At 38.5% G+C, this 100,987-nt stretch overlaps 4 protein-coding genes across 5 annotated transcripts; 3 read left to right on the top strand and 1 right to left on the bottom strand.

Moving 5' to 3' along the window:
• Positions 1-4,639: 4,639 nt before the first annotated feature.
• Positions 4,640-22,720, bottom strand: LOC121726427 (hamartin). The gene is made up of 4 exons (XM_042113795.1): positions 22,497-22,720; positions 13,169-14,732; positions 4,949-5,859; positions 4,640-4,918 (listed from the first exon to the last, which is right to left on the bottom strand). The coding sequence occupies exons 2-4, from the start codon at positions 14,720-14,722 to the stop codon at positions 4,882-4,884; spliced, it is 2,502 nt and encodes an 833-aa protein (XP_041969729.1). The 5' UTR covers positions 14,723-14,732; positions 22,497-22,720; the 3' UTR covers positions 4,640-4,881.
• Positions 22,721-23,657: 937 nt separating this feature from the next.
• LOC121726290 (THAP domain-containing protein 2-like) lies at positions 23,658-25,361 on the top strand. The gene is made up of 4 exons (XM_042113580.1): positions 23,658-23,821; positions 24,073-24,259; positions 24,892-24,969; positions 25,050-25,361. Exons 1-4 carry the CDS (start codon positions 23,757-23,759, stop codon positions 25,182-25,184), a joined length of 465 nt encoding a protein of 154 aa, XP_041969514.1. The 5' UTR covers positions 23,658-23,756; the 3' UTR covers positions 25,185-25,361.
• A 13,399-nt stretch (positions 25,362-38,760) lies between these two features.
• Positions 38,761-87,448, top strand: LOC121725913 (apoptosis-inducing factor 1, mitochondrial). 2 transcript variants are annotated; one of them, XM_042113088.1, is made up of 9 exons: positions 38,761-38,998; positions 43,208-43,245; positions 45,767-45,796; positions 53,126-53,302; positions 53,384-53,447; positions 53,610-54,104; positions 59,020-59,708; positions 72,040-72,264; positions 87,301-87,448. In XM_042113088.1, exons 1-9 carry the CDS (start codon positions 38,923-38,925, stop codon positions 87,370-87,372), a joined length of 1,866 nt encoding a protein of 621 aa, XP_041969022.1. In that variant the 5' UTR covers positions 38,761-38,922; the 3' UTR covers positions 87,373-87,448. The 2 variants fall into 2 exon arrangements, with proteins under 2 accessions (XP_041969022.1, XP_041969023.1); XM_042113089.1 differs by lacking the exon at positions 45,767-45,796.
• On the top strand, positions 86,902-95,616 carry LOC121726028. Its single transcript, XM_042113242.1, has 2 exons — positions 86,902-86,905; positions 93,754-95,616. Exon 2 carries the CDS (start codon positions 93,781-93,783, stop codon positions 95,614-95,616), a length of 1,836 nt encoding a protein of 611 aa, XP_041969176.1. The 5' UTR covers positions 86,902-86,905; positions 93,754-93,780.
• The last annotated feature ends 5,371 nt before the right edge of the window (positions 95,617-100,987 follow it).

Below are 100,987 nucleotides of genomic sequence, written 5' to 3'. Positions count from 1 at the left end.
TGCAATGAAATTTTGTACACAGTTATTCTAGAGTCTGAGAAAGGACATAGGCTACATTTTGATGTGGGAAAATATCTTATTTCCATGAAAATATCGATGATTATTTTTCCGACCCAAATATCGACCAATAGAATTGCACCATTCGACGTCACGTGGTACAACCTACATGGTATTATACTGATAATTTTTTGAAAATTTTCTCTGGTAGTTGCTACATATAAAAGACAAACACGTCAAACTGACAGGTTGAATTCAATTGTGTCTCATGGTGCAATTATATTGGCCGACATTTGGGACGGAAAAATAATCCCCCGAATACCACACGAGCTTCAAAATTATCTGGCATTTCCCTCAAGGTTCCCTGCAAACAAATAAAGTCGAATCCTTCATTTGTTTGCAACGAACCTATCGGGAAATATCCGATAATTTTGAAGCTCTTGTGGTCACGGACGTAAAAAAAATACTTGTGGTATTATAAGTGAAAATGAATTCGCATTGCGCGTGGCCAGCGCTCATCCCGGGGGTCCTGGGATCGAGTCCCGCAGACGGAACAAAAAGTTTTCAATGTTCCTGGGTCTTGGATGTGTATTAAAATAAAATTTCAAAAATCTTAAATATATTTTATGTACTTATAATATTATAAAAAATCCAGAAATATACCTATCGATGCAATGAACATTTTAGTTCTAATACGATTCAACAGATTGCCCTTTTTATTTTTTACTTCATTGAAACATAGAACTAATCATACTTATTAGTTAGTTTTTGTTTATAGTTTTTAATACGTTAGAATATTATGTTTAATAATATTATCACTTGGTATAATAATAATCAATCTATCTTATCTTATAGAACTCCTACTGCATTTCTAATCCATACTAATATTATAAATGCGAAAGTATCTCTGTCTGTCGGTCTGTCTGCCTCGCTTTCACGCCAAAACTACTGAACCGATTGCAATGAAATTTTGTACACAATTATTCTAGAGTCTGAGAAAGGACATAGGCTACATTTTGATGTGGGAAAATATCGATGAAAATTAATTCGCATTGCGCGTGGCCAGCGCTCATCCCGGGGGTGCTGGGTTCGAGTCCCGCAGGCGGAACAAAAAGTTTTCAATGTTCCTTGGTCTTGGATGTGTATTAAAATAATATTTCAAAAATCTTAAATGTATTAATTTATGTATAATATTATAAAAAATTCAGAAATATATCGATGCAATGAACATTTTAGTTCTAATACGATTCAACAGATGGAGTTTTATTTTTTACTTTATTGTAACATAGAACTAATCATACTTATTAGTTAGTATGTTTTTGTTTGTAGTTTTTAATACGTTAGAATTTTATGTTTAATAATATAATCACTTGGTATAATAATAATCAATCTATCTTATCTCCTACTGCATTTCTAATATATGTGACAAGTTGACAACAGAAGGCGCTCTAAAATAAAGGAGTTCGAGTGTACCGTGTTGGCCTATATTCCATCCAGAAAATATATCAATGCAATCAACATTTTAATTCTAATATATGAAAACAGATGGCGTTTTATTTTTTACTTTATTATTGTAACATAACTAATCATACCTACTTTACTATATAATATTGTTTTTATTCATAACTAGCTGTTGCCCGCGACTTCGTCCGCGTGGACTTTAGTTTATAGCGCGCGGTGTCAACAAAATTTGTGTCAAATTTAAAAACTTTTTAAAACCCTGGTAAGTGGTACCCCTCTTAGGGCCGCGCTACACCGGAATGGCAGCGCTGAAAGTGCTCGCCTCGCTGCTGCCATTCCGGTGTAGCGCGGCCCTTAATTAATCAAAATACCCAAAAACAGCTGTGCAGTGTGCACATAATCTATACTAATATTATAAATGCGAAAGTATCTCTGTCTGTCTGTCAGTCTCGCTTTTACGCCAAACGCCAAAAATATCTCTGTCTGTCTGTCTGCTTGTCTGTCAGTCTCGCTTTTACGCCAAACGCCAAAACTACCGAACCGATTGTAATGAAATTTTGTATACAGATAGTCTAAAGCCTGAGAAAGTACATAGGCTACCTTTTTACTGGAAAAAAGGGTTATAAGGGGTTGAAAATGCGTAAAATTGTTCAAATTAAGTTAGTTCCAACAATTCATAATAGATGGCGCCGTGCGTCTTCTACATCGCGCTGACGCTTGCTCAAAAGTCTTCCTATAAGACGTGGTATCATCTTACATTTAAGTTTCGATTTTTTTCGATTGTTACATCTATTCTACGGTATTAAATAACTCAGTACTTTATCTGTGCAGTGACGTAACCTTAAATCTACCAATGTTAAATAGTTTATGGGTAAAGTTGTGTAATTGGAGGGCTAAATAAGCTTTAAAATTTGGCATACAATATAAAGTTTAATATAAAAAAATGAAATACTTATTGTGTGCACACTGCACAGCTGTATTGATTTAAGGGGTACCAGGGTTTTTTTTATAAAAGCTTTTGACACCAATTTTGTTGACGTCGCGCGCTATAAACTGAATTCCACGCGGACGAAGTCGCGGGCAACAGCTAGTCAATTATAAATTACTGAAACTGAAATTAATTATGTTTTACGGGTGGGAAATTATATCCCTTTGCCTGTTCATGACCAACTTAGGTGGAAAAGTATTTCCCTTTGCCCGATTACGAAAAAAATGTATAAATAAATAGGCTAGTTAGTTGCTCTGACTCTACTTTTGATTTATTTTCCTCAACAAATGTGCTCAAAATTGTTTAAATAAAAACGAGCTTCTGTATCAGTATGCGAATAAAGCATCCAATAAACAATAAAATACCAACCCCCTTACTAATAAACGTTGTATAAGCTTTGAATAGTTAAACAGTGTTTTGTTCCTGTCACATAAGTGACATTTTTTATTGGATTGAAGAAGACAAAACACTGTATAATTATTCAAAGCTTATACAGCGTTTATTAGTAAGGGGCTAATCTTTAAGAAGTATTTATTAAAAAAATCGTTAATCAGACAAATTAAACTGTTTAAAACACTCCTGCGGACACAATGCCACTTTGAATTTTTTTAAAGGCATTATCTAAAACAAATGAAAATAAAAATTTAAAGAAAACTAAAATAATTGACAAATCTTAAAAGTTGACAAAAATAAATCCCCATTTTTTATATATAGTGACCCAAAATGGAGTTGCTAATGGACAATGGGAGCTGTTTTACCAGTCCCACTTGCAAGTATTTATTTGAAATGAATCAAAACCACATAAACACTACGTTTTTGCAATGAAAATCATAACAAAGCTACACAAAATATAATAAATTAGTACATAACAAATCAAATATCTACTTAAGTACCTATAAGAATATTTTTTGAAGAAACTATGCAGATTTATGTCTCCACTATGTGGCATGTGACATTTATTTGATTCTAACATTGACACTTGACACTTGAAAGGGCTGGGTTGTGAGTAAGATAATGTTGTAATTATCTTAGATTCTATTTGTGTAAAGAAAAAAAAAACATAAAAGGTTGTCATTTCAAAAATATTCGGAGTTTTAGGTAGATTGAGAGGGTGGGAAAATAGTACCCGATTAAGGCAGGGATTAATCTCAATCAAAAACGATAACCTTGCACACAACCAAAGACCAAGCGTATACGCATCGCAATAAGATTCATTTTAGCTTAGCACAAAACTGTAACAACTCTGGCGGATCTTCTCTATTTTTCATGTTTTTTTTTTAATATCTTTGGAAATAAATATTAAGAAACATAATTGTTCGGTTAAAGAAGTTTTAATATAGATTTACTAACAATTTATTCAAATAAAATGTATAATTATCCTAGTTAATACTTATATTTCGATGAAATAGAGTTTTTTCGGAGGTGAGTTTGTAAATTAATTACAGCCAAAGTATTAAGTTTTATTAAAATGTTTATGGTTTAAGGTATTTTAAATATTGTGCTTTATATCTCATATTTTTAACACTTCGTTATTATATTGGAACTCGATAAACCGGAAGTCACGGAATAACAAATTGGGGTTTATCCTCGCCTTAAGGGTTATTATTGATTTTTAAATGTTACTGTCCCACAAAATGTAGACGACAGCCTAAAGTAACAAAAAATAAATGAAAAAAAAAAAAAACAAAACTAACAAGACAAAATGGCTAAACAATCAACCAATACGAATCTACGTAAAAATCTTACACTGAAGTAAGTATATCAATTTGGCCACCCATCGTATTTAAATATTAGCCATGACAAAATAAGTAAAGTAAGACTAATTTTTAGTCCACTTTGGTACCTGGTACCTGACCAGGTGTCACATGTAGAGCTACACAAATTCGCTGGTATTCTAATTACACAAGGCAGTACTAAGAACCTATGGTTTCATCCATCAGAAAGTAAGTTATGTCTTATCCTTCTGAGATCCAGGTCTATATGTAAAGGTACAAGTTGGAACCAAGCGACACGCGACAACTGTCGTCGCGACACCACCGGTTTCTATGTATTTCTATGAATAAGTGTCGCTAGCTGCGGAGGGTATTTTATAGAAATACATAGAAACCAGTAGTGTCGCGACGACAGTGTCTGCAGTTGTCGCGTGTCGCTAGGATCTAACTCGTACCTTAAATCAGAAACTGCCAAAATATAACACTTTTAAATATTTTAAAATTTTTATTTCACATCGATGACGCAGTCAAATTAATACGAATAGTAGATACATGATATTATAACACGTGTATTGACATTATGATAAAACGCTACAGCTGTGAGGACCGCAAATTATTTACAATATTTATACAATATAATAATATGTCATACTTAAATAAAGCACATCATCTGAACTCTCGGCGTTCTCGCGCGCGGTCTCGCCCGCTCCAACGCCCCCTCGCCTACCCGCGCTCCGGCTCCTGCGGCAGGCGCGCCCCGCCCGCCCCCGTGCCCGCCCCCGCGTCCGCGTCCGCCAGCCGCTCCAGCTTGTAGCTCTCCGCAGCGCGGACCACGCGCATCAGCGCCGAGTACTTGTCCTGCAACGCGCGCAGCTCCGCGGCGTGCTCGGCGGCCGCGTGCCGTGCCGCGCGCTTCAACTCCCCCACGGTGGCGTCGCGCGCCGCCAACTGCGTCTCCAGGTCGTGCGCGCGGGCCGTAGCCGCGTCGGCCCGCCCCGCCGCCGCCTCCGCCTCGCCCTCCGCCCGCGCCAGCGCCGCCCGCAGAGCGCGCTCCTCGCCAGCCGCGGCCGCGGCGGCGGCGGCCGGCGCGGCAGCGCACCGCGCGCGCACGCAATCCCGCAGCCGTGCCTCGCGCTCGGCGAGCAGGAGCAACTCGCGTCGGAGGCGGCGGACGTGCTCGGCGCGGCGCTCGGCGGCGAGGGCCGCCCGCGCCAGCGCCTCCACGTGTCGGGTCGCCTCGAATTGCTCGCCGCGAGTGCGCCGCAGTTCGGCGGCGTCGGCGGCTCGCTGGGCCTCCGCCTCGCGCAGCGCCGCCTCGGCTCGCAGTCGCGCGGCGCTCTCCGCTTCCAACGCAGCCTCGAGCGCGCGTTCGCGGTCGGCGGCGGCCGGCGGCGGCGGGGGAGGGGCGGGACGGGCGCGCGGCTCGGCGGCGGCGCACTCGGCGATGCGCAGACGGTCGCGTAGGGCGTCGTTCTGCAGCTTGAGAGCGCGCGCCTCGCGGCAGCGGCCCAGGAGGCGGCGATTGCGCTCGGCGTGCGCCTCGCGCCGCCACCGCTCGAACATGAGTTGCGCGTGCGTGAGCGCCAGCTGCTCGGCGAGCTCGGACGCGTCGGCGCGCGCGCGGCCTCCGTACAGGTCGGCGAGGTAGGCGTCGAGACGCTCGCACGGCCGCACGGCCTCCTCCTCTTTGTCGTCGGTGGTCTGGGGGCCGAAAGGTGTCTATTTATTATTCTACTAGGGCAGAATTCAGTAGTCGTCCTCTTTCTGAGTCGAGTTGCTCGCTTGCACGATACGTGTAGGAGTTTGAATGTTAAGATAAAGATATAACGGTAAAAAATAAGCATTCGTAAAATTTCAGCTTTATAACTTATGTATTTTTTGTTATGAGTGGAGATCGGAAATTCCGGCGCTTTTAGGACCACCGCACACCAGAGACACGACTGTTTTAAGACAGACTATCGCATAATAAAAAGTACTAGATCCGCACATTGGAAACAAAACGTCTTGTACGAGGTACACCTTGAGAATTGCTGCTAGATGATATAAAACCATAGACTTAATATATACTGTCGTAGGTTTATGTATAAAACTATAGATATATAATAAAAGTGATGTAAAATTGACAAATGGATGATTATGTGAATTGACAAAAATGGACTTTGTACGGTTGCACCGTATACGTCTCATAGACAAAGTTGTCTAACGCGTACGAGAACTGCCCGGCGACAAGTCTGACCAACGACTGTCGGCTTCCCTCCGAAGTGTATGCGAGCGCGCACATCAACGACAAAACGGTATTGTGGTAGAGTTTTATGTCTACTTTAGTTTTAGTAATTTTAGTAAGGTCTTTAATCCTTCGATCGTGAAAATCGATTGTTATTCTATTGTGTCTCACTCACCGGTGAGCTTATGGGGCTGGATGGGTTAAAACAGTAAAGGTATTTTTTGTTATAGTTTGTACCTTGTTTGTGTATATTACTAACATTTTTAACATAATTTTAAGCTTATTTTTTAACTAACAAACTAATTGAATATATTTACATGGATGTCATTAGTTTCTTAAAGTATAAAATGTTTACTCTTATTTAAGTATGTTTAGACAAAAAGATAATAAAAACACAATATTAGTATTTCAACTGAGTATTATTTTAGAAGTAAGTAAGATTCCTCTCACCCTCAGGTGGGACAACAATCCCTGTGAATACCAAGGTGTCAGTTGTAATAACAAACAAAATAGATTCGAATAGTTTCTTTCATAAAAAATAAATATATATTTATGTACTTACGTCTAAACGGGCAAGTATGGGTACAAGTGTTATAGCTTGTAGGAATTGTCTCAGGTAGTACAACAATCCTTGTGAATCTCAAGGTGTCAGATGTAATCAGTATTGAATAAAGTGAATTTGAATGATTTCGACCATAGAAAAATTCACATTTATGTAAATTTTGTCTAAACGGGCGAATACGGGCATAAGTGTTATAGCTTGTAAAAATCGTCTCAGGTAGGACAACAAACCCTGTGAATCCCAAGTTGTCAGTTGCTGTCAGTCCGGAATAAAATGGATTTGAATGATTTCGGCCATACGAGGGCTGCTATTTATGTATCCGGAATTAAAAAAAGAAACAAACATATATCATTTAATATGGTTTTATTGCTTTTCAAAATATTCGCCGCGATGATCGACACACTTTTGCATACGCTGGAACCAATTTTCATAGCACTTTTTCCATTCTGATTGAGGTATCTCCAAAACGTGCATTTTGAACGCATCAACAGCCTCTTCGCGGCTCGAAAAACGTTGACCACGTAATTTGTTCTTCGCGTATGGAAATAAAAAGAAATCGTTAGGTGCCAAATCAGGGCTGTACGGCGGATGACCAGTCAATTCGATCTTTTGACCCTCCAAAAACTGAGTTGTTTCAGCTGAGGTGTGACAGCTAGCATTGTCGTGATGTAATATTAGTCTGCGTTGTCGGTTGTCCTTTCTTATTTCTTCAAAGACTTCTGGTAAACAAATGGTCGTATACCATTCAGAATTAACCGTTTTACGATTCTCTAATGGCACTGTAGCCACATGTCCATTAATTCCAAAAAAACAGGCGACCATTTGCTTCAAAGTACTTTTTGCACGAGTAACTTTTGTTGGTTTCGGCTCATCTTGGAACACCCACACCGTTGACTGTTGTTTAGTTTCGGGATCATATGCATAGATCCAAGATTCATCACCTGTGTAGATATTATAAACGGCTTTTGACGTACCACGGTTGTATTTTTTTATCATTTTTTTGCACCAATCGACACGAGCCCGTTTTTGATCGATTGTCAAGTTGTGCGGAATCCAACGCGAACATATTTTTTTTACAGCCAAATGTTCGTGTTATATCTTATATACATAAGATATAACACGAACATTCGTCGTCGCTCGTCATACTTATGCCTAAGGACGCCTCTATCTCGCGATATGTAACATGATGATCACGCATTATTAGTTCCCGCACAGCATCTATATTTTGTGGGACAACAGCTGTTTTTGGGCGACCTTCTTTATTTTCATCCGTGAGCATAGACCGCCCACGATTAAACTCACTGTACCAGTGATAAACAGTGGTTTTTGATGGTGCTTCATCTCCAAAAGTTGCGGTGAGTTGAATAAAGCACTGTTGTTGATTTAGCCCACGCCGAAAATCGTAGTAAATCATTGCACGAAAATGTTCACGCGTTAAATCCATGGCAAATGAAGACACGCAATTTTCAAAATGACGCCACAATGGAAAAATAATTGACAGTCACATGAAACAAAATGTATTCTTCAACCAAAGAGTTCTATTTTCAAATGTTGTAATTACTTTTTAAATATTGTTCTTGTAAGTGGCCAGTTCCGGATACATAAATAGCAGCCCTCGTATATTTTTTTTAATTATTTCCAAACGGGCGAGAACGGGCAGAAGTGTTATTGCTTGTAGGATGCGTCTCATGTAGGACAACAGTTCTCCAGAAAATCTCCAGTTTACAGTTGTTGACAGTCCGAAAAAAAATTGATTTGAGTGTTTTCTCCCATACAAAAAAAATTAAATCGCTTATATTACGCAAACAAATTAACTAAGGAGTTTTATATTCTAATATATTTAATAGAACAATGCCCTACAATGTTCCTGGCCAAAAAAAAAAAAACAACGATTTTTAACAATCGAGTTCTATGAGTATGGAACGTCGAATTTGGGACCACAGTGGGGCGGGGCGTCCGAATTTTTCTGATCAGAAATTCGGATAATGTGCGGCCGGGCTAATAAAGTCAAATGATGACAGACTGGCCGTGTTATAATTATTGTCTGACGGTATTTAAGATTCAATAAAAAAACCAAATATATTTTTAATTTGACAAAAGACTTAAACCATAAATAAAAGAGTACAGTTCGTGTGTATAGGCTTGTCAGTCAAAACCATGTCAAAATCTCTTGTGTGTGTTGTAATGTGTGTAATGTTTTATTATTTTTTAAAATGTATGATAAAAGCATAATTTCAAAATAATATTAGCTCGATGCACTCCTTCACCATATAAACTATAACTGTGCAAAATTTCAATCACCTACGTTTCCAAATTTTTCGTCAAAAGGGATACAAAGTTTTTCGCTCGCGTATTAACATACAGGGTGTTTACAAAACTAAGTGATAATACTTAAGGGTTTGTACGTGTTCCTTGTAAAGAGTTCACTGTGAAAGTAGCAGCGCTGAAAGAACAATTTTTTTTCACTTTTGTATGGGCAAGCGCCCAAGCGTAACGAGTTTCCTCAAACAAAAGAGAATAAAAATTTTGGTCTTTCAGATCTGTTACTTTCACAATGAACTTTCTACAAGGAACATACACACCCTAAAGTATTATCACTTAGTTTTTTTACATCTCGTATGTAACATAGATTAAGTTAATCGATAAACGTTAGTAAAATATGTTTTTACTATTTTCATATTATTTTTTTGTAAAAAAATAAATAAATGTATGTACTTTTATTGTCAAAACGTTGCGTAAATGCTTATGATAAGGTAGTTAATTTATTGAAATGTGTGTAACTGAAATATTTTTAATGGGAATAAAAACTGTGATACCTTGTTGAGTTTCAACATGTGTTTTCATTCTTATATCACGGTCTACGTATTTTAAATGTTACTAAACTGAACAAAATTTAAAGATAATCCACAATAGTCCGTTCCGTCCGTTAATAGGTTCCCTAGAACAAATTTTTTTGATTACTATCAAGTTAATTTTTTGAGTAGCTTCATTTTGATAATAAGGAACAACAATTTTGTCTGCGAAAAATCTCAAAAGTAGGTAACAGAGATAGAAAGGATTTCATACTTTGATTTGATGGTCCTAAAATATGGATTGTTCTATTTATAGGACAATGTTACTCTTAAATTATATACCTAACTATTAACCTAGCAATATATAAAAAAATCTGCTGGTTAGGGTTCCTTAGTCCCAAAAAAGGTGATCGCTCAAATCCTTCCAACTACAGACCAATCGCAATAACCTCTCTCTTCTCGAAGATAATGGAATCCATTATCAATAGCCAGCTTCTTCGATACTATACGGCCAGGGAGGTGGCTAAGCGACAAACAGTAGAACTGTTGCGCAATTTTATAAATACTGTAACCATATAATCGATTGTTTGTCAATAATTTTGTCAATAATAAGTATTGCAAGCAATCAATCCGGTTCATATAAAATAAATAGCACAGGTTGTGTGGAAATAGACCAGTAAAGCTATTGAGCTAATATAAAGTTTTATTAGCTTTATAATAATTGTTACCAATAGCGTCTATAAATTGGTCCAGTTGTATTAAACAGATCGGACAGACAATACATACTAATATATTATGTAAGTCTGTAAAGACATTAATTCTGTATGTTACTTTCTTACGGTCAAACCATGGAACCGACTAAGATAAGAATTAAGAACTCAGATATAAGTATATTATGATAATTTTTGTAATCGCGTAAAAATACGGTTACCGCACGATTAATGAATTTGATCGCAACCAAGTAAGTACAGCATCATCTGTTAACATTACATCAGTAGGTATTATTACGCAAAGGTCAGAGCAGTGGGTGATACACACAGTTTATTATAATCCGACCATTTTTTACAAACTTTTTGTTTACTTTCTATGCTGGTGCTGCCTTAAATATATTAATTATTATAAAATATAAATATACTACAGCTGCCAGCAAAAAATTAACAATAATGATTATTAATTTTATAAATGGAACTGTCATTTTACCATTACCGAAAATAAAAGTTAATTTATCATAATTAGTAGAATGCTTCCAAATTACTGAAACCTTGAGGGGAGAAATCGTTCAGTGCATTTTGCAAGTTTTTTTTACTTCTACATTTCGCAAGTTTTTTTCGCAAGGTCGCTCGGCTGGTGATCTCTTGGCGTACCTAACTCATCGTTGGGCTCAGGCAATTGAGTCGAAGGGCTGTTACATTGGACTTTACCATTGATTGGGTTTGGCATAAAGCACTGCTATCAAAGCTTCCATCATGTGGGCTGCCCGAAAAAATATGCAAGTGAGTCTCAAGTTTCTTAGCATAAAGGTCAGAAGGACAGAAGCGTAAAGGTCGTAGTTGACGGTGAATGCTCGGAAACTTAGTCTGTTGATGCCGGTGTCCCTCAAGGCTGTGTGCTATCGCCTACCCTATTCATACTGCATATCAATGACATGTTACAGACTAACGGCATTTGTAAAGAATTGTAAAATATAGAAAAAAAAGTAAGGGATGTAGAAGAGCTAAGAACTAATGGCAATAGTTATTTAATATGAGCCAATATAATTCGCCAAACATCGGTGACTTTAACACGCTATAAAACAAATTCAAACGTAAGTACTGAATCAACCAAAAAACGTGACAAAAATTTAGATAAAGCAAGTCTAAACACATTAATACAAATTCATTCTCACAGATAGATAATAATGCTCGGGTTATTGCTGGAGTAAAATGCTGCTGTGTTTATAACCTGAGTGGCAAGTGAAAATATATTGAAATGAAATGAAATGAAATAGTTTATTAAATCAAGTTACATAGACTCATTTGTTAGTAAAGGCTTATAAATTATGTTAGTAAAATTATTTTTATAAGTTTAAATAAATAATAATACCTATTTTGAGTACATTGTGCATCACCTCTGCTCCATACCGTTAGATATGGCACAGCAGTGACGCACATATGGACAATCGAGTCGACTGGCTATCATAGCAAGATATTGCTGCTTTAATATTTAAATGTTTCATTAACAACAGTAACAAAACTACATGCAATACTTTTTACTTGAAAAAAAAAGGAACGTTTATCAAAATCTTGTTTTATTTATTTTTTACAACATTAATACTCTTGAAGAAGATTGGAGTCTATAAATTTAGTAAAACGCTGCAAATATTCTTCATCTGAGTTTTTGCATTAAATTTTCAATATGGATTCTTATTCCAGCAATATAATAAGTCCTTTCGGTATCTTCTTGAGAGTACCTACTCGTTTTGTTTTGATCAAAATGGGGGCATAATAATTTTAACATTTTTACCCCTTTCATCTAAAACTTGCTTAACCGATTCCGTGCGGTGCCATTTTTTGCAATATTTTGCGTCTGGCTGCTAACAAATATTTCGTGGATCCTCTGAGGCACCTAGCACCAGGAACTTTGATGACTCCTCTCGAGCCCCACCCGCCATGAATTGTAATTTATCGTTGTTTCGTCTGTTTCCAATCGTTTTTCTTTTAGTAGCCACCCAACAGCGAACGTAAACGGATTAATAGTTCATTTTACGTATTTAGAAGTGATTATTTACGTGTACAAACAGAAATGGAAGGTAAGTGACTTATTTTTATCAGGCCATTTAGCCGAAACGTTTTCGTTTTCGCTTCGTTATAGATTCGCCGATTAAAATATTAGACGAGTCGAACGTCAACGTCATATTAACGAACGCTTATGTCAATTCGATACATTTTCATCGGCGATTCTATAACGAAGCGAAAACGAAAAGATTTTGGCTCACCCCCCTGGTGTTGTGAACCTTTGGCTATATTGATCAATTTATTTTCGTTTTATTGTAGAAGGGGATATTACATGCTACTTGCTAGTCATACACGCATACACACGTTATACACGCCAAAAAATGTATAGCTACTTTTATAGCATTTTATAAACAAATAAACATTGTATAAGTTGTAGTTTTTGAATGAAATATGTTTCTTTCATACCGGTGTGAAGCAGGGGCGGGCTGATAGTTAATTATAAGAATAAATGTGAGATTTTGCTGGTGTTGGCGTTATATATTTATAAAATAATTCGTCGGCCATATTAATCACCAATTGAAAATGTTTAAGACTCCTGAAGTGTAAGTTTTTATGCAATATCCTAAAACTAACGCTGTACACGTAAAATACGTGACAAATAAAGCCACTTTATAACGGCTGCTAGCTCCAAAAATAAAGTAATACAAAATAGACGTACCCGTATCCGGTCCTCCTCCGGGAGCGCTCGGTAGAAATCGGCGATCAGAAACTCGTACGGCTCCGGCCACGCGTCCTCCGTCTGCACGGCCACACTGCTGCTGCCTCCCGCGCGGCCCGGACACGACGCCCCGCGCCGAGCCGGCGGCCCGCGCCTCGCCCGCCGCCGCCCCCCCTCCGCCGCTGGCGCCCCGCACGCCGCGCGGGGGTCGCGCACGTGCGGCTCCTCCGCGCTCCCCGCCCAGCGTAGATCGCGCGCGCGCTCCGTCAGCATCAGCACCTCGCGGTCCTCCACGTTCAGCGGCTCCGGCGCTCGCGGTTCCGGACGCCGCGCCCCCACCGGCGGCGCTCCGCCGAACGGCACCGGAGACTCCGCTGCGCGCCGCTCGGCCGCCACGCGCGCCACGCGCCCGGCCAGCGCGTCCGCCGGCGGAGACGTGTCCTTCCGCAGCGGGGACGGCGGCTGCGAGCGCCGGCCGATGGCGCGAACCGCGGCCGACTCGCCGGGGAAGCGAAAGTGCGCTCGCGCGTCCTTAGCGGGCGTGTTCTCCGGCGTCGCCTCCACCGCGGCTTCGGGCGGCTCGGCCGCGTCGCTCTCGGCCGGCAGCGGCGTGTGCGGGGCGGAGTCGGCGCCGCAGCGGTCCGCCAGCGCGAACCACGGCTCGGCGCCCGGCCGCAGCGCCGACGCCGCGCGGGTGGCGAGCGCCGCCGACCCGGCCGCGGGTTCCGGCGGCGCGGGCGGCTCCGGCGCGGGGGGCGTCGGCCCCAGGGACGCGGGGCCGGCGCGGTCGGAGCCGGTGGCGAAACGGCGCGTGTCGGCGAGCACGTCGAGCAGGTCGCGGCCGGCCCGGCGGGCGGCGTCGGCTTCGCGCTGCCGGGAGCCGGTCACCAGAGCCGGGTGCAGGCGCACTGAGCGCAGCAGCGGCGCGAGCGCCCGCTCCCAGGCGTCGCGGCCGGGCGGCGCGGCACACTCGGCGCGGAGGGTCTCGATCAGCGTGCACGGGTGCGTGGCGTATAGCGCGTGGAACAGGGCGAGCTGCGCCAGCAGGAGGTGGTCGCGGGCGGGCGGCGGCGGCTGCAGCGTCGCCGGCCGCAGCAGCGCGTCGGCCAGGTCCGGCCAGTTGGCGGCGGCGAGCGCGGGCTCGGCGGGCAGCAGCGCGGCGAGCGCCAGCAGCGCGTGGAGGAGCGGCACGGGGTCGCGCTCGGTGCGGGCAGCGCGCAGCAGGGCGGCCGCCAGCGGGTGGGCGGCCAGACGGCGCAGCCAGGCGGGGCGGCGCGCCACGAGCGCGGCGAGGGCGGCGAGCGCGTGGTGGCGCGCGGGCCGCTCGGCGCGCAGCTGGTCGTGGAGCGCGTCCAGCAGGAAGCGCGCGTGCGCGTCGGGGGCGCGCGCCAGCAGCTCGAGCGAGCGCGCGGAGCCGGTGCGCGCGTGGTACATCAGGAGCGCGCGCGTGAGCCACGGCTCCCGCACGGTGTTGTAGAGGGCGGCGAAGTTGTCGATGGCATCTCGCGCCTCCAGGAGAGCGAACACTTCCCCAGATTCGGCCGCCGCCAGCATCTCCGACCACCTGGGGGTACGAAAAGTGAAGTAGTCAGTGATGGGCTAATTACTGGCATTTGAAACTCTGGGTGCCATATGCGAGGCCTCGATATAGCCTAGACTCGACTCTAGAGTCTAGACTGTTAAGAGTTTTAGTTGCTTTTTGCTTGCGCGACTCGCAATCGTTCGGTACGATAACCATCAGGGCTAACATGGCCACAGTAGAAATACGAAAGTATAGATAGAGTCATGGGCGTACCGAGGATCCCCCCCTGGATCATGTTGACGTCCCTACTAAGTATATTATCTAGTACTTTTATCTAAGAACGAATTTTTGCCATTTGTTTGCAATACAATATTTTTACAACTAAAAATTATTATTATGATGCAGATGCTTATGAAAAATCTGATTTGCCCCCCCCCCCTGGCCCAGAACCTGGGTGATTTGCCTCCCCCCTGGCACCAGAACCTGGGTAATTTGCCCCCCCCCCTGGCCCAGAACCTGGGTACGCCCATGGATAGACTGTTGACGACCTCTGTGGCTCAGTTGGTGGGCTGTTGGTAGCTCAAGCCGTGGGTCTCGGGTTCGAATCCCGCAGACGGAAAAAAATAGTAGAGGAGGTGGTGCTCATTTTGAAAAGTCATTTCATGCCGAGCAAAAATCGTAACAATAATAGTATTCCACCCATACATAGGAGTTTTATCGTCAGCTACTCCAGTATGGGTGGAATAAAAATTGAGAGTATCTCAAAGTTGTTGTTGGGAATACATATTGTATTGACATAAAGATCCCAATTTGCACCCAATAAAGGTTCATACCTAGATTATAGACATTTGAGTTCGATAGACCTGTTATTTTATTTATTTATTTATTTATATAACATGGAAAACTTACAGCTAAGTAATGTCGGTGGCAATTTTATGTATGATTATCAGAAAGCCAATTACAAGTTTTCACCTCTAAGTAACAGATAAAATTATACATGATATTGTGAACGGTCTTAATTACATTATATAGAAATGTTTCTTAAATAGGATACATGCAAAACAAGTACTTATAGCAAAAGGTTTAAACGATAGTATGACCAAAAAACCAAAAAGAACAACAAGCTACTTACAATAAAATAAGTAATATGGTTTCAACTGATACAAATTTTAAGAAATGAAATTATCAAAAAATTTAAGGCTCAAACTGTTTCTAATTGACGTTGCATTTGTAGTGAATACGTCAAGATCATAATCCCGGCATAGCTTGTTGAAGTTGCGACTCACTCTCACAACACAACAAGTTTAGTTTTAGTATGTAACAACAGAGATTTTTTTTACTCACATATTGTATGTTCAGTGGATTATACACATACTTATTCCTTTTATATTATTATTATATATAGTATGTATTCGTTTATAATATTACAGTTATTATTTGTGTATTAGAATGTAAATGGTTGTGTAATTATTAGGTATATATTAGAATATATTATATAAAATAGGTATTAAATGTTGTACATAATTTAGTAGATAAGTTTCATTACTTCTAGTTTTTAGTGCACAGTATACCCTAAATGAATTGTTTATTGTACTCCTATACCAAAGGTTGCTTGGTAGAAATTGCTCAATAGCAATAAAGCCGCCTTTGTGTTCATGTGTCCTTGTTGAATGTATGTTTATGTTTGTACTACAACTTTTTGAACGCAATAAAGTATAATCTATCTGTCTAACAGATGGCGCTTTACAAGTAAAATCTATATAATTCTTCCTCACAAATATTGACTATCGAATTAATTACTTACCGAATAAAATTGCTATATGAGGCAATTTTGTAGTTAATTGAAACGAAAATCGTCGTCAGCTGATTTTTTGTAGGTGGAAATGGCATCTACACGACGCCCTCAGATACATTGAGCTCGAAGTATGGATAATGGTTATATCGCTGGCTGACGGTTTCTCCACCGTCATAATGACGACTGACGGTTTTCTTTATTATTTACAAAGTAGAAACATTCACCTGTATACATTTTGTATGATATGAAATGGCTTTATATTAAAAAAAAAATTACATAATATTCAGTAAGGCGCTCTGCAATACGGCTGACGGTAATGTTTTGGTTAAACATGACCTGAATATTCAATTAAAATGCCACTTTATGACATAGACTATATTCTATGTCATAAAGTAGACTACAGTCTATGTCATAAAGTAGTATTTTATTTGAATTTTTAGGACTATAGTCTATACTAAGTCATAAATTGGCATTATATTTGATTTTTTGTCGGTCGCGGAGCCGCCGTAAAGATTGGAACGGCACCTTCAGTTTATCGATACTTTCGTATTTCTACTGTGGCCATGCTAGCCCTGCATTATGCATATCGTAATCATAACCATTAGGGCTACCGAGGGTCGAGTCTGAAGGGCAATATATTATCATGTAGCTTGTCAATGGACAAGCTACATGATAATATATTTATTTATTTAAATCAGTATATTATGTTACTCACTATATATAATTTTAATAAGTGATTATTATATTTTAAATATTAGTAAGTAAGGTACTTGATTTTGACAATTAGTTAGTTATAAATGGGCGGGAGGATTATTTACTTCCGTTATAACTTCCTCTTCTCATATTATCTAAAATATGAGAAGTACATTAATTAATATTTAGAATTATGTACTTAACTTATTCTTAGCCATTCTTAATTTTAATGTATTTCTTTATGATTTTGCTATATTTGAATTGTCAACGAAAGTTCGTTTCTTTTGTGTAAAATGGTATAAAAGCCAGCCATATTGCATTGATTGATTCATTCTGTAATTAACTTTGAGACATGTAAGGTAAAAATCTGGTCGAATAAATATCGCTCAATGTATAATTCAAGACTTTTACTATTATCTAACATCTCAGAAGTGGGATTATTTCAAAAATGTCCGGTCCTCATGCTGCGGGACTTGGCAACCGGAGAAGAACGCCCAGACTTGCTCAGACTCTCTGCGATTGACAGCGAAGAAAGTGACTTTTTTTTCTTTTTTTGAACATAAACAACAGTGATTGTGATATGTGAACCAGTGATAAACGACGCAGAATTACTCAAGCTGATGCAGAAGTGATACCAAAGTTTGAACCAGAAGACGACGCTTGTAATGTAGCTACATGGCTGCATAAAATCGACCACTTAGGAGAGGTTTACGGAACAGTACCTACCGATCGACAGTTCATCGTGCAAATGCGTTTACGTGGGTCTGCTAGACAATGACTGCCTTGAAGCTATGATGATTCAAACGAAGACTGAAAGCGGGCTGCGGGACGATGACCAAATATTACCACGATAAAGTCTCTCTGCTTAAGAAATGCAACATCCAGGGCGAGCATACAATATCTTGCGTCATAAGAGGGTTACCGAATGAACTACAAGCCAATGCGAAAGTCTACTTGGAGGAAAGGTGCAAGTGATGGAAAATCGACAGCAGCTCTCCAGCCAAGAATAAACGCTGCTACAATTGTCGAACTTTTCAACGCCTCTGTCATGCGACGGCTAACTGCTGGTTCGCGAATACAGCAGGAACAATTCGGCAACCGCAGATTTCAACACAAGTAAGTAACACTTTTTATACTTCAAGTAATATCTTAGTAAATAATACTTAATATTTGCAAAAAAATGTGGGTAGGAGCCAATGAACAAGAATAATGAAAATGAAATCTAAAGTTAACTATAAAATAGATCAATAGTGTCTTAGTGACCATGTAGAGACTGTACAACAACTGCCAAGTGACATAGACTTAATTATTGGCCAATCAATGATCAACCAGCTTGGTATTAGTTACTACAGCAAATTCTGCCACTTTTACTGAGACTTATAATTTGTTTGACAGTTACAAACAGCTGACAAATATAAGTGATAGATTTTGGTGATAGATATAACTAAAATGTTTTGCTGAAACGTAATACAATTTTACCTAAAAATAGTTGCTGTAATATTGATGTAATTGTAGATATCGATCCAAATGAGAAACAATTCAATGGAACAAATCCAGTTTCCTTCCAATTCCTATATCTGTGTTATATAATTCCTGGAGGAGCTGTCATTTAAAGGTTATAAATATTGGTGTAATTGAAATAACTTGGCCTGCAATATACGTTAATTGCCCGGGCTGAAATTGTTAATATCATCGACTCGAATACCTCTACTGAAAATATGACTTTATCGATTGAATCACAAATACCATTGAATCGGGAATTAGAGGGTTTAGGTAAGGTAATTGGTGAAAGTTTAGACAAAAAAAGATGATGATATTAGATAGACAAAAACATTTATTACTAGGGATACAAAAGATTTAGGGTACACAGATTTATTACAAAAGAAAATAAAAACTGATAAAGTCGTACTTGGTAAGCTCTATAGGATATGTCTTAAAAAGAAAATGCAATAGTTGATGAAAATATTAACGATCTTTTGGAAGCTGGTATCATAGGTACATCATAGGTATCTATATCTGAATATGCTAGTCCAGTGATTCTAGTTAAAAAAAAGGTGAAGGTTACAGGCTGTGCATTGATTACCGAAATTTAAATTCAGACACTCAAAGATACTCATATTGAGGACCAAGTGACAAAATTGTGTGGCTGTGATCTCCAGGTTAACACGGATGCTAGAAAACTAGGTTTAGGGGGTATACTAATACAAATACAGCAGGCCGGCACATTTAAACCTACAGCCTATTTTGGTAGTCACATCTAAAAAACGGTTTTACTATAGTTCGAGTTAAAAACATTAGCTGTTGTTGAATCTTCGGAATTTGCAGCGTTATGCACATCCCTTAGCAAAAGATCTTGCTCCTTGTATTGCTCTATGGTGGCTTAGCATACAAGATTATGACCTGCAAATTGAGTATCATCCAGGGAATAGAATGAGACATGTAGACGCTCTTAGTAGGAATCCCGGTCACGAAACAGTATACCAACGTCATTAAGGAAACTGATTGGTTACTAACATTTAGATATTAATTTACAAAATGTTATTTCTCAGTTAAAGGGATACGAACAACCCTGATAATATAGTTAATAATTTTTATGTTAAAGAGGATATACTGTTCCGAAAAAACTCAAATGGAGAACATTTGTTGTTCCCAAATTGGCAAAATATGGCTTATTGCAGAAATATGACCCCCTGATATGAAAGACCATAGAATTAGAACGTATTTTGATATCGTTGTGAATGACACCCTGGGTTTGACGACAGTTTTGGTTTCCTAAAATGACCCGATATAACAAGGAAATTCATCAATTCCTGCATTCAATGTGCTTTCGGTAAGGGTAATTATGGAAAATCTGGAGGTGAAAATTTACATCCTATAGGAAAAGTACCTGTACCTATGCACACCGTTCATGCCGATCACTTAGGATCATTTGTAAGACTAGGACAGCTGTGTGATCAAATCCTTAAATCAACACAATAATGGCTGTGTGATCAAACCCATAGTAATATTATAGTCTATAAAGGATGGCTGTGTGATCAAATCCTAAAATCAACACAATAATAATATTATCTATAGGATGGCTGTGTGATCAAATCCATAGTAATATTATTATCTCTTTAGGAGGGCTGTGTGATCAAATCCTAAAATCAACACAATAATATTATTATCTATAGGATTGCTGTGTGATCAAATCCTAAAATCAACCCAATAATAATATTATCTATAGGATGGCTGTGTGATCAAATCCATAGTAATATTATTATCTATATAGGATGGCTGTGTGATGAAATCCTAAAATCAACACAATAATATTAGGCTTTAGAGAAACCCAGTCCGCATAATAACATAGAGGCAAAGCATCTCCTAACCGATACCTTAACCAATTTGCAGAAGACATGCAACTAAAACACTTTCTTAACGCTATACCTAGCCCCAGATCAAATGTCTAAATATGATACTGTTTCGGTTGACAAATTAAGGGATATAGTATGGGGTATGAATAATACACCTAATTCTACTACTTCCTTCCTTTCAGCTTTCGTTTAAACTTATCCAGTGGTCCTAGTGACCATACTTCGCAACGACAGACATTAACTGAATGAAGGACAACAGCAACACTCCGAATTGATAGAAATTATATGACTGTTACGAAAAATAGACAAAACTCACAAGAAATGTAGGAAATATTCAGTCGGTGATCTTGTATTGTGGAAAGGGGGAGCTACTAACAACCCCAATACCAAAGTGACCTAAAAATTGAAAAGTAAGAAGTTTTCAGCTGCAGTAAGGGGTGAGGTATTAAGGTCTTATAAATCAGTGACTTCTGATACTGCTCAACTAGCAATGCTGAAGTAGACACGGATGATCTAATTGATTGACTTATAATTTTTGTAATAAAACTAATACGATTAGAGATAATAATTTAATATGTATCATGTGTACAGAAAACAAATTTTATTGATGATAAATTTTAATTTTGCAATCGTTTTACAAAATCGAATAGGTACTTATATACAAATTTAATAACTATTTTATAATAATCACACTTTAGCTTTTCTACTTCTATAATCTTTACAATTGATATTAATAAGAAACTGGTTCCGGAGCTGCACCTAAAAGAAAAAAAAATTTAACATAATTCAAGTCTCTGTGACCAAACAGTTACAAAAATATTAAAAACATAGTCAAAGCATCAGTTTAGGTCTAAATTAAAATAAAGTCTATGTGACTGGCGTCTACGTGACTGGCGTCTACGTGACTGGCGTCTACGTGACTGGCGTCTACGTGACTGGCGTCTACGTGACTGACGTCTACGTGACTGACGTCTACGTGACTGACGTCTACGTGACTGACGTCTACGTGACTGACGTCTACGTGACTGACGTCTACGTGACTGACGTCTACGTGACTGACGTCTACGTGACTGACGTCTACGTGACTGACGTCGACGTGACTGACGTCTACGTGACTGACGTCTACGTGACGGACGTCTACGTGACGGACGTCTATGTGACCGATGTCTATGTGACCGATGTCAATAAAAATGCATAAATTACCTTTAGGCTTCAGAAATGCCACGTGTTGGCTGCAGATGAGATGTGATACAAGTAGATTTTTCTGACATCAATGTATTATATTTTACTTCTTTTTTACAAAATACTGTTTCGATGTCTTCCGCTGTTTCAGACCACTGGCAGTTCTGGCACTGGTACAGCACAGGGGAGCAAACCATGAGAACGTCGTGGGACACTCCTAATGCAGGATGGCCGAGTGTTAGTGGATGTCAATGGACAAGCAACATGATATTATATTTGTTTAAATCAGTATATTATGTTACTCACTATATATAATTTTAATAAGTGATTATTATATTTTAAATATTAATAAGTAAGGTACTTGATTTTTACAATTGGTTAGTTATAAATGGGCGGGAGAATTATTTACTTCCGTTATAACTTCCTCTTCTCATATTATCTAAAATATTTAATTTTAATGTATTTCTTTATGATTTTGCTATATTTGAATTGTCAAAGGAAGTTCGTTTCTTTTGTGTAAAATGGTATAAAAGCCAGCCATATTGCATTAATTGATTCATTCTGTAATTAACTTTGAGATATGTAAGGTAAAACTCTGCTCGAATAAATATCGCTCAATGTATAATTCAAGACTTTTACTATTCTCTAACAAAAATTATATTGCTAGAATGAAGCAAAAATTACAAGGTTTTACATTTACAGGTTCCCTGCATTTTAGGATAAGTACGTTTTAGCCGTTATGTATGTATGTATGTATGTATGTATGTATGTTGAATAATTTACCAGTTAGCAGGCCGGAGAGAAGATGAATCTTTTATCGCAGCTGGAGGAATTTTGATGACACTTTTTATTCTGTATTAGAAAATATTTTCTCCGATAACACATACGTATGACGCATTCAATGTTGAATTGTTTTATATTGTTAAGTAGTATGTTATCAATAAATAGGTTCAATGATTAGAAAATGTAATAACAAAAAAAGAAATATTTTACGAATCCAACCGAGATTCAAGATTTGAGGCTGACAAGTGACATTAGACAAGGCTGACAGATGACAGCTGACTTTTTTTTCTTATTATGGCACTTCGGCTATTTCACCATGGCCAGTGTCGAGTATATTATGGCGGGAAAACAATATTCTATAATACAATGTTCAGCAACGTTTTTCTATATTGTCAGGTCTAAACTCTAGTCAAAGTCTAAGTAAAATTCAATACTTAAATAAGACTTTCGATGGAGTTTTGGAGGGAACACAAAATATCACGTTTCTGGATATTGCATCACTTTCCTACACTTGTGCACGATAAAGCGCTTATTCCACTTAAGCGCTTATTCCACTTATCCTAGCTGAATGGTATAATATCAAAACTCGCTAAAATCATTTTTTCGAAAAAACCGCAATTCTATTTTTCTTGTCTGTAACGTCATTAATGTCAATACAATATATTTTTCAGTATCTATGTCAACGTTACAGCAGGATAATTCCAAATTTAATCTTATATTTGAAAATAGAGGCTTATATTTTGAAATAAAAGACAAAATATTTTCGTTTTAGCGGTATTTGAAACCAAGAAGTTTACACCCTAATGGAGTTTTCCTACAGAACAAAAAAGTGAAGATCAAATATTTGAACTCTGTTGACCTTTTTGTTATGTCCTGTTCTTTTCTTTTGATAGTTCTCACTCGCTCACTTGTAAAATACAGAGTTGCCAAAGTGTTTTATATTTTCCCTATTAACAAAATCAATTTTAGTTTTTAAGCCTAAAATACGTCCCATATACACGATTAAAAAAACCTTACAATTAAATAAATAATAATTCAAGGGTGTTTTTTGGTTGCATAACATCAAAAGCAAAAAGAAAATAAACTTATGTTTTTTTTTATTCACATTACTCCCATTTTATAATGTTAGTTTTTTTTAATAGCAACGCAAGCAAATGTCAGAACGTAGTCAAAACATTATGGCTGCCGATTGTTGACAGCATCTCTGTTCGATTTTTTACATAAAGTAAATAAAGCATATTATTTTTAATACAAAATACAATGAGTTGTGTACTTCGAGGTTGTAAAAGTGCATGGTATCCAAATTGTGGTGTGAAATTTCACGGGTAAGTTAATTAAATGAAATATTTTTTACATTTCGCTAGGGTGACCATTAGCTGTACTTTGGATTGGATTGTCCTCGTAGTTCGTACATATAACTGCAAATGATTTACTACCCGATAAAGGTGTTATGGACAAAAGTTTTATATATTAGGCTAGGATGACTGTTAGTTAGTTTGGATTGGATTGTCTTTGTATTTCAATGGTAATACTTTACTTAGCATTTTACATTTATGGCACCTATTTTACGTTACAGGTTCCCTAGTGACCCTGACCTGAGGCAAGCTTGGTTATCTAAAATACCATTAAAATCAAATTATTATAAATCTGCCAGAATTTGTAGCCTACACTTTCGATCTGAACTTGAAGACTATGATGTCAATAGACCTGACCGCTTATTGAAATCTGCTATACCAAAGATTTGTGGGTGTTGCGAAACATTGGTAAGTTCTAATAGTGAATTATTTTACTAAATACTAGAGGTATCTTGCGGCTTCCTTGTGGCAAAATTAGGTTGTACCGTTTCCCATGGGAACTATGTATTTATACACAATAAAAGTAACCTATGTCCTTTCTCAACATCTTATCTATGTTTATGCCAAATTTCATAAAAATCGGTCCAGTGTAAAGCATGCAACAGACAGAAAGACAGACACACAGACGATGAAGATAGTACATTAGTATGAATAAAGAAATGAGATTACTTCAAGTAATTTTATACGTGGGAGAGCCATGCTTCGGCACGAATGGGCCGGCTCGACCGGAGAAATACCACGTTCTCACAGAAAACCGGCGTGAAACAGCGCTTGCGCTGTGTTTCGCCGAGTGAGTGAGTTTACCGGAGGCCCAATCCCCTACCCTATTCCCTTCCCTAACCTCCCCTATTACCCTATTCCCTCTTAAAATGCCGGCAACGCACCTGCAGCTGATGCTGCGAGTGTCCATGGGCGACGGAAGTTGCTTTCCATCAGGTGACCCGTTTACTCGTTTGCCCCCTTATTCCATTAAAAAAAAAAAGGTAACTAATCATTTAAAGTTGTGTCTTCTTCTTCTTAATATCTCTTATTTTTTTCAGGAATGTCTTAATATTCCTTCAAGCTCACAAGAAACTCCTTGCGCTAAAGCGTCAGCAATGCCGATACTTGAAAAATATGTAAGCATTAAAATTTTATGGCTGACTTTGAGACTTAGATTATCATTTACATTTTCATCTCACATTGCTACCTCTTTCAGCTCGATGAAAATGAACCACCTAAAAAGAAACAAATTGTGGAAGTGCAAGAAGCTATCGTTTTACCTGTTTGTTCATTATTTAAAAATAACAGAAATATATTAAAACCAATGTTAAAAAGGTTTAAAATCAGATGATCAGAGAGATATAAAATGGAATTTGTCAGTAATTTATGTAAGTCAAATTGTGATAATTACCATGTATTAATGTATCTAAGAATGAGATGTTTATTTTGTAATAACTATTTAAGAATCTTGACGTTCATAAGTGTTACCGTGTGACCTATATGAATAAATTATTTTGATTTGACTGATTTGATTAGAATACTACTTAAAACCCATCAATCCCCAATTTTTTGTTTGACTTTAATATAAAAAATCTTTCATATGAAGCTGTCTTTTAACTCTACTCCATTTCATATACAAAGCCAAGAAAAATATCTTACTTCATACCAATATTCTAAAGTGGAAAGATTTGTTTGTAATGGATAAACTCAAAAACTACTGGGCTCATTTTAAAAATACACATTGGGCGCCAAACTTGTCAAAAAAGTGTACCTTATAGGTACACATTTCAATACATTTGCAATATTTAGGTGACCTTGAGCGGTACTAGGCTGACGTTACATGACAGATCAAAAGAAACCAAATTTAAAACGGTAATAGTATGGGAGTTACGATTCCTTAGTTTTTATTATTCGTAGTGTATGACTAATGCCGCGGCCGTACATGCGTCTATCGTACGAAGCTTTGTGCTATGATTACGATACACGCAGATTGTCCTGGATACAGTATCGTTTTAAGCACGAAGCACTACACAGGTGCGGCCCGGGCATTAGAATAATTAGTAAATTATAGCAAGGTTCTCCCCCTGTATAGTACGGAAGCCCTAGAACAATTATTTTTTTATTTGTTTGAAAGTTTGTTCTAGGGCTCCCGTACTAATAGTTAAGGCTACTTGTTTGTCCTAGAATATTCAAAACTTTGGTTACCCTAAAGAAAAGGGATAGCACATAACAATGACGTCATCCAAGGACATATTTTTTATCTTCAATCTATTGTTCACTACATAGACATAATATATTATATTATGTCTATGGTTCACTATGATACCTCCATTAGGGTGTAAACTTCTTGTTTGAAACTAAACTTGAATAATAGAGGATTTTGAAATTTAACTGTCAAAACTTAAAGGGTTTTGAAACTGACTAAAGATGTCGGTTGGATGGCATTATGCACACATTAGTAAGTAGTAGACAGTAATCACTTTATTAAAAAAATGCAACTTACATCAAGAAATATAAAAATAAAGTCTTTTGAAATTCAAAGTGCCATGATACTTTTGGTTTAAACTTTAATCAAGCCAAACCGAATCAACGTCTGGTTGTAAAGACAATCACTACCTGCTCTTTCATTTTGTTGTAACATATTTTGTTGCTTTGTTTAAGCCAACAATGCACTTTTTTGGGTTTTAACATCTCACGTTCCTTGGCATACAAAACATTAATATATTATTATTTTTACGGTTTAAATAACTAATAATTTATTATTTAAATAAAAATATAAAAGCTCTAAACATGAATTATTATTAGGTGAATGGCATCTAACGAAACGTTACAAGAGGCTTGGATAGGGTAGATACGTTATTGAATATGGCCGTAAGTTGTTCGCGAAATCTTACTTGTTTTATCTTGCATAACCTCCTCATTTAATTTTTTTATTGGAATATTTGCAGTGTTTTTACTCGCCGTTCTTGCCGTTCTACTTCGCGTTTCCATAGATTTTTATTGCGTAATTTCTTCCGCGCCTTATTGGGTTCACATTTTTTAACAAATCGGTCTAATTCCTCCATTTTTACCTATGAAAACTGAATAATAACCACAAACACTTGTTGCTTCACAAAGTAAAATCGCCATACTGATTTGATGATCACGTGACGTAATTCAAGCGCTGCAATTGGTCGAATACAATATAGTGGATTTTGATACTCACTGCCATGATAATAGCGGGTTTTGCTACGATACGTGATTTTATTTCTTAAATTTTGACATCATTTAGCGTGTTTTGAAGTTGAATGTTCACTGCATTTTATGCAGAAATAGTTATACTTTGCTATGGTATAACTAACTCCATCAACGTCCGAAGACGTTTTAGCGGGATTTGATACTATACCATTCAGTCTGCTAGGAAGTCCTAGCTAGGATCCTAACAAATTTAGGCATGTGGAATAACATTTAGAAAGCTAGGATCCTAGCTAGGATCCTAACCTAGCTAGAATCCTAGCTTTCTAAATGTTATTCCACTTGCCGAAGGGGAGTCGACAGGGCGGCCTTCCTTCCTCAATAAAACCAGCTTACCCTCCTTTCAGCATTGATGGGAACTCCGCCTGCTCCATACACGCACTAAAGAGCTCCCTCATCCTCTCTTTGAGCGGGCCCATGGACCTTGTTAAGGTGTAAATATTATAATAGGAATGTAAAACTACTTGTTTTACATTCCTGGCACATTATACTTTTAGAAGATAAAATTTGTATTGTGTCACTTGAAAATATATTGTGGTTGTGAGAAGTCTTACTTACTTTTATTTCAGTTTAATTATTAGAATACGAACAGGTGATGGAGCCCAGACAGTAGAAATATAAAGCAGAGTAAAGAGCAGCTAAACTGATAAAAGAAGATTGGAAAAATTACATACTTAATACATTTTATGCGTGTAGATAAATTTGACGGTAAAAACTTTCGGCAATGGAAATTTTAAATTAAGTGCGCATTAAAGGCAAAAGGTCTCGACATATGTGCGCCTCAGCCAGCTATTGATGATGATCAGTTTAAAGTGTGGTCACAGGCCATGTTCATCATCACATCATCGATCGACCTCAACCAAATCTCTCTTGTCGAGAACTGTGAGACGGCGCAGGATGTAATGAAAAGACTAGAGTAGTATAGTAGTATATATGAACAGAAATCGGAACTATGCAAATTACTGCTAGTGCTACATGAAAGGTTTTATCAATATAGAATGCAGCCATCAGATAGCATTGCGCAACATATTTTGAAAGTGGAAAGTCTAGCTAAGGAATTAAAAGAAAACAGTGAACAAATAAGCGAGATGGCTGTGATTACAAAGATTTTAAGCACGTTACCGTCTTAATATCGGTCAGTAAGGCAAGCATAGATGTCACTCGATCCCAAGTGTCAAACTATAAATAACTTAACAGCTAGACTGTTGGATGAGGAGGCAAGTCTCACTAACCACGAAGAGAGTGAAAATGCTCTCATTTCTGAAAATAAAAATATGAATCAAGGAAATGAATTTCAATCACGTCCTAGTATGTCACGTGAATACAACAGGTTTGTCTGTTACAACTGTAACAAACGTGGGCATTTCGCTAGAGACTGTAGAGCTCCAAAGAAAAATTCGTACCAAAATTTAAACAATGATGATTCGAAAAGACTGGCATTTAACACAGTACAGTGCCCACAGATGATTAATAATGATGATAAAGACGATATTTGGATATTAGATAGTGGGGCTTCGGCACACATGACATACCGGCGAGATTTCTTTGATGAGTATGTTTACTATAAAAACAGTAACGAGAATAATAATATTGTAACCGGTGGTAGGCATCATGTAGGACTTTCTGAAAACATTTATTTTAAATTTATTCAGAAATAAAACAATTTTGATTTGATTTGATTTGATTTGTAAGGCTGGGAAACCAAAACGAGCTTGTTGTAAGCGGCCATGGAAGTATTGTTTTCAAAAGATACGTTAATGATCAATGGAAAGAGGGTATATTAGAAAACGTTTTGTATGTACCAGAACTAACTAGGAATTTATTCTCCGAAGGCATGGCAACAAGGAAAGGATATACAATAATTAAGAAGGACACTTTTGCACTAATAAAAAAGGATAGTAGAATTGTTATGACCGGAAATATAAATGACAACAATTTGAATGAAATGAATATAAGAACCATTAGAAATGACAATAATTGCAATATAGTCCAGGCGAGCTTAAAAACTTGGCATGAAAGGTTGGGCCATTTGAATTTTAAAGAGATTAAAAATATGCACAAATATGATACACTACCTGGAAAATTAATGGATGATAAAGAATTCATATGTGAAGCATGCCAGTACGGTAAGCAAAGTCGTTTGCCTTTTCGCAGGTCGCAAAGAGGTGACAACGAGCCAGGTGATATCGTCTACAGTGATGTCTGCGGACCATTTGAACAAGGGAAAAAGAGTATAAAAATGATGCTTGTTGTTGGGTATGATCATGAAAATTATAGAATGTATGATGGCGAAACTGGAAAAATATCTATATGTCGAAATGTGAACTTTAATGAAAATAACGTGCCACTTTTTCTTAAACATGCCGTCCACAATCCTTTGGTTGATATCGAAACCTCTGAAAAAGAAATACAAGTGCAAGCAACATCTGATCTAATACCACCGACGCCACGAATTCGCAGAATAATGGGAGTGAAAGCAATGAAAATAATGAGAGTTATCAAAGTTACGAAGATCCAAATGACAATACAATATATGAACCTTCTTTTGATGCGTCAACATACGAGACGAGGCATAATATGATATTGAAATCACGAAGCGAGAGGGCAGAAGCAGATGTGATAAATGTGTGTCAATTAAATGTACTAACCACGTATCCGGAGGTCCTAAAAATGGCTGATCGTGACAAATGGAAAGTGGCAATAAATGAGGAATTACAGTCACACAAAGAAAACAATACGTGGAAATTTGTTAAAGGAAAATATGATGGAAAGACTGTTAAGTCAAAACGGATATTTACAGTTAAGGAAAACCCAGACGGCACTATCGAAAGATACAAAGCTCGCTTGTGCGCAAGAGGCTTAATACAAGTAAAAGACATCAAATACAGAGAAAACTTTTCACCAACAACGAGGTATAGGAATTAGGATTCAATAAGAATGGAATTATAACTTTTCTTCTTTTCTGAATATTTTTATTGACAATGCATTAGTTTCTTTTCAAAGTCTGATTAAATATTATTACAACACATTTCAGATAATTTATAAAAAAAAAGTTTGCGTATAGGGAAGGAGTGGGAGTTTTTATTTTTTTACTCTTTGGTATTAATAGTATAGCGGCCTGATATAGCATTTGGTTTAAATATGTAAATAATAGAGATAGGACATTGACTTCTTGAATATTTGTGTTTATATTTTATGTGTTTTACTAATTAGTTTCAGTGCCTTTAGTTTTTTTGTCTACTATAGTTTTGATTATAATATTTAAGTGGGAGTGTTAAGGTGTAAATATTATAATAGGAATGTAACTACTTGTTTTACATTCCTGGCGCATTATACTTTTAGAAGATATTTTATTGTACCTATCAAAGAGAAAATTTGTATTGTGTCACTTGAAAATATATTGTGGTTGTGAGAAGTCTTACTTGCTTTTATTTCAGTATAATTATTAGAATACGAACAGACCTCACCCAAACTCGGTCGGGAATCCCGTCCGGACCCGGGGCGGTCTTACGCTCTATAGTTTGAGGATGGCAGCGTCCATCTCGCTCTCAGTGATTGGTGGCACTTCTTCATTTGTGGCCGGCCCTACATCTTCGAGCGGCTCCGAGCTAGCCGCAGCTGGAAAGAGTGCTGACAGGATGTCCGGCAGCTGCTCCGGGGGCAGTGACTCTAGTGCTGGAGGGCCGCGGCCAAACTTATTCCGCACAGATCGGTACGGGCGACCCCACGGGTCCCGATTTAGATCTTCTAACATCTCTTTTCGAGCACACTCTGGCCACCCTAATGGCTACGCGTAAAGCGCTCTTGGCGGCTCTGTATTCTGCCTCAAGTGTTCTCTCCAGAGATTCGTCCCTGACTCTGTGTGCTCGCTGCCTCTGGTATAGCCGGCGTGCTCTGATGCATTGGTGTCGGAGCTCCGCGATCTCATCCGATACACCTGCTTTTTCTCTGGGCGACCCTTCGCCCGGGGCATCGTGGCGTCGCAAACTCTGGTGAGGGCCTCACGAAACCAGAGCGCCTCCTCATTGACGGCGAGGGGGGCCGTAGGCTTTGGTGTCCAGGCCTCTATCAGCACCGCTTCGTCGAGCGCTTCGCTATCCATCTTTGTGAGAGCCCAGCGCGGAAACTGGGACACTCTCGCTGATGGTCGCGAGGCAGCCTGTGCTACACCAGAAGAGGAGACGCTGAATCGGATGTACTGATGGTCCGACAGCGTCTCGACATCACCAACCGATCCAGTCATGAACTAGTCCTCCGACCGCGGGACTGGCAAAGGAAAGATCGACGATCGAGTTTCCCTGATGCCGGACGCAGGTAGGTGCATCTCCGCGGTTTAAAAGCGAGAGACCAGACATGAGGGCCCACTCCAACACGGCATCGCCACGGCTGTTAGTAACGCGTGACCCCCAGGTGGAGTGCTTGGCGTTAAAATCGCCGGCAACAAGAACGAGCCTAGGAGCCGTTCTCAAGGCTGCCGCCTGCAATTCGCCCAGGAAGTCCTGGAATTCAGCGAGGGTTTTATTGGGAAAGAAGTACACGCCGAAGATCGTGTACCCCAATCCACCGCCACAAACCCTTGGCCCCTGTCTCGCGGAATAAGCGGTGAGCCTCCGTCTGAAGCGCATATAGCGACGGAACCCGACAGGTCTCCTACCCAAATGTTGCGGGCGGGGACGTAGTAGGGCTCGGCCAAAATAGCGACGTCCACCTGCCACTGTACTAGAACCTGGAGGAGCAAGTCCTGGGCACCAGCGCAGTGGTTCAGGTTCGTCTGGAGAAACTGTGATGGTTGTCTAGCCATTATTGGTCTCCATCAATTCCTCCTGTCTAGCCTGTGGCCGACCCGTCGCTTGAGGCTTCCCTCTTCTTTTGCGCCCCTTCTTCGGAGGGACACAACCTTTGCCGTCCGCTGTGTGGTTCGGGTATCCTAGCTAGGATCCTAGCTTTCTAAATGTTATTCCACTTGACTAAATTTTTTAAGATCCTAGGATCTTAAAAAATTTAGCTTATCCTTATCTTATCTTATTACTTATCCTATTTAGGAAGTCCTAGCTAGCTAGGACTTCCTAAATAGGATAAGTGGAATAAGCGCTTAGCGAATATCTAATGGTTAATATCCTACCAATGAGGGATTTTCCTATTTTTTTAAATTTGATAGTCAAACAGTTTCCATTTTAGTAACTAGATGGCGTATGGGTAGACAACTATCGGTAATACCAGGGAATACCATCAATAATTGCTACAAAACTGGGCAAAAAAATGTAAAACTTGATACATTTCAATTTGAAAAAGACGCAATAATATTCCAATGAATAGGATAATAAAGTTATTATAACGATGTTTTAGCTAAAATTCACGGAAGAAATAGCCCTATTTACCGATATTCACACCAAATGTCACATGAATTATACATTTTGGTTTTGACATCATCTTACCTGCACTTGTGTAAGATAACGGATATTTAATGGCTAATATTTTACCAATAATGAATATCAAAAACCCAAATAACACAATTTGGGAAAAAATAATGAAAACCACACCAACAATAAAAAGTAGAAGAAGTTTAATCATAGCCGCCAAAACTCTTTCAGTTTCACAAGTTTTTATTATGTCAGCGTGTTCCTAAACTAAAATCGCTTAGGCCAATGATTGCTTAGGTTTAAGATATTTTAATTTATGTCACACCTGACAGTACGCTGATATTTTTTGGAAACACAACCCATATATATTATATAGTCAGTGATGCCAACCTGCAGATAATTTTAGATCGGTGAGGAACCAATAGAAAATATAGAAGTGTTTATCCTTACGCCATCTAGTTATGAATACGTATTACGTAGTATCCCAGTAGTCTGTGATCAGAGGCAAAATAAGACTGAAAGCTCTAGTACTTACTAGGTAGCAAACACCTATAAAGAGTCTAGCTAGAAAGTGGATATATCAATCGTCAAACTTATCGTGTGACTTGTGAGTTGTGAGTGAGGCCATAGGAGCATTTCTCATAAAATTTGCCACCACTTTTCAAAATTGATCAAAATAGAAAAAGTATGAACAAATTAAATTTGATAGCGATGTTCGGTGTAAAATATAATACATTTTTAGAAAATGTACAAGTAACCTCTTAATTAGAGGATTTAAACCGTTAAAACATTAAATTACTGAGGGAAAACAGAATTTTGGTTCCTATTGTGTTACCTTTTCTTTGAACAATATCTTAAAAAGTTGCATATTTTTCCTTTTGATTTGATAAAAATATAAATAAAAAATTAATAAATAAAGTGAAAATAATGTATTAAAATTGTAATTTACCGTTAAATTTCGCTATGAACTTTTTTCTGTGTTACCTTGACAGCAAATCACACATAAAGTTTTGTTTAAATATAAAATAAAAGTACCTGGATTCCAGTTTGTATCTTTTATTAAAATTAGGTATTGGTTCTTTTAACTAGCAGCCTAATTATTAATTTTGGTAGAATATAAACGAAATAAATTAAAAAGAACGACAGTGAAAATGTTGGGACAGTAACAAAGAAGGAGAACTGGTAACAAAGGAGGAAATGTAAAGCTGTGTTCATGACATATCTAATAAAAATGGGTTTAATGAGCATTTCTCTTTTAATTTCCCATTTGTACATAATACTATGTCCCACGACTGGGTGAAAAAATTTAATGTCGCTTCAGTAAAATGTGTTATTATTTTCTACCCATAGGTCGTTTTATAATCTCCCGAAAAATATTAAAACAATACAGTAAAATATGATTGATTTAATAGTAAAATTAAATAAAAAACCAAAACAACATCATTTTTAAAGTATGAAAAAATGAATGTCCCATTTTAAACTTTTTATTCAATTTATTCACATAACTTACTATCTCGTGTGTTGTTTCCTATTATTGTGTGACTGCTTTTACTAGTTAAGTCTAATTAATTACTAAAATTTAACTTTTTTGTATCCTAGATAATATTATTATGAACAGTTTAATACCAAATATTGGACAGTTTTGCTAAAAAACTGTGGCGTTTGGGTGTTGGGTTTTTAATCTTTCTCGATACCTTTTCATTTTTTCGGCTGCGGACAGTGCCATTTTTCTACCCTGTTGACAATATAAACTAGCTTTCTTTTGATACGTTACCACGAAGAAGTAACACAATAAGAAGTAACACAACACGTCGTTAATGTTTTGGATGTTTGTTTTTAGGTTATTTTTTAGCAAAACTATCCAAAATTTGGTATTAAACTGTTCATAATAATATTATCTAGGATACAAAATAGTAAAATTTTAGTAATTAATTAGACTTACCTAGTAAAAGCAGTCACACAATAGGAAACAACGCATGCGTCAGTATTGAAGACTCGTGCACTCGTGTATTTGCCGAATGAAAACTAACTGAAACTAACGAAATAAACACTGGCCGCATAAACAGCGCAAATAATGCCAGTCTTTGTAGTTTTTATTTCTTGAAGTGTACTAAAATGGGTAACACAAGAGGAAATTCCTTTTTGGAACTTTTTCTGGGACACGGTTTATTTATTAATTTTACCGCCATTTACTGGTTTTATTATTATTATTATTATATGTAATCAGGCAAGCAGTTGACACAACTGATGTTGCCTGTATCAGGTTGTTCTCTGTGCATTTTAACAGTGATTTTTCATATATCTGTCAAGTCTGTTCTTGAAATGATTAACATTCTGGGCTGCTTTAACATCATCTGGCAAGCTGTTCCACGCTCTTACAACTCGATTGCACAAAAAGTGTTTATGTGGATTGTTTTTTGAGGAACTGGCAGAGAGCTTCATGTTATGGCCTCTCAAATGTGTATTATCATTCAATGTGATCTTTGACGTGGGAGAGTCATGCTTCGGCATGAATGGGCCGGCTCGACCGGAGAAATACCACGTCCTCACAGAAAACCGGCGTGAAACAGCAGTTGCGCTGTGTTTCGCCGAGTGAGTGAGTTTACCGGAGGCCCAATCCCCTACCCTATTCCCTTTTCTACCCTCCCTTATTCCGTTCCCTTTCCATCCCTGCCTTCCCCTATTACCCTATTCCCTCTTAAAAGGCCGGCAACGCACCTGCAGCTCTTCTGATGCTGCGAGTGTCTATGGGCGACGGAAGTTGCTTTCCATCAGGTGACCCGTTTGCTCGTTTGCCCCCTTATTTAATAAAAAAAAAAATGTGAATATATTTTGTATATTTTGAATGTCATAATGTCCGTTCAGGATTTTATATGTTTCTATTAAATCGCCTCTATCCCTGCGTTGTTTCAGAGTGGTAATTTTCAAGGCTTCCAGACGTTCCTCATATGACAGTCTTTTCAGTTTTCTGGGTATTTTAGTAAAGGAACGCTGTACTTTTTCCAACAATTCAATGTCTTTAACAAAATAGGGGTTCAAGATCTGGAATGCATATTCTAATATCGGTCTTATGAAAGTTTTGAGGATTTGGAGCATCATTTCTGGTGTAAGCTCATGAAATGCTTTCCTCACTAAGTATATTAGACTTCTTGCTTTCTTTGTGATGGATGAAATATGTTCTCCCCACTTTATATCAGATGGTATCTTTACACCCAAGTCAGGTTGCACATTGACCTCAAGTAATTGGGTATCATTTAATTTATATTGCAAGTGAGGATTGTATTTGCCAATGTGCAGCACTGTGCATTTAGAAGAATTCAGGTTCAAAAGCCACTGCTTCGACCAGTTAGCTATTTTGTTGAGGTCATCTTGAAGTCGGTTGTAGTCAGTTAATGGATTTGCAAATATCTTAGTGTCATCGGCAAAGATGCTTAGATTGCATTGAAGGCAGTAGGGAAGATCGAAGGTATATAGGATGTACAACACAGGACCGAGTACTGATCCCTGGGGTACGCCACTCAATACCTCTACGTGATTCGATTTTGCTTCGCCCACTCTCACTTGCATAGTTCTTTGTTGCAGAAACGCTTTAATCCAAGCAAGTAACTTTCCTCGTATTCCAAGAAATACTAATTTTTGCAAAAGCCTTCTTGTTGGAACTTTATCAAATGCTTTTTCGTAATCGGTATATAATATCTATTGGTTCTCTCTTATAAAAAAAAATTGGGTTCCAAATTTAAACGTAGCACCTAAAGTAAATTGGATAATCTGTACAATTTTTAAGCAAGATCGACTGTGATTGGTTGATAAAAAAGATGAAGAAGAAGTTTAAAACTCAAAGTTCGATTTTCAGTCATTGAAAATTCTTGTGTAGCAACTCTTTCAAAAATCGTAAATTAGTGGATTAATTATTGAAAAACGAAAGGTAAGCCATTGTAAAATGTAAATATAACCGTAAATTGATAAATTGAAGCAAAACATAACTATGTCATAGCGTTTAACTGGTGAAAATCACAGATGACATTCGTCTGGGGATGGATAGTCATCATTTAACTATACTCACGCTCTTAGACTTTAGCAATGCCTTCAACTCCGTAGATCACGATATACTATTACTTCTTCTCAGCTCACTCAACCTATCTCCTATCGTGCTCAACTGGTTCCATAGTTTCCTTCAGGGGCGCCGGCAGCGTATCAAAATTGATAACACATCGTCAACTTGGTGCGATATTTTCGCCGGTGTCCCTCAAGGCAGTGTCTTATCTCCTCTCTTGTTTTCAATTTTCATTAATTCTATTTCTCGCCGTATTTCCTCTTCCTATAATTTATTTGCTGACGACTTACAGATCTATATCCATGTATAACTTCCCTTACTATCCAACGGTATTGCTCAAACAAATGCTGATTTGAATGAAATTTTGAAGTGGAGCAATGCCTATGGCTTAGTCCTAAATCCTAACAAAACACAATGTATAATCATTGGCAGCCGACAGCTAATTGCGAAGGTGGACTGGAATACATTGCCCAATATTGTCCTTGATGGGATTACCATTTCCTACGGCTCCTCAGTGCGTAATCTTGGAGTCTATTTTGACCGCACTCTCTCTTGGAATATCCAGATCCAACAACTCCGCAAAAAGATGAACGCTGCCACTGCTTCCCTTAGACGACTGAGCAACTTTTTGCCAATCGCAACAAAAATAAAACTTGCTACTACTTTACTTTTCCCTATTCTCGACTACGCTGATGTCTGCTACTGTGACATAAATGAAAATCTTCTTTCTTCCCTTCAACGCCTTCAAAACTTATGTAGGTATTCGTTTTATTTTTGGCCTTCGAAAGTTTGACCATGTTTCTAATGATCGATCTCAGCTCGAATGGCTCCCGATCAAGTTGCGTCGAAACTCTCACATACTTCACTTACTGTATAACATCCTTTTTAGTCCTTCTACTCCTAACTACCTCAAAGTAAAATTCAATTTCCTCGGTCATGACAATCCTATACTTCGCTCTGCAAACAAACTGACTCTTGCGTTTCACAATACTTCATTCTACGACTCTTCTTTCACCATCTCCGCTATTCGTCTCTGGAATTCCTTGCCCGATTTTATAATCTAATGTTGTTTTTGTTATTTTATATTGTTTATAATGCAAATAAAGAATTTATAAATAAATAAATAATTTACAACTTAAACTATAATAATATGAAAAAGATAGATTATTATTTCATGGAAAATATTATAATGTATCAGTATGTATGCAGTTAATTTCGAAAATGTTAAAATGTGTCTATTGATTTATTGTAGTAAGTACTTAATTAATTGCACGTTAAGGTTATCAGCGACTGATCAAGAGTTCTGACCGCCCTAGGCTAATTTAGCTAATTATGAAGACGTGCCCCCGTTAGGTGTGTTACAATTTTTGAACTTTTGAACTTTGGGACTCTCAAGCGCATTTAATTTTAATGTTTTGTCTCGGTCTAGTTGAAATTTGTAGAGTAGATGCAATGGTGCACATAAGTGCATGTGAATTGCGAAGACACGAATTCAGCACCCACCCGATCCTCGCGCCCTAGGCTGCAGCCTAATTAGCCTAAGGGCCTTAATCAGGCCCTGAAGGTTATTAACTATAATAATTTATGTATGGAAATGTAGTAAATGAAAAAGTTTTCATTAATTTCAGATTTTTAGGTCCCTGTACTAGTTTGCAACATTTTAGTCTGCAGGCAATGGTTGTTATGGAGATTTTAGGAGGAGGAGAAGGAAGGTATGGGATTATGAGAGGTGCGGCCACTAAGGCAAAATCCTCTGATCAAGTTAGGTGGTATACAGCTGGCCGGAGCCCACGCGATAGATTTCAGCTGTCGTATGTTACGTATGTACAGGGTGTAACAAAACAAAGTAATAATATTTCTTATGTGTGTATGTATAAAGATGCGCGTCCACTGGATCGGAATCGGAGCGTACGCAGCGGACGGATTTGTTGCCTAAACCTTATGGATTAAATCTGTTTTATTTAGCTATGTACAAAATATTTATTGAAATAAAACATTTATTTGAGCTCATTTCTTTTTTTTTTTATATGTTTAGAGAGGTAGGTTTTGCACTTAAAAATTTTAAGTCTAGTTTCAATTAAAAAAATATATAGTATATGACATGATTCCGCTTCAAATGGCACGAAAAAAAGTGGGTATCATAGATCCAGCCTACTTGTATAATGGAGATCAGTGCGTGGCCCGCATTCGGTAGTTGGCCATGGTTATAGTCGAAGTGCCATTAAAGAAAAAAAAAAAGAAGAAGAAGTAGATGGTATTGACTATTGGCTAGAAAATTTTGGTAGTTTTTCTAGGATTTTTCATGGGTTTTCTAAAATAATACAACCGAAAAATAGGAACGAGATTAAGAAAATGATTCATCTTTAATTAATAGGTTGTATGGTAACTAAGTTATTGGTATTTTATATAAAATTAAATCAATAACAGTAATTCTCATCGAAATGCTACGATCATTAGCGAAAGTGTGCGTGGAGAAACAATATTATATAGGATCAAAGGATGTTTTCGGTGTATTATGTGAGTTTTAACTTGATTATAATTAAATGCTGCAAATTTACAGTAACTGACTGAATTACTTTCGTGTCTGTACTACTTCTTTATGGTAGTAAAAAGTCATTGTCTCATGGAGTATACGGTAATAGAAAAGTTGCTTGCGAAAGAAACGAAAATCTAGAGACTTTAAAAAAGTTTTGAAATTTTTATGTTTTAGTACTGCTGTATGAGGCCACTGTAGTCTAGACCAATAGAGCGCGGCTCTTGACTCGGGGGTTGAGGGTTCGATTCCCGCATTTGAAACATGTTATTTCCAAGTTTGGTTAGGACAATGCAGGCTGATCACCTGGTTGTCTGACAAGTAAGATAATCCATGCGTCGGATGGGCATGTAAAAAGTCGGTCCTGCCGCCTGCGCCTGATCTCTCGCCAATTGTGTCGGTCTTCCGTCCTACTGGGTTATGAGAGTAAAGGAATAGAGAGTGCTCTTGGGTACTGCGCACACACTTGGGCACTATAAAATTACTCCTGTGTAGCTGGCCTGGTTTTAATGAAACCGGCCACTGTCACCGAAACCGTAAAACTTATTAGTGTGTTTACACTGTTATTTTCATCCAGTATACTCTCCGCTACCAAAATATAACCAAAATATAATATTATGCTATCTCCTTTCCCATCTCTCAAAATATTTCAATACCTAAGTGTGAAATCTGAAGAGGTTACAGATAAATACATCTTCCCATTTATAATATACGTGGAAGAGCCATGCTTCGGCACGAATGGGCCGGCTCGACCGGAGAAATACCACATTCTCACAGAAAACCGGCGTGAAACAGCGCTAGGGCATTTTCAAAAAAACGTGTACCCTTGCAAAAATATGTCTATATTTTTTAAGGTCATTTATTTACCTTTATTTGAATGTCATATACAAGGAAAAATATTGAACTAATGGAATAAGTTAAAAAGAACGCTGAAAACGTTATATTATTCTGATAATATTGAAACAAAATCGAATTTTCGACGAAACAGATTCCGTTGTGCGACTTAATGTAAAATATAATTTAATACAAAAAAATACAGCAATAAATGGATTTCTTCGTTAATTTAATCTAATGAAATGCATATTTAATTGTTTATTAAAAAAAATTTTGATAATTTCAAGGATCAACAAGAGTAGCAATTATTTTTAATCCATAGTGTGACTATGTGACCTATCCACTAGGTTATTTTTCATTTTTTTACATGAGTAAGTAATATTTAACATAATATATAAAGAAGTTTTTATAACACAAAAACCTTTTATTTAAACATTTTTATTGTTGCACTACTTATAAAAGTAAAAAATTCTTTGATTTCATAGATTTAACTTCATTAATTAGAGGGACGAACATCTCATAATCATAAAGATGTGTTCACATGTCTACGAATTCCTAAGTTATTAATGACATCGGATTATATGCACGATCAAAGTGCCGAAATATCCATGCAAATATGCACGAAAAATGGTCGAAATATGCACAAAATATGCACAATCAAAAGTCACTTAATATTAAAATTTATTATTTTTCCGGTGTGTGACATTAATAAAAGCGCCAATTTTTATAATTTCATAAAATCCAGGATTTTTAATTTCTTGAAATAAAGACTTTTTATTTATTTATTATACGCCAATTATTATTTCCTACCAACATTTTCCGATTGCAATCTTAATTTAGCCCATGGAAGTTAAACTACCGAAATATGCACTATCAACGAAAAATTGCCATAATATGCACTATCGCCTAAAAAGTGACAATATATGCATTTGCATATGCAAGTATGCAAATGCATATAATCTGATGTCTAGTTATTATAAATCTGCAAATATCAACGACACAAAATGATTTTCAACTTTACTGATAGAAAAGTAGTGGAAATAAAATCAAAATTATTAAAAAAAAAAACTTTTAGGTACTTAAATTTTAAATAGTATATTTGTTATTGTTAAGTAAAGTCGACGCCTTTATAATTTGGCTGTAGCGATATCGATTTTTCTCAGCAATTACTAAAGCTAAGAAATTAAAGTTCATTGTCAGTATTTAATCAATCAATCAAAAGTCACTTAATATTAAAATTTATTATTATTTTTAAGACTTTTCCGGTAGTGACATTAATAAAAGCGCCAATTTTTATAATTTCATAAAATCAAAATTTTTAATTTCTTGAAATAAAGCCTTTTTAGTTTTTATTTATTTATTATACGCCAATAATAATTGTCTACCAACATTTTCCGATTGCCATCTGCCCATAGAAGTTAAACTAGCGAAATATGCAAAATTGCCAAAATATGCACTATCGCCTAAAAAGTGACATTATAATATGCATTTGCATATGCAAGTATGCAATGCATATAATCCGATGTCTAGTTATTATAAATCTAAAAATATCAATGACACAAAATGATTTTCAACTTTACTGATAGAAAAGTAGTGGAAATAAAATCAAAATTATTTAAAAAAAATAAAACTTTTAGGTAATTAAATTTTAAATATTTGTTATTGTTAAGTTAAGGCGACGCCTTGATAATTTGGCTGTAGCGATATCGATTTTTCAATGACTAAAGCTAAGAAATTAAAGTTCATTGTCAGTATTTATCATGTCTTTGTCTTTGATTTACCCATAGCGTAACACGATTGGTCAACTTATATAACACAGAATAATCAATCAAATAGACCTGTGTAAAAAAAAAGGATTCCTATTTTTCCAACAGAGGAGAGTGATTTAAGCTTCCAAAAATGTACATGGATTGGTTCAAGCATACACTTTAATTTGCCTATAGCTTATATGAAATGTATTTATGGTTTTTAAATTACGCGACAAAACTATTTTGTCGCTTACGCCCTTTCCATTTTTTGCTGTTCCATTGCTTGTTTTCTGTGAGAGGCCGGCCGGCCTTTCATAGAAAACTAGCAATCTAAAACATATCCAAAACGGTTTTTACTTTAACGCGGCGTCACCTTAACACATAAGTAATAAAAAATATATTTGTACGTTAATCGTACCAGTTTAAAAATCACCAATTTTCTTAATAAAATCTATGAATAAAAAAATAATTTATTTAAAATGTGAACTAAGCCTTATGCTTTCCGCCTGTTGTGACTTGTCCGTTCCATTATATGTGACCATACGAAAAGTCACAAGTCGGAAGTCACGTAATATTACTTTCTTTTACTTTTAAAGTGTTTGTAAATAACCGATAATAGTTATCACAATTTCATTTTTTTTACTAAATACTAAGCTAATTTTGCAACGTGTCAACAGTAAAAAGAGTTGGAGAAAGTATAATAATGCTTACAAAATATGGTCACTTATCTGAACAAATAAACCGTTCCTGAAGAACCATCCAACCTGCGTCCGCGTCTTGTAGCAGATTTTTAACTACTAAATTCAAATTGAAGTTTCTCGATGTACAATGAAATATAGTGCTATCATTTAGTGCCGAAAATATTTTTGTAGTATGTTTATAAAACTAAAAAAAACGGTCACTAAACCGAACATTCCGGCCGGGTTGTTTTTTCATGATTATAATTTTAATTAATTTGTAGTTAAATTATGTTAGATTTTTCAATGACAAGACATTCAATTGATACATTAAGTATTTAGGAATCTAACATATGTTTTTTAAATAACTTACTTTAAGAAAAAAAATAGTTATTAAAGATTTTGTTACAACTTCTGGGAAGGGGACAGGTGAATTTAATAGGTTTCGGTACTTAAAAACCCTTATAAATCTCATACTAAATAAAATTTTATACAAACGTGAATGTATTTTAATAAAAGAAAACTTGTTTTTGCTCCTACATTAAAATTACAAAATGTTAGTATGTAATTTTTTACAAATAATCTATAGCGAAGTCAAGGGACAAGGTAAAAACCAGGGGTACACATTTTTTTGAAAATGCCCGCTAGCGCTGTGTTTCGTCGAGTGAGTGAGTTTACCGGAGGCCCAATCCCCTACCCTATTCCCTTCCCTACCCTCCCAAATTCCCTTCCCATCCCTACCCTCCCCTATTACCCTATTCCCTCTTAAAAGGCCGGCAACGCACCTGCAGCTCTTCTGATGCTGCGAGTGTCCATGGGCGACGGAAGTTGCTTTCCATCAGGTGACCCGTTTGCTCGTTTGCCCCCTTATTTCATTAAAAAAAAAAAAAAAAAAAAAAAATAATATTAAGTCAGGATTGTTCAACTGTTGCAGATGCTAGAACACAGTCACAAGCCACCACCAGGGACCATGTATGTACCTTCTTTTTTTACATTTTCTAAGGGCGGCCACAAACATCAGTTTTCCTGATTCGATTTCCTAGTCTGTTTTCCGAAACCTCCTGGCCTCCGAACGCAGTAAATTCATGTCACACACATTCGATCAGTTTCTGTACGGGATTTTTTCCGTTCGTTCTTTCTGAATGCAAGCCCATGCATCCAGAATTCCTGATGGAAAACAACGAAATGGATGCAAAGCCTACATACATTTTGTAGGGCCTGCCACATACATTTGAAAATATCGAACGGAACGCTCAATCAGCGCAGCGCGATCAAGCTGAGCAGACGCATAGTGTAGGCATTGTTGGGACACCCACAAATACGACTATTGACGATGATTGATATTGAACATTTAATTATTACTGTAGAAGGGTTCCCATGCCTGTGGGATCCAAATAACGAAGATTATCATAATAGGGATTTTGTTTTACAAGTTTGTCTCTTATTTTACCAAATAATTTTCGAAAGAGCTTATGGACATCTGACGATATTCAAAAAATCTTGGCTCTCCGTTAATTTTTGTGTGTTTAGTGGATATACTCAGTAATGATGATGCCTTTTTTTTCTGAGAAATTAAAAATGCGATTACGATTTCGACGAAGATTTCCCAATCTTTGTCGAAATCGTACTACTCCAAGACTAATCTAGGTATTCCGAACGGAACAAATCTGATGTGTGTAGTATATGTACGGAATTTTTAATGATACGGTTGCCGAATCAGGAAAACTAATGTATGGCATTAAGCATTTGCAATCATGGGCGTACCGGGGGGGGTCAGCTGCTGCTGGGTACGCCCATGTTTGCAATATCTTAAACTACTCAGAACAGGGAAGCCAAATTAATATAAAAATAGTTCAATAATTTACACCATAAGCCAGTTATCTATAATCTATATTATATAATTCTTATATATAAACTCCGAAACGGCTTTACTGATTTTAACCAAATTTTATATGCATATTCAGTGGGTCTGAGAATCGGCTACTGGGTACTTTTTATATTCATAAGTGCATTTGTTGAATAAATAATAGAAAATTATTACAACTCGAGACTTTTTTCTTTGTGTGACGGGATAGCGATGGACGTTGCCATGGTGACATACTTATTTAGTCACTTCAATAAAATAAGATGGGCGAAATACTTTATATGGCAAAGAAACATTTGCAGGGATAGCTAGTAATTATATAAAAATGGATTTTCAATTGTGTTAGTAACGCTATATGTCGATAACGGCTGGAGTCTCAAAATGACCGTGAAAGTCCAGGGAAGGTTTATAAGTGACACGAAGTTCACCAGGACAAAATTTGTTATTTATTATGTTTGGCTGTTGGTTAAATTGGTAGCTAGTAGGAAATGCAATCCCACAAGATAATATCAATCCCTGTATTTGCGGGACTGAACCATCACAAACCTGCTGGATCCCGGTATTTGTGGGATCAGTGATCCCACAAATCAGGGATCCAGCAGGAACGGATCACGCATGGTGATTGATGGACAAAAACTTTTAAAATTAATCATTATAATGACTTGACTTGATACACCCTGTTTTATTCTTAGAAACTCAAGTAAAACAAACTTCACTTTTTTTTACAAGAGTTATTAATACTTCAGACTTTAGATATAAAAATAAAAACATTTTTTTTGTAAATGGCTACGTAATAATAATATTTTAAAAACACGCTTATTTCATCTTATATTAAAATTATTCATTTTTTTTCGAAATATAGGTAAAAATCGTGCTCAAAAGTTCTGTTGCATACATACAGCCTAAGCTTATAAAAGTATGTTAAAAAACGTTAAGGTATTGATTGTGTCGTCTGCCGGCTCCTGATATTCGACACAAGGTAGCGAGCAGCTGAAAAAGTTGGCTCAGTTTCCACACTTGTTGGTACAATAATTGTCATTTAAAGTGAATTATAGGTGAATTGAAGGTAAATTGTTTAGCGGGCAGCCGCGGGCTACTTGTAGCCAGTTCACGCACCCCGGTGCGCAGAGTTACACGTATGAATCACGCTTCTTTGTAATCCCGTCAGTCCCGCGGGATCCCGCTAAAATTTCGACCGGGATTAGTCCCGCAAAATGCATGCGGGATCCCGGTATATCGGGATCCCGGTATCCCGGTTTTGCATTTCCTAGTAGCTAAGATGTTTTAAATAAAAAACTATGAAAAGTTTTTGCTCAACAAAAATTAATTTGGCTTCTGTTGCTAGTGTCAAATGATACTAAAAGATTTTTTTTAAAGCCTATGCTGTCCCACTGCTGGGTAAAGGCCTCCCTCAAAGTCTTCGACTCTTTTCCAACGCCGCTGTAGGCCTGCCTGGCTTGTACTTGTCTCGACTCTAGATCATCGTTCCATCTTTTCCGAGATCGGCCATGAGTCCATCATCTGTGGTGATCTTTGCCCAGCGATGGATGCATTTTATTTAGCTAACTTATTTTATATTAAGTAAGTATAACAATCAATAATGAATATTATTATTTGTAATATTTCAAGCGTACAAAGAAACTGAGGAAATACAAGACGGTAAAGTGATGAAAATTTGTTGATTATCTTAATGTAGATAGTATTAAAACTACTCTCATATTATAATTTATGCCTGCCCGGTACCAGTGGTACCTGAATAAAATAAAATAATTATTGAAATAGAAATTTGAAAAGTAGGTACTTAGACAATATTATGTCCAATAATATTGACTGTTACATTGGATGCAGTCCCTGGAATCAATCCTATTTATCTGCTTATTTATAATTATGTCTTTTACAGGTGTTTAAAAATATTGAAATCTAGTCAGGATTCATTATGTTAGTATGATCACATAAGATACTGTAAGATACCAATATCTTCTTGCGCGTGTTAAAGACACAGCAGGTTTAGGTCGATGGCTGTATTCTCCTCACTCATTTGATGGACTATACCATGCTAATATTATGATGTGACGACCTCTGTGGCTCAGTGGATCAGCGCGTTGGTAGCTCGAGCAGGAGGTTGCGGGTCCGAATCCCGATAGGGGAACAAACAGTTTTCAAAGTTTCTGGGTACTTATAAAAAAAACTGAAATAATATTATTTAAGATTTTTAAATAATATATTACATTAAGTATAATATAAAAGTAATAAATATTGTAGCGTCCTTGATTAACTACTACTCCTTTTACTTGATAAATGAAACTCGCATGCATCCTTCTCGCATAGACGCTCTCGTCGTCTTTCAGGGTGACTTGCTCCTGCATAATAGAGTGCCTGACTCTTGCTGCAGACACGATTTTAGGTCACTTTCAGTCATAGGCAACAGAGCGTCCTTTTTAAGGTTAATCGCTAGGTAACTTGATACGGGTTTTATATTAATCATGATGCTATTGTTTACTAAACGTGGTACGGCAATGATTTTATGAATTTCGAAACTGTCACGGTGAACTAGAGGTATTTTTGTTTCAAACAGCAAGTAATTTGTCGACATTCTAGTTTTAACTTTTAATAAATGATAAATATTAGGTAAGCTTATATTCTCAAATGGTAAACACAAGACCTTAGATATTTTTCCTGATATAGTATTTAATTCTTGTCGAAGCTGGTCTGGTGTCAATAGGTGTAAGCTGAGGTGTCCGTTGTATATATTAGTCATAGTGTCTAACAGGGTATTCTGCATTTCTTTTAGATGACTAAGTAAATTGCTGGCGACTATTGCGGAAAGTATAAAATCATTATTTTCTAAATTTTCCTTTTTAGCCGCATTTGGCTGTTGAGTGTTGTTCAACCTGATTTAAACGTAGATTAATAAACTTGTGCTGCTGGTTCATGATGTTCTCTGTACGCTTTAACAAATTGAATTCGGCTTCAACGACGGAGGTCTGATTCTTCCAGAGTACGGCGAGATGATCTTGATTCCTCTTAATAAGCTCAATATCTTGTTCATATTTTTCAGCGAAATAAAGAATTTGCTATATTACCGACTTCATATTTTATCAGTCCTCGTCGCGTGCGCGAAGTTCGCTTATTCATCATAACATTGTTGTAGTGAGTTAATTGTTCGTAGCGGTGACGTAGTTGTAGGTGTTGCACATGATCGCTGCACATTGTGAATGGTCTTGTTTACTATCACATATGTTTTGTAAATAATGTAAGTACTTGCTAGCTGTTAATGAGCCCTCCCAGTATGGACTCATGTCGTAGTAGACGACTAGGCGCCACTCGTCCTTGATGAGAGCCATGTTTGTCACCTTGTCGAAGTATAAACTTTGATTTTGTAGCTTGTAGTTGTGTAAGATTAAATGAACCTTCTGAGCTTGATATAAAGGTCATAATAAATAATAAAATTGTAAATACTAATTTAGAAAAGCTGTAATTATTATTTCTCTTGATAGGTTTAGTAGCGTGATATACTTGCTTTACATCATCGTCCGGATTCTTGATATTTTGATCTGACTGTTCTTGATTAACAGGCAATATGGACAGTTTCACTATGGGGCGTTTCATGATGCCGCTTTTTATTTTTAACGTAACAACCCTCACAAAACCGTCGCTTCCGGGATGTAGCTCCAGGACGCGGCCCAGTGGCCACCTCCCGGCCGGCAAATTGCTCCTTAATGTTCTCTTGCGGTAGACTCCACTTGCTGCGGTATGATAGCTGCGTTAGATATTCTTGTCGCCATTTCTTCCAGATATCCTCGAATAATTTTTGTGTATGATGCCAACGAGTACTTAAGTCTGTTTCGGTGTCGAAAAATGCGAGATGAGGACCGCTAGTTAAAAAATGTGATGGTGTTAGAAAGTTTAAGTCGTCAGGATCTTCGGTCATAGCACATAAAGGTCTCTGATTGATACAGGCTTCGAGCTGAGAGAGCAATGTCGAGTACTCCTCAAAGGTAAGACGTTGTTCGCCTATCACTCGCTTCATGTGATATTTTAGACTCTTAAGAGGATACACCAGGGGCTAGAGAAATGAAAAAAAGTACGTGTAATATCTATAACTGTCTCCCTTACCCCAAGCCTATACCGCAGAACGCGATAGAGACAACTGCAGAAAATCCAGAAAATCAACGATTCGTTGTCCCCTGATTCCTTCTCCAAAACTTTACCGATTTAAGTACTTTTTTCATTAAAGATTAAAAAAAGGCTTGAGCTGTGTTCCTATGTTTTGCTTTTTGTTGTATAATCTAGCCAAATCTGTTTTCTGGACGTTTGAACACAGCGGAAAATCTGGCCATTTTTTTGGGTTTTTGAACGTTCATATCTTATTTAATAATTAAATTATGAAAAAAAAGAAAACATAGGGACATTGTATTAGTGGCCGTAGATATTCAGGAAAAAAATTATAACTCTACTAGCATTATCCAGGGAGGAAACAGGGGACAACGTTTGTATGGAAAAAAGGGCGGTGTGGACTCCTCTTAACCGAAGCTTCCCACAGTCCACCTGCTGACGGCCAAGAGGGGCATTAAAATGCCACTTGATACCCATGCGCGTCACTTCATTGATAAATTCGGTGTTTTCGTATGTACATAAAATTTGCTGATATTCTTCCTGCAGAACCTTGTTTGCTCCGATGAAAGTTGTGCCTTGATCGCTGTACATATTTTTCGGCACTCCTTGCCTGGCTGACATTCGACGTAAAGCTGCTAAAAATGCTGACGTCGTCAAATCCGAAACCAGCTCCAAATGTATGGCCTTTGTTACTATACAGACAAACACCGCAACGTAGCCCTTTGTTGTTAAAATACCTCGGCCCTTGTTGGCCTTAACAAACACGTGGCCTGTGTTGTCCACCCCTGTATGGTAGAATGGCCGCGACGGATTCACCCTTGATGTCGGTAAATCTCCCATGATTTGATAATGCTGGCTGGGACTGTGCTTTCTGCACTTAACACATTGATAAATGCGCTTCTTTGTAGCCTTGAGTCCTCCTACCAACCAGAACTTCTGTCGAATGAACCCCGAAGTGAGCTTAGCGCCACCGTGGAATTTAAGTTCATGACACTGATCTATTATTAACTCAGATAAGCGACTACTTTTTGGGATGATAATAGGATGTTTCATGTCTAAGTTAATATTTGCATGTTTTAAACGACCTCCAACTCTTAAAACTTGATCCTAATCCAGAATAGGGTTGAGCATGCAAATCTTGCTTTTTGATGCTACGCTTTTTACTTTCTGTAATGCTTCTATTTCTTCGCTAAAATATTCTTGCTGACACTGCTTAATAATTTTTATATTTGCTTGCTTTATTTCACTTATTGTTAAGTATTTATTTACAACTTGTTTCTTGCTTATAAATCTATATATCCATACTAAAATTCTCGCAATATTGCTTAGCGGGCTATATTTATGCAGTATTATTTTTATGATATTTTCTTGTTGATTTTGAGTTACAGATGCTACTACCTTTTTAGTTTTTCTCACTTCTTGATCCATCGCAAATGTTTTTTTGAATATATTGTGATAAATTTTCAGTTTTCAGCCAAGTCGGCCCTTTAAACCAAATTTCATGATCTTTTAACTGAGATGCTGACAAACCGCGATTAGCGCTATCAGCTGGATTTTCCTCTGACTTGACGTAATTCCAGCTGCTGGACGGCACCACGTCGATAATCTGCTTAACTCTATTGGCTACAAATGGCTTCCAGCGTTCCGGTACACCATTGATCCATCCTAATACTACCATAGAATCGACCCAGCAGCAAGTATTAATTTGATATGTTTCCAGGCAACTCTTGATTTTTGATAATGGTTTAATAAGTAATAGAGCACCGCATAACTCTAGTTTAGGTAAAGTAAGTTTATTATTTACAGGTACCAGTCTTGATTTTCCTGCTATCATGGTTACCGACGTCTGGCCGTGTGTGCTTACCTTGCAATAAACAACACAGGCGTAACATTTTGTTGATGCATCGGAAAAGCCGTGAAGTTCGATGACATTATTTTCTGTTATACCTAACCATCTCGGCATGTAAAAATTATTTATATTTTCTAAATCTATTTTCATGCTTTCCCATTCCTTAATAATATTTTCCGGTAAGGGATCATCCCATTTTAACTGCAACTGCCAAACTTGTTGAAATAATAGTTTTATTTTAGTTGAAATCGGAGAAAGCCAACCTAATGGATCAAATAATTTTGAAATATTCGAAAGTAAAATACGTTTTGTAGGAATTTTTGTCTTAAAGTCTAATTTTGATGTGAATGTAAATTGATCTTGCTGTGGATTCCAACTAAGGCCCAATGTTTTGGATGACTCAGTATTTTTAAAATGATAATTTAATTGCTGATTACTGCTGTTATTACGTCTTGTAGGAATTATATCTTGATTATTTGCCTTCCATTTACGTAGATTAAATCCTCCGGACTTTAAAATCGCTACAACGTCCTGTATCAAACGCTTTGCTGATTCGACAGAATGACTTCCGTATACGAGATCGTCCATGTAAAAAGCTGACTCAATCACTTTTGGAGCAGAACTGTCTTGATAATTCTGTCTCTCGTCTTGAGCTAAACGTCTGAGAGTCATCATCGCCAGAAACGGCACGGCCTTGGTGCCGTACGTCACTGTCGTCAGCTGAAAAATGCTTAATTCATCAAAAAATGAATCTCGCCAAATAATTTTTTGATATATTCGGTCATCCGGATGTAACCATACTACTCTAAACATTTTCTCCACATCAGATGTAAAACCAAATATGAATTGTCTCCACTTGATAAGAAGACTCTGCAGATCTTGCTGTAAATTTGGACCTCTTTCCATCAAATCATTCAGGCTCAAACCAGTCGAAGAAGGCGAAGAAGTATTAAAAACTACTCTTAATTTAGATGTAGTTGATTCATTCCGAATAACACAATGATGCGGTAAGTAGTAATCTGATGAGGCGGAGTTATTCGAGTGTATCATGTGTCCTAATTGTTTGTATTCCTTGATAAATAATTTATATTCTTGTGATATATTTACACTTCTATTAAATTTACGTTCTAACTGTTTAAACTGTGCAATAGCTTTTGATTTTGATTGGCCTAATTTATTTTCTATTTCTTGTTTTAGGGGGAGGCGCACTTGATACTTGCTATCCGCCAGACGAATAGTTGTCTTCTCATAAAAATCTACGACCTGTTGGTCGGCTAGGGACATCGAAGATGACTCGAATATATCTCCCGATTGGCAAAATTGACTGATGTCGTTGATATCATGCACAATGATGTTACACTTAAAGCTTCTTTTTACGTAACCGCTCAAAATCCAACCTAAGCGCGTCTTTTGTGCCATAGGTAGAGTCGGTCGGGCCTTGTAAATTCCATCCAACAATATTTTCTAATGCGGGCCAATCTGGTTTAGGGAAGCTGTAGGAGGGTAGATTCTTGATTAAAGTATTCATGATATACGAATCCGTTTCGAATGAGAAGTCTTCTTGATTAGACCTACACTTGATTTTGATAATACCCTTGCAGTTGCTCTCCTTTTCGCCTATACCAGTTATGGTTCCCTGGCAATGTTTGCGCGGTAAACCTAAAATGTGAGCTACTCTCTCTGATATGAGCGTAGTCTCTGATCCTTGATCTAACAATACCCTGATATTATGATATGTGCCATCCCGAGCCTGAACCCGCACCATGGCTGTTGCCAATAGAATTTGGGGGTCCTTGCCCTCCACGGACACATGAGTGTTACCAAACTCCGGTTTCGAAATCTTCGACTCTGCATTTTTCGGCGTGAATGAACTGTTACAAAATGCATCGTGCAATATTGAATTATGGTTGCCGTTGCATTGTCGACAACGTCATTCGGAATAACAACCTTTACCTTCATGATCGTAGAGACAATTTTTGCATAAATTCTTGTCAATAATTAATTTTCGCTTCAAATGACTAGGTAGTTCTAGAAATTTTGCGCAATAATATAAGCCATGTCCGCGGTTTGAACAAAAATAACAAGCTGTTTTTACCGGATATGCAGGTTTATTGACTCGGTTACTTGATACTTTCGATTGCGAAAAATATGTTGGTTTCTTGTAATTAAAACGATTGTCTGAATTAGAATTATGATTAAAATTATATGTATATTGCACTAGGCTTCGCCGTCGGATTTTCTTGCTTTTTCCGTGAAGTCTCTAGCGCCGTAAATTTTGTTTCAAGAAAATCTAGAAATTCCTTTAGACTAGGTAATTCCCTCGGTTGCTTTAATGATGATACATACTCGTTGTATGTGTCGGCGTCAAGTTTTTGGCTTAAAATATGTACGAGTAGAGGATCCCATGTACTTATGTCTACACCTAAATTTTTAATTGCGTTTAATGACTCCAGTGACGTATCGTGGATTCTCTTGATATGTCCTAACGATGCTTGCTGCGACACTGGAAGGTTCATTAACGTATTGATATGCGACGTAAAAATAAGTTTCCTATTATTATATCTATTATTTAATATCTCCCAGCAGGTGATGTAATTGTCTGAGCTAATCTGCAGATGTTGAACTAAACGATCAGCTTCACCTCGGAGCTTGCCCTTTATAAATTGCATCTTCTGTGCGCCTGATAGAGATGCGTTGGTGTGGATAGTCTCCGTGAATAAGTCCTTGAACGACGTCCACTGCTGGAAACTACCGCTAAAAGTAGGCAACTCCATCTGCGGAGTTGACTTCTCCCTATGACACATGGACCTGATTTTCCTGTTGATAGACCTCTTGATGTCTTCGTACAATTGTTCATATTGATAAAACCCTGAATCATATTCTTTATTTTTACCCTCTAGCTCACTATCTATCTCAAGATGTAAAGAATCAATTACCGCATCCTTAAATATATATCTAATAACAACATTGTAATTTAAACTTGTTTAACTGGTTCTATTCTATTTTGCTAATGGATGTTGCAGACTGTGATAACTTCAAAAGAAATAAGACCTCAAAATGTTGAACAATCGGCCGCCGCACACGACGGGCGTTGCGCCCCCCCGCCCCCGCCCTCGCCCTCGCCCCCCCCGCCGCCGAAGTCGCCGCGCAGCTGGGCCGCCGTCGCCGCCCTCATCGCGTCGGCCGCGCTCGGGGGAGGGGTACGAAACATTGTGAATCACTTTATTGTACGTTATTTCAAGTCGATTGAGACCGCTTAAAACTTAATTAATATTTTTCAGGTATATTTCTACAAGAAATATCTAGCGACGGATGAGAGTGCGCCCTCTGGCGGACGACTGAATGGTATATATTTTTTATTTTATTTGTTTTTTACAAATAGCAAAACAATAGCACGTAGCATGCTATGACATAAAAATCAGCAAAAATTAGTAACCTGCTATGCATTAAAAGTGTTTCATAATTTTATTCGTCTATAAATCGGTATATCGTCGTCGGGTCGGACAGAGTCGAGTTCGGGCGGCGCGAGCGCGGAGGAGCGGGAGGAGCGGGCGGAGCCGGCCAGCGGTGCGGGGCTGCCGGCGCACGCGCAGTTCCTGGTGCTGGGCGGCGGCACCGCGGCGTTCGCGGCCATGCGCGCCATCCGCAGCGCGCGGCCCGAGGCGCAGGTGCTGCTGGTGTCGGAGGAGCGCGCGCTGCCCTACATGCGGCCGCCGCTCAGCAAGGAGGTGTGGCGCGAGGCAGGGCTGGCGCGCGCCGCCGACGCCGCCGGCCCCGACGCTCTCACCTTTCGCCAGTGGAACGGGCGGCGCCGGCCGCTGCTGTACGAGCCGCCGGCGTTCTACGCGTCGCCGGAGCGGCTGCGCGAGGGCGGCGCGGGCGCGGCCGTGGCGCGCGGCTGGCGGGCGCTGCGCCTCGACGTGGAGCGGCGCGAGGCGCTGCTGGCGACGCCGCGCGGCGACACGCACACTCTTACCTACGACAACTGCCTCATCGCCACCGGTCAGTCTCTGTCCTGCACGTTCGATCGTTTCGTAGATCGTAGGTTACGTCCGATAGGGAAATTTCTTACTGAGTAAACCTCTTTCTAACTAATACTAAGTATTCACATACGGTTTTGCTGGAACATCCCGCGTCGCGGTCGCGCAGGTGTACACAGCGCCATAAGATTACATGGGTAGCGTCCGCCGCGCGGAAGACGCTACCGCTTCGCAGACTCGTCGGTCGCGTAGGTTTGGCCTAAGCTTTAAAAGTTGAAACATATGTGTAAGAAGTTTTTATTAGTAAGGGGGATATTGTATAATGATATTGTAAATGCTTCGTCGATTGCAGCTAAACCACGAAGCTAATACTAAGAGGAGGTGTTGTAATCAAGTTTCCTTATGAAACGACGCGTGACAATTTGCGGGGTGAGGGGGTGTCAAGCTCCGCCCACTTCTCAATATTTCATCTATCGGCTAAAAGCAAAGCTACTAGCTTAGGTCGATGTTGATGTTACTACATAGTTCAACTATCTTACACTAGATGTCATTTTGTCTTGAATATTATGGGACGTACTCAGAACTTTAAAAAATGTATATTAAAATAAGGTCAATCAATAGGGTTAGCATTTTGGCCGATTTTTTAATATAAAATAAGGGAACAAACGAGTAAACGGGTTACATGGTGGAAAGCAACTTTCGTCGCCCATGGACACTCGCAAGTCGCAACATCAGAAGAGCTGCAGGTGCGTTGCCGGCCTTTTATGAGGTAATAGGATAGGGGAGGGTAGGAAAGGGACTAGAGTATAGGCACTAGGTATGTACTAACTACTAGGTATTATTTAGATGATAGGTAAGTACTCGTTTTCAAAATGTTTATGATTTCTTTTAATCAACCTACAACAACCTACGGCTGCACTGGCCAAATGTCAGCGCGCGTCAACATTAGTAAACAAAACTGTCATTGTGATACTCAGGGTGGGTTGCACCAGAGGCGTGGTTAAAGTTAAGGTTAAAGTTATGGTTATAGTTAAGGCTAAGTTTAGCTTTATTTAACTTTAACTTTGACCGGAGAAATTGACAGATGTCTGTTGCGTTTATTTTTTTATTTAATCTACATGTAACGGGATTTAGAAATTAAAAAATTATTTTCCGTAAAAATCGACAGGAAAAATATTTCTTACGAGTACTAACTGTCTGAACCATTTTTTGCGCCGCGCCGCAGTGCCGTGCGGTAAATAGTAGGCATTGGATTAACGATTAACGGAGTTCTGCTTATTAACGGAAGTTAACGTGTCCGTTATTATTTTTAAATGGTAACTTAAAAGTTAATCCGTTAATCAAAATGTTAACTTCGTTAATTAACGATTAACGGATTAACGAGTTAATGCCCAGCTCTATATATATATATATAGAGCTGGGCATTAACTCGTTAATCCGTTAATTAACGAAGTTATATATAATAACAATAAAAAAAACACTCTGTCTATAAACAACAAGCAATTGCTCGTTTAAAGATATAAGATAATAATAAATTTATGCAAAATTATACGCATTTACGTCTGTTATATTATCTTTCAAAGGTTTGGCCATCTAGTCTCAAGTAGTATAATTGACGCTCAAAGCTGAAATGTTCTAGAACTTTTATATTTAAATTACATTTAAAATTATTTCCAAATGAAATGTGATGGTATTTATATTATCAGAACGTCTGAGTGTTTTCGACATTGTAAAACACAATACTTCATCCTTTCCTTGTTAAAAACGCAAAAAACACCAATTAATTGGGAGTCTCGTTACGTGTGCACCAGACAAACGCTGAAAGTGTACTGACTTAAGCCCCACCCACAATGATGACGTCAGAACCTAGTTGAAAATCACAGTGCACAGTTGCTTAGGCCAGCTCCTCTTCGTATTAGCTTCGTGAGCTAAACAGAGCTATTATACTGTTAAAAGGCGTAAAAATAAACGTGTAGCCGATTGAAACAAGTATGTAGGCGGCGCTCATAGGGAAGCTAGAATTAAGTTTCAGAAATGGGTGTTAGCAGGAAAACCAACCAGTGGTATAATATTATGAAGAAATGGTGATGACGCGTTAAATTTTTACGTCGAAATTAAAATGGTGTCAAAATAGACAAGATCAATTAAAAATGGACATGCTAGCAACCAATCATTCGGCAAAAGATTTTAGAGATTTCTGGAAAAATACAAATAAATTAAATGCCAAATCAAGTTTCCCTGTGAGCGTCGACGCTATTCAGGATCATAAAATGATTTATTTGATTTATTTAGAAATCATTTTACTGTAAAGTCATCCCTGGGTACTCATTGTGATGGGAGTGATGTTGATACCATTATGACCGGATCACAGTGTACATTATTCACTGCCATGTCTCAGCATCGAACATTTTAAATTTGCTGGAGTACATTTGCCAAGAGTTCTGACCATGCTATTTAATTTATGCCTGTATCACATATCTGCCAGATCCTCTAATGCGTACCATAGTGGTGCCGATAGCTAAAAATAAAACGGGAGATTCGTCCGACAAATCGAACTATCGGCCTATCTCACTCGCCACTATAACAGCTAAGGTGCTCGATAGTCTATTGAACGGTTCTCTTGAACAATTTATTCATTTGCATGATGTGCAGTTTGGTTTCAGGCAGGTCTGTCCACTGAAACAGCTATAGCACTGAAAGACGCCAGTATACGCCTGTTATTTGGACTTGTTCAAGGCATTTAATAATAATAATAAAAAAAACATTTATTCAAGAACTTAGGGCATTACACCACACTACATTACAAAAAAAACACAGAACAGTTAAAATGATGTTGACATGGGAATACAAAACAGTAGTCTATAATATGAACTGTAACTAGCCTAACTAAGAATGAACAAAAAATAAAATGAAAAAGTAATAAGTAACAAACATTTCAATCATAACTTAGCAAGCAAGAGTGTTATAAGAAGGTAGGAGGCGTAGTGCTCAAGCCATTGAAATGGAGTCCACTCAGGTAAAACGACTATGGATAACCACAGTCCCTTCTCCCTGATATTCTGTGGATCCAAAATGTCAGGCGCAAAACAGACCACCCAAGGCTACAGTGTTGCAATTTAACCCATCGATCGTGGAATAACGAGACACAATAGCTTATCTATTGTTATCGCGGGCGGATGCGGCTGCTTAGGGCTTCATGAATTAAAAATAAATTATTCAAAATATTTCTAATAATAATATAAAAGCATACATAAGTAATATAATAAATAAATATATAAATAAAATCTCAAATTAAATATTTGACCTTGTACACTATAATCTCCTGTGGAAGAAGCTGGAAAGAGCGGGTGTATCCCCTGAAACTATTTCTCTTCTAAGGTACTGGTACTCAAATCAGACCAATCGAGTGAGATGGGCCAATACTCTATCAGACGAGTACAAACTGGAATGTGGCGTGAGACAAGGTGGATTGAGTTCTCCAATCCTGTTCAATTTATACGTCAACCAGCTCATTGAGCGACTCAGCAGCACACGGTCATGTTGGATGCTTCATGGATGGCATTAGTACGAACAATGTTAGTTATGCAGATGATATGGTGCTGCTGAGTCCTTCGATAGGTGGCTCGAGGAAACTCCTGCGCATATGTGAGTCAGACGCGGAGGAACACGGTATTAAATATAATTCTAAAACTAAAAAGAGTGAATTGCATATTTTAGAGCAGGAAAGAATTGTCCCGAACGTGTTCCTCCAGTGTATCTGAATGGAGTTGCCTTAGAGCGGGTACAAAAGTTTAAATATCTGGGTCATATTGTGACCGACGACCTCAGGGATGACGACGATATGGAGGGAAAAATAAGGGGAGGGTTGGGTTGGGTTATATATTCTGCGCGTTATTATACTCTGCGCGTCCAGTATAACAATACTTTCAGAATGCTGCTGGGGGTACCGTGGCGCTGTAGCGCTTCTGGTATCTTTGCCTCTGCGCGTACCGACGTTTTTTTTTATAAACATTATATTTAAACATAATGACTTTTAAAGCGGTAATACGCAAAAAACATCCTTACTTTTCCAGCGTCTACGAAAATCCAACAACAGCATTCATTGCAGATAGATTTGTCTGTCCTATCCAATAACATTGGATAAGGATAGTCAAAGGAGTAATTTAAGTTTTAAGGGAATATTTTTACTAACATCACTAACATATTTATTATATTTTATAAGCAAGGGGGGTGGGGGGGTGGGGGGGTGGGGAGGGGGCAGGGGGAGGGCTGATCTGCTGATCTGATCATGTTGACGTCCCTACTAAGTATATTATCTAGTACTTTTATCTATAAAAATTAAGAAAACGAATTTTTGCTATTTGTTTGCAATACAATATTTCTACAACTAAAAATTATTAATTTTTTATTCTTTATAAACACCTAGCTTATGAAAAATCTGATTTGCCCCCCCTGGCCCAGAACTTGGGTAATTTGCCCCTCCCTGGCACCAAAACCTGGATAATTTGCGAACATTCCAGATGTGCTGCAGTACCGGGGGAGTCGCATCATGTCGTCGAGTCGCGTTTATGGCTCGCTGCGTATGATTTGTCCACAGGCTGCATGTATAAAATGTTTGGGTATAGGCTCGAAACAGTGTACATTTAACGCCAACAGAACATTTAGAAAATCTGCGGCATTGACATATTGCAACGAACTGCCATCCCTCGACGCTCACGTTCAATGTCGGGATCATCGTTGAGGTTCTCGTCAACGATATGACCTAGATATTAAAACTGTGTCACCCTCTTTAGCGGTTTATTGTTGAGTGTCACCGGTGGTACAGAATAAGGATTCAAAGCTCGTTATTTAAAAAATAATACGTTACATAATACGAATTTCTCCCCGAGTCAAGTCAAGTGTTTGACAGAAAAATGACGCTCGCGATATGTGGTCAGGGGCCCGAGCCGTGCGCGTGCCGGAGCTGGCTGCGGTGGCGGCGGCGGGGCGATCGCTGGCGCTCCGCACGGTGGCGGACGCGGCGCGCCTGGCCGAGCTGCTGGAGCGGCCCGACACGCGCGACGTGCTGCTCGTGGGCGCCGGCCCGCTCGGCGTGGAGCTCGCCGCAGCGCTCGCCGAACGCCTGGGCGAGAGGGTGCGCGTGACGCTCGCGTACCGCGGCGCGACGCCGCTGGAGCGCTCGCTGCCGGCGTACCTGGGCGCGGAAGTGGCGCGGCGGCTGATGGACGCGGGCGTGGCGCTGCTGCCGTGCGCGGCGGTGGCGGGCGGCGCGATGGAGGCGGGGCGCGTGCGCGTGGCGCTGGCGGGCGGTGGCGCGGCGCTGGCGGACGTGGTGGTGGAGTGCGCGGGCGCGGAGCCGGCGGCGGAGCTGGCGGCGGCGTCGGGGCTGGAGCTGCACGAGGGCGCAGTGCTGGTGAACGCGGAGCTGCAGGCGCGTGCGGGCGTGTGGGCGGCGGGCGACGCGGCGAGCGTGTGGTCGGCGGCGCTGGGGCGGCGGCGCGGCGAGCACCACGACCACGCCGTGCTGTCGGGCCGCCGCGCCGGCGAGAACATGCTGGGCGCCGCGCGCGTCTACGACCACCTGCCCATGTACTGGAGCGACGTCGGCCCGCGCCTCGGCTACGAGGTATGCCGTATGCGCCCGTTTTCTAAATATAATAATAGACAAAGGTTCCAATGACAGGATCATACTGTGATGATGCATTGTGTAATGGTATTGAATGGACTGATGATGAATTGAGTTGAATGTGATTTACATAGTAGCATATTATTAGACATCGGATTATATGCACGATCAAAGTGCCGAAATATATGCATGCAAGTATGCACGATAAATGGCCGAAATATGCACAATCAAAAGCCACTTATTATTAAAATTTATTATTTTTTGAAGAGCTTTCCGGTGGTGCCGTTAATAAAAGTGTCAATTTTTATAATTTCATCAAATCCACGATTTTTAATTTTTTATACAGCACCAATAATAATTTTCTAACAACATTTTCCGATTGCAATCTTAATGCCCATGGAAGTTTAATAAATCGGTAACTGCTTTATTCAAATTTTTTACTAATGTTGCCAACTACAGAGAAAAATTTTGTTTCTCGAAAGATATTGTACCCATCGGGTGTATTGCATTCTTTAAATGGGGATGGAGCCACGTATTTGAAGTGTTTTGATCTATTGTACCTCTGTTTTGTGGCCTCGGTGTGTGTCATCATAGCTTGTTTGGAGACTACGAGGGCATAAAACTACCAAAATATGCACTATCAACGAAAAATTGCCAAAACATGTACTAACGCCTAAAAAGTGCCATTAATATACATTTGCATTTGCAAGTATGCAAATGCATATAATCCGATGTCTACATATTATACATACATTATCACAGTCTCGCGCGCGAACGCGTAAGTGATAGTCCGTGAGCCCGGTCCGAAAATGCCTACGTCACGTGACATCAATATAAAATGCATGGCACACGGTCGGAAAATATATGCCAAGCGAGGATCAGACGACTTTCGCATCTGAAATTGGCCGGAAGTCGGAGAAATCCCCTCACTTCCGGTCAAATTTTTGGTGTCTATTTACGTCACGTGACATCAACGTGAAACATGTGACAGCATATAGCCCTATAGTTGTAGAGTAGGGAAACATAAGTCTGTCAATTTTAAAATGGCCGGAAGTACTTGACAGACGGCGTCAAAGTTGGTCCTTGGGTACCCTTTTTTACGTCACGTGACATCTTGATGAATTCTTTTTAAATGTTTTGAAATAATAGTGTCTTAAAGAATAAATGAAGCTGCCAAGCCATATCTGGCCGGAAGTCCCATAAAAGTGATTTTTAAACTGCTCGTGAATTATGAGAAAATCGCATGATTAAACAACATGACCATTATTCGAGGCTTAATATTGAGAAGTGTTTGTTATCGCCTGGTGATGGCGGAGGTTCCCAAAAATGTGAATGTTCCTATATTATATCATAAAAATAATAGAAATTACTGACATTGAAATCATGTATTTTGACAGCACCATTTAATTAACTAAAGTCTAAAGTTGTGTTTGCACAACAAAAACAAAATTGATTTAGTAAATTATACTAATCAACTGGCTGAAATAAAATAACGTTAGTTTTAGGATCAGAACTTTTGTTATAAATTTCACGACGATAATAGTATTAGCTGCACGAGAGGCTGGTTTTGGTTGTCCTCGAAAAGTTATAAACAAGTTAGTCAAATTGCCTTCATCCTTACGACTGATATATAGTTCTTTTAATCCAAAAAACAGGATCTAACTTTTGACAATCGGGGTTCGGTAAAAGCCTCATACGTTTTTACCATACATACATAGAGTAGATGGACGCCATGAAGACCTTAGTAAATCCAACTGTTCTGCGTTCCATAATCTTACCTCCTCAGACCACCCCCACATTTCCAAACCTCCAGGTGAATCTGGTCGATCCTCGGAGGTGGCTCTCCCGTGGAGATGTCTATTAGGTAACGATTGAGATTCCGTAACTCGAACGGAGGTGCTAGTGACCGAGACTTCACGTCGGCACGCCAATAAACCTTCTCCCACCTCGGGACTACTAAGAGGTAGACCCCGGACGATTGATTCAGGTGTCTTAGTACCTTGGGAATGCGAAAGGGTGGAGGAAAGACCCACGCCAGGGTGAAGTGCCATGGAATTGTAGTGTAAGTTAGTGTATTAATGCCTAACGGTCGGCTAGATCCAAAGTTGCATAATTCGACACTATGTGCGCTCGTGCTGACGCAAAGAGGTCCACTACTTGTTTCCCCATTTTCGGAAAACTTCTTCTACGCAACTGGGTAATAGGTGTCATTAGGGTGGTTGCCGATGCCGCGAAATGTGATCGGCGTGATTGTTCAGCCTGCCGGGTATATAATGGATCCGAAAATGAATGCCGTATCTGTCTATAATTTCTAGAAAAGTAATTTCGTTCAATGGGGATGACCGAGTGCCTCCTTCGTTCCGTAAATACCTTAACGACAGTTTTGCTGTCGCACTTTATCAGTATGGAGCTGTTGCGTAGCTCCACGGCTTTCGCCTGAAAAACCTTGAGGATAGCCAACATCTCTTTCTGATTGCAGTGAAGCTCTTGTTCGAACCCTAGCATTTGTATTTTTTTTGTTATGCGCCTTCAAAGTTGGATAATCAAGTCGATTTTTTTTTCAATTAAATTTCTTGTATACCATTCGATAACTTATGCAATTAAAAGCTACTTTTGTTAAGAAACCACTTTTATAAACGCAATATTTAATATACCTATCGAACAAAGTTTTCTCCCGATGCGTACAAACTACGAAAGAGTGACGTCAGTCTTTCGTAGCACTTTGTATGGAGCGTTTTGGGCAGGTCTATTTTATGAGATGTTTGAAGTGTCATATCTTGGTGAATTTTTAAGCTATCAGAGTAATTCTTTCAGCCATGTTTCTATTTTTTAAGGTTCTTTCAATTACCAATAAAAAAAATTGTCATTATGCCTATTTCGCTATTGGCATTCGCAGGCAACCGAACAGCTTTTTCGGATCGTCTGGTAGGGAATTCTGAAACTTTAAAAGAAAGCGATGATTTAACCTGCCGCGCGGTACTGCAAAACTGACAAAGTTTAGCAGACCCACGGTGCTTTGCATCTGTGAAAAGGTGACATGCTTTCTTTGTAAAATCGCAATTAGACTGAACGATCTGGTTGCACTTTTCTTTCGGAAGTGCTATCCTGTTTTCCCAAAGAAACCACTGGATTGGTCTTGATGAGCCAAGAAATAGTCGTCCAAGTAAACGACAATCCGAACACCTTGATTGCGGAGTACCTGAGCTATTCAATTTGATATTGTAGCAAACGTTTTCGGAGCTGTGCTTAGTCAAAAAGGAAGACAAGTCTAAACTGTCTAAACTACTCGTTTTTGTAAATGACTCTCAGAAAGCGTCTGTGACATTTCGCAACCGGAAGATGGAAATCCCCCTGGGAAATGTCTATTTTGTATAGCCAATCGCACTCCTGCAGGAAGTCCGGTATTCGGTGCATGTTTATCAAGCGAAACTTGTCTGGCTTGATGAATTGGCTGAGGTTTCTCAGATTGAAAATGGGTCTCATCTATCCATCGCTTTTGGGTACCAAAAACATCCTTGCTCGTTCTAGGATACCTTAAGTTTTTATCTTTTGTATTATTTGAGTATATCCTTTGATTCACTCATTTTGGCAAATTACAAAGGGTAGGTACCCGATACCTTTGAATCATTTCTAAAATTACATTTGGTGCGCCGATCGCTTGCCACCTCCCCAGGAATTAGGAATTGTTGTAGCTGACCGGCCTGAAAATGTCTCGAGTCATTGTCTCGATCTTTTAGAATTCCTTCTATTGGCAGAGGGAGAATGATACCGCTTACGACAGTTTTTTATAGGGTCTTGATCCGGTTCTTGAGCCTCCACCACGGAAGGAATCGTAATATCCTTTTGTTTTGTATGCTTAGGGCCATTATAATGATGTGGATCCTGTCGGCTGGGCTCTCCCGAAGAACTATGATTATGTGAACCAGTCCCCGAGAGTGGACAACAATAATTCCAACGATCTACAGGTAAATCGTACGATCTATAATTACCACGAGATAGAACCTTGTATGAAGCCGGTCCCCCCGAGGGACGGTTTGATCGTTTACTGGTACCAGGTTGCGAAAGCGTGCAAAACCTGTATTATTATTAGGCCAAAAAATTTACGAACACCACCAGCATTTTCTAGAGCATTCGTGAAGGCGTTAGCATTAAACAAATTGGTACAAGAGGGTGGAATCTTGTTCAAGGTCGATTACATTAAAGGATCGCGTACATGAGTAAGGATAGCATCACGACGCATTTCAATACTTTCTGACGTATCCACAGGCTAATTGCAATAAATCGCTAGAAACTCTATGGATTTCACCTTTAACTAATAACTTCTGAAGCTTAGTACTTAACACTTCCGAATTAAAGCCACTTGTATCTGCACATGTTATCAAAGAACTTAAATTATTTTGTATAATTTCGCGTTGTTTTAATACACAGAAGGTTATTTTTTTATTTTTTTTTTATTTTTATTTTCTTAGGAAAACTTACAGCTACATAATAATAACTATAAATAAAACTATTACAAAACTGAGAGCCAATAACAAGTTTCCACTAATAAATATAAATAGTAACTAAAGCAAAGTTAAAATTAAGCTCTGCATGGCAAGAACTTAAAAGTTGACTTAAATTTAGAACAATAAAATTTGTATACTTAGTATAGATTAACTTGCGCTAAATAATAATAAGGTTAGTAAAAAAAAATATTATAAGAAGACCACTGCAAAAGTAATAAGTAAAATATTTTTTAATAATGGCTTGTTCATATAATATGATCTGATTTATTTTACATTCCTTACATTGTTACATCCTAACATAATTATTATGTTTATTAGGGCTTATTAATTCGAGAAATACGCATCCGTCAATACTTTTCTAGTTTTTAAGGGTTTTAGAGAGAAAATATCTTCTATGTGATTATTTATAATAAAATTATTGAGTTGGGCGCTTGATCTGTATATAAAAAAATTGCGATAAAACGTGTTGTAAGGCGGGACGTAAAGCGGCACAAAATACGGAAATATTGGATAGGAATATTAAAATTATATTGGCCTAACAATTCAGGTACATCGACAGTATTATTGATAATTTTACAAGAATATGCTAGATCTGAAACAGTTCTGCGATATTGTAGCGGTAGAAAATGAAATTTTTTACACCTCGCTTCATAATCTGGTAGATTAAGTCCACATTTAAACTGAAGATATTTTAAGAAGCGCTTTTGTATCGATTCAATTCTTATTATATAAGTATAGTATTGTGGATTCCAAACTTCACAGCAAAATTCTAAAAGACTGCGCACATAAGAGCAATATAAAACTTTCATAGTTTTGGTGTTCTTAAAATGTTTGCAAGATCTTATGATAAACCCTAAAGCTTTTGAAGCTTTGTCCACAATGTAATCAACGTGCTTATCAAAAATTAACTTATTGTCAACGACTATTCCAGATCCAGATCTTTCATTGAGTTCTTCTTAAGTAATTCTTCATTATTAAGTGTATATTTAAAATTAATTAACTTAGGCTTACGGGTAAAATTTAGTGCAAAACATTTGGATACATTTAAATCTAGTTTATTAATTGTGCCGTAGTGACTCAATCTGTTAAGATCCTCTTGCAGAAGGCAACAATCTCTAAGTGACAAAATATATTTTACTATTTTAGCATCATCGGCATAAAGTAACAGTTTGGAATGAAGGAAACAAGAAGATATATCATTTATTTACTACGAGTAAAGGTGGTATATCGTCTGGACCTGCACCTTTACTCAGACTAACGGAATTTAACAAGTTTAAAACCTCATCAGGATTGACCTCGATGTCTCCAATAGTGTTGTGATTTACATGTTTACTTTCGGGATAAACATTACTAGATATTGGGTTGGGGTCCAGAAAATTAGTTTTAAAGTAAGCGCCAAATAAATCACAAATTTCGTCACCGGAGGTTGCGAGTTCTCCGTCAAAACGCATAGAGGCAGGGAAGGTAGAAGCAGCTTTACTGTTACTTTTGACATAAGACCAAAACACTTTTGGATTATTAATTTAGGAGTTTTCCGTTTTGTTAATGTATGATTCATAACATGACTGTTCCATTGATTTGGCTCTTTTTCTAAGGAGGGAAAAGGATGCATAGTCGCTGTAATTTCCATAGAGCTTATATCTGCGATGGAATTTATGTTTCTCTTTTAAAACTTTTTTAAGAGCACAGTCATGCCAGGGCGGATAATAGTCTGATGATATTATTTTTTGAGGTATATGTGATTTTCGTAGATCATAGATTGTGTCGTAGAAATATTTAAGAGCTTCATCTAAAGGTTTATTGTATAGGTGTTGCTGCCAATTAACCGTGTCGAGATAATTACAAATTGCTTCAAAATCTCCTAGTTTGTAAATATACTTTAACCTCTTATTCGTCTGTCAATGCGTGACAGGAATCGTGTATCAGATGAAAACGTAGAGACCGATGGTGTGGAATATCTTCTGGTACTAGAGGATCGTCACAAGCATTGACTATTAATTCATTATTTGAAAATATTAAGTCCAAAAATCGATTGTTGTAGTTACGAACTTGACTACGTTGAGTGAGGTTGCACTGAGCCAGAGTGTCGATAAAGCCGATTTGATCCCTTGAGAGGGATACGCTATCAGATGTATAGTGATTACCCTGGGGATGCCAGTCAATGAACGGTAAATTAAAATCACCCATGATTATAAATTCATCATTAGGATGCGCGTTAATCACGTTAAATAAATTATTGGAGAACATTTCAAGTTGTGTACTTGAACTGTTTCCACGATTTTGATCACAAAGATACAGCGTGCAGAAGTGTATTTTGTTGGATGATACATCCTTTGAAGAAACAGTTACCCAGACATCTTCTGCAGACGTGTGCCACTCGGGACGACCTGTTGCTATTAAATCACGTCGGATTGCCAAAAGAACGCCACCTCCAAGTGATTGGTTTGTTAAGCTGTAGTCCCTGTCACGTCGCCAAACGATATACCTATTATCAAATAGCTCCTGATCACTAATACCGTCAATTAGCCAGGTTTCGGTAATCGATATTACGTCATACGAGTTTAGGTATACATTTCTCTTAAAAATATCGGTCTTAGTACGTAGTCGTTTTGGTAATAAACGGTCAATTTAGAATCCATTTTAAATTAAAAAAATAACAATTATTATATAATAGCTGATACTCAGCTTACAGCAAAATATAATTTTTACGATCACATTTAAATTTATAGTATAGTACATGTGTAATAATTATTAATATGTAATATGTTATTATAATAGATAATGCAAAATATAATTTAAATAGATATAATAAGATGCAGATGGTTAAATAACAATAAATCAGATCATATGAATAGGTAAGCGCATGCAGGTAGAATATTGAGTGCATTAATAAACAATTTTTAAAAGCAAAATAAATGATTTGCAGGCTTTTGCGGTGGTTTACATTATGATTTATGTTTAATCTTGAAGCAATAATTGTATGGGAGGCATCAAATGAATTACTAAAGCAATAAGCAAATGAAACATAGCAATTATAAGCTGGATGTAAGCAGCAGATTAAGCAAGTGATAAAAAGACAGATCACATAAAATTTAAGTATAAAAATAACTACGTAATATGAACAGCAATATTGTGGTTGACAAATTAAACTAATTTGTTTAAATCTGACTCATTGAAGATCATGTGAACTGGTGACTTATCATTTTTGCGGACATGTATTTTGCAAAATTTCACCCAAACATATCGATATCCTTTGAGCCTTGAAAATTCCTTAACTTTTGTAAGTAACTTTTTTTGATCAGGGATAAGGTGGTCATTAATGTAGAAAGTTCCATCTTCGTTTTCAAACCCAATGTCCGTCAGTTTCAATTGTTTACGTGCCCGTGAAGCTGCAATGAATTCCTCCTTAATGTACCGGTTAATGAAATTGATAATAATCGACTTCGATTTAGAACCATACGAAGGGACACGAGCGATATAATTAATTTGGGTTTTTGGGAAGGTGTAACCCACAACTGCGCATAAGGAATTTACGATGTCATATAGGTTTTCATTGGGCTTAGTTGGAAGACCCTTTATTTCGACATTGTTCATCCGGGACCACTGCTCACGATTGGCATTGTCTTTTTTCAGAAGTGCCAGTTCCTGGGAGATAAATGTTTCAGTGTTTTGAGATTCCAATGCTCGTTTCTCGATGGTTGCAACCTTTGTCTCCATAACATCAATCCTGGAACTGTTGAAATCACACGTCGCTTTTAGCTCCGAGATTTCTAGTTTTATTAACTTAATGTCATCAATGAGTTCTGGGAGTTTATTGAGCTGTAATTTCATCTCACGTATCTCTGACATAATCATTTCCAACGTCACAGGTTCAGGGTATGTTGGTGTTCTAGGGCGCGGACTCGAAGCCAGCTTACACTGCGGGCATCTCCACATCGACTTTCTGTCAGCCCCCAGCTTACGATAGCCAGATTCGGAAATAGAGGCACAGGCGAAGTCCATATTGCGCTTACAGCCATTACAGAATACCCCATCGGTATAGTTGGAATCACATAAGTCGCACTTCATCATCAATTTTTTTTTATGGCAACTCAAACTTTAGTGTTGTATCCCAAACGTTTATGTGGTAACCCAGGTTTTAGCGCAGCAACACAAAATTATATGTGGCAATACCAAATTAAATATGGCAACTGGAGTTTTTAAATAGTAACACTGTATTCACTATGGTCAGTTACTTCCGTTACAATTTTGAAATATAATGTGGGTAGATAGAAGAATTAATACAATCAAGTGTCAAATGCACATATAAAAACACTGATTTAGACCGAAATTTTGCAAAGATTTCTTTTTTGAAAAGTTCTTGCTAAGATTTGAGCAGAGTTATTTCAATCACATTTATACGTGGGAGAGCCATGCTTCGGCACGAATGGGCCGGCTCGACCGGAGAAATACCACGTTCTCACAGAAAGCCGGCGTGAAACAGCACTTGCGCTGTGTTTCGTCCAGTGAGTGAGTTTACCGGAGGCCCAATCCCCTACCCTATTCCTCTCTCTTCCCTCCCCTATTCCCTTCCCTTCCTTACTATATTAACCTATTCCCTCTTAAAAGGCCGGCAACGCACTTGCAGCTCTTCTGATGCTGCGAGTGTCCATGGGCGACGGAAGTTGCTTTCCATCAGGTGACCCGTTTGCTCGTTTGCCCCCTTATTTCATAAAAAAAAAAAAAAAAAAAAACAAAGCTTTTCACTTAAACTGTGCACTAATTACGCGCGGCGGGTATTCAATTAATTTAAAATTAAATTTATTCAAAATAACTGTTGTGTTACCTTAACCTCAAAGATGAATTGTGCAAAGTGTAAAGACATTGTCACCGATTTCGTCCTTTGTGGCAAGTGTGGCGGTCACTATCACTTTAGTTGTGCAGGTATATCCGAGTCCAGTTACCGAAAACTGGGGCAGGAGAAAAAGTCTGCCTGGAGATGTATACCGTGCCGCGCACAAGTGCAATCCTCCGACCCCGCGAACACTGTCTCACTGGCTGACATTTTACTTGAGATTAAAAATCTACGTACCGATTTTAATACAATGAAAACCGACCTGAACGAAATAAAATCAGATATATCTAGCGCTAAACAATGTATTTTAGACCTGGATATGAAGTGGAGCGATATGCAGCAAAAATTCGTCGATATCGAAGGTAGATTGAACGGGTTAGAAGATAAATTGTCGGGTGTAACTACTTTGCAAAAGGATTTAAAGAAGGCGAATGAAATTATTATATACCCCTTACTTTAATCTATCGTAAATCAATTCCAGGTATCTGGAAAAAGGCTTTAGTGACTCCTATCCCAAAAGGTGGTGATAAACAGGACATAAAACAGTACAGACCTATATCGAAACTTTGTGTTTTTGGGAAAATTATGGAAAAGATAATTACTTCCTCATTATGTACACAAATAAAATATCATGCTCTATCTGACGAACAGCATGGTTTTCGTAAGTCACGTGGGGTTTCTACTAATTTAGTGTCTTATACAGACTTTATACTTAACGCCATGGATGCAGGATACCAAGTAGACGCCGTGTACACGGATTTCTCGAAGGCATTTGATAAAATAAATCATTCAGTTCTCATCAAAAAACTTTCGGAGCTCGGTGTTCACGGCGATTTACTGAGATGGGTGGAGTCTAATGTATCCAATCGTAGTCAGGCAGTCGCGCTAAAGGGATTTCAATCTACGTTTCTAGTGAACAGGTCGAGCATTCCACAGGGGTCTATTCTGGGACCTTTTCTTTTCATTCTGTACGTAAATGATATTCGAAAATGTTTCAGGAATTCTCATCACCTTCTCTACGCAGATGACACAAAAAATCTATAAAATTATCAAGACAAATAATGACTGCTAACCAATTATATTTAAATACTGACAAATGTCATGTTATAACTTTCACGCGGAAGAGAAACTCAATCATTTTTAACTACAGGATTAGTGGTCGAGCCCTTGGTCGGGTGTCTTCAATACGTGATCTGGGAGTGACCCTGGATTCCAAGCTGAATTTTAATGAGCATATCGATGGAATTGTAGCTAAAACTTACAAACAACTGGGAACAATTATTCGTATAAGTCAACCTTTTAAACGCGTAGAAACGTTTAAGCTGCTGTATAATGCTTATGTTCGAAGTGTTCTTGAGTTCGCGAGTATTGTTTGGAATCTTGATTATGCTTTTAACATCAAACGTATTGGAAGGGTCCAATTTAAATTTTTGAAAACACTAGATTTTAGGTCTGGCTCACGGTCTACTGACCATCTTGAGAGTGCAGCAAGACATAATATTCAACGATTAGACTTAAGACGTAAATATCTAGATAGTGTGTTTCTTTTCAAAATTCTGCATAGTTCCATTAATTCCTCAAATCTCTTAAGAGGATTCCACACCGCCCTTTTTTCCATACAAACGTTGTCCCCTGTTTCCTCCCTGGATAATGCTCGTAGAGTTATATTTTTTTTTCCTGAATATCTACGGCCACTAATACAATGTCCCTATGTTTTCTTTTTTTTCATAATTTAATTATTAAATAAGATATAAACGTTCAAAAACCCAAAAAAATGGCCAGATTTTCCACTGTCTTCAAACGTCCAGAAAACAGATTTGGCTAGATTATACAAAAAAAGCAAAACATAGGAACACAGATCAAGCCTTTTTTTAATCTTTAATGAAAAAAGTACTTAAATCGGTTAAGTTTTGGAGAAGGAATCAGGGGACAACGAATCGTTGATTTTCTGGATTTTCTGCAGTTGTCTCTATCGCGTTCTGCGGTATAGGCTTGAGGTAAGGGAGACAGCTATAGATATTACACGTACTTTTTTTTCATTTCTCTAGCCGCTGTTGTATCCTCTTAAGTAAAATTTATTTAAAAGTTCCGCGATCATCTTCACGTAGTATGGACACGTTTTATGTCCCGCCCTATCATACAAACTACGTGAGAAATACCTTCTTTAGGCGATCATGTTCCTGCTACAATAATGATCTGAATTCTGTCGATATTTTTTCAACAAATGTAAGACAATACAAAAGAGAATTACATGAGTTAATATTTGATTCATAAATTACTTATTAATCAATTAATTTATGTGTTATCATTGCATTTGTGTGTAGGTTATAGGATCCTTTATAATATGTAAAGTAGTACTTTTATTATATAAAAAAAAGTTGTATTAGTTGTATTTTTTTAATGTTAATATTTTGTATTGATGTTATGGTACTTTAGGTCTAGTTGTAGTTAAAACGATTATAAATATTTGTTAAAGACTGTTTGTTACCTAAATAAATAAATAAATATAAGGCCTTCGGAGAAAATGATATCTTTGGTACTTCTGTTTTCACTATTTAAACAAAAGTTATATAAAATTGTAAGCAGAAAAATATTATTAACAAGAGTTTAGCACTATGTTTGTAACTTTTAGATTATTATTATTTTGAATGTAGTATTCACTTGAAGATGGATGTACCATCGAGGAAGTTGATTCCTATGCAATTGACAGACCAACGTTATTTGGTCGAATATGTCAATTCAATGTTAATTGTGATCTGTCAGCTGGGTTTGACGTAACGCAACCAAATTACATAGGTCCCCGATTTGCATAGGAATCAACTTCTCTGATAGTACATTCTACACTTGTATTTAGAAATAAGTTATTAACGTGTATTACCTAGTTTAGTGAATCAATAAAAAAATATATTATTATTATTGCGTTAAATTACCTATACCATCGGTACAATGGGGCCGTTACAATGTATTATTACAATGATTATGATGTGTGCAGGCGGTGGGCATCACTGACGCCAGTCTCCGCACGGTCGGCGTGTTCTCATCGGACGCCGTGACGACGACGGCGGTGGAGGGGAGCGCGGTGGCGGAGGGGGCGGAGGCGAAGGGGGCGGAGGCGGCGCGGCGCTACGAGCGCGGCGTGGTGTTCTACCTGCGCGGGGAGCGCGTGGTGGGGGTGCTGCTGTGGAATCTGTTCAACCGCATACAGCTCGCTAGACAGGTGATCGCAGCGTTCTTCTCTATTACAGTAAAGGGCCGAAAACTAAATTAACCCATCGATCGTGGAATAACGAGACACAATAGCTTATCTATTGTTATCGGGAAATAAAAAACTTAAGAGGTGTCAAGGGACACCCGGATGGAACGAAGTTCCTTTCGATTAATTAGTGAAGGAATTGTAATTTTTTACTGTACACTGCACTCTCATGAAGGACCTCCTTCATGAGAGTACGGTGTACACCGTTGTGTTTTTGCGAACTGCCGCTAGATGTCACTATCCGTTACCTGACTGCTCCCAGCTTTCACGGTCACGTGGTCTCGCTGCAAATTACTTAGGCCCGTATTTTTAGTCAGTACTTAAGGAGCGGCTCGGCCTCAAGGCGCGGATCGCTTCTGTGATTGGTCCAAATTTTGACAGCCAACCAATCACAGAGCCTGAAACGTTCCTTGAGGTCGAGGCGCTTCTTAAGTATTGACCAAGAATACGTTAATAAGTTAGACAAGCCGCCATCTTGCTCATTGTTGCATCGTTTTTCAAATGGAGCAGCTGCTATAGACTCAAATTTTCAAGTTTAAGCATTCTCCTTTGTTTTTATTATAAAGTTTTGTTTTATTTTAAGACGCGTGTTTTAAAAAAAACGTCGCTATTCCGTTACATTTAGTTTAAAATAAAATTTAATCATAATCCGTGTTCGTCGGGTACCTACGCGTAAATCACGCGAACCGTAATCGCGACGAAAATTCGGGAAATTCGTCGTCATCGTCATCGGAGGATGGAGCCACCCCGAAATAACGCGCCCGCCGTGATAGCAGCGATCTTTTGGATCGAAGGTTTGTTGGCGCAAAACTTAGTGAGTTACTTTTTACCAGGAAAGATCCAGGCTGTGAATCTAAACAAGAATGCGCAGGTATCTGATTTGACGATTGCAAGTATTTAACAAAGGAATCTATCACTAATTTAAACAAAGGCGTTTCTATTGAGCAACGTTTATGTCCACCGCCATCTTCGAACCAGAAAGGTGACACTGAACATTTTTTACGTGCTCCGCCATTTTGAGCCAGCAAGGTGATATTGCAAATTAAGAGCATACTGCCAAAACGCTAGCCCCGCCTACACACACCGCTATCCTCCAATCGTGATATTATAATGATTCCATGAATCGTGTCTCCGAGCTTTGTGTTTTGCGCTGCAGCTAATAGTGAACAATATCGCGTAACAACGGTTCCCGCATTATAGCACGAAAGTAAAGGTTTTGGGACAAAGGACTGTTTTATAGACCGCATTATAGCACGAAAGTAAAGGTTTTGGGACAAAGGACAAAGGAAGGGACAAAAAACAGTTTTTTGATGATTACTTAAAAACTAAATACAATACTAATATTTCCTTTTACCATTATTTTATAATGTGTGTATTTGTAGTAGTACAAGTTATTTAATGATATTTGTTGAAAAGCCCAGAAAGATTCATAATTTCGAAAAATATAACTATCGAGTCAAAATAAGTGAATCTTGTTTTCATTTTTCAGAATATCAGATAAATTATACAATGATTAAATAAATAAATCGTAGGGTTCTAAACAGACATTATAATAATATAGGTAGGGGAAAAGTCTTTTAGCCTTTTAAACTAGTAAACGAATGATTCTGGTTGGAAAAGTCGAAAGCAGAAATTATGACAACGGAACTTTGTTTGGACTAGTTAGGATAATGAAATTCATTGACTAGTTTTTTAAAATAAATTGCTCGGTTTTTCAAGTCCGGTATCTTATACTTGATATAATATACTTGTTTCCATCTCGGTGCTACGATTAAAAATATTCCTCAGCATTTGTTGAGATGTTGAAGAACTTTCGGTATCAGGAAAAGCGGTGGGAACACCCAGCCAAAACAAATGACGGCTGTTGGCGAATCCGGAAGAATGCCGAAATTGAAGAACAGTTGGCCCAACCCAATATAATCGGAGAAACAAAGGCTCACCGACTCCGTTGGCTGGGCCACGTGGAAAGAATGGGAGAGGATCGCGGGGTAAAAAGAGCGTATAAGGGCCGTCCAACAGGCCGTCGTCCTGTTGGACGCCCCAGGTATCGCTGGAGATATGATGTTGAGGCAGACCTGCGTGACCTTCAAGTCAGTAACTAGCAGGAGGTAACGCAGGACAGGGCTCAATGGCGGAAGCTCATTTCGGAGGCCAAGATCCACTTTGGGTCGCTGAGCCAGCGGAGTTAGTTAGTTAAGCTATGTCGGAGGCATCCGTCACTATGAATGCCGTTGGAGAAGGCATGTGAATATCGGATCTCGGTGGTCTTTCCACCACTTGACATTTTCCAAAGCTTCTGTGGTGACTGGTCGGAGGATGGTCGGCTTCCCGTGTAGTCGGCTGATACATAGGCCTTGTAAATGACGGTAATTCAACCTGCCGCATGGGATAACGTAGCTTGCAAAGTTCATCATTCCTACTATACTCTGAAGAGAAGCAGTCTGTTTGGTCAAGACGGTTGTGAGCCGATCTTTCAGCTATATTAGCTTCTTTACTGGAAGAGATTTTTGATTTGTTGCAGTGTTCCAACAGATTGTAAGATCCTCCATGGTTTGACTTGTCTGTAAAATTGACTTTTCCGTGTTTATTGCCCAACCTAGGTATTTGAGTAGGTTTACAGTGATCTCGGTGTGACCGATCAACTCTGTGATATCCTGATTTGCTAGTAAAAAATCGTCCAGGTAGACAACTACCCGTATTCCGCGCTCTCGTAACTTTTGTGCAATCGAATTGCTTAGGGATGCAAAAGTTTTTGGTGCCGAACTGAACCCGAAGGGCAGGCAGTTCATTTGCATGAGCTGGTTTCTGTACACAAGGCGTAGATAAACTCTATGAGATTTTGCTACCGGAAGGTGGAAATAAGCTTGCGAGTTGCGACATGTCGTCGCCTTAATTCTAATAAAGCGTATCTCAAAAATGACAATTGTTCAGGAAGGTCTTAAAACTGTTTTTATTGTTTTAACTCTTAGACAACAATATAAAGTGATGTTCGAAACTAAGTAAGTATCAAAATACTAGTATAATCTTATTTTTAACTTGTAATACAATTTGCTTGACCAAGAAGCTCTATATCTTAGTTACGCTGTATTAGCATAATGAATGTACTGAGATAATGTATATTAACAAAAAAAAAAAGAAAGTAAAAAACCTTTATTTTTCAATAATTAAGATAGTTTAGTACTCAGATATATTTTAATAATTAACAATAACATTCATTAAAAATTAAGAATCATCGAACAGTATCAAACAAAAATAAACTTCTATCAAATCAACTAAAAATCACATTAAAATAAAATTCTTAGTTTCTAAATAAAAAAATACCAACTTTAACTCGCACTTATTATCTATTAATAACCCCTCATATAATAATATTATATAACTTAATCTTTAATCAGTCGTTGCCTTAGGCAAACTGTCGTAAAAATAATGACAGTCTGTTGGCAAAATGTGTTTCAGATCTTGGAGGTCTTTCCATTTTCTTGGCTTCAGTGGTATTCTTCCTGTGTACATTGGATTAATGGTGCAGGTACCACTGTTTTGATCTGATGGGCAACTCCTGTAATTCATCTGTAAAATTTAGTTTAAATTTAATTTTCCCATCTGGGGCATATTGCAACTGCCGGATGTCGGTAACAGTAGGATCTCCCGCTTTTCTTCCAGGTCGAATGGAGGTATATCGTTGCAGCACTGAAAAATCTTTGAAAAAGTCATGGGAAAGGTATTTTGCGTCATATTTAGGAGTTTTCTTCTTTGCATCTTTAGTTAGCTTAACATAGTCATGAGGTAGATGAATGTCGTTTTTTTTTAGTTTTATCTCAATAACGGAATGTACTGAGTCACACTCCATTTGGGTATGGCCTTTCTCCAAATATTTTTGTGTTATTAACATGTTTTCTTTTATAGCCAAGTCCAGAAGAGTATTGCCATGATTGAGTTTCGATTCTGTGCTGTACATCCATCACTGAAAATAACTAGTGGAATAGTTTAGGAACTTTCTCTTGTATGTAGTCTACTAGACAAGAAGCGAAGTTGGATGCTTGTAGCTCGCCTTCGCATTCATGCCACCAATAACAGGTTACTTCATGAGTTGCCAAATTGTAAACTGTAAAATTATGGCAACAAAGTTTTGTCTTATAATCAGTGATCGGAGTAGGTAGATTGAAATGAGGTCAACGATCCTAATCGTACATCATAATATGGACATTCCCTCGAAATCCCGTTTTTTGTTAATATTTTAAACCGAAATTTAAATTAGAAGCTGTACAATTTTTAAAAATAAGACTTTTAATTATGTCAATTTCATCCATTATTCATTAAAATGATAGTAAACTAGAATCTAGTTTACCATAAATTTAATTACCAAAATACTAGATGCCCGCAACTCTGTTGCGCCAAAACTCATTTATCGCGCGGGAACCGTATAGTTTCCTGGGACAAAAAGTATCCTATGTCCTTTCTCGGGACTCAAAGTATCTCCATACCAAATTTCAGCAAAATCCGTTCAGCGGTTTGGGCGTGAAGAGGTTACAGACATACAGACACACTTTCGCATTTATAATATTAAGTATAGTATGGAATTAGTATGGATACCAACATAAACCATCTTTGATTGAGTCCAGGAATACCGGAATGACTTTCCGGAATAATGACTTATCCACATTTCCTTTTTATGAACATTTATGATACAAGTAGCAAAAATCAATCTACCTACTCCGATCACTGCTTATAATAGACTGCGCTAGCTTGAACTTTGGGGCAAACCTTCACGCTCTGCAAATCTACAGTAAGTACCGTAATTTTTCCATCAATAGCCAATAGTTTATCAGATTCTTTTTCTAGTCTTGCAGCCTTTTTCTTCTTAATATGTTTTTCGTAAACCTCTTCTGTCACGTTTTTGGTTTCATAACCACAGCAAACATCACACCTATCCTTCTTTGGCTTGGTAATACTCAAGTTCAGTTCATCAAACTTGTTAAAAAAAAAACAAGCTGAAATTGGCTTCACCTTATCGCTTGCGCATTTTTCTTTGTAAATACTGTATACATGGCTTTTGCTTTCGAATACTGGTTCAAGATACAGTTTTGTTGAGGTAGATCTACAGTAATGTGAGGGTAATTTAGGTATATTTTCAAAAAACTTTTGCAGATGTTCAGCTTGACTGATTCCACTGGAGGTTGGTGTTTCTGTAGATTTTTTTTTGCCTCTTTTGCTTTTTTGCTTTGTAGTCTCAGTTAATGAAATACCCAATTTTGCTTCTGAAATCCAGGTAAGAACCATGCGCTCTTTGATTCCTAAAGTATTCAGAAACATTTTTTTGCAGACTTGGTTTGCTTCCTCATTGAGCTTGAGGTAGTACACATAGCTTTGTTGTCTTTTATGTGAATCAACTGTCTTTTGTTTGATTGGGATCTTGTCAATCATTGAAGTAACAAAACTTTTCTTCCCTGACCAATCTAGCTCCTTCCAAAAGTTGTCAAAAATACATTGTCTATCATGCTCTCCAAACTTTGAGCAAAACCGCTTGTCGCTATTTTTACAGAACTTAGAATCACATGTTGGTCTCATCAGCCTTTTACTTCTTTGTATACCTGTCGTAACATTTTTTCCCTTTCTTGAATATCCTGCATAACTTTCTCCCCGCATTCTCTTCTCTTTCGTTATATTTCTTTGCCATTTTTTACAATCAGCATGTTTTCTGCGTTTAGGCTTGTTCTTTGGTTCTTCATTGTCAATTATTTCAGGTCCAGATTCCACAACCATTGTTTCTGTCTCTATAATTGGTTCAGTAGTGGTGGCATCCAATTCTACAACTCCAATTGTTGGACTATTATTGGTAACAAAATGCGCGATTGCCAATTCACTGACACCTTCCGAAGCTTCGCATATTTTAATAGTAGCATTAGATTCAGAGATACTTTCATTAATCTCTGTAACAAAAACGGTGTCTTCTAATTCAATTTCAGGACCATTTTCAGTTGAAACATTTAGTTCGACGCTCGCTTATCAACTTCTAAAGGTGCTTCTTTTTGGGACTTAATAGCAAGATCAGATTCGGCTGCTATATTAATTGCATGAAGGAAATCGTTGTCTGGTTTGTATATTAATATGTTTTCTAAAATTTTTACCCGGCTCTGATGTTTTATCTTGGAATTCGTTACTTTTATACCATTCTCTGCTAATAATTTAAGTATTTCCTGGTCCTCATCATCTGAATCCATTTTGATAATATCTGAAAAAAAAAATACAAACACCTACATGTAAATAGGTCGTATATCAAAGGCAGACTATAAAATTAAAATCGAATAGGCAGTATCTCAAAAGTAACTTTAAAAGTCTTAATTATTCTACTATCAGTGGTTTTTTCACAAATAATATTTATTTAAAACATTAAATAAATGTCAAATAACAAAATATAAACAATTTCATACCTTAACAGCTTATAGAAACAATCACACAACACATAAATCGCGGAGCAACCTTTGCGATGTCAACAAACTATGGCAACTCAATGAGTTAATGCATATTCGCAGAAAGATCGAGTGACTCAAGATGTGTCATATTACGTCGAGTCTTTTATCTCACTCTTTTTCATACAAACTTTGCAAATGAAAGAAAGAGAAAGATGCCCTTTTCCCGCGTTTATCCAAAGCACACAAAATGTCGGTTACGTTCAAAATTGAGATACTACTTATTACAATTAAGGCGACGATGTCTATTTTTGTCATCCAGTCGCGGGATTGTAGAAAATTCGGAATCTTGAAGACATTTATGAGTCTGAAGGTTGAGTTGTCCACGAATCTGTTTAGAGCTTTCAAATTGAAGATAGGTCGAAGCTTTCCGTCGGCTTTGGGTATCACAAACATAGGGGAGATGAAACTCGGCCCTAACGGGACCACAGTTAATACTCTTTCCGTCAGCATCTTGTGAATTATTTGGTCCATTTCCCGAGAAGGAGGGGTAGAGTGAAATCGCTTAGAGTCGGTAACTGGAGCGGCGGTTTCCGAACAAACGGAATCCGGTAGCCGGAGATTATGGACAAGATGTATTTTGGTGCGTCCATTTTCTGCCATCGGTCGTAAAGGTTTATTAGCTGACCAGCACGAAACCGATCCGGATAGTCAATATCTTTTAAGATTTAAGATCTCTCCTATCCCGGTGGGATGAGGGAGAATGATTTCGATGATAGGTATTTGTCTTTCGGGCGTTAGACTGTTTGCCTCCACGAAATGACTTATTGCTATTGTGAGAATTAGCCTGGTTTGGTCTATCATATAATCCCACCTGTTTATAAGCTTTATGGCTAGGGAGTTGCCTCCGCTGAACCATTGAATTATTTGGATCGGCCTGCGGTGCAGAAGCGCGATCTCGATTAAATTTTCCACGTGGCCAGAATACCTTATTTACAACTCCAGCTTTATCTATTGCAGAAGTAAATTTTTCAGAGTCAAATAAATTGTGACACGACGGAGAGATCTTTCTAAAAATACTTTTAGTAAATAGAAAATTAAAATACTTTTAGTAACGGCGTCCTTAACCGAGGACAAAACGCTTTCTCTTCTTTGCTGTACACATTCAGCTCTATGTCCGCAAACCATTTGCAAAACATCGCTTAAAATTTTGGCATAGTCACCGTTAGCAAAAATCTTGGAAATTTGTTCACTTATAGAATCAGCATTTAAATCGTTCGATTCTCTAATGAAAGTCAAAAAAAAGCGAAGCTCCGATTGTAATGTTTCTTTTTGTTTCATGAGAGCAAACGTTATTGACGCAAATGCTCTTTCAGTATTAGCCAACGATCGTATGCATAGTAGCATATGCTTTCCGTTCTTAAAACAACGCCGAAACTCCCAAACTTGTATCTATAAAGAATCAGGAGTTCTCTCAGCACCTTCCGAACCACGGTATACCAGGTATACCTCGGTGCAAAATCTTATTTGTTGGTAGCATATGCTTGGAATACTTTTCACGAAACCGAAGTCACCACATGTTTCCCTATAAATTTTGAGGAGTTCCCTCGATTACTTATGGATCCTTCATCAGATCACCACTTTTGTGAATATAATACCAAATTGGGATGATACCCTATATACCAAAAGAAAAATTTTGAAAATCGGTTAACAAACGGCGGAGTAATCGTTGAACATAAGAAAACGAACATAACACCTCCCCCATTTTGAAAGTCGGTTAAAATTGTAGCCTACGTGTTATTCTGATGTATAAGCTATATTATTGTAAAGTTTCATTAAAATCCGTTCAGTAGTTTTTGCGTGAAAGAGTAACAAACATCCATACATCCACACATCTAAACATTCATACATCCAAACAAACTTTCGCCTTTATAATATTAGTAGGATACTATTGAAACTTGGTAAGTAGATGTAATGTGTGAACCGCATTAAGATTTTGATACAAAATTGCAAAAAATATTAAAAATTTTAGGGGTCCCCATTGGTACAACTAAAAAAAAAAACTTTTTTTTCATCTAATCTATGCGTGTGGGGTGTCTATGGATAGGTCTTAAAAATCATAATATCATTTTTTTCTAACCTGAAAAATTGGTTTGAACTTGATCTAGCAGGTAGTTTTTTATACGTCAATATAAATGGTAAATGGTAAACCTTAACTTTTCTTTCATTAAATCAACTGAAATATAAAAATAAATCAAAAAACTTTTAATTTCATAGAAATAAACCTTATAGCTGCTGCGAAACCCTTCATGGGCGAGTCCAACTCACACTTGGCCGGTTTTTACTATTTCGGTAAGGAAGGGGAAAATTTGTTTCTTTTTAAAGCTTTTATTTAACTTGCTCTGTATGTATGTAAGTATGTATGTTACGGTGGAATTTTGGAACTCAATTTTAAGGTAGATATTTCATTATCTTTTTTTATCGTATTTGGTGACGCGGACGAAGTCACGGGCAACAGCTAGTGTTACATAAAATATAATTATCGAGTCACAAAATATCCCAAAGCGAACATTATCATTCCTCTGTTTCATGTCTGTTTCGAAAATCGATTAATTAGAATCGAGAATATGTACAACACTATTTGCTTCATTTGACAGAAAAATGAGAATATTGACCGTACCTCGAAACTAAGCGATGAGTGAAAGTATCGATTGTTTTATTTCCATTGCGCGCTCAATAGGGGACAAACAGAACTGGCTCTATAATTTTCTAACTAAAGCGGCAATGTATTATGAATCATGCGGTACACACGCAGTTACGTAGATTTCATGGTAAAAACTACAACCACCAACGATTAACATTAAATAATTGATTTCAAAATAAAGGACACATGATATAATAATAAAATTACTTACCGGTGAAAAGAAACGTATCCACTATTTAGACCAACGTTTCTAGTCGAATTTCCACAGCCCAATACGGCACAATTAGACATTTTTAGAATTCCGATTGACGTCCGATTCCGGTAACGGTGGAGCGCAGACTAAAGAACAGACTTTCGAAGTTTTGACATTGTACAATGTTTGAGGTGATGGCACGCGAAGTACATACACAATTTGGCAATTCTAACTATATCCATTTCTGTGATCGATATCTATAATAATTGTATTGTAATCTCCGATAACCGATTTTTATTATCAAATACATATTATGCTCTTAAAATAATTGACAGGTTTCCGTCGGACGAAGTAAGACTGGAATTATGGTTGAAAAAAATTGAAAAGCCTGGTTGGCGTCCGAAAATTGCTACTACCGCTTGTTATTTGATGTGTACAAACGTTCTCTGTGAAAATACAAGGCGCAAAACTACCATTTGATCGTGATTATGTTTGGAAAAATGATATCAGCGTCTCTATACTATACTCTTTCTTGACAGACTGTAACTGTGTAATGGTAACTAATCCATAGTAATATTATAAATGCGAAAGTATCTCTGTCTGTCTGTCTGTCTGTCTCGGTTTCACGCCAAAACTACTGAACCGATTGCAATTAAATTTTGTACACAGTTATTCTTAGAGTCTGAGAAAGGACATAGGCTACATTTTGATGTGGGAAAATAAATTTCAAAAATCTTAAATATATTTTATACTAGCTGTCCCGGCAAACGTTGTTTTGCCATAAAATTATTTTCCCTATTTTTCTGCTTTTCTCTTGAAGGGTTTTCTGATTTTTTTTCTATAGACCTCACGGAGCCCGAGACCTTTCCAACGAATGCAAAACCGTCGAAAACGGTTCGTGCGTTCTGGAGTTATAGCGCCAGGAAGGAAAACCGAAGGAAAATGTCGTGATTCTAGTGTTTCGCCATAAAGCAGGGAGCACAATGGCTCTGGTGGCGGCAATCTTAGGTATTATTTTCGGTTAATAAAAAAAATTCGAAAATTAATGTCTAAAACAAACAAATATAACAGTACCTGAACTTTGTAGACATTTTACAAAAAATAAATACACTCCCGGGGGAGGCAACATGTGCGCAATAATCATCAAAACCTATTTTAAAAATGCTTCATAAAAATAAACATAATCAATAAGTAATAAAATAAGTCTTGTCTTCTAAATTACAAAATTATAAAAATTCCCGGTGACTCTGCTGGTAATTTTCGCCGGTAAATTTGTCATGACCTTCTTCGCCCTTTGACTCCTGCAAGATGACGTCTCGTACTTTATCGTCTAGTCTTGCCGGTTCAGCCTGCTTCTGACGTAGTGTGCGGTGTGGTGGTCCGGCCGACGTTCAAATGTTTCGTATCAGAAATTTCGGACAATGTGCGGCCGGGCTAAAGGTCTCAGCAACCAGGCCATAAGCACCAAGAAAAATAGTTGTTACACTATTTGACAGGATTGGACAACAACATGTAATAAACAAATCAGCATCTATTGAATTGATAAAGTATTCATTAATCATTACACATACTTATTGAGTTTTCATTGTTTTTAAGATGTATTCTGCTATTCGGGACGGAAACAAATCCAACAAATCAAAAACCATGGCAATCGGTCCAGCCGTTCTCGAGTTATAAGTGTTCTAACAAACACGACTTTCTTTTATATATATAGATGTATAATATTATAAAAAATCCAGGAATATATCGATGCAATGAACATTTTAGTTCTAATACGATTCAACAGATGGCGTTTTATTTTTTACTTCATTGTAACATAGAACTAATCATACTTATTAGTTATTATGTTTTTGTTTATAGTTTTTAATACGTTAGAATATTATGTTTAATAATATTATCACTTGGTATAATAATAATCAATCTATCTTATCTTATAGAACTCCTACTGCATTTCTAATATATGTGACAAGTTGACGACAGAAGGCGCTCTAAAATAAAGGAGTTCAAGTGTACTGCGTTGGCCTATATTCCATCCAGAAAATATATCAATGCAATCAACATTTTAATTCTAATATATGAAAACAGATGGCGTTTTATTTCTTACTTCATTTTACCATAGAACTAATCATACTTATTAGTTACTAGCTGTTGCCCGCGACTTCGTCCGCGTGGACTTCAGTTTATAAAGCGCGATGTCAACAAAATTGGTGTCAAAAGCTTTTATAAAAAAACCCTGGTACCCCTTAAATCAATACAGCTGTCCAGTGTGCACACAATAAGTATTTAATTTTTTATATTAAACTTTATATTTTATGCCAAATTTTAAAGCTTATTTAGCCCTCAATTACACAACTTCACCCATAAACTATTTATCATTGATAGGTTTAAGGTTACGTCACTGCACATATTAAGTACTGAGTTACAACAAAGTTTTCGTTAGAAGCTTATCTTCAGTTTTGTTTTTAGTTTTTCGTAGTGCTAACTGGTAAAAATAAATGGATTATAGATAGGTACTACTACTTCACGTTATCTACGTATGAAATCGTTGTTAATTTATTACGCCTATCTAAATAACGGAGAGGAAGTCTGTAATCTTTAATACAAATATGTAGAGTTTGTATTATTCAATTTAATATTTTTGTCCTAATGATCGACATTATCTGAATCTGGAAACATTTCATCTGGAAACATTAGTTCCAAATACTCCCTCTACTGCTATCAGCGCCAATATGGCGATATGATGGCGACTTTTAAACGTCATTTTTACGTCAAATTTAGTTCCTATCCCTAATAATGGGGGAGCTGATTCCGCTTCAAATAGGCACCGAAAAATAGCTGTCATTTCAAAGGGTATCAATGTTCTTTAGTATTATTATATTTACTAGTCTAAACAAAGTACCAAAGTCAAAATTTCTGTTTTCGACTTTTCCAAGCAGACTCCATTTTGGGCATTCATTTACTAGGCTAATATTCAAATACTTTCTTTTCTTTACTAAGCACGCAATAATCAGTCCAGCGTACTTGTATAATGGAGGTCAGTGGGTAAAGTTCACACTATTATAATTATAAATTTTTAAATAAAATATTCGACTAAATTATGTACACTTCCGGGTGTCAACAGTTGTCAGGACGGGAACAACGACGTCAATGAGTCAAGTCCGTGCGCAAGCAATCTTGCTGCTGCTGGTGGTGGTGGGGGGAGAGGCGGGTTCCAGAGGGGAGAATCGACGCGATTGGACGAAGTAACGTGCGAGAAAGGGACGGAACAATGGCATCTCTCTCCCATTTATATATTAGGCTTCAAATTTACGGTCAAGTTATTTAATTATTTATTACTAGTAGATCTCCTTTTAGACCAGCCAGAGCAACTATTTACTATTTACGCGATGATTGGGTAGAAAAATATCCAATTAACTAGATGTCCCACGCGGCTTCGCCCGCGTAAATTAGGAATTTTACAGAAACCGTACATTTTCCCATGAAAAATAGCTATACTCTCTTCACGTGGTCTACTCTATATATTATATGTACATATTATGTGCCAAATATTGCCATAAAAATTGCTCCAGTAGTTCGTGAGATAAACCCTTTCCAATATTTCCCCCGTTTTTCCCACATTTTCCTGAGTTTCTTCGGTCGTATTAGTCGTAGCGTGATAACAATATAGCCTATAGGCTCCGATTTTCCGATTTTGATCCGAGCCCATTTATCGAGTAGAGCTATAGCTCTACTCGATAAATGGGCTATGTAACACTGAAATTAGAAATAAGTTTTTAAATCGGATCTGTAGTTCCTGAGATAAGCGCGTTCAAGCAAACATACTCTTCAGGTTTATAATATTATAAGTATAGATTTTTTTAAATTATCGCTTGACAAACTCGAGTCTCGATCTAAAAGACTATGAAAAGTACCAATAACAGGCTCATAATCATGGGACGATGCATGATATAATATGGTAGTGATGATGATGATGATGAATGTAATTTGCATAGTAGCATATGCTTTCCGTTCTTAAAACAACGCCGAAACTCCCAAACTTGTATCTATAAAGAATCAGGAGTTCTCTCAGCACCTTCCGAACTACAATATACCAGGTATACGTCGGTGCAAAATCTTACTTGTTGGTAGCATATGCTTGGAATACTTTTCACGAAACAGAAGTCACCATATGTTTCCCTATAAATTTTGAGGAGTTCCCTCGATTACTTATGGATCCTTCATCAGATCACCACTTTTGTGAATATAATACCAAATTGGGATGATACCCTATATACCAAAAGAAAAATTTTGAAAATCGGTTAACAAACGGCGGAGTAATCGTTGAATATAAGAAAACGAACATAACACCTCCCCCATTTTGAAAGTCGGTTAAAACTGTAGCCTATGTGTTATTCTGATGTATAAGCTATATTATTATAAAGTTTCATTAAAATCCGTTCAGTAGTTTTTGCGTGAAAGTGTAACAAACATCCATACATCCACACATCCATACATCCACACATCCATACATCCACACGTCCAAACAAACTTTCGCCTTTATAATATTAGTAGGATATAATATTAGTAGGATTAGTAGGATTAGTAGGATTAGTAGGATAGTAGGATGAATAATGACACTTGACAATATTCTATCCAAATCTAATTGGGAACATGAGGCTACTTTTAGAAATTTTATTTAAAGGAAATAGATTCATCTGTAACTGATGATGATAAAAATGTGCCTCAGATATATTGTCACAATTTTTTTTGTGCAATAGGATTACAAGATTTGTTAGTATATTTTTCATTTTCAATAATAATTACATTAACTATGTAGTTGTGTGTCAACTTAGATATCTATATTCTTATATATAAAAATGGATTTCCAAATGTGTTAGTCGCGCTAAAACTCGAAAACGGCTGAACGGATTGGGCTAATTTTAGTCTTCAAATATTCGTAGAAGTCCAGGGAAGGTTTTAAAGTGATACGAAGTTCACCGGGACAGCTAGTATTATATAAAAATGGATTTTCAGTTGTGTTAGTAACGCTATAACTCGAAAACGGCTGAACGGATTGGACTGATTTTAGTCTTCAAATATTCGTAAAAGTTCAGGGAAGGTTTTAAAGTGATACGAAGTTCACCGGGACAGCTAGTTTTAAATATATTTTATTGGAAGGTAAAATACTATATTACGTACAAACCACACTGTTCAATGCGAACTAGAGAGACGAAACGAAAATAAGTGGCTTGCTTTCTATGATTAAAAATACTTCGCGTTAAGTTAGTGATTAAATTTTTAGGTTTGGAGCCCTAACACGAAGTCCCTTTTTTACAGAGGTCTTTTTGATTAATTATTTTGTGTTATAAAAGTTGACCAATCGTGTTATGCTATGGGTAATGGGCATTGGGCATGGGCATGCAATGGGCAAAGACAAAGATATGATGAATACTGACAATGAACTTTAATTTCTTAACCATAGTCATTGCTGAGACCGACCGATATCGCTACAGCAAAAAAGCTAGTGTCGTAGAGTAAAATTAAGGCGACGCCTTGATTTTACTCTACGACTCTAGCTTTTACGCCACAAGTGCCGGCAGTATGGGTTGCCACACACATGTCAGAAGAAAATGGTACCTATGTCATAAAGTGGCATTATATTAGGTTTTTTTTTAAATATAATACCTTATTTACAGAGTAGAATATGTTTGTTTCAGGTCGTATCACAGGGCAAATTTGATGACTTGTTCGAGGTTGCGAAGTTGTTTGCCCTTCATGAGGAAGAATAACATGTCAATGTGATCCAAAGCATTTACTTGTACTGTGTACATACTGTTGATTAAAATATGTAATATATTATTTTGCACTCGCTGTTTTTCTCTACTTAGACTCACCCCTTTTTATAATCCGGGCGTGACCAGCGTAGCTAGCACGGGGTTTCCCAGTCGATTCTTCGGAAGAAAGTAATGGCAGTTTCTTTCCCATGTCTACCTATCTTATTCCCGAGCATGGCCCCACCCATCGACTTGAGTTTCAGTGGACAAAGACAAGAAACTCTTTCCATAGCAACCATTAAAGTAATGGCAATTATTATTTTTTTAACATTTAGTTTCTTGGTTCTTTCTTTTTAATTATGGCACCTCGGCTATAAAACCATGGCCAGTGTCGAGTAAATGACGGCAAATTCAAAAAATCGACGTGTAGCAACCTTGTCTATAGCCGGAATTATAGTTTTGATCTACGAAATACGAATAATAAAAACTAAGGAACTTTATTATTCGTAGTTTGTAGATCAAAACTATAATTCCGGCTGTAGACAGGGTTGCTATACATCGATTTTTTGAATTTGCCGCCATTTATTCGACACTGGCCATGGTTTTATAGCCAAGTGCCATAATAAAAATAAAAACAGAATCAAGAAACTAAATGTTAAAAGCGGATCGTCATGCTTGACATATAGATTTTCAAAAGCGAAAGATATCGAGATACGAAAGAAACTTTTACTCCGATGTTTTTCCGGTAAAACTGTCAAAATTTAGTTTCTTTCGTTTGTCAACGTGCTTGTGCTAGCTATGCAGAACGGGATCGGAATGACATGGGAATGACAGTTTTGTTTGCCGATGAAGTAGCGTTAGCAAAAAAAAATTCTGAACATTAATTATTTATAGGTTTATACATAAGTTTTTTTTATGAAAAAGATTTCTTGGGTAATATTTCATCTCATCTCATCTTCATCGAAATATTTATCAATTCGCAGAATTATTTAGCGTGAATCGTGATTGACCATTCAAAATCTTACATCTTTTTACCCTATGGCGAAGCAAAAAGGAGGGTTATGATTTTGGCCTGTATGTATGTATGTATGGATGTTCAGATCACGGAGCTAATACAAAGAGGAGGTGTGGTAATCAGATTTCCATTGGAAACAACGCGTGACAATTTGCGGGGTGAGGGGGTGTCAAGCTCCGCCCACTTTTACAATATTTCATCTATCGGCTAAAAGCAAAACTACTAGCTTAGGTCGATGTTGATGTTACTACGTAGTTCAGCTATTTTACACTAGTTGTCAAAATTCTTGAATATTATGGGACGTACTCAGAACTTTAATAATGTATATTAATTATAATAAGATCAATCAATAAAATTAGGGTTAGCATTTTGACCGATTTTTCAATGTAAAATAAGGGGACAAACGAGTAAACGGGTCACCTGCTGGAAAGCAACTTTCGTCGCCCATGGGCACTCGCAACATCAGAATTCAGAAGAACTGCAGGTGCGTTGTCGGCCTTTTAAGAGCTAGGTAATAGGTTAGGGGAGAGTAGGAAAGGGAATAGAGCAGGTACTAGCAAACAAAACTGTCATTGCGATACTTGATAAAATAATAATAATTCTGAATACGGCCCTGGATATTTGTTACGTTTCAAATAGTTATCATAGATGACGATATATGGCGGTTTATTAGTGGTATAATAATAAACGCTATATGACTACGGTTTAAGCTATTAAATGTGTTTAAGACTAAGTGTATAACGGTTATCAGTATTCAAGTATGATTATTGCAATAAACTTATGAAAAATTATACGCATTTATGTATTTCAAGTAGATAGCCTGCTTGCGCCGCAGAAAATGGGAGATCAGGCCAAATATGATCTTATGGTAACCAAATTAGGACGTGAAGCTCTTCGTCAAGTGAGTGACATATTGATGTCGCCTCCAGAAAATAATAAGTGCGAAGTACTTAAGAATCGTTTGCTGGAAGTTTATGAAGAAAGTGCCCTCAAACAGTTTCAAATACTGGTCAGTGGCATGGAATTAGGCAGTCAAAAACTGTACGGGTCAACGCCCGTACAGCATGTGTTGCCTATTACCTACTATGCAACTTAGGTAATAATGCAACTCTGCATCTTTAATTATTACTTTTGAATAATGTAATAAAGTTTAGTTCACGACGATATCTCACCGAGCGCGTGACTCGATCTCATATCCCATTTTAGTTATAGTAATAGATCTATGCAATACAGGAATATCCTTTCTTGATCTCTTGTTTATCTATCCCAACCCCGAACATTGGTCCTTCGAGCGAAAAAGCGGGACCCTACGCGAGTGTATCCAGTTGACTATCCTGTGAGTGCACTTCGTGGTTTCGCGTACGAACTCAGTATCTTAGGAGAACAGTTTATCTCGTGATCTCGTGCAATCCCGGTACCTGGAAGGGTGCCACTGAACTCTGATCCCGTGTGACTCCGGTGTTCTGACGGTGCCATCATCTCGCGGTCCGGTGCTCCCGGATCCTCAGCGCGCTACCAGCTCACCGTGTATCCTGTAACCTCTGTGCCGCGGAAGGGCAATCGACGAGCTAGCGGTTTGCTGAACTCACAAGTAAGATCTTTCCTTTTTTATTATCCTGGCGAAGATGGAAGACATCTTAGCGACACAGCAGCAAATCATCGATGCAGTGGATTCACTGTACTCCAACTTTAAAAAGGATGGAGCAGATAGGAAAACCCCCGACTATCTTCGTCGGCGGTTAGATAACTTAGAGCAATACTTTACAGAGTTTCATAATAATCATATGAATTTGCTGTCTTTCGGTGATCAATCTCATGCGTATTTTACGTCTAATCAGTACGATCAATTAAAAATTAAATATAATAAAATAAAAGCGACTATTCAAAACTACAATCCTAAAATTGATAGGCCGCAAACCCCGGTTTTAAAACCACCTGCGTTTCATACCACGCCTTCAATTGCTCCTGCAGGCTTTTCATCCTCAAATCCACCTCAGAAGGTCAGCTCCGACGCGAGCAATGTAGAAGACTTACTGAGGAAGCAAGCTACTAATTTTAGAGCCTTTTCACGAGAAGCGCAAGCTATCGATCTCAATCTTATCACGGAAAAATGGGAGTTTGAGGATATCTTAGTAAACCTCAAAAACCGTTGGTCTGCCATTGATTCCTTGCACTGGGAGCTGGACAATGAGCTCAACGGCTCAAACACCCAATATGAAGAACAGTTTACATCCTACGAAAAATATTATAAAAATCTCAAAAGAGATATTAATCAAAAAATGTGGTCCGTGGCGCATATAGAAAAATCTACCCCGAAGATGGAAATCCCAACTTTTGCAGGAAACTACACTGAATGGGTCTCCTTTAAGGATCTCTTCACGGAGACTATTCACAACAATCCTTCGCTTTCCTGCGCCCAGAAGATGCAGTTCCTGAAGAGCAAGGTGAAAGGCGAGCCTGAAAAGCTGATTCAGCATCTCCAAATCAGTTCCAGTAATTATCCCGTATGCTGGAATATCCTCACGCATCGCTACGATAATAAGCGACGTATTTTTACATCTCATCTCAAGAACATCCTAAATATCCCTGTGAGCCAGCATAGGTCTATCTATCATCTCAAGCGCATCCACGATACGACTAACGAGAGCGTGAATGCCATAAAAAATCTCGGGATCGACGTCTCTACGTGGGATCCTTTCCTAGTGTGTATTTTAGCGGAAAAATTAGATCCTGAAACCAATGAAGATTATATCGATTCCCTAAAATCGCCTAGAGAATTGCCTGTACTGGAACAATTCCTACAATTTATAGAAAATAAATTCATGTCCTTAGAAACCTCAAGGAAGAAACAAGAAAGTTCCAGTCAAGGACCCTCATCTCGATCTTATCCTTCTACTCAACAATTTCCAACGTCATCTAAAGGTCATATAAATGACCAAAAATCTTATAATAAATATTTTAACCCTAACTTAAAACTTAATTATAGTAATAATTATTCTACAAATAAAATTAATCTTATGCAATCGTCGAATTCTGAAAATCATAGCCGCAAGACGTGTAATTTTTGCTTTTCGTCAAGTCATCGCATTCATAATTGTCCGGAGTTATTAAAAATTCAACCTTCTGAACGCAAAAATGCTATTAATAATTTGAACCTTTGTGTCAATTGTTTACATAATCATGGAACTAGAAAATGCCTTTCCGAGTTAAAATGTAGAGAATGCAATAAGGCGCATAATACCATACTTCACGAATCATACAACTCAGCGAATACTACGCCGGACGCCGGATCGGGTTCGGGGCCAAAGTATACAGCCACGATTACGAAATTGCCTGATCAAGACTTGAAGTCATCGGACAATAACCCTGCAGAAATATTACTTGCCACAGCAATTATTAAAGTACAAGCAGCTGATGGATCTTATCATAAAATGAGAGTCCTTTTGGATCAAGGATCCCAAACCTCAATCATTACCGAAAGGGCTGCTCAGATCTTAAAATTACCCCGTAAAAAATGCAGCGGCTATATTTCAGGAGTCGGGAACATTGAGAATATTTGTAAAGGCGTGATCTCTATTAAGTGCATGTCACTTATAAATGATTTTACCTTTGAAACCGACGTGTTTATTATGAAGCGCTTGGTAACCAACTTGCCGAGTTCTACTTTTACTAAGCCCGACTGGTCAACCCTTAATCAAATAACCCTAGCTGATCCTGAATTTTATAAAAGTCGGCCGGTCGATATCCTATTTGGCGCTGATGTCTACTCTCTTATCCTATTAGATGGCATCTGCCGACCCCAAGGTAACCTACCTATGGCTCAGCAAACTCAGCTGGGCTGGATCTTAAGCGGTAGCTGCAAAAGTTCCCAAACCTTTCAATGCAACCTCATCCTAAATAATATCTCCGAGATCCAGCAGTTTTGGGAAATCGAGGATATTCAAGACCCTTCATCGATATCTGAAGAAGACCAAAAATGCATCGACCTTTTCAAATCTACAACCTCAAGGCGCGAGGATGGCAGCTACGTAGTAAAATTACCCTTAAAAGATAATTTCCAGGAAAACTTAGGTGAATCGAAAACAAAGGCTATAGCGCAATTCTTTCAAATTGAAAATAAATTAATTAGAAAACCTGACCTAGCACATGATTACAAATTGTTTATGTCTGAGTATATTGAACTCGGACATATGACCCCCGTCGCGGCTAACGCTGACATAACTCCAGGTTGTTACCTATCACACCATTGTGTACTTCGTGATGAATCAGTAAGCACAAAACTTAGAGTAGTTTTTAATGCATCAGCAGCTACAACATCTGGACTAAGCCTCAATGATCTCATGCACAGAGGGCCGAATCTCCAACAAGATCTCCTTAGCCTTATACTAAAATGGCGGCAATTTAAATATGCTTTAACCAGCGATGTTGAAAAAATGTTTCGTAATATATGGCTACATCCTGACCATCAGAACCTTCAGAAAATCATATGGCGAAGTCATCGATCTCAACCTCTACAGGAATACCAACTAGCGACTGTAACCTACGGGACTAAGGCGGCACCTTTTCTCGCTATGATGACCCTTAAGCAGCTCGCTTCGGATGAACGGCCTAATTACCCTAACAGCTGTGCCCCGGATATTTTAGAAAACTCATTTTATATGGATGACCTTATGTATGGGGCACATTCTGCTGAGTCTGCAAGAAAAATTAAAGAAGAAATGACCACTCTTCTCAAGGCTGGTGGTTTTAACTTAAGAAAATGGCGTTCAAACTTACTTGAACTGTCCGATATCCCTATTGATCTGCAAAAAGAAGAATTTTATTTCAAGCAGCCTGAATCTACGAAAGCTTTGGGCCTTCGGTGGAATCCCAAAAGTGATATTTTTATTTTTCATCCAATAGAGATAAGAACCGACGACGCCCCAACCAAACGACAACTGCTTTCGGAAATCTCAAAAATCTTCGATCCCTTAGGCTGGCTATCTCCGGTCACTATAAAGCTCAAAATCCTATTCCAAGAAACATGGAAAACCGAGCTGACTTGGGACCAAACCGTTCCACGAAATATTGCCCTAGAATGGAACAACATCAAGGCGGATTTACCCCATATATCTCAATTTAAGATACCCCGCTGGATTCGAACTCAAGAGTCGGATGTCATCGAACTTCACGGTTTTTGCGACGCCAGCACAAAAGCCTACGCATGCGTTGTATATTGCAGGATCCTAAGAAACGATATAGCGCAAATATCCTTAGTTGCGGGAAAATCAAGAGTTGTACCTCTGAAAAAATCTCAATCAATCCCACGATTAGAACTCTGCGGAGCTCTCTTACTGACTAAGCTTATGGAAAAAAATATATCTTCATTATCAAGCTATCAGGTTCAAGTTTATGGCTGGGTAGATTCTATGGCAGTGCTTGGATGGCTAAAAGGCGATCCCGAAAAATGGAAACCCTTTGTAGCGACAAGGGTGAGAAAAATATGTGACGTAATCCCTAGAGATAACTGGCGATACGTCAAATCTAAAGAAAATGCTGCTGACTGCGCAAGCCGCAGTTTATCAGCAGCCCAATTAGCTGAACATTCTCTTTGGTGGAAAGGACCCAGCTGGCTACCTTCCTTCGATCCCGAAAATTATCCTGTCGATGTATCCTATGACACGACGGAAGATCTCAGGAAAAAGAAGTTAGTAAACATCGCCACTACAAACTTCAATACCTCTATAATTAAACAATTATTAAATAAAATTAGTAAACTGAGAACTGTAATACGAGTTATAGCCTACGTTAACAAATTCATTGACATATATTTACACCGAAATAATAACGTGACTTACCTTACATTGCAAGATCTCAAACGCGCAACAAATATGTTAATAAAACAAGTGCAACAGGAGTACTTTTTTAAAGAAATCTCACATCTCCAGAACGGCGAATCTCTAAATAATAAAAGCCAGATCTTAAATCTTAATCCTATTTTAGACGCCGACGGAATATTACGTGTCGGTGGACGGCTGAAACATTCGCATTTGAGTCCCGATATTAAACATCCCATCATCATCCCAAATCAGTCAAAACTGGCAGATCTCATTATAGACGAATCTCACAAGCTTGTCTTCCACGGCGGAGTTAAGATGACGGCGGGATTTATTAGGCAAAAATATTGGATACTCGGCGGCAACAGAGCTACCAAGAAGCGGCTAAGAATGTGCGTCAAGTGTCGTAAAAACGAACCCATACTGAAAAATCAGCTGATGGGAGACTTACCCCCATCCCGAATAATTCCCAGTCGACCTTTCTACCATACAGGATTAGACTATACTGGACATATTTTAGTAAAAGCTAATAAGGGTCGTGGCATAAAAACAACCAAAGGATATGTCGCAGTATTTGTCTGTATGGTAACTAAGGCCATACACCTGGAGTTAGTGTCCGACCTTACTGCGTCAGCGTTTATTGCAGCGCTCAGACGTATGTCGGCAAGAAAGGGTCTTCCTGGTCACCTCTACAGTGATCAAGGAACGAACTTTATAGGAGCTAATAAAATCCTTAGACAAGAGTACTCCGAAATCTCCAGAATCTTATCAAGCCAGGACAACCTCGCCGCTATCTCTGAGATGAACATCGAGTGGCATTTCAACGCCCCATCCTGGCCATCTGCAGGCGGGCTGTGGGAAGCCGCTGTAAAGAGCTTAAAACATCATTTAAAGAGGGTCGTCGGAGAGCAGAAATTGACATACGAAGAGTACAGTACACTATTATCCCAACTTGAAGCCTGTTTAAACTCGCGACCACTCTGCCCCTTATCAGAAGATCCTGAGGACATAAATTTTCTAACCCCGGCTCACTTTTTGGCAAGCGGGCCCAATTTGACCTTATATGATACGGAAAGTGATCTCAGAACTCGTTGGTACTTAGTACAAAAAATCTACAATGATATTTGGACTCAGTGGAAAAATGAATATCTCACACAGCTATCGACTAGAGCAAGATGGAGAAAACCTCAAAAGAATCTTAACCTCAATGATATCGTCATCATAAAAGATGAAAATCTCCCTCCCGGAAAATGGGCTCTAGGTCGAGTAGTAGAGATTCATCCCGGAACAGACGGCCTAGTCAGAGTCGTCACCCTAAAAACTAAGAACGGTTTATTAAAACGACCCATTGTCAAGCTCGCGTTATTGCCAGTGAATGAAACCTCCAATCCTTCCCCGGATAAGGAACAAGAGAAAAACTCAAATTAAACGAAGTCCAATCGTATCTCATATTCTAAAATCTCAGAATTGGCACTTAAAAAATATATTAATATTAATTACCTCGAAACAATAATTTGTTTAGAAATAAAACATATAAGACACCGTGCGAAGATATCACATTGCAACTCGGGCACGAGTTCGAAGAATTAAAACATTATAATAATATTATTACGATGAATGAATCATTTGTAATTGGAAACGCACAGAAGCGCCGGCGCCGAGGCTTAATAGATGAAGTTATAGGCTAAGTTGTATATATTATATTTCTTTTAGATACTGATTTACCCGCTGAGATTGATCCCAATAATAACTCAAAATCTTAAGACAGTTCGACTCTGTTGAGAAAAGTGTTGATGCTCTAAAGACGAATGATCCGTATTTGCTGCTGTAGTGCTGTACTGAAGACGGCGGCAGAGGCTTCAGCGTCGGGAGTCTTCGAGACCTCTAGAGGCGCAGCCGGCTAGAGCGTCTTCCTCCACGCCCCCCGAAGGAACTGAGTTAAGTGAGTGTTGTGTAGTTAGGGAAAATGGGCAATCTTTAGCTAAAATGAAAAGTGTAAGTGTGAGTGATCTTAGCGTTAAGGGCAAATCTGTGACAAATGATCTTAAAGTTAAATCTAGTGAGTGCTTGTATAAACAGGACAGGGCTTCGTCCCCGATCTTTCGTGTTTTCTCACTTAAAGACCTTAATTCTACTAGTTATGTTTAATTTTAAATCCTACTACTTTGTACAACTTGTTATACTAACCCTAGTTTATTAATTAGTTATAAGCAAAATTGTTTATCACCTTGTAACCTCATCTTTCATTATCCTAGACCATTACTAACCCCTTTTTTCTCCCCCGGGAGCATGTACGGGTCAACGCCCGTACAGCATGTGTTGCCTATTACCTACTATGCAACTTAGGTAATAATGCAACTCTGCATCTTTAATTATTACTTTTGAATAATGTAATAAAGTTTAGTTCACGACGATATCTCACCGAGCGCGTGACTCGATCTCATATCCCATTTTAGTTATAGTAATAGATCTATGCAATACAGGAATATCCTTTCTTGATCTCTTGTTTATCTATCCCAACCCCGAACAAAAACCTTCGCAATTATTGCGTCGAATGAGAGAATTGGGAATTAATGCCAAGTTATCAGAGGAAACTCTACGGAATTTATGGATGACAAGACTTCCGACTTCCGTCCGAGCTGTTAAAGTGGTAGAAAATGTACGTGGAAGTGAGGTCGAGGAAATTAGCTCGAGGTCAGTTCCGGGCAGTAGCGGTCAGCCACCACTGAATGATTTAATAGCAGAAGTACAACGGCTGAATTTAGAAGTAGCGGCACTCAAGAGTGGAAGCCAGCCGTCGGAACCAGAACGGAAGAGGAAGAGGAGGTCGGAGTCGTGGATATGGATTTAGACCGCGGTCAAGGTCCCGCACAACCAATGATCCTGATTGGCTTTGCCGATGGCACTTCAGGTATCGTAACAGAGCTCAGAATTGCGAGAATCCCTGCGCGTGGAATAACCGTTCGGAAAACTAGAAGAGGTGCATTCGGCGACGGTGAGCGGCTGCATCCAGATGAAAAATCACCGTCTCAGTGTTTTTGATAGGGAAAGTGGACAAAAATTTTTAGTCGATACGGGAGCGAATGTGTCTGTGGTTCCGGCTACGGGTAAGCAGAAAAACAGTGGTGAGTGCTCAGATTATAGATTGTTTGTGGCGAATAATACCGAAATTAAAACGTACGGTACTAAGACTATTAATTTGAACCTAGGTTTGCGTAGACCGTACCGGTGGACTTTTGTTATAGCAGATGTGAATCAAGCTATTTTAGGTGCTAATTTTTTAGAATTTCATAACTTGTTAGTAGACTTAAATCAGCAAAAGCTTATATAGATAAGACGACTAGCTTATTAACGTTTGGCCGAGTTGTTCACTGTAATGATCCGTCCCGTCCCGCCGAATATGTCTATGGGCAGACGCTTAGACTGCCGGGAGATTTTTATAATGTTTCAGATATGCGAAATTGAAACGAACATGCATTTTTGGATAAATTAAAAATTAGTTTACAAAGTGTCAAGCCGGTACCGCAACTGTCACGAAATTCGCGTTCTATTTTTGTTCATAAGGATTTAGATAAGTGTGATTACGTGTTTCTGAGAAATGACGCCGTTCGTCGGCTCTTAACTCCGCCATATGATGGACCATTTAAGGTCATCGGCAGACAAGGAAAGGTATTTAAATTCCAATTACCGAATAGGACACTCGTTGTTTCGATAGATAGGCTGAAACCGGCGTTTATTTTAAACGAATCCGATAATAATGAGCAGACGGAGGACTGTAGTAATTTTATTCGCGATAGAAACGTTAATAAGCCAGTTAAAATTACAGAAAATGTATTTTACATATGAAAATATGAAAAAAATTACTAGAAGTGGTCATGTTGTAAAAAAAAAAGGCTGGGAGGCGATGTATGCGAGAGACGACGGGCAGTCACTGCGTGAGGCCTTGTCAGAATGTACGAGTGTTAGTTTCGGGACAATAAAAGGCCAAGTGTAATATCAGTTATTTGTTTCATTGACGCAACCCGGGGACTTAGTAATGAGGGACTAGAGAGACTCTTACACTAGGTTGGTTAGTTTCAGGTATACTAAAAACGCGCAAAAATTATAGTAAGCAGTTGTGGCGGTACCCACAATTCGCCTAACATTCCTGCATCGCGCTATCGAAGTTTCGGAGAACGACAAGATATTGTTACGGTACATGGTATACGGACACGTGGTGCGCAAGTACATACTCGAACCTTCTGGAAAGGTCTAATGTTTGTTTACGTGTTTACCCTCTATTTGTTAGCGTGTTTGAATTTAGACCTTATGACTGAGTCCATAAGGTCTAAATTAAATTCAACTTACTGCACTTATCGCAAGGACGGCAGTTTTATTGTGGTACATTCCCGAGCCTCCTAGAAATTTCCCACGGTTGTTTACTTGTTTACGTGAATCGGGAAATTTCTGGAATTCGTCTCGCCATATAAAAAGAGCCGCAGGCAGGCCCGCAAGTTAGTTCAATCTGAGCGATCGACGCGACATCAAGTGATCAATAGTGAGCGAACCAGTGAAACCTGCGACTTGGCTACGACCTAGGACAGTGATAGTGCTTAGTGATTGGACCTAGTGATTAGTGTTTGGACTTAGTGCTAAGTGTTGTGGCTTAGTGCTTAGTGCAGTGTTAATAAAGTCTTCAAGAGAGTCACCAGGTCTTTCTCTCCAAATCCTCGAACCCTAGCACGTAACAACTGGTGTCAGAAGTGGGATTTGGAGATGCCATTGACTCCGAGAGAGGACTTCAAGGGGAGTGTCAGGACAAGGGCGCAGCGAGCTGCTGCCATTGACTCCGAGAGAGGAGTTGCGGAGGCCACACCCACTGGGGACCAAGCTCCGCCCACTGAGGGACAGGCCCCACCCACAGGCCCCGCCCACATGGCTCCGCCCACTGGCCACGCCCACCAGGATCCGCCCACTTTGGATGAAGCCACGCCCACTGGCTCCGCCCACCGGGACACGCCCATTGGCCACGCCCCTCTGGCTCCGCCCACTTCGGGCATGGCCACGCCCACTGGCTCCGCCCACCAGGCCACGCCCACTCAGGCCACGCCCACTGGCCCCGCCCACCAGGCCCCACCCGTAGCTCCTACAGCCCCCCAAGTGGCCCTTCATTTAGAAAGTTTAATTGAATTAATGGAGCTGCAAAGGGCTGAAATCAGAGCGATTCGAGAGGCACAAGACCGCAAGCTCGGCGCTTTGCAGGAGTCTCAAGAGCAACAAAAGGACCTCCAAGAGAAAGCGCTTCTGGCCATAAAGGATGTCAGTGACACGGTGACTAAGCTTCGTAAAGATGTCGACGTAATGAAAGAACGAGTTACTGGGTTAGAGACGGTTGTGGAAAATTTGAAAACCGGATTCACAGAACTACAGAAGAGAGTAGTGCGCCTAGAAACTACGGGAGTTGCGGTGTCTAGTGGAGTCACTGGTGTGGCGCAAGGACCAAGAGTAAAGGTGCCACCGTACGACGGCACTACTTCTTGGAACGCTTATCGTCGGCAATTTCAGACTGTCGCTACCGCAAACGGATGGACGGAGGAGCAATGCTTGACCGCTCTCACTATTGCACTCAGAGGGCAAGCTGTGTCGGTTCTGGAGGCACTGCCACATACGGGAAATGGTTTCCAAGACCTGATGGAGGCACTGGAATCCAGATACGGGGAGCAACACCTGGAGCACGTGTTCCGTGCCCAACTGCGTGACAGAGTCCAACGTTCAGGAGAAGGACTTCAACAATGGGCGTTGGAAATTGAAAAACTCGTCAGGAAGGCATATCCAGGAGCCGACACCAAGATGGTCGACACAAATATTGTTCAAGGATTTGTCGACGGAATCAAAGACTTGGAGGTCAGGGCTGCAGTAAGACTTGGTCACCATACCTCGCTAAAGGAAGCATTAGCGCATGCTTTGGAAGTCGAGGCTGTGCGCCATGACATACGGCAGACCCATAAGATCTACAAGGTCTCTGAAGAAGTCAAGGAAGTTAAGGCTTCTACGAGGAAAAGATTTGAAGCCATGTGCTATAAGTGTGGTGAGAGGGGCCATCTTCAGCTAAACTGTCCGCAGAAGAAGACCCAGATGGCAAGGATAAAAAGGATCGAGGAACAAATGGAGGAGTTGAAGAAGCAAGCGGTTTCGTCCCCTACCCGGAATCACGGGGAACAAATAGAATCCAGAACTAAGGGGCGAGTACTGGATGACGCGGAGAAAGCCCCGGTAACTGTTATCTCCCAGGCACGGAGCGGAACAAACAGAACAAGTAATTTGGGGCACATGGAGAATGAAGCTATGAGAAAGGCTCAAGAAAGAGATGACGACCTTCGGCACATCATCACATGGAAGAAACGGGGTGACATAAAACCAATCTGGAGTGAGGTCGCACCCACTGGCGCTGTCACTAAGGCGTACTGGGAGCAATGGGACAGTCTGATACTTCAGGACGGACTACTCTACCGGAAATGGCAGAAGGCTAACGGCAGAGAGTTCTATTTTCAGATAATTGTCCCAAGGGCAAGAGTACCAGATGTTCTCCGCGAGATACATGAGGGCGTATCAGGGAGTCATCTAGGCGTCAAGAGGATGCTAAGGAAAGTGCGAGAACGATTCTTCTGGTTGCATTGGAGAGGTGATGTGCAGGATTGGTGCCACAGATGTATTACTTGCGCTGCTGTAAAGGGACCACAGACCAGGAGTAGTCGTAGGAACAGCGTGGCGCGTTACCATGGCAGTAACAATGATGCTCGGGACGAGCATCTCTAAGAGG

Source organism: Aricia agestis, chromosome 4 (assembly GCF_905147365.1).
Source record: "Aricia agestis chromosome 4, ilAriAges1.1, whole genome shotgun sequence".
NCBI classification, from domain to species: Eukaryota; Metazoa; Arthropoda; class Insecta; order Lepidoptera; family Lycaenidae; genus Aricia; species Aricia agestis.
The sequence above is the reverse complement of the archived record's forward strand: the minus strand, read 5'-3'. Positions and strand labels throughout refer to the sequence as shown.

Excerpts from the sequence above, each read along its gene's own strand:
- LOC121726427 (XM_042113795.1), bottom strand. The coding sequence starts at position 14,722 with ATGCTGGCGGCGGCCGAATCTGGGGAAGTGTTCGCTCTCCTGGAGGCG. Across the intron at positions 5,860-13,168 it reads CGGAGGAGGACCGGATACGG|ACCACCGACGACAAAGAGGA; the intron begins GTACGTCTATTT and ends TTCGGCCCCCAG. Across the intron at positions 4,919-4,948 it reads AAGCTGGAGCGGCTGGCGGA|CGGGGCGCGCCTGCCGCAGG; the intron begins CGCGGACGCGGG and ends CACGGGGGCGGG.
- LOC121726290 (XM_042113580.1), top strand. The coding sequence starts at position 23,757 with ATGAGTTGTGTACTTCGAGGTTGTAAAAGTGCATGGTATCCAAATTGT. Across the intron at positions 24,260-24,891 it reads GTGGGTGTTGCGAAACATTG|GAATGTCTTAATATTCCTTC; the intron begins GTAAGTTCTAAT and ends TATTTTTTTCAG. Across the intron at positions 24,970-25,049 it reads TGCCGATACTTGAAAAATAT|CTCGATGAAAATGAACCACC; the intron begins GTAAGCATTAAA and ends TACCTCTTTCAG.
- LOC121725913 (XM_042113088.1), top strand. The coding sequence starts at position 38,923 with ATGCTACGATCATTAGCGAAAGTGTGCGTGGAGAAACAATATTATATA. Across the intron at positions 38,999-43,207 it reads GGATGTTTTCGGTGTATTAT|ATGCTAGAACACAGTCACAA; the intron begins GTGAGTTTTAAC and ends CAACTGTTGCAG. Across the intron at positions 43,246-45,766 it reads AAGCCACCACCAGGGACCAT|CGTACAAAGAAACTGAGGAA; the intron begins GTATGTACCTTC and ends TAATATTTCAAG.
- LOC121726028 (XM_042113242.1), top strand. The coding sequence starts at position 93,781 with ATGGCAGTGCTTGGATGGCTAAAAGGCGATCCCGAAAAATGGAAACCC.